This window comes from Staurois parvus, unplaced genomic scaffold (assembly GCF_062004578.1).
Source record: "Staurois parvus isolate SC_StPar_1 unplaced genomic scaffold, SC_StPar_1.0 ptg000293l, whole genome shotgun sequence".
NCBI lineage: Eukaryota > Metazoa > Chordata > Amphibia > Anura > Ranidae > Staurois > Staurois parvus.
This window is the reverse complement of record NW_028318089.1, coordinates 1185010-1288799: the sequence shown is the minus strand read 5'-3', so window position 1 is coordinate 1288799 and position 103790 is coordinate 1185010. Positions and strand designations below refer to the sequence as shown.

The following is a 103790-nucleotide window of genomic DNA, read 5'->3' as shown; positions in this document are numbered from 1 at the left end:
CACATAGTCGACATACGGCTACGTTTACTTCCTCGGGCGGCTTGACGAAAAATTGCCACACCGCCGAGTAGGAAACTTTGCCCCCGATACTCCTCACTGGCTGACTGCTACTTCCTCCGTGCACACCGGCACCACTACTGGCCGTGGTGGTAGGCTGCAGTGGAGCTGGTGCTCTACTCCGTGGCCGTTTGCCTCCACTGACACTGCTGCGACCCTGCTGCCTCCTGGGCAACCCACCGACTGTTTTGCTCGCTGCCAAGCTGCCACCCTCTTCTCCTGATGATGCGGAAGCAATAGCCTGATGACGACGAGGCTGCCAAGTGCGATCAGCCTCATCATCATCAATTAGGGTCTCCGCCTCACTACTAGCCCCCTCGGCTGCGTGTGAGTCAGGAGACAGACCTGTCTCTAGACCGGCTACCGAGCCACTCTCCTCGCCACTACTTCTTCGCCTGGCTGCTGAAGAGGCGGATGTCTCCCCCCGTTCCTGACCGCCCTCTGTTAGCTCTTCCTCACTGTACAGTGGGGCTGAGCCCACAGCATGCGATACTTCGCTTGGTGAGGGAACACCAAAGGACAGGGGCAGGTAGAGGACACGTGATTTCAGTGGGCTTGCTCCCGGGCCATGCCAACTAACGGTTGTGTCTGACGTACCCACCGACCGTTGGCTGTAGGTGTCAGAGGTGACCTGGGAAGAGGAAGACGACCGAGCCAACCAATCGATGACGGCAGGGTTGTCGGTGGAGACACGACCGCTGGATGACACCGGGAGCAATGGCCTCTGGCTGCGACTAGTGCTGCCTCGACCCCTTCCTCTGCTGCCACGTCTGCTCGCTCCTAAAACATTGCCTCCTCTGCCACTCCTCTGCATGTTGTCTGACATACTCTTTAATTAAACGATTCTGTGTCCCTGAGTAACAATTCTGTGTCCCTGAGTAACAATTCTGTGTCTGTCCCTGAGTAACAATTCTGTGTCTGTCCCTGAGTAACAATTCTGTGTCCCTGAGTAACAATTCTGTGTCCCTGAGTAACAATTCTGTGTCCCTCAGTAACAATTCTGTGTCCCTGAGTAACAATTCTGTGTCCCTCAGTAACAATTCTGTGTCCCTCAGTAACAATTCTGTGTCCCTGAGTAACAATTCTGTGTCCCTCAGTAACAATTCTGTGTATGTCCCTGAGTAACAATTCTGTGTCCCTCAGTAACAATTCTGTGTCTGTCCCTCAGTAGCAATTCTGTGTCTGTCCCTGAGTAACAATTCTGTGTCCCCCAGTAACAATTCTGTGTCCCTCAGTAACAATTCTGTGTCCCTCAGTAACAATTCTGTGTCCCTCAGTAACAATTCTGTGTCTGTCCCTGAGTAACAATTCTGTGTCTGTCCCTGAGCAACAATTCTGTGTCCCTCAGTAACAATTCTGTGTCCCTCAGTAACAATTCTGTGTCTGTCCCTGAGTAACAATTCTGTGTCTGTCCCTGAGTAACAATTCTGTGTCCCTCAGTAACAATTCTGTGTCCCTCAGTAACAATTCTGTGTCCCTCAGTAACAATTCTGTGTCCCTGAGTAACAATTCTGTGTCCCTCAGTAACAATTCTGTGTCCCTCAGTAACAATTCTGTGTCCCTGAGTAACAATTCTGTGTCCCTCAGTAACAATTCTGTGTCCCTGAGTAACAATTCTGTGTCCCTCAGTAACAATTCTGTGTCTGTCCCTGAGTAACAATTCTGTGTCTGTCCCTGAGTAACAATTCTGTGTCCCTCAGTAACAATTCTGTGTCCCTCAGTAACAATTCTGTGTCTGTCCCTGAGTAACAATTCTGTGTCCCTCAGTAACAATTCTGTGTCCCTGAGTAACAATTCTGTGTCCCTCAGTAACAATTCTGTGTCCCTCAGTAACAATTCTGTGTCCCTCAGTAACAATTCTGTGTCTGTCCCTGAGTAACAATTCTGTGTCCCTCAGTAACAATTCTGTGTCTGTCCCTGAGTAACAATTCTGTGTCTGTCCCTGAGTAACAATTCTGTGTCCCTCAGTAACAATTCTGTGTCCCTCAGTAACAATTCTGTGTCTGTCCCTGAGTAACAATTCTGTGTCTGTCCCTGAGTAACAATTCTGTGTCTGTCCCTGAGTAACAATTCTGTGTCTGTCCCTCAGTAACAATTCTGTGTCCCTCAGTAACAATTCTGTGTCTGTCCCTGAGTAACAATTCTGTGTCCCTAAGTAACGTTTCTGTGGCCCTAAGTAACGTTTCTGTGGCCCTAAGTAACGTTTCTGTGTCCCTAACTCTCTCCCTCAATACAGCCAGGTCTGCCTCTGTTGAATGACTGGAGGCAAATGGAGAATTCTAAAATGGCCGCCATTTATAGCTCGACCATTACACAGTGCTGGCTGGCTGGCTGCTGATTGGCTAATGCGATCACATGTCATGAATGAATGCATTATGGGTCAGCGCGCCTTCCCAGACATCCCCGCTCCGTCGCCGCACATGTCGCCGCCATTTTAGGAAAAATTTCGATTCGCGCATCTGAAGTATGCTAATTTTCGGATTCGTCGCGAATCGAAATTTTCCTAATATTCGAAACGAATTCCACTTCGCCTAGTTCGATTCGCTCATCTCTAACTATAATGATTGAAATCTTGATCTATACAACATGGTCCGCAGGCCTGTTATACAGAGATTATAACAAACAATAGCGTCTCTTCAAAGAGCAGGAATTCGTGAATTGCAAGTAAGCGCTTAGAAACAGTTTAACACTTTCAGAAAGAAAGATTTATTACTAAAAGAGTCAAACAGGTGCAATAAAATATTTACAGAAAAAGATGTAACTAAGATATATATTTATATATATATAGATAAAGACCCACAACACAGCAAATAGATAATAGGAAGGAAGTTAAAGGGTTAAGTTACTTGCCAATACGCCTTGGTTTGTAAGCAGATCCAAGTTGCAGAGCGGAAAGGGGTCTTTGATCTCCTGCTGTTACGATGTTAAGATCAGGAGATGTGTTTTGCTTATCTTAGGCTTGCCAGCCTGTCTTTTTAAAAATTCCCCTGCAAGAGGGGGTGGCTCTGAATACTGGCCACTACGCTGTTTTGGGAGGGGTCAGTCGGGAGAACTCTGAATTAGAACCAACATCTGTCATAATCCATGACATGAAACATAGGGGAAAAAACCTGACTTGAGGAATGTTCATTTCATTCTGTCATCTTTAACTTTTAGGTTTTGTGAGGTTACAATCTCTTTCAATTCCTGGGGGAAGCTGCCTTATCTGTTTTATGATGGGTGGGCCTACACACGTCCTTGGGTCAGTGCTTCCCAATTCTCTGAGGAATGCTGGCCTTATCATGACTTTAGGTGAGGAAGGCTACACTTTCGCAGACTGCCCGGCACCGGACTAAGGATGCCTTAACCTGCGGTTGACCCACACCATCTGTCACTGTGCCTCTCAGGAAGGGAGCGGGTAGGGAATGAAGGACCAAGGAATACCTCCAATAGAAAAGGGGAACTCCGTGTCCAACTCTGATGAACCAGTTTGTTACAGTTCTAACCTCAAAAGGGGTTTTTTTTTGTTTTGTTTTTTTGACCTTATACTGCTACCCCCCTAGGAGCTGCTGTTAAGGATGAGTTCTCTATTATGTGCCTTGACCTCCCCAAGAACCTCAGTCCCCCTGACACACTAGGTTGAGTGTACAACGCATGCATTATCACAGAACATCACTGAAATTAACATTTGGTACCAAATAGCAGTACAAAATCAAAGAAAACAGGCACTGAACCAGTTAGTAAAGGCACACTTACTTTTTTGTCACCTGATATGGTTGGCAACAAAGTAACCATAGAAATGGGTTAAGAATGGTAATAAAACAATTTGGCATACCAGGTGATTAATAATAAGAACTAGACATAGGATGACACATAGGGGTCTATTTACTAAACTGGAAAGTGCAAAATCAAGCTCATTTCTGCATAGAAACCAATCAGCTTCTACATTTTATTAAAATAAAAAACAAAAACCTATGCTATTAGTACTTTATGACAACTGTAAATAAATATAAGTCAAATCAAAGTTCCAGCCGTTTTTTGTGTTTATTAAAAGTTAGCAGCTACAAAAACTGTAGCTGCTGACTTTTAACCACTTCAAGTCCGGACACTTTTACCCCCTTCCTGTCCAGGCCAATTTTCAGCTTTCAGTGCTATAACACTTTGAATGACAATTGCGCGGTCATGCAACACTGTACCCATATGAACTTTTTAGCATTTTTTTTTTGAGACAGATGAAGCTTTATTTTAGTGGTATTTATTCACCGCTGGGATTTTTATTTTTTTTGCTATGTAAATGAAAAAGTCCAAACATTTTGAAAAAAAGTTTTTCTTATAAAATTTTGCAAATAAATAATATTTCATCATAAATCTTGACCAAAATTTATTCCGTTATCTTTTTAGTAAAAAAAAAAAAAATAACCCAAATTAGTTTATAACCAAAAATTATAATTTTTATACTTTTTTTTTTATATATTTTTATTTAATTTTTTTATATATTTTTTTTCTTTACATACTGTCACCCTAGCAGTACACTGTCACCATGGTGACACTGTACTACTTGTGGGGGGGTGATGATTTTTTTTTTTTTTTTAAACACTGATTGCTTTTACACCCATAAAGGCTGTAAAAGCACTCATTTCTCCTTCTCTCTGGCTACATTCTTGCAGCCATTGAGAACTGCTGTGATTGGTCACAGCTTGTCACATGGTACAAGGCAGTTGTGAATAGCCTTGTACCATGTGACCTCTGTGATCATTCACACATTTCACACGTAGTAAGCAATGATGTCAGAAATGACATCTTGCTTACTACTCTGCATGTGATCACTGATTGGCCAATCAGTGATCACATGATCAGAACCTCGTAAAGAGGTCCCGTACGACGATTGGTGTTCCACTGTGGCCAGAGGACACAGTGTGCACCGGATCATGATGCTGCGCCCTCCCAGGGATTGTGCACAAGCGGGGGGTGGGGAGGCCGTTTATAAATGGCCACCCGACCCTGCACTGCCACCGTCCAACCGTTTACATACAACGGGAGGTGATTAATAAACACACACCTGTCCTGGGGTCCAGCGACGTGCTCACCTGCGCCGTTCCTTCTCTCCTCCATGGCACCAGCATCTCAACTGTGGGCGTGCGGCTTCACAGCCTGGTGCCCCCTGCGCATGAGTGAGTCGCACTGCGCCTTCTGATTGGTCTGGCAGTCTTCTGGGACCTGTGAAAGTTCAAAAAACCCTGTAGTCCAATGTAAGCGTTCCATACACCAACCAATTTACCCCAGCCGCTGGAGCATTGTCTATGGATGCACACAGCCTGGCTCAAAAGTGTGCACTCATGGGTGCCCCCATAGCACATGGCTTGCTAAGGAAGAACCCAGAGGTAATGAGTGGACAGCTCCGGCTGGGGACTATCAAAGAGGAGGCAAGGGACCGCTCTGTGCAATATCATTGCACAGAGCACGTTCAGGCCCCATACATTCCTATTGGAACATCACTATGAAAGGCTGCCTCAGTGGTCAATAAGAATGTTCTAGAGGCAGGAAGGGGTGGCTAAGTTTCAGCCCCAATGGAGAAGTGCTGCTGCCTTGCCTATCTGAATGACTGTGCACTTGACCATGTACGCAGGGTTCTGCAGGTATGTACAGGTACCTTTTGAAGTGCCAACACTAAATACCTGCAGCAGATTTTATTTTTCCCTGACAAGTTCTCTATAAATGCACTTAGCATACTACCTGGATAAGTAGAATTCCGACTGGGAGAGGTAGTGATCACTGTAAGTCAACAGGCACTACTAAATTTACGGTGCTGTCAATCTAATACTAACAACAATCTAACAACCTTCAGCCAGAAAAGAACAGAAGTCCAGACAGGATCTCATAAATGTAGTGATGCTCATTCATTGTCTAGTTAATAGATTCATCCAATGGAAGTGGTGCTAGCTACTATAATACAAAATGACCAGAAAGATTACGTGGACGAGGGCTAAAAACATGCTGCTGTCATTATCAAATTATGAAAAACCTCTAGTATGCATTAATAAAACAGAACAAATTTTGGGATGGAACTATGGTAGATACTAGAGATTGTTTAGGGCATAGTTCAAGCTTGTTGATTGGTTGGAACTGGTCATGTTGTTTGGACTCATGTTCTATTGTTAGGCTGATGTCACATGGCAGACACATGGGAAAGGCTTCCATCTACCTCTAGAATCGCTTTACTGGCCTTGAAAGCTTGCTTGCTATTGACAGGGCAATTCTATAGAGAAAGGTGGGCAGTTCCTTAGCAATCCTGGCGCTGGTGATTTGTTGCTAGTATCAAGAGCATGTAAATTTAGTTGTATCTCCACTGAGGAGATGAGAGATCAACCTGACCTGAGTTGCCTGAAATGTACTACTAAATGGCGAACGGCCCCAGCAGTGCTGCCGCCCAGAACACCAGTCCGCAACGACAGATCCACCGCTGAGCATGGCAACATGACATCACATGTGCGCTCCGCCCCTTTCAGCTCACTTTCTTTCTGGCTCCCGCTCTCTGCCTGTACACAAGTGTCCATCAAGGATCCCTGCACAGCTCCTGTCTGCCGTCAAGGTAGGGTGTAGTCTTACAGGGGCACTCTGATGGGCACAACATAGAATGTGCCCATTAGCGTGCCCCTTTCCATCGTATGTGCCCATCAGAGTCCCTCTTAATATAAATGTGCCCATCAGAGTGCCCCTTAACATAAAATGTGCCCGTCAGAGTGCCCCTTAACATAAAATAAGGAGCACTCGGGCACATTTTATGTTAAGGGGGCACTCTAATGGGCACATACGATGGAAAGGGGCACTCTGATGAGCACATAATAAAATGATGTGTGGCGCTAAGATCAAAAAAATGTCTATAAGTTAGCATATAAACATAAACTTCTGATTACTAGTGACTAGGGTCGTTGGTTCAAATCCCAACCACAGCACCACCTGCCTGGAGTTTACATGTTCTCCCTGTGCCTGCGTGGGTTTCCTCCCACAGTCCAAAGACATGCTGGAGTTTCTGATTCACAGCCATCCTAACATCCAGAGAGGGAGCCTCCACCAGATACAGAGGACTGCACCCACCTATCCCATAAAGGGGAACTCTGGATGACCTTGATACCACTGAATCCACACCTCACAGTCCATCCACCCACAGAGGAAAGGCTTAGGATTCCTGCCATCATCCCATGATGACCATTTGATGACATCTAAATTAATTACTAACGCGCATTTACGTGCGCTTTCTGGTGAGTGCGCATTGCTTATACACCTATATGCACATCCACCGGGTCCAGGAAGACACATGATTAATGAGCACCTTGGTCAACTGATGAACTTTTATATGATTTATCAATAATCAGTATTTTATGTTTATATGCTAACTTATAGACATTTTTTTGATCTTAGCGCCACACATCATTTTATTATATTTGTTTGAGGTTTTCTTTGTTCCTTGTGCCTGGCTGTTTTTAATTTAATTTATTCAGTTTCTTTACTTGTTTGGCTTCAATGGGCATTCACATCTAACTATTCTTTACATGATGAGTACATGTGATGGAAAGGGGCACTCTGATGGGGAATATGATGTAAAGGGGCACTCTGATGGGGAATATGATGTAAAGGGGCACTCTGATGGGGAAATAAGAGAAATATATATATATAAAAATAAAGAAAAGAAAAAACCCAACTGTTGGTGCAAATCCAATGAGGAGACACTTACTGATTGAAGGAGGTTGCAGAGCACAGCCATGCAAAGCAGAGTATTTACAGTGAAGCACACTGACACAGCACATAGTAAAACATCACCCAGCACACAGCCCTTTGATCGCTCCAGATGTTAACCCCTTCCGGTCCAGTGCCATTTTCTTTATAGTGCAAAAAATAAAAAACGCACAGGCGATCAAATACCATGAAAGAAAGCTCTATTCATGGGTAAAAAAGAACGTACATTTCATTTGGGTGCAGCGTTGCATGACCGTGCAAGTGTCAGTTAAAGTAATGCAGCGCTGTAACGCAAAAAATGGCCTGGTCAGGAAGGGGGGGAAATCTTCAGGAGGGCAAGTGGTTAAATCTAGCTGTAGTCTGTTGTATTATCGAATATATAGAGAATCAGTCACCAATTATACCGGAATAAAGTAGGCTTGGTGCAAGAGCAATTCTAGCCTTTGAAAGCACGAGCCCCTGGTGGCACATGTTTAAATGCTTCTTGGGTCACTGTTCATTTGCCACCCACTGGGACGGTGGCACTGAAGAACTGTTTCTTGCTTGCCTCTGCAGCAGATCCCACATATACCCAGATCACTGAGCAGCTTAGGAGTGCACAGAACTGTCCTAGTTTCTGGTCTCTACTTGCTAGGAACGTTTTGACCGCCGACCATGGGAAACAGTAAAATCGTGGTACCGCGGATGCCGCGATTTGCATTTTCCAGGTGGCAGTCAGGGTAGGCTCGTGTACATGGAGCCTAACTCTTAATACTGCATTTACACACATACTGTACACATTATTGTTCCTACAATGCAGAATTCTTTACTTTTTCATTAACTACTTGATCTACAGGAGGTTTGACCCACTTCATGGGCATTTTTTCTGTCATTCAGCACTGTACCCATATGAAATTTATCTCATTTTGTTTCACACAAATAGAGCATTCTTTTGGTAGTATTAAATCGCCACTGGGTTTTACAGAGTACACAAATCTGCTTCCATATTGTCCTGGGAGTAAGGTAAAGCATTACAGAGGCTGAAACACAGTAGCAAATCCATCTAAACATCAGAACAATACACAAGGAGTCGTCATAAATGAGTAGAAGGTTTATAAGTGCACAAAGCTAGCTTTGGCATAGCGCTAAAGGCATCTCAGTAAAAAAAGTAGATTGTTCAAAAAACCTTAATCTGAGTTAGACCAGAAAGGGAGAAGGCAGGAACATTGGGAAAAAAAAACAGGACACCAGATAGGAAGAAAAAGAAGAGTAGCCACCTGTAGTCCACTGTGGCCTGGGGATGAGGGAATTTGTCTGGGGGGAGGGAACGTGTCCCATACTATCCAGTCCACTAGACAACTCACCAAACCACCTGGGCAGTCAGATAGATAGCAAGGAGCGGTCCAGGCCCAACTGATCATTAAAGGTAATTCACAGGTCCCAAATCTTTAGGAATTCAGCATGATCAGGACTTTTTTTTTCTCAGAGAATAGGTGCAGGAACTCCCTCCTCTAACTCACCCTTTGTCTCCGTCCCCTATCCACCTCTAAAGACCATACCTTAGTTTCACCCCTACTCACCTCCCAGTACCACCCCTTTTAGAACCCCCCCGCAACAATGAACTCCCACAAAAAAATACCACCCCAGTGGCAACAACAAATCTCCCAGCAGTCAGCATTAATAGACCCTCCAGAACCCCTGTCTGAATTTTATTGCAAAATTCTTTTACTTACAACGACCCTTACGGTCTATATGGATTCTGGACTTTCTGGGTCTGTAAGTAAAAGAATTTTGCAATAAAATTTATTACAGGTACTTATATAGTGCTGTCAATTTATGCAACGCTTTACATATATATATTGTACATTCACATCAGTCCCTAACCCTCAAGGGGTGTACAATCTAAGGTCCCTAACTCACCTTCATACATACACATACTAGGGCCAATTTAGACAGGAGCCAATTAACCTACCAGCATGTCTTTGGAGTGCAGGAGGAAGCCCACACAGGCACAGGGAGAACATGCAAACTCCAGGCAGGTGGTGCTATGGCTGGGAATTGAACCAACAATACTAGTACTGCCAGGCGGAAGTGCTAACCATTTAGCCACTGTGATATATATATAGTGGGGCAAAAAAGTATTTAGTCAGCCACCAATTGTGCAAGTTCTCCCACTTAAAAAGATGAGAGAGGCCTGTAATTGGCATCATAGGTAGACCTCAACTATGAGAGACAAAATGAGAAAAAAAATCCAGACAATCACATCGGCTGATTTGGAAAGAATTTATTTGCAAATTATGGTGGAAAATAAGTATTTGGTCACCTACAAACAAGCAAGATTTCTGGCTCTCACAGACCTGTACCTTCTTCTTTAAGAGGCTCCTCTGTCCTGCACTCATTACCTGTATCAATGGCACCTGTTTGAACTTGTTATCAGTATAAAAGACACCTGTCCACAACGTCAAACAGTCACACTCCAAACTCCACTATGGTGAAGACCAAAGAGCTGTCGAAGGACACCAGAAACAAAATTGTAGACCTGCACCAGGCTGGGAAGACTGAATCTGCAATAGGCAAGCAGCTTGGTGTGAACATATCAACTGTGGGAGCAATAATTAGAAAATGGAAGACATACACGACCACTGATAATCTCCCTCGATCTGGGGCTCCATGCAAGATCTCACCCCGTGGGGTCAAAATGATCACAAGAACGGTGAGCAAAAATCCCAGGACCACACGGGGGGACCTAGTGAATGACCTGCAGAGCCCCACTGCCCCACTGTGTGTATATATATAAATATTATTAAACAGGACTTATATAGTGGCAACAGTTTGCTCAGCGCTTTACATGATGGAGGGAGACAGTACAGTAACAATACAGTTCAATACAAGAGGAATTAGAGGGCCCTGCTCCTTGGAGTTTACAATCTAGGAGAGATTATATATATATATATATATATATATATATATATATATTTCAGTGCTCACTTAAGTTCAAATTGACACTTGTAACAATTGATTTTATACATTCCGATTCTGTTTATGCTGTGTAACCCAGTTTACTTCAATCCGTGTATGAATTCACTTTCTGGTGGTGATTTATTTCAGTTAAGAGTGTACTGTGCTGTCAGCAGGGGTTGGGCTTTCAGAGTGGGGTCCAGATCCACAGGGAACCCAAAAACAATTCAGCAACTCCTAAGGGGGTAGTGCTACACACCTTTTGATTGTCATCTGCGGAAGTGTAAAACCGGCGTGAGTGCCACCAAGGGGAGAAACAGGTTACCTGGATTGCACAGCCAAAAGTTTACTCCTAAGAAAGAGAAGCATTCTTTTCTCACGCTGTCTTAACCTCTTATGATCTGGAGGTTATAAATTCCGGTAAAAAGGGTGTAATAGTGGTGGAGGAGTCACACTGGGCAAGTGTATTGCAGTACCAGGAGCACAAGTCTTAAAGCATATTATAGCATATGGAGCACCTGTTGAAAGCTGAAGGACTGCACTATTATTTTATTATTGTGTGTTTGAGGAATTCATATGAACTTTTATATAGGCTGGTGGTGTATGGAATTTATATGAATTCTTTTATGTATTGGAACTTGGGTACTTTATATGATTTCTTATGAATTGCTTTTGCACATGATTTTTATAGTTTTTATATAAATGTAGCACCCCTCTAATTAGCCGAGGGGGGCTGATCTGCATATGTAAGGGATCTTGACCAATCCCCAGACAGGAGGCTTGGCATGGGGTCAGGACAGCCTTTAAGTATGACTGAGCCTGCTCAGCAGCAGGAGAGTTTGGGTGGAAGATGGAGTGAGAGGCTGGGATGCAGGAGCCTGGGATGGGGCCCAGGGAAGGGCTACAGGCAGAGTTGCTGGACAGGAGGATCTCTCAACTTCACCATCCCCTGCAAGAGGACAGCCTAGGATGCAGGGAAGAAGTCAACACAGCATAAGTCCTGAAGGCAGCCATCAACCCACAAGCTTCAAGAAGAGGACTGAGTGATTAATCCTACACCTCCTGGGCCAGATAAGGGGAGGGGGCATTCTGGTGGGAAAACGGACTAGCTCCTCACCTGGGACTGCAAATTTCTAAATGGCAGCTTCTGGATCCCCTTGCCCAGGGATTCCCTCAGGCAGCTGGGTGAAGTACACCTGGAGGGCTGAACAGCTCTTCCAATAAAGTGACTTTTTGTCTAATGGACTTGTACATAGTTGCTAAGGGGTTTGTCCTCAGTTACAATTCCCTTTGGCATCCCATACACCCCTCAAAACTATCCATGATCAATACCCCTTAATAAAACATAAAACCAAGCTCAAGGACTGTTTATTGACTCTTGTGTGCAAGGTCTAAAGAAAATGCACGTTGCCTGGCTGTGCAGGACTATAGGGGGACCCAAAACTTCAGCGGCTCCTAAGGTGGTAGTGCTGCATATGTATTCTTTATGTATGCCTCATTATTGAGCACTACAAACACCTTATATGGTGTAGGGTTTACAAACCATGGAAATTATGCCTTCTATACCCAAGAAAAAGTTGTTACCATGGTGGGGCTCACTGATTTAGAGATGCCTCTGTCCTTTAGAACCTGGGCTTCGGTAGATATGCAATTAAATCCAGCACTCTTGAAACAGTATGGAGAATCAGTCCTTGAGACAGAACATCCAGGGTGCTCTGGAAGAGCCCACAGAGTGTATACTAAGGGGTTGATTTACTAAAAATGAGCATGCAAAATCTGGTGCAGCTCTGCCTAGAAACCAATCAACTTACAGGTTTTTTCATCAAAGCTTAATTGAAAAGCTGAAGTTAGAAGCTGATTGGCTACTATGCACAGCTGCACCAGATTTTGCACTCTCTAGTTTTAGTAAATCAACCCCTAAGAGTATTTTCAGATCATAGTAGCATGAAGGCCTGGGCCATCCAGAGCTATGAGGATCACCAGAATGACCTCCATCTTGGCCCTGTGAAAGAGACGATGAAGAAGTTTCAGATGAGAATAAGCATATATCTGGGAGTACCAATCTTACTGAGCCACTAGAGCATCCACTACTTGTGCTAAAGGATCCCTGTACCTAGAGTCAAACCTGTCCAGTTTACTGTTGAACCTGGAGGCCAGGAGGTCCACATCTAGAACAGTCCTCCAACTGTAACACAGATTCTGGAACACCTTTGAATGTAGAAACCACTTCCCCAGGTCCACGAGCTGCCAGTTAAGGAAGTCTACCTGCCAATTAGCCATGCCTGGAACGACAGATAAGGCTGAAATGTTAAGTTTTGGTCAGAACAAGATGAATTATACTTCGCAAGCCACAAGAACACTTCTTGTTCCTCCCTAATGGTTGATGTACACATCTGTTGTGGTGTTGTCTGACTTAATCTAGATTGAATCACCCTCCAGCAGGATGGTCCAAGGCTGCAGACACAGCCAAATCAACTGAAGCTTCTGGATATAGATCAAATGAGATTCCCCCAAGGACTAAGTCTTCGACATCATGGGTGCCCAACAGGCTGGCATCCATTGTGAATATCTTTCAGAAGACAGGAAGGGCTTCTCTCACCTTCATATTCCTAAGCCACTAGGCCAATACAACCTAGTCCTTATGGCAGGGTCATGAACTAAAAGTGCAGGTCACCCACAGCAAAGCATAGGAAATGTTAGTGTGCAGGTACATGTCCTTGAAGTTCACAAAAGACAAATGTCTCCTTTGGTAAAGGAAGGGCAGTGACAGACCTGGTGAATTCATTTGTTCAATTAAGTCATTTAGTGCATCAAAATCCAAGACTGGGCACATGCCCTCTTTAAGTTAGAGAAGAGGTTGGAGTAAAACCCCTGAAACAGGTCTACCACAGAAAATGGGCAATGACACCTACATTCAGGAGCTCCAAAAGGGATAATCAGAGATCTGCCAATCTGTATGGTGAAACAGAAAGTTTGGAGTGAGAAGCCAATGAGGGAGGGGTAGCTGGGAGACAAATTCTTACTTGTAACCTATGGAAACCACCTCCTATATACAAGTTTTTCAGATGCAAGCTGTCCAAGCATACACAAAAGCTAACAGATGCCCCACCACTTTGAACAGTTGGGCTGCACCTTCATGCCAAGGAAGTTTTGTCTGAGAGCTTGGCGAAATCTGAGCCCTCAACCTGGTGGGTTGACCGGGAACAAAATCTAGGGGTTTGGACTTGGAAGTTGTTGGAGTGATGTAAAGAAAATTACTTTTCTCAGCTTCCAGCGTGGATGAGGTTAAGCCATAGAATCCTAGGATTCTTTGGCCAAGAGAGATGGGTGCTCTTTCTTCCAGTAGTGTCTTTGATAATGGTGTCCAGAATAGATCCAAAGAGATGTTGTTCCTTGAGGGTCATGCAGCACAGGAGCTTTATAGATATAGGTACTGCAGTCCAAAGCTTTAACCAAACTGTCCTGTCCTCTGCACATGTGCTGACAGAAGACCCATGCAGGAGATGGGATGAAAAACTTCCAGAAACCCATCACAACTATAGCTTAAAGCAACAATCATTTGCTCCAAACATTCTTCGGCTAAGGTATCAGCCACAGTAGTTACAAGATCTCTTCTGACAGACTTTTCCAAGCTTTGGCTAATTGGTCAAAGCTACAGTTAAGACAGAATGAAGTGAAAGTGGAAAACCCAAATACTCCTGCGATTAGGGATGGACTCTATGTCATAGGGATCACACAACAAATGTCCTGGAATATGCATGACTTGCTGCCCTCAAAGAACCGGGGAGTCCAAAAGTAATAATAGAGAAAAACAAAACAGAGGGCGCACCGCCCTTGTGCATTACCTTTAAAAGTATGTTTATTAAATTTAAAAGAAGGTATTCTACTCACAAAAATACATGAATATAAGCACATCATATGAGACCGCTCTGTTTAATTCGCACTGCGTTTCTGAATGGTGGTGAGAATGATGGAAAACCAAAATGGCTGACGTTTCGAGGGCTAGCCTCTTCCTCAGAGCCTAACTACCTAGATGTCTGTCCCTCTCTTATATATGCTCAACAATGAATAAACACTTGTTAACCAGGGGTCGTCCCACGGACTATTAGGGGCGGAGAGCAATAAAATGGGAGGTGCTGACATACTATATACAGTTGTGTTCAAAATATGAGCAGTCAGACATCACTAACCTGATCAATAACTGTTTTTGGTAGAAATGAAATAATTTACTAGCAGGTGTAGTAGAGTAATAGAAATCCAACAGACCCAACAGTCATGATATGCATGCTGCTGAATCTGTGTAATTGAATCACTAATTGAAAGGGGCATGTTCAAAATAATAGCAGTGTGGAGATCTATTAGTGAGGTCATTCATTGTTTGAAAAACAGGTGGCAATTATTGCCCTTATTTAAGGAAGGAAGGCAGCAAATGTTGTACATGCTGGTTACAGTGCATTTCTCTCTGAAATTCTGAGAAAAATGGGTCGTTCCAGACATTGTTCAGAAGAACAGCGTACCTTGATTAAAAAGGTGATTGGAGAGGGGAAAACATATAAAGAATTGTAGAAAATTATAGGCTGCTCAGCTAAAATGATCGCAAATGCTTTAAAATGGCAACCAAAACCTGAAAGATGTGGAAGAAAGCGAAAAAAACTACCATTCAAATGGATAGAAGAATAGCCAAAATGGCAAGGACTCAGCCAACAATCAGCTCCAGGAAGATGAAAGAAGGTGTAAAGTTACCTGTGAGTACTGTTACAATTAGAAGACGCCTATGTGAAGCCAAGCTATCTGCAAGAAGCCCCCGCAAAGTCCCACTGTTGAAAAAAAGACATGTGCTGAAGAGGTTACAATTTGCCAAAGAGCACATTGACTGGCCTAAAGAGAAATGGCGCAACATTTTGTGGACTGATGAAAGTAAGATTGTTCTTTTTGGGTCTAGAGGCCGGAGACAGTTTGTCAGACGACCCCCAAACACTGAATTCAAGCCACAGTACACTGTGAAGACAGTGAAGTATGGTTGCACAAGCATCATGATATGGGGATGTTTCTCATACTACGGTGTTGGGCCTATTTATCACATACCAGGGATCATGGATCAGTTTGAATACATCAGAATACTTGAAGAGGTCATGCTGCCTTATGCTGAAGAGGAAATGCCCTTGAAATGGGTGTTCCAACAAGACAACGACCCCAAACACACCAGTAAATGTGCAGCATCTTGGTTCCAGACCAACAAGCTTGACGTTATGGAGTGGCCAGCCCAATCCCCGGATCTTAATCCAATAGAAAACTTGTGGGGTGACATCAAAAATGCAGTTTCTGAGGCAAAACCAAGAAATAGAGAATAACTGTGGAATGTAGTCCAATCATCCTGGGCTGGAATACCTGTTCACAGGTGCCAGAAGTTGGTTGACTCCATGCAACACAGATGTACAGCAGTTCTCAGAAACAGTGCTTATACAACGAAATATTCATTAAGTGATTCAAAGGAAAGCAAAATCTTCAAACATTTTTCAGTTTATATAGTGAATGTTTGAGTTTGTAAAGAAGAATACAAACACTGCTATTTTTTTGAACAGTCTAATATTCACTTTTCTTCATTTTTTTTAGAGGAACAACACAAATTTGATATAAAACAATGGATATACAAGCGCTGGGTAACATAGAGCAAATATATAAAATCAGCCGCCAGCAAAAAAGGAGGAAATACCTAAATCCTCTAATAGAATGTACAATAATCAACAAAATGCAGCGCTTGATATTGCAGATGATAATGACATGAATAAATGAATGAATCAAAGTCTTAAAGAGTGCAACGTGACAATCGTGGTTCTTTAGGTAGCTGTTAAATAATCGTGACTTCCGTGGTTCGTAAGAAGTGAGCATACAATGCACTAACCAGATAGCACAAGGTTTTGTGCGTTGGAGTAAATAAGACCTACTCCAAGGTACTCTGGGAACCGGAACTCTGCCAACAGGTGAAGTCGTCAGGTGGGGTTGAGTCAACAGATGTCATCAAACCAGCGCAGATTTCCTCATTCCAGTATAATGTGTGATCATCACATTGGATACATCATGCAGTATGAATTTCAGCCACCGGGGGGATCATGCACTTTAGTGTAAGTCTCCTACCATGGAGCACCTTAAGGGAGGGGGCTCACGATTTCCAAAAAAATGAGCCTGTCTATGTTGATTATAAATCTCCAAAAATGACCATGATCAAAACTCTTAAAGAAGAACTTTTGAAAAGTCGGAAACCACTTGGCAACCAGCACCTCCTGTCTTAATTTGAGGACACAGAAATCTTGGGCGTCCACACCCATTCAGAAGAGAAATTTCCTGTTTGAAAAACCGCACATGCACAGTGCACTCTTTCCTGTTGCTGCAGACTCTCCAGCAACACATCCTCCGAAATTTGATATATTTTTCTTCATATTTTGATTTGGAATAGAATGTGTAGTGTTCCCAATGCATTTGTGTGTATGGAAATAAAAGCTATTAGAAGGATTTTGAGCTTTATTCACTTTTTTCAACACACTGCTATTATTTTGAACACAACTGTACATACAATAAATACAATGAAATAAGCACATCAAATCCACATATAGGAAATGCAAACATCTTCCTCTGAATAGATGGATGTCACTGATTGATAGATCAGTGATTAAAATAAAGATGAGTGCACTATAAAAATCAAAGATAGAGATAATGTAGTAAAAAAAAAAGAGCAGAAGGCCACATGATTCCAGGTTGTAGATGTTGGCCACATCAGTGGGTGTGCTGCAAGCAGCATCAAAGCTGTTAGTAGTGTGAGAGCTGGGGGCAACTATTACAGCAGTACTGTCCCTCCACCCCAGTATCTATAATCTGATGTGTTGTGACTGGCAGTTAAGCATTGTGAGGTTCAGGGTATAGGACAAGGCCCTGGGTACTCATGAAACTCAATCAGCTGGTATTAGGTAAGGGACAGATGGCAGTCAACGTAGATGTGCAGTAGGAATGTACCAAAGACTGGTGTTCCACTTGGCCTTGTGCATTGCAGGAGCAGCAGGGAGATGCTTCATTGATACTGGATCGCATGAAAGAGAGCAGGGAGCTCATCCTAGCAGATTAGGTCAGCGTTCAATACCTTAATATTAACCTCTTCTCTGGAAGGAATTGTGGAAAAGTAGAAATTTTACAGGTTAACCAGTGATCCAAGCAAATGCGGTAGCTCCCAATGATCAGCCTACTCACAGAGTGAGTCTTCAGGCACATGCCGAAGCAATGTCAACAGGTCTGTACCTGGAAAGTACTCCACAGCTAACTTAATATCAGGATTGCCTGGATGAAAGTTTTTCCTGGATATAGTTTGCGGTTCACCGATTTTCCAGTTTATGGGTTTGTTTGTCGCATAGGGCTGCTATTTTCTGATTATTATTATTATACAGGATTTATATAGCACCAACAGTTTGCTCAGCACTTTACAATATAAGGGAGACAGTACAATTACAATACATTTCAGTATAGAAGGAATAGGAGGGCCCTGCTCGTGGAGCTTACAATCTAAAGGAAGGGGGAGGTGGTACAAAAGGTGATAGCTGCAGGTGATGATCTGATGGAGGTGACTCAAGTACAGTTCTTAGGTGGAGGTGGGGTAGGCTTCACTGAAGAAGTGAGTTTTCAAAGATCACCTATTGGCAGACTGGGTGGGGGCTGATCAGATGTACTGGGGTAGGGAGTTCCAGAGGATGGGAGAGGCTCTGGAGAAGTCCTGGAGACGAGCGTGGCAGGAGGTGACAAGGGAGCAAGATGTCTTGGTAGGAGCGGAGTGGGCAATTTGGACGATATCTGCAGATGAGGTTGGTGATGTAGTTAGGGGCAGGGTTGTGGATGGCTTTGTAAGCTGTGGTTAGCATTTTGAATTTTATACGTTGGGCTAGTGCAGTGTTTCTCAACTCCAGTCCTCATGGACCCCCAACAGGTCATGTTTTCAGGATTTCCATTATTTTGCACAGGTGATTTGATCAGTTTCCCTGCCTTAGTAATTACCACAGCTGTTTCATCTGAGGGAAATCCTAAAAACATGACCTGTTGGGGGTCCATGAGGACTGGAGTTGAGAAACACTGGGCTAGTGGAAGCCAGTGAAGGGATTGGCAGAGAGGGGCAGCAGTCGCTGATGATGCGGCATTACCGATACACTTTGCAGAGTCAGAGTTAATCTCCCTTATCACACTCATACACAAGGCAATAAACAAAGTATCTGTATGCTGCAGTTCAATCATTATAAATACATCATGCTTCATTTTTGCAACTCACAGGGAATATTATGACTTCTGGTGCATATCTGTATCTCTATACATTTGACTTCATTTTACATTCTTGTTCCCAGCGCTGTCGCTCTGTCCTCTTATGAGACAAGGCGGGGATTTTCACTTGGGTGATTCCTGTAATTCCGGCATGGGGCAAGTTTTATTCAGTCCAGCTTCTGTCCGTTCCATTGCCTCTTGCTCATGTATACACTCATGCATACATAGGTGAAACTATGCACTGATTTAGGACCTTTCAGTAACTTTACAAATCTGCATACATAAATCTCTGTTTTACAATATACAGTGAAAATATATATATTTTTTTATAGTTGTACTTTGTAAAAAGCCATCCTTGAGGTTTAGTAATATGACTACGTCTAGGCTGAGATGATGTCATTAGTTTGCTGAAGACAGGAGGAGCAAAAACTGCAATTGGGGGCTGATCTGTGTCAGCCGTTTGTGAACACAATCAAGAACTGCAAAGGCACCAGAATTTTCAAGATTATATTATATCTGAGCTGACATCATGGTGACCCTGGATGATGCCTGGACTAAGAGGACGCTGTCCATCTAAGGGCTCAGAAAAAAACGCTGTGTTTCAATGAGCAGAGTACATAATTTTGTGCACATCTAAATACAGCACTGTAGTAATCAATGAGCCCATACACACAGCTGTGAAATGCGAAAATATGTGCCGTGTTTGGCCTTATAGAGAAAAGTAGGAAATCTCTGTGTCTAGGGCTAATTTTATGAGCCTACATGTGTAGGTGCTTACATGTGTATGTCACAAAAATAGAGCAGAGACAAACCACCTAGAATGACACGAATGGCTAATGTCATTATCATATCTCCGACTCACTTGTATAAGTGTGGATCCAAAAACCCAAAAAAATGCATACTAAACAATATGGTAGTGTGACAAGAGCACCCCTACCTGAAAACAGAAGGTTACTAAATGATCCACGCGGAGTAATATGAATTCAAAAAATTCAAATAATACTTTATTTGATCACATAGATCATAAGGAGGTTAAACATGAGCACGGTGAACATGTCAAACAAATAAAAACATGTTTAAAAGCACTAGGCGTCTTCATTATAGGGTCATTTGAGCAAGTAGAGCACCATATATGGCAATATAGGGTAATGGTGAGGTAATTCTCCTAGATTTCCATGGATTTCCAGCTTATGTTAGAGTGAGCCATGTATACAGCAGATATATTCCCAATATACGTCAGGAACCTCCTGGTATGTGAAGGCTGGAACACAAAAAATACACAATGTATGTATGAGAATATAGGAGCTAAATCACATCCAGGCCTCACCACGCCTCCCTCTACAGCAATAAGTGGACACTTAAATTACCTTCTCAGTTGTAAGACTGTCATACCCGCTTCTCAAAAATCGGGACTTCCTGGGTAACCACCCCAAGTGAAACAAAGTCCACAGTACCAAATGATTCTGAGGATATATATAAAGATAAATGTAAATGTATAGATCACAGGCATCAAGTGAACCCTGAAAACAAGGAACACAATATAGGTATATTACCATCAATGAAGATCAAGAAGACTCCCGTCGACTTGAAATAAGATCAGGTCCTTGATGCTTGTTCAGAGGTGCATATGGGGGTGGGAAGCCAGGTAGTCACAATACATAGATTCCAAACACATATGATATGTATGTAGCAGGCCGTGAGAACCTGAGTCTATATACCCAATAAAGGGTTTCCAAAAATTACTCAATCTGAGAAAATTGAAGCGGTCAAAAATTACTCAATCTGAGAAAATTGAAGCGGTTTCATTAGGATATGGCAATGTCACAGCATACAATGCCTAAATAGGATAGCGTGTATATACAGTCATGGCCGAAATTGTTGGCACCCTTGATATTTTTCCTGAAAATCAAGTATTTCACACAAAAAAGGTATTGCATTAACACATGTTTTGCTATACACATGTTTATTCCCTTTGTATGTATTGGAACAAATATAAAACAGAGGCAGAAAAGCAAATATGACATAATGTCACACAAAACCCCAAAAATGGGCTGGACAAAAGTATTGGCACCCTTAACTTAATATTTGGTTGCACACCCTTTGGAAAACATAACTGAAATCAGTCGCTTCCTATAACCATCAATAAGCTTCTGACACCTCTCACCCGGAATTTTGGACCACTCTTCCTTTGCAAACAGCTCCAGGTCTCTCTTATTGGAAGGACACCTTTTCCCAACAGCAATTTTAAGATCTCTCCACAGGTGTTCAATGGGATTTAGATCTGGGCTCATTGCTGGCCACTTCAGAACTCTCCAGCGCTTCTTTGCCATCCATTTCTGAGTGCTTTTTGACGTATGTTTGGGGTCATTGTCCTGCTGGAAGACCCAGGATCTTGGACGCAAACCCAGCTTTCTGACACTGGGCCCTACAGTGCGACCCAAAATCCTTTGGTAATCCTCAGATTTCATGATGCCTTGCACACAGTCAAGGCACCCAGTGCCAGAGGCAGCAAAACAACCCCAAAACATCATTGAACCTCCACCATATTTTACCGTAGGTACTGTGTTTTGTTCTTTGTAGGCCTCATTCCGTTTTCGGTAAACAGTAGAATGATGTGCTTTACCGAAAAGCTCTATCTTGGTCTCATCTGTCCACAAGACGTTTTCCCAGAAGGCTTTTGGCTTACTCAAGTACATTTTGGCAAACTGTAGTCTTGCTTTTTTATGTCTCTGTGTCAGCAGTGGGGTCCTCCTGGGTCTCCTGCCATAGCGTTTCATTTCATTTAAATGTCGACGGATAGTTCGCGCTGACACTGATGCTCCCTGAGCCTGCAGGACAGCTTGAATGTCTTTGGAACATGTTTGGGGCTGCTTATCCACCATCCGGACTATTCTGCGTTGCAATCTTTCATCAATTTTCCTCATCCGTCCACGACCAGGGAGATTAGCTACAGTGCCATGGGTTGCAAACTTCTTGATAATGTTGCGCACTGTGGACAAAGGCAAATCTAGTTCTCTGGAGATGGACTTGTAACCTTGAGATTGTTGATATTTTGCCACAATTTTGGTTCTCAGGTCCTCAGACAGTTCTCGTCTCCTCTTTCTGTTGTCCATGCTTAGTGTGGCACAGACAGACACACAATGCAAAGGTTAAGTGAACGTCTCTCCTTTTTATCTGCTTTCAGGTGTGATTTCTATATTGCCCACACCTGTTACTTGCCCCAGGTGAGTTTACAGGAGCATCACATGCTTGTAACATTCTTATTTATCCGCAGTTGTGAAAGGGTGCCAATACTTTTGTCCAGCCCATTTTTGGAGGTTTGTGTGACATTATGTCGAATTTGCTTTCTTTCCTCCCTTTTTTTGTTTTGTCCCAATACACACAAAGGGAATAAACATGTGTATAGCAAAACATGTGTTAATGCAATACGTTTCGTGAGAAATACATGATTTCCTGGAGAAATATCAAGGGTGCCAACAATTTCGGCCATGACTGTATGTATATATATGTTGTCCTCTAAAGAGGATATCAAAACATTCCCCGTGTATACAGGGTGAATTAGGCCCATATGAGATACCTTCTTAACTCCATATATGCTCTATAAATCTGAACAGCTGTAAGCTTAAATAACTTGCCACCGGTGGAAGATATATTCCCCTAGGGGATTGCCGTTTGCGAACCGCTGTTATAGTAGCCTTATGGTCGTTTTTCAGAGGGCCTCGTGCCTTCCTAGCAAGGAGCTGTGACACCGCCGTTCCTTCCCACCTCATGGGCGCCGCACCCTATGAAGACGCCGAGCGTAGTGACGTCAATACGTTGACGCGTTTCGTCCGCCAATCACCGCAGACTGACGAAGGGTGCGGCGCCCATGAGGTGGGAAGGAATGGCGGTGTCACAGCTCCTTGCTAGGAAGGCACGAGGCCCTCTGAAAAACGACCATAAGGCTACTATAACAGCGGTTCGCAAACGGCAATCCCCTAGGGGAATATATCTTCCACCGGTGGCAAGTTATTTAAGCTTACAGCTGTTCAGATTTATAGAGCATATATGGAGTTAAGAAGGTATCTCATATGGGCCTAATTCACCCTGTATACACGGGGAATGTTTTGATATCCTCTTTAGAGGACAACATATATATACATATATACACGCTATCCTATTTAGGCATTGTATGCTGTGACATTGCCATATCCTAATGAAACCGCTTCAATTTTCTCAGATTGAGTAATTTTTGACCGCTTCAATTTTCTCAGATTGAGTAATTTTTGGAAACCCTTTATTGGGTATATAGACTCAGGTTCTCACGGCCTGCTACATACATATCATATGTGTTTGGAATCTATGTATAGTGACTACCTGGCTTCCCACCCCCATATGCACCTCTGAACAAGCATCAAGGACCTGATCTTATTTCAAGTCGACGGGAGTCTTCTTGATCTTCATTGATGGTAATATACCTATATTGTGTTCCTTGTTTTCAGGGTTCACTTGATGCCTGTGATCTATACATTTACATTTATCTTTATATATATCCCCAGAATCATTTGGTACTGTGGACTTTGTTTCACTTGGGGTGGTTACCCAGGAAGTCCCGATTTTTGAGAAGCGGGTATGACAGTCTTACAACTGAGAAGGTAATTTAAGTGTCCACTTATTGCTGTAGAGGGAGGCGTGGTGAGGCCTGGATGTGATTTAGCTCCTATATTCTCATACATACATTGTGTATTTTTTGTGTTCCAGCCTTCACATACCAGGAGGTTCCTGACGTATATTGGGAATATATCTGCTGTATACATGGCTCACTCTAACATAAGCTGGAAATCCATGGAAATCTAGGAGAATTACCTCACCATTACCCTATATTGCCATATATGGTGCTCTACTTGCTCAAATGACCCTATAATGAAGACGCCTAGTGCTTTTAAACATGTTTTTATTTGTTTGACATGTTCACCGTGCTTATGTTTAACCTCCTTATGATCTATGTGATCAAATAAAGTATTATTTGAATTTTTTGAATTCATATTACTCCGCGTGGATCATTTAGTAACCTTCTGTTTTCAGGTAGGGGTGCTCTTGTCACACTACCATATTGTTTAGCTTACATGTGTAGCCATGCATTTGAATGAAAGAAGAATTGAAGGTATCTAAACACTAGACATGTCTAAATGTAAGTACTTTACAGGGGCGTCCCTAGGGTTGGTGTCACCCGATGCGATAACACTTGGTGATACCCCCTCTGATGATCCCGCAGAATAGATCAGATCTGCGGTTCGGAGTCCGATCCATTATGCTCCCTAATCCGGAGATCCGATCCATTCTGCGGGGATCGTCGGCATGCTACCTATACGGGGTGACACCAGACCCGCTCCACAAAAAGGTAAGTTGTAAAGCAAGCTGACGATCCCCGCAGGATGGATCGGATCTGCGGATTGGGGAGCATAATGGATGGGACTCCGATCCATTATGCTCAGTCCACAGATCCGATCCATCCTGCGGGGATCGTCGGCTTGCTTTACAACTTGCCTTTTTGTGGAGTGCATCCGGTGTCACCTGGTGCGGCACGCAGCCCCCGCACCTGCCTAGGGACGCCCCTGGTACTTTAACCATGTATTTTGCACAGGATCTTCTGTTAGCTCTGCCAACAGAAAATACGCATATGCGCATATACGCAAAGAAAAACAGATGAAGACATTCTCAGGGTACTGTAATATCTGTGAGAAGCAATAAATGTATGTAAATTTTACACTTATGTATTAATGTTGAAAATATTTGAAGCTAGTACCACTTTAAAGCCAATATGCTTGCTACATGTTTCAGGAGCTACAATCCACGTGGATACTTCAAAGGCATGTTTGTACTTTAGCTGTTGTGCAGCCAACAGTGACCAACTTAATGGAAAGTTCTTCTTGAAGACATTGACTATGCTCTTACCATCCATGCCTAAGGATACTGCTGAAAAATGGCCATCATAATGCAAGAACTTCGTCAATTTCACTTTACAATCTGATTGATGTTCTGTTATGCGTTGTGCTCCTTATTCTATACAACCAAAGGGTAATCCACATGGTTGTTAGCAACATTCAGAGATATATGTGCAATAAATGATCTATAGAATGACATATGTTGAATGTTTGCTTGTTTCATCAGCTGTGCAATGAAGTGCCAGGTACTGGGGTACTTTGCTCTTTGAAGTGTGCTAATAGAATTGCAGGATGACAGGTAATGTAAAGCACAAGCAGAATACGCAGCAGAAATATATACTGTATATGTGCAGTGGCATACCTAATGTGGTTTTTAGCACTCGCCTGCTCTATACAACATTTTACAGTAATAATCAGGAAATTAATAATATTAATGACCAGAAAAGAAACACAGTGAATATTGTATTGCCCTTTAACACTGGTGGTCAGTGGAAATGTGCTTCCATACGATTGTAGTCAGGGGAAAAGTTCTCCCTTATGCTGGTGGTCAGGGCAGAAGTGCTGCTTTACATTGGTGATCAGGGGAAAAAAGCTACCTTATGTTGGTGGTTAGGGGAGAAGTGCCTCTTATGCTGATGGGCAGGGCAGAAGTGCTCCCTTACGCTGGTGGTCAGGGCAGAAGTGCTCCCTTACATTTGGGATCAGGGCAGAAGCACTCTCTTACATCGGTGGTCAAGGCACAACTTCTCCCATGAATTGGTGGTCAGTGAAATGCTGACTTACATTGTTGGTCAGTAGAGAAGTGCTCTCTTCTATGGTGGTCAATGGAAACATGCCCCCTGTCATTGGTGGTCAGGGCAGAAGTGCTCCCTTACATTGGGGATCAGGGCAGAAGGACTCTCTTACATTGGTAGTCAGGCAGAACTGCTCCCATGCATTGGTGGTCAGTGAAATGCTCATTTACATTGTTGTTCAGTAGAGAAGCGCTCTCTTCTATGGTGGTCAGTGGAAACATGCCCCCTGTCATTAGTGGTCAGGGCAGAAGTGTTCCCTTACATTGGGGATCAAGGCAGAAGCACTCTCTTACATTTGTGTTAAAGACACAAGTGCCCTCATGCATTGGTGGTCAGTGAAATGCTCACTTACATTGTTGTTCAGTAGAAAAGTGCTCTATTCTATGGTGGTCAATGGAAACATGCCCCCTGTCATTAGTGGTCAGGACAGAAGTGCTCCCTTACATTGGGGATCAAGGCAGAAGCACTCTCTTACATTGGTGGTCAAGGCAGAACTGCTCCCATGCTTTGGTGGTCATTGAAATGCTCACTTACATTGTTGTTGAGTAGAGAAGCGCTCTCTTCTATGGTGGTCAGTGGAAACGTGCCCCCCGTCATTGGTGGTCAGGGCAGAAGTACTCCCTTACATTGGGGATCAGGGCAGAAGCACTCTCTTACATTGGTGGTCAAGGCAGAACTGCTCCCATGCATTGGTGGTCAGTGAAATGCTCACTTACATTGATGTTCAGTAGAGAAGCGCTCTCTTCTATGGTGATCAATGGAAACATGCCCCCTGTCATTGGTGGGCAGGACAGAAGAGCTCCCTTACATTGATGGTCAGTGGAGAATTGCCACTTACATTGGTGGTCAGAGCAAAAGTGCTTTGTTACATTGGTGGTGAGGACAGAAGTGCTCCCTTACATTGGTAGCCAGGAGAGAAGTGCTCCTTATACATTGGTGACCAGTGGAGAAATACTCTCTTACATTGGTGGTGAACAAAGTCCTCTCTTATATTGGTGGTCAGTGAAGAGGTGACTCCTGTCATTGGTGGAGAAACATGAAAAAGAAGCTCACTCTCCTGATTAACCCCGATTGGGTCAAGGGGTGAATTCGACACTCTGTGATCTTGTATAGGGTATAACTTTGTTAGCAAGTTTTAACCGAAATTCAAATTCTGGACAGACTTGGACCTGGATCAGAATACAGCCAGAATGACATAGCAGCGTATTGGACTAAATCGGCAGAGAGTAGAGGACCTTCCTTCCTTACCTGTCTTGCACCAAGTGCAGTAGTGAAGTCTACTCCATACCAGTGGCTTTTAGAACTCTGAAGCATATGAAGAAAAGTGCCCTTAGGTAGTTGGATATTTATCAGATGTTTACTCTCTCCAAGGTGAATACCTCTCACCAAGTGCCCTGTGACGTTTCCATTATCAGATTTGTCATAGCCAGGACAGAACTTCTAGATCATATAGGAACAGTTTGTATATACTGTAAACCCCATGAAAGTCCCTCTCCAGAATAAAACTCATTTTCTATCACCTCTCTCTTGCTTATTCTGACATTCTTTTGTTTCTCTGCCTACTGAGCAGACTAATCTGGCTTGGGACACACAAGGGCTAGACGCCCCATTAGTAAGGGGCCCAACAGAGAAAGCGTTGTTATCCATCTGGCTGTGTTATGTGATAGGAGTGTGTAAATCTCCAAACTGGATCTACAACCCAAACCCCTTGTTGGGTAAAACCGCTCCCTTACATGTAATTTATCTATATATTTAGATGTTTGTCCCACATGGAGATTTAATTCTGACTTCCACAAACACTTTCACCCCATCTAAGAAGACATTTTTGGCACAGCTGATGTAGTCATCTGGACTGAATGTATACATCGATGAGACATAACTGACCACTGGCAGGTTAAGTGAATAACATTGATTATCTCATTACAATGACATGACCCTAAAAAACTGGGATATACTGTATTAGGCAACAAGTAAACATGAAGTGTTGAAAGTAGGAAAAATGGGAATTGCAGTGTGTTGTGTATGGGGCTGCATAGCCACAGATTGGTCAGGGGGTCCATGCTGACCCATGTCCACAGCCAAAAGTGCCTACAAGGGGCATGTGAGAATCAGAACTAGACCACAGAGCAATGAAAAAAGGTGGCCTGGTCTGATGAATTACATTTTCTCTTAAATCATGTGACTGGCCGGGTGCATGTGCGTCACTTACCTGGGGAAGAGATGACAAAAGCATGTAGTATGGGAAGAAGGTAAGCCAGCAGAGGCAATGTGATGCTTTGGGCAATGTTTTGCTGGGAAGCCATGGGTCCTGCCATTCGTGCATGTTGTTGCTGACCAAGTACACCCCTTCATGTAAATGGTATTCTCTGACAGTAGCCTCTTTCAACAGGATAATGGCTTTAGGAATACATAAGTTTGAGGTGTTGACTTGGCCTCCAAATTCTCCCATTTTTCGTCCAACCTGTGGAAGCCACACCTTACAGCTTACAAAACATAAAGTATCTGCAACTGACAGCTTTGTATCAGATACCAGAGCATACCTTCAGAGGTCTAGTGGTGTCCATACCTTGATGGGTAAGGCCTATTTTGGTGGCAAACTCAATATTAGGTGGCTGGCCACAAAATTATGGCTGATCAGTGGATATGTTCAGAACCAAAACCATAGCAATTTGTTGTCTTTCACATGACACAGATGTATTATTTACAGCAAGAGATGCTTATGTTTTCCTCCAGCTGTAGTGAACATTTAATTGATGATACCTGTTTCAAGAGAAATATGTAAGCTGCAATAGCTGGCTTCTGAAAATGTATGTTGCCTGGCTGCTTGAGGCTTTAATGTACTTTAAATTACTAACCCAAAATAAGCATGCAGCAAGTGAAGTGTTAGCCGGAGTTCGGCTGTAATATGTTGGTCAAATCCATCTAAATCTACTGACCCTATCCTAATACTGACACTAAATGTAATCTAACACTGCTCTCTCCCCAGATTGACAATGCTGCTCTCCAAGATAGCATTCGCTTTCTATCTAGAGCTGAAGCCCCTCTTAGCCCTCATGCACACGGGACGTTTTGATAATGCTGGTAACATTAGCTGTGTAAAGTCACGTTAAAAATATGAGTTTTTTTAGCACTTTTGCACTAGCGTTTAGCGGCGGATTGCCATGATTAGCAGAGTTTTTCCGCGTTTATGTTTTTTAGCTTTTTTTTACCAGAAAAATATATTTTATTAGTGAAAAAAAATTCAAAAACGCCGGTTTGTGGCATTTTACCGCGTTTTTCTGCGGTTTTCAGCGTTAGAGCGTTTTTACAGCTAAAAAATTCCTCTAGAAACCCAATCATTTTGGGGTTTTTTCCTACCAAAAAACGTTGATTACAGCCTATGTGTGCATGGACACATAGGATAACATACTAGGGAGTTTATTGACTGTAGAAAAAAGCGTCAAACGCCAAAAACAGCCGCTGTAAAAACGTCAAGTGTGCATGAGGGCTAAGACAGGAGGTGTGTTACTGGCTGGATTACCAGGTTAAATAAAAGGAAGAAAAACACAGGCAACCACTACATTAAGGGCCCATTTACACCTGATGCAGTGGCATGCATTTTTGACAGCATTCCAACTGCATCCAAAATCCAGCTTATCCCATGGGCACAGTTCTCACTATTGCAGTCAGGGGTGTATATACCACAAGGCAAACAAGGCACTTGCCTAAGGCAGCATTTTTCAGGGAGGCAGCATCTCCCCCCAGAAGAAGGGATGAAAGACGGGACACACGTGCCATGGGAACCAGGTGGGATATGAGAGAGGCTGCAGGCTGCTTTATGGAGTATGTAGAGCCTGACTCTCGCTCCTGGGGATATCCAGAGCAGTGAAGATGAGTGTCTTTCTCTTTATCGCTGAAGTGGGGGGGTAGTGGAAGGCTCTCCCAGGTGGGGGGGGGGGGCAGGGGTGTTGTTGGTCAATGTCAGGCTCTCTCCACAGGAGGGAAGGGAGGGGGTGTTGGTCGGTGTCCCTGGGGGCACATGGTTTTTGTGTTGCCTAGGGCAGCACAAAACCTAAATACACCACTAACTGCAGTGCAATGCACTACAGTGAATGAAGTACAGCAAGCTGCATTTTTTTGCACAGCAATGCACACGAATGCATGTAAATGCAAAACAATGCACCCCAATTCATGAAAATCCAAAGAAAAAAGAAGACAGAAGTGACCACAAAGGAAATGCAAGCTTAGGAAAAATGCACCACAAATGGATGTAAAATGCGTGTCAAATGCACATCACTGTGTATGTAAAAACAAGCGGTAAACACATAGTTTCTAATGTGAATGGGCCCTTAAGAATTGATAAGCTACTATGTTGGCACTCAGCAGAATGTGAATCATGCACACATAGTAAAACATTTGGGGAATGGTCAGGGTCTATTCACACTTGTCCATTTTGCTGCATAGAAATGCATATTGAATGCAAATCCTGTTCTTTCCTATGTAGCTTGTTCACATCTCTGTGGTGCAGAGGTTATCAGGAACAGCAGACTCTATCAGTTACACTGGCCAGGTATAGTGCACAGGTGTTATAATTACTGATTTTTGTTCCTGTATATAGGCATTTTGTTAAACACTCCCCCTATCTGTATTTCCTATTTCTCATGCATGTCAGGTATCTTAAAGTATTTCTGAAGCCAAAACTTTTTTTTAGTTTTTTTTTAAAGAGGGTATGAAAGGGACAGAACAGTTGTCAGGTTTTTATTGCTGTCTGTATCCTCGCTGGAGCAGTTCACCCTTTTTGTGGGTCCTGGTCACCACTATCATCGAAAATGGAAAGTGATAGAATATGCAAAATTTTGCAGTTGCCACTAAAATAGAAGATGAGGAGAAATCTTCCAGTATGGACATCCCTTCTTTTTAAATATTAAATTAGATTTATAAAGAATTCCTGGAGCATGCTGGGTTATCTAAAGAGGCAGCACAGCAGAAGCAGTCAGTCTTGACCCCCGGTTCACATGTATGTGGCCGTGCGGGCCGTGTTTTGCATGGGCATGAGAGCCCATTCATTTGAATGGACTCCCGTGCCCGTGACATGCAGAGAAGAAGTTCCTGCACTTCTTTGGAAACCGCAGTCTGCACAGGAACCTCGGTTCCCAGTAAGGTTGCGTCTTCCAGTGCGGGCTGCGTCCACATTGCACTGTGCGGGTGGATTGCTGTGCGGAACTTAAAATATTTAATTGAATTAATTTGCAATAAGTACGTGACTTCAAAAAAACAAAAAAAAAAAGATTAAAATGTTATATGTTTTAGTCATGATCATGATAAATAAAGAAAATATGTATAAAAGTACAATGTATTTCCTTTAAACTGGGTGGAACGTTTTACTATGCTGATGTTCTAGACAGCGTGCTCGGGTTGTCTTCTCAAAGTATAAATTAACACCTACTCACACAGCTATTTTAACTGATGCAGTCTTACTATACTCACCATGAACTTGGCAGTATATCTGAAATAAATACATGTGCTATTTATGTTTTAAATTACATAGTTGCACTAGCATTGCATGCTTTGTTAAATATACTCTAATGAATACAATAGTATTTCCTTTTTAGCACACAAAGGTTCTAAAATTCAAGCTACATTACTGTTTGCATTGGGACTTTGGAGCAATTGATATCACACGTCCTAAGCCCCTGTGAATCTGTCCCTGGATCGGACTGCATTGAATTTCCTCTCCATCCACTGTCATTATACCAGTGCTTTCATGTGGTTCTATTCGAAATGCCAGAACAGGAAGGTGAGTCAAATGGGGAATATCATGGTCCAGATGTGTTCCCTTCTCCATAGCCATAAACAGTTTAACAAGACTTGTCCTTGAGATTCTGGAGGTGGCGTAATACAAGTGGATGTGTCCTTCACCTGGACCTTTGAACATAGGGGCAGCAAAGTGTTCAGCCCCCAGGTGAGACTGATAAAGTGCCAGAACAAGGACAAACTGGTCTTCGACAGTATGCCAGTGACTTGGAACGGGCTGATCCAGCGGTACCAGTAGATGGTCTTCCAGCAGTGTGCCGTCTGTTGGAGAACTACCTCCACTTTCCATTTCTGCAGTTGAGGAGCTGCCTGGCAGGAACGAGAGACGACCTGAGTAAGTACGTAATGCAGTCAGCCGCACAAAGGTTCCTATAGAGAAACGGGCATAGCCCATAAACCTGTATTTCTCACTTTCTATATCAACGTCTGAAATTAGGCCCCAGGCCACGCTAAGGAAGGAGAAGATCCTCTTTCCAGGCAAGGTGGTCAGGGAGACAATGTCCAGGGGTAGCAGCTGACCCTTACATAGGATAAAGGCACAGTTTGTGAGAAGCTTTTTACCTGTCACTTGTTCATGTCTGCAAAAAAAAGAAAAAAAAGTAATGTGTATATATAAGCAAATATGTCTACAACATTCATACACTATATTGCCAAAAGTACTGCGACACCCCTCCAAATCAGTGGATTCAGCTGTTCCAATCACTTCCATGGCTACTGGTGTATAAAATCAAGCATCTAGGCATGCAGATTGCATCTACAAACATTTGTGAAAGAATGGGTCGCTCTCAGGAGCTCAGTGACTTCAAGCGTGGTACTATGATAGGTTTCCATCTGTGCAATAAGTCCATCCATGACATTTCCTTGCTACTAAATATTCCTCGGTCAACTGTTGGTGGTATTATAACAAAGTGGAAGCAAATGGGAACAAGAGCAACTCAGCCACGAAGCGGTAGGCCACGTATAATGACAGAGAGGGGTGCACAGTGCGCAGAAGTCAGCAACTGTCTGCAGAGCCAATAGCTAAAGACATCTAAACTTCGTGTGGCCTTCAGATTAGCATAACAACAGTGCGTAGAGAACTTCATGGAATGGGTTTCCATGGCCGAGCAGCTGCATCCAAGCATTACAAGTAAAGAGTCGGATGCAGTGGTGTTAAGCACACCACCACTGGACTTTATAGCAGTGGAGAAGTATTCTCTGGAGTGATGAGTCACACTTCTCTGGCAATCCAATGGACATGTCTGGGTTTGGCGTTTGCCAGGAAAACAGTACTTGCTTAACTGCGTTGTGCCAAGTGTAAGATTTGGTGGAGGGGGGAATATGGTGTGGGGTTGTTTTTCAGAGGTTGGGCTTGGCCCCTTAGTTCCAGTGAAGGGAACTCTTAAGGCATCAGCATACCAAGACCTTTTGGACAATTTCATGCTCCCAACTTTGTGGGAAGAGTTTGGGGATGGCCCCTTCCTGTTCCAACATGACTGCGCACCAGTGCACAAAGCAAGGTCCATAAAGACAAGGATGAGCGAGTTTGGGATGGAGGAACTTGACTGGCCTGCACCACGATAGAACACCTTTGGGATGAATTAGAGCGGAGACTGCAAGCCAGGCCTTCTTGTCCTACATCAGTGCCTGACCTCACAAATGCACTTCTGGAAGAATGGTCAAACATTACCATAGACACACTCCTAAACCTTGCGGACAGCCTTCCCAGAGGAGTTGAAGCTGTTATAGCTGCAAAGAGTGGGCCAACTTAATACTGAACCCTACGGACTAATGCAGGCCATAGATGGGTCGAAAATCGGCCGATTTTTCGGCCGAAAATAAAATCGGCCGATTTTCGGATCGTTAGTGGGCTATTTGTTTGGCCGTTTTTCGGGATTTTGGCCGTTTTTTTTTTCCGGTAAAGTTGGAAAAAAATCGGCCGATTTTGCCGATCGGCCGATTTTCGCGGCAATTAGTGGGCAAATCGGCCGATTTTTAACCGATAAAAATCTGCGCATGAGCAGTGACCTGCAAGAGGAAGACAAAAAGAAGAAAAAGAAGAAGAGGAAGAGGATGAAGAAGAAGATGAAGAAGAAGAAGAAGAGGAAGAAGAAGAAGAGGATGAGGACGAGGAAGAAGAAGAAGAAGAAGAAGAAGATGAGGATGAGGAAGAAGAAGAAGAAGAGGATGAGGATGAAGAAGAAGAAGAAGAGGATGAAGAAGAAGAAGAGGATGAGGATGAAGAAGAAGAAGAAGAGGATGAGGATGAAGAAGAAGAAGAAGAGGATGAGGATGAAGAAGAAGAAGAAGAGGATGAGGATGAGGATGAAGAAGAAGAAGAAGAAGAAGAAGAAGAAGAAGAAGATGAAGAAGAAGAGGATGAGGATGAAGAAGAAGAAGAAGAGGATGAGGATGAAGAAGAAGAAGAAGAAGAAGAAGAAGAGGATGATGATGAAGAAGAAGAAGAAGAAGAAGAAGAAGAAGAGGATGATGAAGAAGAAGAAGAGGATGAGGATGAAGAAGAAGAAGAGGATGAGGAAGAAGAAGAAGAAGAAGAAGAAGAGGATGAGGAAGAAGAAGAAGAAGAAGAAGAAGAGGATGAGGATGAAGAAGAAGAAGAGGATGAGGGTGAAGAAGAAGAAGAAGAAAAAGAAGAGGAAGAGGATGAAGAAGAAGAAGAAGAAAAAGAAGAGGATGAAGAAGAAGAAGAAGAAGAAGAGGATGATTATGAAGAAGAAGAAGAAGAGGATGAGGATGAAGAAGAAGATGAAGAAGAAGAAGAAGAAGAGGATGAGGATGAAGAAGAAGAAGAAGTAGGATGAAAATAAGAGGAATTCCAGTCCAGCAAAAAGTGTCCCTGCAGAGAGCTCCACTATTTCTGACAGTTCTCTGACAGTTCCATGAGATTTATAGCGGTTGCAACATTGTATCTATTTGTTTCTGTATAAAAACATCTGTATCCTAAATGGAAACAAATAGATACAATGTTGCAACCGCTGTAAATCTCATGGAACTGTCAGAGAACTGTCAGAAATAGCGGAGCTCTCTGCAGGGACACTTTTTGCCGGCTGTAGAGGGGATGAAAATCGGCTGATTTTTTTTACCATTGATGGTAACGTCGGCCACTTGAACGACCGAATTTTCGTTTTTTAAAAGAAAAATCTGCCGTTTTTCTCCCCATCTATGGCCTGCATAAGACTGGGATGCCATTAAAATTCAGGTGCGTGTAAAGGCAGCCAGCCCAATACTTTGGCAATATAGTGTATCTGCTAGCCAAAAGATGTGTATATTTGCTTAACTAGTCTTTTGAGCCAGGTACCAATAACAGATCTTTACTCTCCACTACAGCTTGGTCAAGAACACACCCCAGGCTGCTGATTGGACAAGGTGTGAACAGCAGCACAGCTCACTATGCTTTCTCCTCCTGTCAGTATATTCAGAGCATATCTGGAGCCTGCTTGAATCTTTTGCATTATATAGATTGTAAATATACATGTAGGCCCCCCAGAATACATCTAATCAAAGGCCTGGATCAATGGGCTTTGTTCATTTCAAGCAAGTTTTGCACTCTTATGCATGTCGGATGGAGTGTAATTTCTACTTAATGCAGAGAAAATAAAACTGTCAATGAATTTTGAATGATCTGAGAAACATCACAAACTGATAATTTGACACAAACCTAAAGCCCGTTGACACAGGCCTGTAAAATAATAGTTTCTCTGACATATCTAATGATGTGAAACACCCACAATGATGATGGTAGACAGACACAATGGGGAGAGTTACTAAAACTAGAGCACTCTGAATCTGGTGCAGCAGTGCATGGTAGCCAATAGGCTTCTAACTTCAGATTGTTCAATTATTCCAAGTGTCACTAAACCCACATCATACAAAACTATCAATAAATGCCCAGAATAACTGCTTGTTTTCTGTATTCTGCAAAAAACCTGGTTGGTCCTATTGCTCTCTGTCTCCCCCTTCTGTCCAAGTCCCCAATGCAGCTATAAATTTTGCAGAGCAGCATTGGCAACTCTGCACATGCTCCGTTTTCAGTGAGTTGTACCCTGAGCAGGCTCACCTCATCTGGTGTGAATGGACCCTGAATCTAAGAATCTCCACCTGCAGTACTTTTTACTGCCATGAGATGTCCTCAGCCTATTCTTTTCATGGCATGCAAGAGGTATAGTCTTTTATTAGTCACTGAAGTCAAAGAAACAGTCCATGATAGTTTGCTTTTCAGAGGGCATTTAACTGAGAGCAGGACTGATGCTAGACTATTTTGCGCCCTAGGCAAGACCAGTTACTTGCACCCAATAAATTTTTTTTTTAAAACAGTAGAAAATATTAAATCAACAAAACATGAAACTGATACATTTCTTTTAATTTGCAAAAATAAATGCAATAAGATGCCACTAGTGCCAATATTAAAGACAAAATCAATGTCACGGACAGACTGTATCTGTGGGTGGCAGTGGCAGGGTGACAGTTGCAATGAGTGGAGGATGATGGATCCACGCAGATCCTAGGCTGGAATTCCTCCGGTAATGGGAGGAGATAAAACACTGTTTCAGCAGGCAGGTGAACTGAGCGACCCCACACAGTGACAGATCTGACACAACACACCACCAATACTGACACAGATCAGCAGGCCCAGCAGGCACTAGAAGAGCAGGCTGAGGGATCGTGATGATGTCATCACTCACTGACACATTGCACATGTGATAGATGGCCGGCTGGGTCACACTTACACAGACAGGACACATCAGAGTCAGACATTACCTCCCTCCACAGGTGCAGATCCACTGATGAATGGGAAGAGAAGGGCTGGAACTCCACAGTGATCAGCAGCCACCAGCCGGCTTGCAGTAAGGGACTGAGTCTGAGAGGAACACTGGAAGGAACGGCAGCTTAGCTGCTACACTGGCCCCAGACACCCGGCAACTTCCTCTGTCCTTTCTTCCTGCCCTCTGCCGCCTCTCCCCCCATCTGAAGGATCATTCATGATGTGGCGACGTCCCACACGGACAGAGTGCCAGCCTGTGCTGCACCCAGGCGCCCCTAGGTGGCAGTGCGCCCTAGGCGGCTGCCTAGTTTGCCTAGTGGAAGCACCGGCCCTGACTGTGAGACTATAGGTCACCTCTTCACCACGTGTCTTAGCCCTGGAAAACCTTCACCATTGTCCCCATTTAGTTGAATGTGTCCACTTTGATGGCAATACTGCTTGTGGCATGTGGCCAGACCCTGCGTTTTTTTAGTGCTTTTTGCATTTTACAGAAACTCACTACAGTCCACTTAACATGGTTTCCTACACGTTCAGGCGTGTTCAGCAGCTGCATTCTTGGATAGGGTCAAGGACTTTTTCTCACTGCAGATTGCAACTTGCATAGGTGTGAACCAGGCCTAAAGAAGAACTATCTTTACTACATGTTTTACATTGTCCTTTGCCCTATGTGACAAAGTACATATAGTACTGTGTCCCACGTGGCTAGGTGCTTCCTATGCCTGGCTCTTGTATCAGCTCTGAGCACTTTCCCCAGACAAGATGTGACAAGAGGAATGCAGACAGGAGACATAATCACAATATTCCCAAGGCACACATCCCTGATGATGGCTGTTCAGTGTTGTGGGTGCTGCAATGACCACAGGCTGGGAACCATAGACACTTAGGGCCAGTTCACACTTTAGAAACGCAGTCAAGATGTGTTTTGGATGCGCTCTGCATGTGCGTTTTTGCCACATTTCAGTGTGTTTTGATGTGTTTTTGACACGTTTCGGTGTCTTTTTAATGCTTTCTGGTTAATTTTTTCCTCTCTCTTTTTCTTCAATTTATATAGGGACATGTGGGTTCCAGTGCGTTTTTTAATGCGTTTTACCACGTTCCGGTACAGTTCTGTGCAGAAAACATACAGCCTGTTCTACTTTTTTTTTTGCAACTTGAACGCACTGGAACTGCAAGCACTGATGTGAACTTTGACATTGACAACCATATAACCTACTTTCTGTGCATTTTGGATGCAGAAAAAAAGCAACTGAAACGAATGTAGTGTGAACTGGCCCTCAATGCGAAAAAATATCACCAGCACAGGTTTCTTCACAGTGAAAGCTGTGAGAATGTGTAATAAGACTCCCTCAAGAGTTGGTTTTGGCCAGCTCAGTGGATTGCTTTTAAAAAGGCCTGGATTCTTTCTTAGATACACAGAAAATAACTGGATGCTAACATTTATAGGTAAAGTTGATCCAGGGAATATCCGATTGCCTCTCGGGGGATCAGGAAGGAATTTTTTCCCCTGCAGGAGCAAATTGGTTCATGCTTTGCTGGGTTTTTTTTTTTGCCTTCCTCTGGATCAGCTGTGGGGATAGGATTATAACTTTCTTTTTTTTTTTAATGGTTGAACTGTATGGACTTTTGTCTTTTTTCAGCCAGACTAACTATGTAACACACCAAGGATTCCTCAAAAGGGTCCAAGCTTTTTTTCACACGGTACATACAAAGGCATCGTTTTGAAGCCATGCAAGGCTCTCTTTGTCAGGGGCCCTGCGTCCTGACGAACGGACCTCGCGTCTCTCCAAAACACTGCCTTTGTATGTGCCATGTGACTACTAAAGAAAGCTTTGGACCTGTTTGAGGAATTCTTGGTGTGTTGGTGACATTTCTTCGCATTGAGGGCCAGACAAAGCCCCCTCTCCCTCTGCATTCCTCTTGCCTGGGGAAAGGGCCCTGAGATGACACAAGCCCCAGTTCTGATGGATCTGTCTCTTTCTAAGCTGTTGTCGAATTTGTGACGGGAGGGAAAGGGGGGCAGGTTGGACTTGGGAAGCACCTAGCTACATGGGATATAGTATGAAATGTTCTTTGGGACAGAACAATGTAAAAATTGTAATGGTAGTTCTTATTTAAGGGCTGTAAAACTAGACCTTAAAGAAGTGTTTCCAGTAGCCACTGTCTCTTCCACCAACTCTGGTCATTTAAACAGGAACATCTGGCAAAGCTGAACATTCTTGTTTATGGACCTGCTAGTCAAGCTAGTGGACTGGGAGAACTGAGGGTGCTTTGATATTGCCTGTTCCTCCGCCTCCACTTTGCTATCTATGGGCACCATAACACATGAAGATTGAAGCACAAACCCAATTTTAAAAACTGTTCCTATCATAGCCTTCTCAGTAGCCCAGCATATGATAAGCAGAACAGTGTTCAAACAAAGCAGTTCTGTTGCGTGTTACCATAGGGTGCTGTCATTTCCGAGCCACGCATGTATATTTTCAGCACAATACCCAGATAGGAGGCAAGGTCAGAAGTTCACCAACTGCCTTACTCCTCAATAGGTACCCATCTGCTGTCACTGATTATCATGTCCCTGGAGGAAGGAGCACTGGCGGGAGGGAGGCAACGCTCTATATATCATCCCATGAATCATCAGCTGATAAGTAGGCCCCGGGTGACTGACAGAGCTCTACAGATCCTTCTAGGTAATGATAAAAATGTTAACAATTGGAAACATGCTTGTATGCATCCCATTTAAAAAAAAAAAAAAAAAAAAAAGAATTTACAAAAATGTATGTTCTAAAATGTAAGTAATACAGTTTATCCCCTTTATGGCAGCAATTTGCATATATACAGCTGCAGGACAGGTGGGCCTTAACCAACTACCACATATATGCATAACTGTCTTGTTCCATTGAGACCCCCAGAACTGTGACCAAGCTGACAGCTCACGGTCAGGAACCGAAGATCTGAAATTGGTAGGAGAGGCACTTGTCCCAGCACTGGCATTAAGGAGTTAAGGGGTGCTTCTTGCTCACAGTTGTTTAATTGGAATTCAGTGTTGCTATCCGTGGCTTCACATGAACAGACACGTCATCCTTTCATGGGAATCTGTGAAAGAGAATATAAGTCCCATCTGACACTGCAGAAGCAGGACTCAACAGTCACTGCACTTGTAGTCCATTGTTTGCTTCCTCCAGCCCTATAACAGAAGATCCATACCCCCATAAAGACCTGGGGCTAGAGGCAAACAATGCAGGAGCCTGTGCATTGCACTGATCATGGTTACAGTGCTCTGCATGGCTTGAATGCAGATATTTAATAAAAACACAGTTTTTTTTTCTTAACCTCCCTGGCGGTCTGATTATGTCAATATTTTTGAATGTCAAAGCGGTACATTGTTTTGCATGGAAATTGTTGTGTTGTTTCATATTGTAGGCCTGTAATTCTTAGGAATAACTCACTTAAATCTGTCCAAACAAGAATCTAGTAAACATCACGGGTATGATAAAGTTTGAAACACGAAATCATAAATGATAATACAGTAAATAATTATAAAAAATAATAATATAATAAATTTAATTCAATAATGTAATCAAACCCAAAATACTGAAATTTGAAATGGAGCACCAAGTTCGAACATCACTGAGCTCAGTCGCAGAATCGTTTTCAGTGTCTAATGACGAATTTCCCAACAAATCACTATTGCTCAATTCTGCAAGTGATACTAATTCACTATCGCTGTTTTCTAGCTGGTCTAAAACCGCTTTTGAGCTAAAGGGATGCCATGGACGTTTTCACGTTTCCAAGCAGAAAGAACGGTAAAAGTACAGGCAGGGCACAGGACAAAGCACTAGAGACAAAACTGTTTGCAATATTTTATAATAGAAACAAAGAAAAACTTTTTTTTACTATTTTTTGCTCTTTTTTTATAGCGCAAAAAATAAAACACCCAGTGGTGATTAAATACCACAAACGAAAGCGCTATTTAAGTGAAAAAAAATGATAAACATTTCATATGGGTACAGTGCTGCATGACCGCACAATTGTCATTCAAAGTGTGACAGCGCTGAAAGCTGAAAATTGGCCTGGGCAGGAAGGAGGTATAAGTGCCCGGTATGCAAGTGGTTAAAAATCCCATTTCAGTCTTTGCAGATGACACCAAGCTGTGCGGTGGAATAACGTCCTTACAGGATGTCTCCAATTTACAAGCCGGCCTCAATGCATTGTGTAATTGGGCAACTATGTGGCAAATGAGGTTTAATGTTGATAAATGTAAGGTTCTGCACTTGGGGGCTAAGAATATGCATGCATCATACATACTAGGGGGGGTACAACTGGGGGAATCAATGGTGGAGAAGGATCTGGGAGTTCTGATTATCACAAGCTTAATAATGGCATGCAATGCCAAGCTGCGGTTTCTAAAGCGAGCAAAATCCTCTCTTGTATTAAAAGAGGTATAGACTCCAGAGAGAGAGATATCATATTACCCCGGTACAAATCATTAGTAATACCTCATCTGGAATATGCAGTTCAGTTTTGGGCACCAATTCACAAAAAGAACATTGGGGAACTGGAGAAAGTACAGAGAAGGGTAACCAAACTGATAAGAGGCATGGAGGAGCTCAGCTATGAGGAAAGATTAGAGGAACTGAATTTATTCTCTCTTGAGAAGAGGAAATTAAGGGGGGATATGATCTCCATGTATAAATACATCAGTGGTTCATATAGTGAACTCGGTGTAGAGTTATTCACCCTGAGGTCATCATAGAGGACAAGGGGGCACTCTTTACGTCTGAAAGAAAATAAATTTAATCTCCAAACACGGAAAGGTTTCTTCACAGTGAGAGCTGTGAAAATGTGGAATAGACTCCCTCAAGAGTTGGTTCTGGCCAGCTCAGTGGATTGCTTTAAAAAAGACCTGGATTCTTTCCTAGCTACACAGAATATAACTGGATACTAACATTTATAGGTAAAGATGATCCAGGGAATATCCGATTGCCTCTCAGGGGATCAGGAAGGATTTTTTTTCCCTGTAGGAGCAATTTGGATCATGCTTTGCTGGGGGTTTTTTGCCTTCCTCTGATCAACTGTGGGTGTAGGATTATAACTTTTTTTTTTTTTTTTTAATGGTTGAACTGGATGTACTTTTGTCTTTTTTCAGCCAGACTAACTATGTAACTATGTAACATGGTGTGAATGCATCCTAAATAACTATATTTTAACCTACATGTTTACTTGTTGATCATTAGCACCTGTTCGTTAATATTGTTTCATGCACTGGACCATGTCTGCAAATCATTAACTGTGCGCAACCTGGGAGAAATAATGCTATTTTAGGGCTCGTTTACACTTATGGCAGTCCTTAGCAAGCCCTTAGCCTTGGATTACTTTTCAGAGGGCATTTGACAGGCAGCTGTGAGGTGATATGAGGCCTCCTCCAGTAAGCCCACACCATTGTGCCACAACCATATGCAATGCACACAGTTGGAGCATGGCCCTATAATTTTTGCAGTGGCTGCAACTCCAGCTGCCTTTACAACTTAAGGGAGGGAGGGGTGAGCCACCTATTTTTATCCCCCCACCCTACTGCAAGCGTAAACTAGGACTTAAAAGGCAAAGGGTGGACACACTAAATATTGAATTGATTTAGGTCTTTTCTGTTTATGTACTTTAACAATTGTTAATTGATAAAATAAAACTATTAATTTCATCTTTTTTGAAGACATCCTCACTATACAGCATTTTTTTTACAAGTGCCTTCTAAAGTATATATTGTATACTGTATATATAATATTTGCACTGTTTATCCTTGTCTCCTACAAATTCCTTCAAACTGCTTATCTAGTTATTGTACCCTGAACCAAAAGATCTAATTTTTTAAATAAAAACTCCAGAAAACAATACGGTAATTTTTGTTTAAATATGGTGGAGTGCAACGAGGTGTATGCCACCACATGGAGCTCTCTCTCTCTCACACAGCAGTTGTAGCATTGTTTGCTTCTGCACTGCCTGCTCCACCTCTCCCTTGCAAAGCATTCTGTGAACCCATTCACAAAATCCAAAGCTTTTTCTGAATAGACAAGTTAGAGGTGATGCAGGCAGAGCATTGGTGAGCAGTAACTATCATCTCCTTGTCAACAAAATGGAAAGGTCCTAGGGGTGGCATACACCTCTTTGCACTTGACTCCTTCTATGTCAGCAGATTTTAAATGCCTATATTTATCTATGTGTACTGTATACATACCTTAACTCTCAGTTGTTTCTATACTGCCTACACAACTTCCCAACCTATCCCTAATGCTCAAAATATTACACAGTTTAAAATGCAAACAGTTCAGTCATTCAGTCCTGGCTACCGCCTTCCCAATTCTACTGTTAGTGTAGGCATTCCTGTGAGATGGGGAAACAGCTCTCATTGTTTGAACACTGTGTGGATGTAAATTAATGTTTTGACTGACATTCTGCGGTTTAGCCACAAGATGTCACTGTTTTTCTAACACAGCCTCAGACTGCATAGATATTTGTATATTGATGAAGAGGTGGGGTTTTGCACACAGAGTTGGAGAGAACAGGAAGGAGAGAGAGAAGCCATGTTTTGGAGCATGGTGAATAAGGGGCTGTGTGAGCTGAGAATTTAATGACATCCAGGTGTGAAAGCATCCCTCAGTAACCAGAACTTCAGCTAAGTGAAGCTGATTGTGTCCAAGACCCTGATCCTGTTCAGAGAAAGGAAGATTGCTGCCAGGAATGCTGATGAGAGCAGAGGAACTAAGCAGCATACACTGCGATACCGCATGCTTGTTGGAGAGACATTTGTTCTGTTCAGAGTCACCAGCGAATACAAAGCAGACCCGGGTCGGTAAGATCGTGCACGCACCTCATTTCAGTTTTGGCGCCTAGAGACTGAGGCCAGGCCTATAGTTAGTTAGGGTCTCTGCTTGTGTCAGGCCACAAGTGTTGTTACTGATTATTGGAAGGACTCCACAACTTAAAGTGACATTTCACATTGGAGAGCTGATAAAATCCCACAAACTCAAGCCAGACTGGCGTTTTGCTCAGGAGGAATACTCAGGCACATGCTACAGGACCAGTTATGGGAGGGGGAATACTGTAGATTTGTGTAAGATTGTAAGCTGTTGTGCTGCACCGCAGGCTAGCCCATACCATACACCCATACACTGATTCCTGCTCTTTTAGGGTAATAACAGGTAAGGTGTGGCAGCTTAGTTGTGCCCCCCAGTAGGTAAATTACTACTCTTCCTACCTTCATCATCAGAAGGCGCCGTGCTGTGCAGCACAAGGGTCTCAGCCTTTGGGCTGGGTGTATGTAAATTTATTGTATGTTTCCAGCATTTGTGGTTGTGTTTAGTTGCCACATCTAAGTAAAATTCTGTTGTGGCAAAAGCTGGTGTTGGGGTTGCTTTCCTCGTTCGTGACTTCACTGTATCCTGGGGAGCCCACCCCGGTACGCGGCTTAGATTCTCATTCCTACTTATCTGAATTTTTTATGTCACACAATATTTGCTCAGCTATTTATCAAACACATATTTTCAGGAAAAAATACACTCAAATTAATTTTAGTGCCAACACTCTATTATACCCAATTATTTTGGTAAAATATAAAAAATGGACTTGTGTAAGTAAATACATAGCAAATGTGTCAAGCCTTAAAACTGAAAAATAGATACCAAAAGTGTCAATCCTTGAATGAAAAAAAAAAAAATAAACAACAAATGCACATCTTTTTGTAGGTTAAAAAAAAAAAGTGTATTTATTTATTTATTCTAATTGGGAACCTGCAAAGCATTGCACCAGCGATCATCAGATCACAGGTGCAATGCAGGGATCTTGTAGACTGTCAGTGTAAACTGTCTGCTTGTACCTTGTATGGGTAGGCAGTTACACAATGACAGGAAACAACATTGAACTACCTAGTGCGCTCAACAGCGCCCTGATAGTTCATTGAGAACTACAAATGGACATCCACACAGGATGTTGGTACTTGTAGTTCATTCATTCACAAAACTCTTTTCAAACAGTGACAGCAGGTACGGGGTTAAGATCCCCAACCTGCTGTCAAAGGGAGCATGGGGATCGGGGAGCAGCTTCAGGAGTAGGAACATGTTACATGTTCCCAAAGGTGAATTTATCCTTTAAAATTATTATTCAGGATTTATATTGTGCCAACGGTTTGCACAGCACTTTACAACACTTTACAACACAAGGGCAGACAGTACAGTTACAATACAGTTCAGTACAGGAGTAATAAGAGGGCCCAGCTAGTTAGAGCTTGCAATCTAAAAGGGCGGGTCAAGTGATATGAAAGGTAATAATTGTGGGGAATGAGCTGATAAAGAAAATGAAAAGACAGTTGTGAGGTGGAGACAGGATAAGCTTCTCTAAAGAGAAGGGTTTTCAGAGATTGCCTGAAAGTAGACAGAGTAGGAGATAGGCAGATTGGAGTAGGGAGTTCCATAGGATGGGGGAAGCTCTGAAGAAGTCCTGGAGGTGAGCATGGGCAGAGGTGATAAGGGAGCTAGAGAGAAGGAGGTCTTGTGAGGAATGACGAGAGTGATTTGGTTAGTATTTTGAGACTAGGTTATGGATGTAGCTGGGGGCTGAGTTGTGAATGGTTTTGTATGTTGTTGTTAGTATTTTGAATTGAATTCGCTGAGTGAGCAGACGTCAATGCCTCAGCAGAGAGGGGTGGCAGACACTGAGCAGTAGATAAGGTGGATGAGTCTGGAAGCAGCATTCGTGATGGACTGAAGGGGGGATAGCCTATATAAAGGTAAGCCAATGAGGGAGTTGCACTAGTCAAGGTGAGAAATGACCAAGGAGTGAATTAAAAGCATTGGTTAGGAATGGGTATATTTTGGAGGTGTTGCACAGGTTGAGGTCGCACGCTTTGGATAGTGATTGGATGTAGAGCTGAAAAGATAGTTCAGAGTCCATGAGTACACCTACCACCCTGGCATGCGGGGATGGACTGAAAGTTCTGCCATCAATCTCGAGAATTCAGGAGAAGGGGCACATGAGGGAGGAAATCTTATGAACTCGATTTTGGATAGATTGAGCTTGAGGAAGTAGTGTGACATCCATACTGATATGTCTGTCAGTAAATTATTGATGAGTGAGGAGACTGATGTTGTGAGCTGAGGGGAAGAGAGATAGATTTGGGTGTCGTCAGTGTAGAAATTATATTGAAAGCCATGGGAGACTGCGTCAGCTGACCCAGGGAGGAGGTGTAGGAGAGGTCCAAGAACAAAACTTTGGGGAACCCGGGAAAAAGGAAGAAGAGAAGAGGAAGTAGAATTGTAAGTGACATTGAAGGTGCGGTGAGATAGGTAGGATGAGAACCAACAAAGAGTACAGTCTTGGAGACCAAAGGAGTGACATTTTTTAGGAAGGAGGGGGTGGTCAACTGCGGTAAACCAATTCAACTGTATCGAAGGCAGCTGAAAGGTCCGGAAGAAGAAGTACAGAAAAGTGTCCATTGGTTTTAGCAGTTAGTAAATCATTTGTTAGTTTCTGCGGAGTGCTGAGGGTGAAACGTAGACTGAAGGGGATCACAAAGGTGAGATGATGACTTAGTCAGTTGTATACTAGGCATTGAAGGAGTTTGGAGGGTAAGGGGAGCAAAGAAATAGGGCGTAGGTTGCTAAAATTGGTGAGGTCCAAGGAAGGCTATTTAAGTATGGGGATGACTAGTGCATGCATGTTTTAGAGAGTTGGGGAAGATGCCAGAAGAGAAGGAGAGATTGAAAATGTTAGAGAGTGTAGAAAAGAGCCAGAAGGTGACTGTAGTATTTGAGAGGAAACAGGGTCCAGGGGGCAGATGGTTAGGTGTGCTGTAGAAAAAAGTTTAGCAACCTCGTCTATAGTAGTGGCGATGAATGTGGGAGGTATTCAGTGTACCTGTGAACATGGGGTGTTAATTGGGGGAGGTATCTGTACAATGAAGATCTCATCCTGAATTGTATCAATTGTCAATCTCCTGGGCAGTGAGTGAGTTCATGAGTGGAGGAAGTGGAAATTGCAAAAAACTATGATACCCAAAATTCCCATAGGCGACACTTTAAAAGCTGTTACAGGTTATCATTTTAGAATGAATCAAGAATTATGGCCCTAGAATCATTGTTCTCACTTTGAACATTTGTGATTACACTTTACATTGCAATTTATATTTATATATACTGTATGTGGTTGCCCTATGCTGTGCGGGAGTGTATGGGGTTGCTGTAAAGTTTTTTATTTTATTTATCTTCATTGCTGTCACAAGCCCCTAATGTGATAGCATTGGGCATATGATAGTACTCTTTATGGAGACATTGGGGATCAATTAGAAGTGCCACAGCATCATAGATGCAATGCACAGACTCCTGCACACTGTTCCCCCAGCCTCAGGTCCACACAGTCCATACAGGGGTATGGACCTTCTGTTATGGGGCTGGCAAAAATAAACACTAAACTGCAGGTGTGGTGATGTCACCACACTTGTGCTCTATTGAGATCTCCATTGAGATCCTTTGCTGTGGTAGCAGATGGGACTTGTCTTTCCATTCACAGTTATTTCTGAATTGATCTGTGAATGGATACCGCAGATGTGCGAGCATAGCCATGCTCAGTTAAAATTAAAAGCTTGTGAGTAGGGAGAAGTACCCCACGTTTCAGGTAGGGGGTTGAGGAATGTGACCAGGTTTCATGTTGCACCTTAAATATGGATATGTCATGAAACATGTTCAGAAAGGTTAACTGTTCTTGTAAACGAAATATAAGTTACTACTTTGCAAATGGCAAAAACAGCTGGAAAGTTGGATTTCTTTTGCACCCTGCTGGATAGTGCAGGAGGTGATGGGAGGGACTGGGCATGGCTTCCACTTTTTTCCCAAAGCCCCCACAAAGCAATGTACTGTTAATTATTATTATTATTATTTCAGGTACTTATATAGTGCTGTCAATATACACAGTGCTTTACATACAGTGGGGATCAAAAGTTTGGGCACCCCAGCTAAAAATGTGTATTAATGTGCATAAAGAAGCCAAGGAAAGATGGAAAAATCTCCAAAAGGCATCAAATTACAGATTAGACATTCTTATAATATGTCAACAAAAGTTAGATTTTATTTCCATCATTTACACTTTCAAAATAACAGAAAACAAAAAAATGGCGTCTGCAAAAGTTTGGGCACCCTGCAGAGTTAATATCTTGTACTACCTCCTTTGGCAAGTATCACAGCTTGTAAACGCTTTTTGTAGCCAGCCAAGAGTCTTTCAATTCTTGTTTGAGGTATCTTTGCCCATTCTTCCTTACAAAAGTCTTCCAGTTCTTTGAGATTTCTGGGCTGTCTGTCACGCATTGCTCTTTTAAGGTCTATCCATAGATTTTCAATTATGTTGAGGTCAGGAGATTGTGAAGGCCATGGCAAAACCTTCAGTTTACGCCTCTTGATGTAATCCCCCATGGATTTCGAGGTGTGTTTAGGATCATTATCCATTTGTAGAAGCCATCCTCTCTTTAACTTCAGCTTTTTCACAGATGGCATCAAGTTACCATGCAAAATTTGCTAAAATTTTATTGAATCCATTTTTCCTTCTACTCGTGAGATGTTCCCTGTGCCACTGGCTGCAATACAACCCCAAAGCATGATTGATCCAACCCCATGCTTAACAGTTGGACAGAGGTTCTTGTCATTAAATTCTGTGCCCCTTCTTCTCCAAACGTACCTTTGCTCATTCCGGCCAAAAAGTTCAATTTTAACCTCATCGGTCCACAGAACTTGTTTCCAAAATGCATCAGGCTTGTCTATATGTTCATTTGCAAAGTTCAAACGATGATTTTTGTGGTGAGGACGTAGAAGAGGTTTTCTTCTGATGACTCTTCCATGAAGACCATATTTGTACAAGTATCTCTTTATAGTGGAATAGTGTACCACAACTCCAGTGTCTGCCAGATCTTTCTGGAGGGATCGTGCAGTCAAACGTGGGTTTTGAATAGTTTTTCTCACAATCCTGCGAGCTGTTCTGTCTGATATTTTTCTTGGTCTTCCAGATCTTGCTTTAACTTCCACTGTTCCTGATGACTGCCATTTCTTAATTACATTCCAAACAGAGGATATTGACATCTGAAAACGCTTTGCTATCTTCTTATAGCCTTCTCCAGCTTTGTGAGCGTCAACTATTTTCAGTTTCAGTTTTCTAGACAACTGCTTAGAAGAACCCATGGTGCTGATTGTTGGGGCAAGGTCAGGTGAGTCTGGGCATTTAAAAACTTTGAGATTGACATAACCTGGTCTTCCCAGACAATGATTGAAAACAATCCATGACACTGGCAGGTCTCAGCTTTGCAAAGGGGGCAGTGCATGCTATAAATTCTGCAGGGTGCCCAAACTTTTGCAGACGCCATTTTTTTGTTTTCTGTTATTTTGAAAGTGTAAACGATGGAAATAAAATCTAACTTTTGTTGACATATTATAAGAATGTCTAATCTGTAATTTGATGCCTTTTGGAGATTTTTCCATCTTTCCTTGGCTTCTTTATGCACATTAATACACATTTTTAGCTGGGGTGCCCAAACTTTCGATCCCCACTGTATATATTGTATATTCACATCAGTCCCTAACCCTCAAGGGACATACAATCTAAGGTTCCTAACTCACATTCATACATACACATACTAGGGCCAATTTTAGACAGGAGCCAATTGACCTACCAGCATGTCTTTGGAGTGTGGGAGGAAACCGGAGTACCCAGAGGAAACCCATGCAGACACATGGAGAACATGCAAACTCCAGGCATGTGGTGCCGTGGCTGAGATTTGAACCAACAACCCTAGTACTGCCAGACGAGAGTGCTAACCATCAGGGGTGGACTGACAACTCATGGGGCCCCCGGGCAATAGGGGATCATGGGGCCCCTGTGTCCTTGCCCAAACTCAAAAAAGCTTATGAAAAAGGTACCAGGGGCATCTCATGGGGCCCCCTACTGACCCCGGGCCCTCGGGCAGTGCCCGAGTTTCCAAATGGGCAGTCCGCCCCTGCTAACCATTTAACCACTATGCTGCCCAAGCCAAAGGACTATGGGCCAACCTAGGCATGGATATTCACTGATAGGACTATCACTGGGTGGACATCTAAGAAGACAGCAGCAGCAAGAGTGTCACCTCTGCAGAGATTTCCCTGCAGAAGAAAAAATATTGTCACCCGATCAAAGTGTATCTAGTGGTTCTACTGGCAGGATCAAGGAGTAATCACAAAATGTTACAAGGGGTAGATAGACAGACACAGAACCCAGTATTATTGGTATGGGTAGCCTATATCAAATATGTGAATTTATAGTTTGACCATAGTTCTACTTACCCAGAATAATAATTGATAGATGCAGCTAGAGCATTTCCTGAACCACTTGGAAGAGCAGAAATGGGCTTTTTAATGGCATCTGCCCAATCCTGTCGTGCCATCAACCCATTAATGACCTGGTAATAAAGAGTTGAAATCATAGGTTAGGCTCAAGACACAAAATTATCTGACAAATGAAGTTAAAAAGTAAAGACAATTTGAAAAGGGATACCTCATATATAAGTCCATCCCCTGACATTACAGCAATCACATCCCAGTTAGACAGATCCTGGTCACGCACCACCTCATATGCCTGGTTGGGCCTCTCTGTCAATTTAGGAGAAATAAATCACTTCTTATTGAGTAATAAAAAAAAACAAAGAAAAAAATGCCATTTTGTGATTCAAACACCTTCTTAATATTGCTCTAGAGTTTTGTTTATGTTGCCCAAGGCAATTGTGAACCATGATGCTCTGTCCTAACAAATGTAACCTGGACAGGAAGCGAGGGTGAATTTCCTTATTGGGGACACTGCAATAAAATCCTGACAGAACTTTCAACCTTTCCCCATTCTATCCAAAACTCTATCCACAAAAAAATAGTATGGCTGGAGTGCCACTTAAACATGAACCTGCCAAGAGAGAAATACAGAGGTTGCTCTTGCTCTCCTCTTTCTGAAATTGCCGGTTGCCTGGCTGCTATACTAATATACTGGATTCTATATTCAGATGTGCAAATATTAAAGTCAGCACCAAGAATGGCACTAAACAGCCAAAAAAAAAAATAGATATACAAACCCTTTAGGTAATAGTGCAATGATATTTGCAACGTTTATCAGTAAACACAAATCATACAAAAAATAAAAACACAAATAAATAAAATGAACAAAACACAAATAAGTAAGAAATAAAATAAATATGCAAAATATATTCAGATGTCCTTATCTGCATACCTGTTCCAGGTCAAGTGACTTGACGTATATAAGCCAAGCAACTAGCATTTTTAGAAGAAGAGGTAAGCAGTAATATACTCTACATTTCTCCTGTTTCCTCGACGCCTAGTCAAATTTAGTGGCGTCAACATGGGTAGGTTAACTTGACAATAACTATGACTAATTTGCACACCTAAATGGTTGTTAACATTTTTAAAGGGCATTTAAAATGTTTTATTTGGTACATGGCTTTTGTTCTTAGTACAGGCTGACAATTATGTAAAAATGAAAACAGAAATGTTTTCATGGTTTAATTTTTTTAAATAGTTTAACTGTATCTGACAATTACATGTTTAAATATATTGCATTGCAGATCCCACTGCAGCCTAAAGATGGCAGTGTTCAATTTTAGGCTGAAGCCTTGGGTTGTCAATGAAGCCTCAGCCTTCATGTAGTCAATATGTTATAGCTGCCAAAATGATCAGAAAATCAGGAGCCACTCTAATTTGTTTCTGACCATAGATAATTGAAGCTGTCAGTGACAGGTGGGGTCCAGGGCTAGCAGCTGTGCAATGTCAGCTAGTGGCTCTCAAAGGTATCATGTTTAAGTACAAGCATGGGGCAGAATGTTAATAAACAGCCTGCTATTCAACTGCATTTCTCTGCCTCCTGCTAATTCTCAAGGGATGCTCATATCTAATTGTAGGCAGGGACTAAAGTGTTGTATATGTGGTTCATCCATGGGTTAATTCCCTGTGACTGTGGGGTCACTGTGGACGAAGGTGCATGAGCGGTTGCGTCACTTTCTGAAAAAGGGTATATAGGGCAGAATAAGTTGTTTCCTGGGTCTCTTTCCATGGGGGGCAGGAGGAAGGCAAAGCACACCAGGATTCAAGGAAGAATATACATGACTCTTGTATTTAGGCAATATGTACGTATCCCAGAGTTCAGTTTTAACAGAGTTGATAGATAATATGTGTAACTCACTTACTGATATCACTTGGTGTTTGACAATGCTCTTTAACTTTTGAATTTAGTGTTGCCTTAGCATTTAATTCTCTGTGTAAATATATTTACTGTCGGTCACTGCCAATGACCTCAAGAGCTTCTCTCCCAGGTCTATGTTGAAGTCCATATCTACAAAGGTTTAGCTCTCTGTCAACTTTCATTCTCCTTGACCCATCATACCTGTCACCAGCAAAGTGAAACGGGCATTGGCCTCAGTCAACATAGGCATGACGTGGGTCTCAAACAGAGTGAGAGCCTTTCCTGTTCCACAACAAGGGTTTAACAACACAAGAACATGGACTGCTGATGGCACGAGGCATGGCTGTCCTGTGAATGATAAGACAAAATATAATGAATTACAAAAATATACAAAAAGGAATCCAATGTAGACATTATTCCATGAGTGAATTTCCTTTCCTAGCACTGCACCAAGCTGGATACTTCTATTGAGTAGAATTAATAACTAAAGGAAAACTGAATTGGATGCACTTTGGTTATCTATCCACCATTTTTTCAATTTTTTTTCCATTTATAAAGTCTTTATGTTCAATGTTGACAAAGTATAACATTGTAATACATAGAATCTATGTTTTCACAATGCATGAGTTCAAAAGTAATAAACAATCTTATGTAATACATGAAATAAAGTTGTTGCAACAAGAAGAACATCTGTAGTGCCTTAGTATACATGTGTAGGTAAACACCATGAATATACAGTCTATCGGTGAGTGGTAGTGGAGTACACATGGATGTACATGTATCCTCAGAGGAGGTCACTGAGATGTCTACCACTATATCAACATTATAAAATACTAAACTGATTACCAGGTTGAAGTAATAGTCAAGACTGGAATGGAGGGTGGAATGGGTCACAGAGCGCCAATTCCTCCAGTGATCCAGACCAAAAGGTAAAGATGGCCATAGACGGATAGAATCTTGGCCTGTTCAGCAGGCACTGGCCGAGATTCAACCCATCTATGGGCAGTTGATCAGTATAACCAGCCTGTAGGATTTTTTTAGCTACCAGCAGTAATCATTGTATTCTGCTGTCAAGAAAGAGTCCCCGTCGGGAAAACACAAAAGCACTGCGGGAGGAATTTCTCCATCAACACTGACTGTGTTGATAGGGTCATCAAGTAATTGTCTTTCCTACAACCATAGATATATTCTATGGCTTGCCTAAGTTTAGAATGCTAGCAGCAATGAGAGATACAGGCTATTGAAATAAAAAGTGCATTAGAAGGGTGTCAACATAGATTCCCATGGGGACCAGGTTTTGGCTTAGGTGTGTAAGGAGCTGTTTAGCTGCACAGTAAGATTTTCCATGTTGTGGATATCATAAATATCATAAATGCATTTATATAGATCTTATTATTATTATTATACAGTATTTATATAGCGCCAAAGGGTTTGCTCAGCGCTGTACATTAGCAGGGGGACATAACATGAGACAATACAGTAAAATACAATACACGAGGGGTTCGAGGGCCCTGCTCTTTCGAGCTTACAATCTAGGAGGGAGGGGATAGTGGTACAGGAGGAAGTGGCTGTGGGGGATGGAGTGGTAGGAGGAGTGGAGATCAGTTGTTAGGTGAGGGTGGGGTAGGCTTCCCTGAAGAGATGGGGTTTCAGGGTGCGCCTGAAGGTGAGGAGGGTAGGTGACAGTCTGATGGATTGGGGTAGGGAGTTCCATAGGATGGGGGAAGTCCTGGAGAAGTCCAACAGTCGGGCGTGGGAGGAGGAGACCAGGGAGCTGGAGAGTAGGAGGTCCTGTGAGGAGCGAAGATTACGGGTAGGGTGATATTTGGGTATTAGGTCAGTTAGGTAGTTTGGGGCGGCGTTGTGAATGGCTTTGTAGGTCAGAGTTAGCAGTTTGAATTTGATGCGCTGGGCAATCGGGAGCCAGTGAAGGGATTGGCAGAGGGGGGTGGCAGATGTGGAGCGGTTGGTGAGGTGGATGAGTCTAGCCGCTGAGTTCAGGATCGACTGGAGTGGGGATAGCATTTGTTTGGGTAGGCCAGTGAGAAGGGAGTTGCAGTAGTCCAGGCGTGAGATAATGAGGGAGTGTACGAGTTGTTTAGTAGTGTCTGGGGTGAGGAACGTACGTATCTTGGAGATGTTGCGGAGGTGGAGCCTGCATGACTTTGATAGTGATTGGACATGAGGTTGGAAGGAAAGGTTTGAGTCCAGGGTGACCCCCAGGACTTTGGCGTGTGGGGTGGGATTGATGGTGGTGTTGCTAGTCGTGATGGAGAGGATGGGGGGGGGGTGCAGGCTGGGGGGGAAAACTAGGAGCTCGGTTTTGGACAGGTTTAACTTGAGAGAATGGAGCGACATCCAGTCTGATATGTGGTTCAGGAGGTGAGCAATGCGGGGCGAAGAGTGAGGGGGTGAGGTGAGGGGTGGAGAGGTAAATTTATGTGTCGTCGGCATAGAGGTGATAGTTGAAGCCATGGGAGTGTATCATTTTGCCAAGGGAGGAGGTGTAGATGGAGAAAAGGAGGGGTCCGAGGACAGAGCCTTGGGGGACTCCAACAGAGAGGGGCAGAGAGGGGGAAGTGGCAGCGTTATAGGTGAGGCTGAAGGAGCGTTGGGATAGGTAGGAGGAGAACCAGGAGAGAGTGGCGTCCCTGATGCCAAAGGAGTGCAGTTTAGTAAGGAGGAGGGGGTGTTCGACTGTGTCGAAGGCCGCGGAGAGGTCGAGGAGCAGGAGGACTGAGTAGTGGCCATTAGCTTTGGCGGTTAGCAGGTCATTAGTGATTTTAAGTAGGGCGGTTTCGGTGGAGTGTAGGGGACGGAAGCCAGACTGTAGTGGATCAAGGAGGTTGTTGTCAGTGAGGTGGGCGCTTAGGCGATTGTAGGCTAAGCGCTCAAGGAGCTTGGAAGTGAATGGCAGCAGGGAGATGGGTCTAAGGTTGTTTAGGTCAGTGGAGTCAAGGGAGGGTTTTTTGAGTATGGGGGTGATGTGTGTGTACTTTAGGGGGGAGGGGAATGCGCCAGTAGAGAGGGAGAGATTGAAGATGTGGGTGAGGGAGCGAATGATGGAGGAGGGGGGTGACTGGAAGAGTTGTGAGGGGATAGGGTCCAGGGGGCAGGTGGTGAGGCGGGCTTCAGTGAAGACCTTAGTGACCTCCACTGTGGTAGCAGGGTTGAAGGAGCGGAGCGTTGTGAAGGTGGTAGTGTGCGGGGCGTTAGGTATGGTGGGGGGGCAGTGCGGCTGTGAGGTCAGAGGAGGGGAGAGTAGAGGGAGTGATGGAGGGAGGCTAGGTGGAGAGGTAGATTGTGAATTGACAATGTCCTTACAGATTGCGTCAATCTTGTTTTATAAATATCATAAATGCATTTATATAGATCTTATTTGGATGGTTCGACTAACAAACCATAGAGAAACAAGGTTTGTCCTGAGTCCCTTTCCATCTGCAGTACCATCAGCAGTCTACCTACACATAATTTCTGTACTTTCTGAAAATGTATTTAGCCTGAAAAAGGAAAAGTAATGCAGCCACCACATTGTAGTGCTGGTAAGCTACAATTTATAAAATTTTTGTTTGGGGGGGTTAGTTATGCTTTAAGGAGGACACCAATGTACTATTTGCAGTTAAAGTGTTAAATGGATTGAAATGTGAATGAAGACGAATAGCGTGTCTTTCTCCAAGTAAACTTTTAAATATTAAGAAATATATACACTATATTGCCAAAAGTATTGGGATGCCTGCCTTTACACGCACATGAACTCTAATGGCATCCCAGTCTTAGTCCGTAGGGTTCAGTATTGAGTTGGCCTACCCTTTGCAGTTATAACAGCTTCAACTCTTCTGGGAAGGCTGTCCATAAGGTTTAGTAGTGTCTATGGAAATGTTTGGCCATTCTTTCAGAAACACATTTGTGAGGTCAGGCACTGATGTCAGACGAGAAGGCCTGGCTCACAGTCTCCACCCTAATTCATCTCCAAGGTCATGGTCAGTTCCTCCACCCCAAACTCACTCATTCATGTCTTCATGGACCTTGCTTTGCGCACTGATGCACAGTCATGTTGGGCGTAAGGCCTTGCGAGCGGCCTTACATGTTGATGTCATGCCGCTGGTTGCAGTATTCGGAACGATGGCCATCTCTGTATGTCCGGACAGCTTGTTTGTTTGATGCATCCACATGATTATTTTTAATTTTGTTTTATCTAGTTTTAAATAAAATATACTACACTATATACTGTACCTCTGTCTGGGCTCTGTGGTGTGAGCACTTTCCATCTAGGACTTTGGAATTGATGACTGGGAATTGAGACGCAGGAATGATTATGGCGGCTATAATACATGCACTTGCAATTTGACCCTCTGGTGAGTACATACGGGTGGAGGAGTGCACATTGCTGGTGGTACTGGAAAGAAGAATTTTGGCCATCTCTTTCCCTTTGCACTATTGGGACATAGTTGAAATAAAGTGAATCACACTTGTTGCTACCACCATAAGCATACATATAAATAAATGAAAGAAGGGGGAGATTGCTGCAGCCACTCACTAAGTGTACTCTCACTCAAAAAAGGCTATTTTACAGAAATAAAATGTAGTGCACTAACTCCTCATCGAAAATAAATAAAACTTGTCAATTACGCACAATCCTTTATTTCCGCCAGGCCTAGCACAACCCCCTTCTTTCTCTTGGTGGACCTCCCATGGCTTTGTTATTGTACATGATGTTCTGAGCGCTCGAAAGTTTCTATTGTGGGAGTCTCTTCGAGAATGAAGGGGGGTCCCGCCACGGGAATATTATCGGTATTTGCAATTGTACCACTGAGTCCTGTCCCTCCGTCGTACCTCTACATACCCTTACCGCAAAACGCCCTTTGAACACGCCTGTCAGCATACCCCAGGGTCCCCTAGTCTCATTTCTGTAATTTATGCCTTCCTTAACAATAGGTCCTCCTCACCACCCCTGTCTTATGTCTCTCAATGGGAGAGAGACCTGGGTGTCTTGATTGCGGCGGTGGATTGGTGTAGGGCCTGGGGGATAGTGGGGAAATTTTCATTCAATACAGTCACTCTTGAGTCAGCCTACAAAGTTCTACTGCGGTGGTACTGGGTTCTGGCTCGGACTGCTCACTTTAATCCGACTGGCGGATATAGGTGTTTCCAGAACTGTGGTCTACGTGGGGACGTCTTGCACATTTGGTGGTCGTGCCCGCGATTGATAGTGTTCTGGTCTAGGGTTTTTGGTTTGCTACAAACACTTTTTCATATTACGGTCTGTAGGGATGCAAAGGTGGCCCTCCTGCATTGCCCAATTTTGGGTCTGTCTAGGTCTCAGCAGAAATTGGCATCCTACCTCTTTATTTCAGCCAAACGTGCTATAGCTCAAGCTTGTAGAACCCCTTCAGTTGTCTTCCAAGGGGTGAAGACCCAAATTAATGCTATGTTGTTCAATGAACAGATGTCTAGCATTTTTCATGATTCTCATCCGAGATTCCTTAAGGTTTGGGAACCTTGGATACGTTATTCTTTGCCATCCCTGCCTCCTACTAGTTATGGACTCCTATAGTCGCTGCCTGTGCTAGCCCTGGATCCATGATCCTTCTAGTTTCCCTTCTTTCATGTTTTCTTTCTGATTCCTTTTTTGTTTTATTTTCTTTTTCCTTTCTTCTAACCTTTTTTCTTTGCTCTTTTTTTCCGATATTATGTTGGATTACTGCTGCTATTTGGTTTGACTTTTACCGTCCCTCCTTGATGTCATTGGACATCTCGTTATTTGACTAATACAAGTCAGCAGGATGTCTCTGTTTATGTGTTATTCTGCTCTGCCCCTGCATGGGCGTATTTTGAGCTTGTTGTATTCTTAAAACACAACTTTCTTAATAAAAATATTGCAACAGAAAATACTGTAAATAAAACTGAAATAGACATCAATCCACAATAAGTCAGCTGTGAAAGAATATTATTCCAATCCCAGATTCAAAATTGTCCTAATAATGTGCTGTTGACCACTTTCCAAAACATGCTTGTATAAAAGACACACTCCCTGCTCACTTTAAAATTCGACCTACATATTATAATAAGTCAAATGCATTTTATTGAAGTATATATACTTTCTATTGAAATAAATCCGTTTGCTCCCTCCAAATATGTCTTCACTCAGTTATGGCTTCAAACTGCATAAAAAACAAAAAATATTTCGTAGGGCAACACTGTTTAAATAAACTACAGGCCTAGACAGGCTTGTCTCCACCTGGCGTGCAGAGGTGCCAGAGCTTGATAGGGTGGAAATATGGGAACATCCTATGCAACAATTGGCCTCTACCTGAGACTGATTGATTCAATACAAGATACTTCATAGAGTTTATTTCACCCCTCAGAGGTTGCATAGAATGTTTCCAGCACACCCCTCTAGATGCTGGCGTTGTCCAGAGGACCCAGCGTCCTTTCTGCATGTCTTCTTGAGTTGTCCTATTATTCAGATTTTTGGGGAAGAAGTAGTCGACAGTATTTCCTCCATAACTACTATCTCAGTACCATTGTCCATTGATGTTTGCCTATTTGATTCACTTACTGTCTGGCCATGAGAACTTTGCTTGGCTTGTTACTTTTCTATGCCCGTAAAGTTATACTTTTAAAATTAGGATGTCTCCAACTTACAAGCCGACCTCAATGCACTGTTTAATTGGGCAACTATGTGGCAAATGAGATTTAATGTTGATAAATGTAAGGTTCTGCACTTGGGGGCTAAGAATATGCATGCATCATACATACTAGGGGTGTACAACTGGGGAATCAATGGTGGAGAAGGATCTGGGAGTTCTGGTAGATCACAAGCTTAATAATGGCATGCAATGCCAAGCTGCGGATTCTAAAGCGAGCAAAATCCTCTCTTGTATTAAAAGAGGTATAGACTCCAGAGAGAGATATCATATTACCCCGGTACAAATCATTAGTAAGACCTCATCTGGAATATGCAGTTCAGTTTTGGGCACCAATTCACAAAAAGAAAATTGGGGAACTGGAGAGTACAGAGAAGGGCAACCAAACTGATAAGAGGCATGGAGGAGCTCAGCTATGAGGAGAGATTAGAGGAACTGAATTTATTCTCTCTTGAGAAGAGGAGATTAAGGGGGGATATGATCACCATGTATAAATACATCAGTGGTTCATATAGTGAACTCGGTGTAGAGTTATTCACCCTGAGGTCATCACAGAGGACAAGGGGGCACTCTTTACGTCTGGAGGAAAAGAAATGTAATCTCCAAACATGAAAAGGTTTCTTCACAGTGAGAGCTGTGAAAATGTGGAATAGACTCCCACAAGAGTTGGTTCTGGCCAGCTCCTTGTATTGCTTTAAAAAAGTCCTGGATTCTTTCCTAGATACACAGAATATAACTGGATACTAATATTTATAGGTAAAGTTGATCCAGAGAATATCCAATTGCCTCTCGGGGGATCAGGAAGGAATCTTTTTTCCCTGCAGGAGCAAATTGGATCATGCTTTGCTGGGGGTTTTTTTTACCTTCCTCTGGATCATCTGTGGGTGTAGGATTATAACTTTTTTTTTTCTTTAATGGTTGAACTGGATGGGGTTTTGTCTTTTTTCAGCCTGACTAACTATGTAAAATGGAAGTCTCCCTGAGTCTCTACCTCTGAAGTACTTTGGAAGCACTTGGTTAATACGGTCCTTTCACTTTATAAATACACCTATGATTCTAGGGGGTTCCCTGCAAAATTTAGCAAAGTTTGGCATATTTGGACTGTCAAGGGATTCTGTTGCCTCCACTTCTGAGCAAGACTAACTCAGGTGTGTCTAGTGCACCCATGGAGATAGTTATGCTAGCTCTGTATCCTAACCTCAATGACCTCTCTGCAGGAATAAGATAAAGTCTACTGTGAATACGTTTTGTTGTTTTGCTATTCTTTTTGGTGCAGTTGCCTTTTGTTTTCATCGTGTGTGAGTTGTAGTTCTCTGTTTTCCCCTTTTTTTCTGTTGATGTGATCTAAGCCTGGGTATGACCAATAGGCTTTTTTTTTAATTTAATACCACAAAACAACAAATTCTCAATAAAGAGAATTTGGGAAAAAAAAATAAAAAAATAAACTACACACTAAGTGAACCAAAACATATGCACTCACACTGAACAAAACATAGTTGGATACGCACTTTAATGATTGGAATTTGAATTTTATTGCACCATATCTATTGAATTATCACTTTTCTATTCTGAGGATTGGTCCATATGATACATGGATTGACATTTGGATTAGTTTGCACATATATTATGTATTGATTATTTTTTTTATGTGTTAGTTTAAAATTTAGCGCTGCACTAGTTTTTTTTTTACTTTTTGTTTAAACTTTTAAATATGGACTGAGAAGCTGAAAATGATTGTTAGGACAGACAGGTCAGGAATGCACAGGTGTGAATGTGATCTGCATAGGGGAAGCTATAATCAGTTGACGAATTATGATAAAACACCCAGGCCCATGACAGGATTTGGACAGTACTCTGAAAGGGGTTTGGGAAATGATAAGGCACTACTAAAGCAGCAGAAAAATCAAAGTGTGAAAGTCTGTCCCTGATGAAATCACTGACCCATTAATCTGACCCTCAAGAGCTCACTGACCAATTCTGTTTGTACAGTTTCTGTTGAATGTTCCTGGGGAAAACCAGACTAACAGAGCAAGGTCATAGAATAGTTAAGATAACATACTCAATATTGTAGCTGGCCAGCTAAGACCAGTCCTAGGTTGTTAATATGGTTCACATATATGTGTATACCAAACCTGCCAATAACCTCAGTATAGTATATATGTGCATATGTTAAGGCCAAAAGCAGAATCATTGCTGTAATTTATGTCTTTGATTGTTATATGACATTTATATATTCATTGTGTTAGCAGAAGCAGAAAAGGAAAATATGCCTTTAAGAGTTAGTGTAGAGCTGAGCCAATCACAGACAGCCTCACACTGTACAGAGCCTTAACCAATCCCAGCCAGTTTCACATTTATACCTGTGTAAAACTCCCTGCTATGATTTTCTAGAGACACATGCTCACAGACAGAAGAGGAAACAGACAAAGTTCCAATCAGAAAAGCTTTATGGAAACAGAGAAGGCCAAATAGTTCCATCGAATTTATCGAATCTATCGAATTTAACGAATTAATCTAACAACATAAGCTAACGAATCTAACGAATCTATCGAGATAAGCTATCGATTCAACCCAATGTAATACGAATTAAACCATTGTAATATGAAAGAAATAAGCCATTGTAAGCAGTGTTATATGAAGAAGATTGAAGTTATTAAAGAAGTTAACTAAAGTATTCGGTGTGCTCTTTAAACCTACTGCATCCATAGAGCGGCATTGGAGGAATTACAGAGTAAAGTCAGTCTAATCAAACAAAGAAACAGCAATTGCATAATTTTTCTAATGCCACAGCGCACTAGGCACCAAAGGGTGCTGCGCCTCCCACAAATATATCCTTGAAATACATAAAAACGACTTTTTTAATTACATTTAAAAAATCATATCTGCTCTCAAAATTTTAATTTGAAAATTCTGTAGAAAAATAGTTAAAATTGCTTTAACAGCAGCTCCTTCAACAGCACACATTTTCCTTTCCAACACTCTTCTGCTCCTTTGTTCTGCCATTGTTAGGAAAGGAGAATACATTGTCTGGAGGAAAAGAAATGTAATCTCCAAACACGGAAAGGTTTCTTCACAGTAAGAGCTGTGAAAATGTGGAATAGACTCCCTCATGAGTTGGTTCTGGGCAGCTCAGTGGATTGCATAAAAAAAGGCCTGGATTGTTACTTAGATACACAGAATATAACTGGATTATACTAACATTTATAGGTAAAGTTGATCCAGGGAATATCCAATTCCCTCTCAGGGGATCAGGAAGGAATTTTTTTCCTTGCAGGAGCAAATTGGGTCATGCATTGCTGGGTTTTTTTTGCCTTCCTCCGGATCAACTGTGGGTATAGGATTATAACTTTTTTTTTTTAATGGTTGATCTTGATGACATTTGTCTTTTTTTCAGCCAGACTAACTATGTAATTGTACTTCGGAGTATAGGGGGCACATAACTCATTCTCCTTCATCCCATGTGACAGCACTGACAATTGTTGATTGGCTGCTTACTCATGCACCCAGTGCTATTAGAGGTTGGGGAGAGAGTCTCCAACTGCGTGTAAGATCTAAGCAACCACCATCTAGTTTTTTTTTTTCTGAAGAAAAGGAAATCAATATACAACCTCATTTGGAAATAGCAAAACATTTTTTAATATAGATGTTTTTATTTGATATATTCTATCAGCCGTTTGACCTCTATCAGTAGAGGTATTGGTAATATATTTGGTATTTATTTACATACTGTCAGTAGTGAACTTGTTATCTGTTGTTTTGGGTAATGGGGCTTATCAGGAGCACACAGCCTGAAGGATGACAGGGCCATCAAGCCCCTGAAAGCTTAGATGGGGAAACCCCACCTACAACTATCTCTGCATTTACACAGATAGCATGGTATTTGTAGTAGGAAGTCAACTTTCATGTCCTGCTATTTCGAGGACAAAGTCACAGGAACTGCTACTATGAGTCTGAAATTAATTCTTTTTTGGCAAAACTTACCAGATACCAGCTTCTCGAAATTATCTTATTAGATGAATAATTCCTTCAAAACAGCTGACTTCCTACCCAGAAACCCAGCTGAGGAACACTGCAGACAATGGACAAAAATGACATCCAGCAGAGAACACTTTAACCCCTTGTCATTGGCCCTTTAACCACTCGCTTTCTGCAGAAAATTTTCCAGAGGCCCTGGAGAATAAAATTGTGGCTGTTGGAATTTTTTTTGGTTATGACGCTTTAAAAGCCTTATAAGTGTAAATTTAATCATGAATGATGGCCCTAGAGTTTTTGCTCTCACACAGACATTCACAGCGATACCTTACATGTGTGATGCAATCACTGTTTATATACATGTGCCTGATCTACACGCACATTTGCGTGTATGCTTTTAATTTTCTATACTTTTTAAATTTACACTTTTTAAATTTATTGCTATCAAGGGGCCTATGTGATAGTTTTTGACAGGTGACAGATCCTCTTAATGCAGACATCAGGGGTTTTTGTAGGCCACCAGTATCTACTTTCCACCTTGCCCTCCACAGCAGCTAAACAAGCACAGATTGGAGGATGGCCCTTTTCACTGCAGTGAAAGTGATCAGGTGGCTGTAGAGCTGTCAGGATCACTTTTACAGAGCAGTCAATTGCTGATGCAACCATGGGCATCATGGTCTGTTTAGCAACTTGCTGACAAGATGTTTTTATGTATTCAGTGGTCAGCAAGTGGTTAAATAGAAGATGATGCTGGAGGTTGGTAGGTGGAGCTCATGATTATATACTGTAATTGCCGTACACTGGTGACATATTCAGGAAGCCCACCTACTGGCTCTTGATGATGAACTGTCACTTTGGGGGTAATGATTGAACACAACAGCAGAACAACATGGTGATGCATATATGCAGTAGCTCTTTGTTAAAGCAGAACACCAGACAAAAACATTTTTGTACCATGCAGTGGGGCTGTGCCCGTACTGCATGGGCTAACCAATTGTTTGTGTCTAAGGATGATAAGAGCAAATATATACTTACCTAATCTGCCATTCCTCTGAGCGCAAGACTGATCTCTGCTGCTTCTGCCCCCCTGCACAATAGCAGTCTTGTGAATGGACTGTTTCTGACATTGCGCTCATAGACCGGCTCCGGGTGTGAGAATGGCAGGAACAGTCCACCACTGGACATGGAGGAGCCCTGTTTTTGGGTGGTTCAAAGGACAGGGCAAAGTATAGCTTTTCGAGGGCCCCCCGGGATAAAACGAGCAGTTAACCCATTAAGTGCGGGCACAGTTCCACTGCATGGGACAAAAAAAAAAAAAATTACATGGAGTTCTGCTTTAAGCCCCATCTCTGTGCTGCGGCATATATGTGTGAAGCAGCATGAGGAGCTTACAGGTGCAAGAAAAAGTATGTGAACCCCTTGGGATTACGTGGAGTTTTGCATGAATTGGGCACAAAATGTGCTCTGAACGTCATCTATGTCCCAACAACAGAAGAACACAGTCTGCTGAACATAATACTACACAAACATTAGATGTTGCCATGGTTTAAGTGCACATAACATGTAAACATTCACAGTGCAGGGAGGAAAAAGTATGTGAGGCCCTAGCTTAATGACTTCTCCCAGAGCTAATTGGAGCCAGGAGTGAGCCAACCTTGACTCCAATCAGTGTGATGATATTGAATGTGTTGCTGACAGCTGTCCTGCCCTTAAAAAACACACACCTGTTTTGGGTTTACTGGTTTCAAGAAGCACTGTCTGATGTGAACCATGCCTCGCAGAAAAGAGCTCTCAGAAGACCTACGATCAAGAATTGTTGACTTGCATGAAGCTGGAAAGGGTTACAAAAGTATCTCCAAAAGCCTTGATGTTCATGTGTCCACGGTAAGACAGACTGTCTACAAATGGAGAAAGTTTAGCACTGTTGCTACTCTCCCTAGGCATGGTCGTCCTGTAAAAATGACTGCAAGAGCACAGTGCAGAATGCTGCATGAGGTAAAGAAGAATCCCAGAGTGTCAGCTAAAGACCTACAGAGATCTCTGGCACATGCTAACATTTTTGTTGACACATCTACAATAAGGAAAACATTAAACAAGAATGGAGTACATGGGAGGACACCACGGAGGAAGCCATTGCTGTCCAAAAAGAATATTGCAGCACGTTTGAAGTTTGCAAAAGAGCAACTGGATGTTCCATAGCACTACTGGCAAAATATACTGTGGACAGATGAAACCAAGATTGAGTTGTTTGGGAAGAACACACAACACTATGTGTGGAGAAAAAAAGGCACAGCACACCAACATCAAAACCTCATCCCCACTGTAAAACATGGCGGAGGGAGCATCATGGTTTGGGGCTGCTTTGCTGCCTCAGGGCCTGAACGGATTGTTGTCATTGATGGGAAAATGAATTCCAGAGTTTATCAAGACATTTTGCAGGAAAACGTACGACCATCTGTCCGCCAACTGAAGCTCCGCAGAGGATGGGTGATGCAACAGGACAATGACCCAAAGCATACAAGTAGTTCAACAAAACAATGGCTGCAACAGCACAGAATACGCCTTCTGGAGTGGCCCAGTCAGAGTCCTGACCTCAATCCGATTGAAATGCTGTGGCATGACCTTAAGAGAGCGATTCACACCAGACATCCCAAGAATATTGCTACACTGAAACAGTTTTGTGAAGAGGAGTGGTCCAAAATTACTCCAGATCGTTGTGCAGGTCTGATCTGCAACTACAGGAAACGTTTGGTTGAGGTTATTGCTGCCAAAGGAGGGTCAAACTGTTATTAAGTCCAAAGGTTCACATACTTTTTCCTCCCTGCACTGTGAATGTTTACATGTTATGTGCAATGAAACCATGACAACATCTAATGTTTGTGTAGTATTATGTTCAGCAGACTGTGTTCTTCTATTGTTGTGACTTAGATGACGTTCAGAGCACATTTTATGCCCAATTCATGCAAAACTCCACGTAATCCCAAGGGGTTCACATACTTTTTCTTGCAACTGTATAACGGACCTTTCATGCAAATACAGTACAAATCCTGTTATCTTAGTCCTCATCCCTAAATGTATGTATATACAGTTGTGGCCAAAATTATTCAACCCCCAATGCTGTAAAGGGGTTTAGGGACTATAGTGTACATTTGGAATTGTATTCAGAATCAAATCCTACAAGGACGTTGTAACTACCCAAATGCAACTAAAATGACATCAATTGTTTATGTAATACAGTAGTAAATGGTTCTTATGTGGTTTCTTCATTGCCACAATTATTCAACCCCTTAAAGACTACCACTCTGAAGAACAGAGGTTCATACAGGTGCTTTCCATCAGGTATTGAAAACACCTGTGGATGTCACCGAGCAGCAATCAAGCATAATAAGCACCAATTAGGCAGCTTTAAAATGACTGTGATACTCAGCTCCTTCTAGACATTTACTGGTGTGGTTACAAACATGGTGAAGGCAAGAGAATGGTCCAGGAAGACAAGAGAAGAGGTGATTTCTCTTCACAGGAAGGGCAATGGCTATAAGAAGATTGCAAAGATGTTAAACATACCAAGAGACACCTTAGGAAGCATCATTCGCAAATTCAAGGCAAAGGGCACTGTTGAAACGCTACCTGGTCGTGGCAGAAAGAAGATGCTGACTTCGACTGCTGTGCGCTACCTGAAGCGTAGAGTGGAGAGAAGTCCCCGTGTGACTGCTGAGGAACTGAGAAAAGATTTGTCAGATGTGGGTACAGAAGTTTCAGCCCAGACAATAAGACGCACACTGCGTAATGAAGGCCTCCGTGCCAGAACTCCCAGGCGTACCCCCTTGCTGTCTCCAAAGAATAAGAAGAGTCGACTGCAGTATGCCAAAAGCCATGTGGACAAACCACAAAAGTTGTGGGATAGTGTTCTGTGGACTGATGAAACAAAATTAGAACTGTTTGGGCCCATGGATCAACGCTATGTTTGGAGGAGGAAGAACAAGGCCTATGATGAAAAGAACACCTTGCCTACTGTGAAGCATGGTGGAGGGTCAATCATGCTTTGGGGCTGTTTTGCTTCTGCAGGTACAGGGAAGCTTCAGCGTGTGCAAGGTACCATGAATTCTCTTCAGTACCAGGAGATATTGGATGGAAACGTGATGCAGTCCGTCACACACCTGAGGCTTGGGAGACGTTGGACCTTTCAACAGGACAATGATCCCAAGCATACCTCCAAGTCCACTAGAGCATGGTTGCAGAGGAAAGGCTGGAACATTTTGGAGTGGCCATCGCAGTCACCAGACTTAAATCCGATTGAGAACCTCTGGTGGGACTTAAAGAAAGCAGTTGCAGTGCGCAAGCCTAAGAATGTGACTGAACTGGAGGCCTTTGCCCATGAAGAATGGGCGAAGATACCCGTAGATCGCTGCAAGACACTTGTGTCAAGCTATGCTTCACGTTTAAAAGCTGTTATAACTGTAAAAGGATGCTGTACTAAGTACTAAGATTGAATGTCACTTGGGGGTTGAATAAAACTGATAATGCTGTGAGCACAGAAAAGACATTTGTGGTTATTTCATTATAACTGTTATGTTATATTTGTCTGACCTACAAGTGCCTCTTTAATGTAAATGTAAGCAAGATGACTGAATGATCAAAAGCAATGTCAAACTGGCCAAAACACTCAATTTCAGTGGGGGTTGAATAATTTTGGCCACAACTGTATCCATTCACTTGTTTCCGACTCTCAGCGATTCTATGTCCAAGCACTCCGGGGACCAAGTCTGATATGTTTGAAAGCCTTTTCCATAGAACTTTCTTGGCAAATATTTTACAAGGTAGATCCCTGGATCTTTCCTCAACCCTCCCCAAATGCTTGGCTTGGGACTGGCATGCAGAATGAGGTTAATACATGTGCATAGATATTTATTATACACATACTAGGGACAATTTAGACAATAGCCAATTAACCTACCAACATGTCTTTGAAGCTTGGGGGGAACCAAGAGGAAATCCACACAAACATGGGGGGCAGCAAATTCCATGCAGATAGTGTCTTGGCCAAAACTCAAACCAAAGGCATAAGTCTAACCACTACTGCTTCACTGTGCTGCCCACATGCTCAAATACAAGTGGCTTAAAAGAATACAAAAATAAAGCTTTACCAAAAATAAAAATAACACATACCCCCTGCTTCCAATGCATCCGGGACATGCAGGTGATGTTACTGTGCTTGCCAGGACAGCTGGGTACTTTAAGAATGCACTGATGTAAAATATTTCAGTGTATTTTCTCAAGATTTCAAGCACCCAGCTTTACTGGATGACAGCAGTGAGGCACAATTGAAGGCTGTATACCTAATTTTCCAATATGCGTATCCTTTATGTGTACATATGTGCTTGTGTGTGTACTTTTTAAAATTGTTTTATTATAGTTTATATATTTTTTTAATACATTTTTTGACAGAAATTACATGAGAGGGTAGCACTTTGATGATGGAAGTGATTTGGTGGCTTTATAGCCTTTTGAATCACCTCTATATCCTAGATTGTAAGCTCTAACGAGCAGGGCCCTCTGTTTCCTCTTGTACCAAATTGTATTGCAACTGTAATGTCTACCTTCAAAAAGTAAAGTGCTGCGCAAACTGTTGGCGCTACATAAATCCTGTATAATAATAATATTCATAATATGAAGAGGAAAGCTAGCTGGCAAGGATACAATCAATCTTATGGCTGTAATTGTGGTTATTTTGAGCCCAGAGATGGCCAGAAAGCCAGCATTTTCAAAGGAAGTTACCAATGGCAGCCTTGATATTTTTTCTCATGGCAGGTTTTAGTATACAAAACAAGTTTAGTGTATTTCAAGTTAATTTGTACCTGGAACAGTAAAACCAGATGGATCATTAACCATGCATACCTGTAAACCTGGAAGGCCTCACACTGGTTTTCAAATTTCATGCCCAGATGGAAATTCTTCTCTTGTTTTAATGGATTGTCATGAATGGACTGTCAGAGTTATGGCCTATAAGTGGGTGTGGCTAAGACTTGGACAATGCAATTATGGTTGGGGAGGACTGGGCAACCTATGTGCTGAAGGTTAAACACAACCAACTAGCCCTTTCTTGATAGGAACAAAAATTATACTTACTGTAATGTGCAGGTGCCATAAAAAGTTTCTTGTGGTCACAAACATTTGTTCTTTCAAATGATTATGTGTGGTATAGGAATGTATAAAATAATCTCTGTATAGTGAATGTACAATTGGATATATAAGTACGCTATATCCACTACAACCCCATATAGTTACATAGTGAGTCTGGCTGAAAAAAGACAAAAGTCCATCCAGTTCAACCATTGGAAACAAAAAAAAAAGTTATAATCCTATACCCACAGTTGATCCAAAGGAAGGCAAAAAAACATGTGGGGGTTGATTTACTAAAACTAGAGAGTGCAAATTCTGGTGCAGCTGTGCAAAGTAACCAATCAACTTCCAGTTTTTTTTGTGAAAGCCTAATTGAACAAGCTGAAGTTAGAAGCTGATTGGCTACCACACACAGCTGCACCAGAATTTGCACTCTCCAGTTTTAGTAAATCAGCTCCTTCATATAATGTCTATATAAATATATTTCTAAATATAAAATATAATTATAAATTTAAATAAACTTTGCTTTGGATTATTTTAATATATCTTGGAATCTATGTAAGTAGCAGGTCTGGATGAAATATTAAAGGAGTTTAAAATAAATCAGTTGCCTGCCGATGAGGATTCTCATGGAGTTTGGGTCATTTCTCTCTCAGTCTCTAGGCCTGATCGCCCCCTCTTTCAAATATATCAAATTTTGTTGCAGGAGTCTAATCCGAACCTGCCTCCATTTCTTTTCAAATGGGAATGGCATTTTGAATGTACCGGCCGATGAAATAGCTGGGACAAAATATTAGCATTATCACACAAATTGTCGGTTTCTTCTTACGCTCAAGAACATAATTACTGGATTATCCCTCTATGGTATTGCTGACCTAAAACCCTTCATAAAATTGACCTTTCTATTTCTGAAATGTGTTGGCATTGTTTTCAGGCTCCTGGCACCATGCTACATATATGGGGTAGCTGTCCAGGCATTGTTAAATTTTGGGGCAAAGTATCGGAATAATATGACACTCTAGTGTAGCCTCTCTCAAACTTTTCAAACAGTGAAATCCTTGAAATTACTAGCAGGAAACCCCTGCTAAAAAATACTGTATCTACAGCTCATGATACATTCATGTGATGGTCAGTGGGAAGAATGCTCCTTACACTTGTGGTCATTGAGAAGAATTACCCCCTTATAGATAGCCAAAAATATCAATGGTGTCAGCAGGAACCTATCTGAGAGGCGGATATTGCTTATTGCTCAAGGAACCCCTAGCAACCTCTGGAGGAATCCTAGGGTTCCATGAAACCCTGGTTGAGAAACCCTGCTCTAGTGAGTGATGAATACCCCAACCAACCCCATATTACAGTATTTTCTATGCTGACAGAATCCTTGAGTCCCGGGCAATTCTTCTGTCAGTTATGGCTGCAATCTTTCTTGGTCTACCTGACCTTGGCTTGGTATCAAGAGATCCCCAAACTTTCCACTTCTTAATAGGTGATTTAACAGTACTGATTGGCATATGCAAGACTTTGGACATCTTTTTATGTCCTTTTCCATCTTTATAAAGTTCCATTGACTTGTTACGCAGGACTTTTGACAGTTCTTTTCTGATCCCCATGGCTCAGTATCTAGCCTAGTCAGTGCTTCCACGTAAGAGCTAACAAACTCATTGACTATTTATACAATGACACTAAATGCAATTTAAAAAGCCACAGATGTAGGACATTACCCTCTAATTGGTATTTTAACCCGTGTGTGTCACCTTGTGTGTCTGTACCAAGGCCAAACATTCCAGGGTATGTAAACTTTTGATCATGGCCATTTGGGTGATTTCTGTTATCATTATGATTTATAAAGGAGCCAAACAACTATTTGATAATAAATGGCTTCATATGATCCTTCAATAAAAGAGCATTTTTTGGCATGATCAGTCATATGTTCAATATCAATACCAAAATTTCACAATTTCTGCCAGGGTATGTAAACTTTTGAGCACAATTTATCTGTTTACCTTACACCAACCTGTCTCCGTTTCTATGGTGTGTCATATATGTTGTTCCTTTGTACGTAAATATGTCCCATTCTTAAATAAATAGCGATTAAACATAAAATTAATTAGTTGACTTGTCTAATGCTCTGATGAACAAACAAACATTAGAATGAAATCTAAATGAAAGTTCCTGTAATAATCCATTAAAAGAGTACAACAGAGAGACTCAATAATAATGGAGAGCAGATTTAGCGATCTGCCTTCCTTTATACCTTTTTACTGCATGCCGTGGTCTGCATTTCACAGCCCATTCATAAAATGTAAACTGCATTATACAGCCTATGGTGTCATACCAGTTCTTTCTTAATGCACCAGTAGGAATCCTGTGATTGGAGGAGAGCTGGACACATGACTTTGACAGGTCACTTTACAAGGCTTTCTTCACAGTAGAGTGCAATATAGAGCAGCAATCCATGGCCCCCAAAGTATTTGTTTCCTTATAATATACCATCTAGCTCAGCCATTCTTAAACAGGGTTCCATGGGACCCTAGGGTTCCTTTTAGGGTTCTCACATGTGACCAGCAGTCAGTAAGACAAGTTTGGTGTTATCCGGGAGAAGCCTCGGATACTCATCATCGCTCCCCTCTGTGCCATTTTTATACAAACACACCCAGGTACTGCTAAGGGGCAGCTGGACCTTCTTGTTCCCCTTCTCTCTCAGCTCTTTCTGAATCAGACATGAAAGGGAAAGCCGACATAGTGAAGGAGGCCCATCTCACCACTGTCCACTTGCGTTCCAAGTTGAACAACAGCAACCACATGCTGGCAGCTTCCCGGTGCAGCTCTGAATCCCTTTATACTCTGCAGGATTACTGCATGGTCTGCATTTCACAGCCCATTCATAAAATGTAAACTGTATTATAAAGCCTGTGGTGTCATACGAGTTCTTCTTTCTCAATGCACCAGTAAGAATCCTGTGATTGGAAGAGACCTGGAAACATGACTTTGACTGGTCACTTTACAAGTCTTTCCTCACAGTAGAGTGCAATACAAAGCAGCAATGCATGACCCCCAAAGTATTTGTTTCCTGATAATATACCATCTAGCTCAGCCATTTTTAAACAGGGTTCCATTGGACCCTAGGATTCCTTTTAGGGTTTTCACGTCTGAGCAGCAGTCAGTAAGAGAAGTTCGGTGTTATGCGGGAGAAGCCTCGGATACTCATCATCGCTCCCCTCTGTGCCATTTTTATACAGACACACCCAGGTACTGCTAGGGGACAGCTGGACCTTCTTGTTCCCCTTCTCTCTCAGCTCTTTCTGAGTCAGACATGAAAGGGGAAAGCTAATATAGTGAAGGAGGCCCAGAAGACCTGCATCTCACCGCTGCCCACTTGCGTTCCAAGGTGTACAACAGTAACCACATGCTGGCAGCTTCTTGGTGCAGCTCTGCATCCCTCCAGCCGCATCCTTGCAAATCTTTGCAACATTACACGGCTCCCCAGAGGGCTCCATTAGCATTGGAACACATACTGCTTAACCCTCTTCCCTGAGTGCATTTTAATCTTTTCCTTATCTGCATTCCTATCACCCTTTACACTTAGATACTGGTGCCCTTGTCTGCTTGTTTGTTCTTGTATGTGCCACAGGTTGTTCAAGACCTTGCCTAGGGAGCTGCACACATCTATAGTGCTCCCAAAGAGACTCTTAAATAGACCTCTACCCCAACTTTACATCTTTACCCTAAATTTCCCTGCATTTCAACATAGTGCCATGGCTTTTTCCATATTATACCCCTGTCAGTGGTAAATGGTTTGTCTCAACCCTCTAACTGCTACATCTGCAGGACAGCGTGTTCTTTTGAACAACAACAGACTTACTGATTAGATCGCTAGGTGAAAATAAAGCAAAGAAAACCTAAAAAAAGAAGACAAATGCAGCCATCACATCTAAGAATTGGTAAGCTGTAATTTAAAGGCTCACCTTTCTGAACATGTTATACCTGTATTTAGGGTGTAACATATTCAGCGTTCTCCCCCTCCCTGTGACAGCAGATGGGGGATCTCCTCCTCACATCCAATGTCACAATTTCAACACAGTGTGGCCATGTGGGGTTCCATCATTCATTCACAGTTTTGCTGTGAATGAATACACTACAAGTTCCGTCAGCCATTTCAGCTGACGGCTTATAGTTCTCAATGAACTGCGAGGGTGATGGTGAGCGCTGTCCTAGTTCAGTGATCTGCCTGCTCTCAAGTAATTGCCAGGAGGTACAGGCAGGCAGTACAGACAACTATCCTGAGAGTCTGCAGGAGCCTGTCATTGCCCCTGCAATTTGCTGATCACATGTGCAGGCTCTTTGGAAGAAAAAAAAAAATACATGCACATTTTTTTTCCTGCAAACAAACATGCATTTATTATTTTTTTCAAATAAATGTTTGCTTTTGAGTTTAATATGGCTTTAACCCTTAATACATTGGTTTATGGCAGGGGTTTCCAAACTTTTCAAACACAAGGCCAGCATACGGTCCTTCAGACTTTAGGAGGGCCAGATTAGGGTCAGTGAGGATAGAAAATGTCCGGGCTCCAGCAAAAAGTGAGAATAAACATGGCCTCAGGGTTGATGGTAGGTAAGAGGAGTAGTGCCCCACCATTAGTATTAGTGGGAAGAATTGTACGCCACCATTGTTTCTAGTGGGAAGAATAGTACACCTTCATTGGTTTCAATGGAAGAAGTGCTGCCCCATTGTTGGTCCCAGTGGGAGGAATAGTGCCCCAACGGCTGGATAAAGGGTAGCAAAGGACCATATCCAGTTTGGAGACCCCTGGTTTAAGGGTTCCCCTAACATCATTTTAGGGTTTCCTTTGTGGAAAAAAAGGTTGAAGGGCTAGGCTTGGTGATGCACTCATACAGGCTGTGTACAAATGTGGGCTTTTATGACTTATTAAGTAACTTTTATTATATAACTTACTTATTATATAAATGTTTTGCTCAGAACTGTGACACTGAAAATTAAAAAGCCGGAATATTAAATGTGCTTGGAATGTGTCCTAACCTGTCTCACCTGTTGGTGCATTGTCCACATCATACTGGGTACACCTGGCTGTGCCTGAGCACACAGCAAATGAACATAGAGGACAATGACTCACCTGAGGACTGACGCTAACAAGTAAACACAAGGGAACAGCCTAGCAATGACAAAACAGAAACTGAACATAACCTTTGGAGTCCAATATATAATTACACTGATTCATCTGCTGCTTGGCTATGTTACAACAACTCCTATCCAAATGCAAGCTGAATCTATGTGTGTACTTGTGTGCAAGTGTAAAAAAAAAAAAGACTCTGGGAATTCAATAAAACACTGCTGATTGTTACCTAGTGCTATGGCCCTTTAAAATGGACTGCGCCATATTAACAAATTCCTACTGCCTGTTTCAGTAACTTTACCAACACTTAGGCTAGGTTCACACCTATGCAGTTTGTGTTTGATCCGTTTCTGCTTTTTGCAGTGCGTTATGCAGTTTTGCACATGCGTTTGACCCATTTTGCGGGGTTTCTTTTCTTTTATTCCCAACTTGTTGCTGGGCAGATTAAAATGCAAAAGGCGTCAAAAACACACCACATGCTTTTCTGCAGCATCTCCATTGAAGTCTATAGAACCAAAACCGCAACGTTTTGCGTTTAACCACTTCCAGGGCAATTTTCAGCTTTCAGCGCTATCACACTTTGAATGACAATTGCGCGGTCATGCAATACTGTACCCATATGAATTTTTTACCATTTTTTGAGACAGATAAAGCTTTACTTTGGTGGTATTTATTCATCGCTGGGATTTTAATTTTTTTTACTATGTAAATGAAAAGGTCCAAAAATTTTGAAAAAAAGTGTTTTTTTTAATAAAATTTTGCAAATAAATAATATTTCATCATAAATCTTGGCCAAAATTTATTCCGTTATTTTTTTAGTAAAAAAAAAAAATCCAAATTAGTTTATAACCAAAAATTATAATTTTGAAACATTTTTTTTACATTTTTATTTTATTTTTTTATATTATTTTTTATTTTTATTTTTTTATATTTTTTTACATACTGTCACCCTAGCAGTACAGTGTCACCATGGTGACACTGTACTACTTGTGGGGGGTGATGAAGATTTTTTTTTTTTTTTTTTTACACTGATTGCTTTTACACCCATATAGGATGTAAAAGCAATCATTTCTCTTTCTCTCTGTCTGCATTCTTGCAGTCATTGAGAAGTACTGAGTGAGCTGTGATTGGTCACAGCTTGTCACATGGTACAAGGCTGTTGTGAATAGCCTTGTACCGTGTGACCTCTGTGATCATTCACAGATTTCACACGTAGTAAGCAATGATGTCACAAGTGACATCATTGCTTACTACTTTGCATGTGATCACTGATTCGCCAATCAGTGATCACATGATCGGGACCTCATACAGAGGTCCCGTCCGACGATCTGTGTTTCACTGTGTCCTGAGGACACAGCGGGCACCGGAACGCGGTGCTGCGTGTTCCCAGGGAGCGCGAACAGCTAGAAAAGGCGGGTGCCGTTTATGAACGGCAACCCGCCCCTGGACTGCCACTGCCCTGCCGTTTATCAACAGCAGGCGGACGGCAAGTGGTTAAAAGAGTCCCCGACCCTTTCCAAAAAAATGCACTACATGCTTTTCTGCAGCATCTCCATTGAAGTCTATAGAAAAAAGACCGCAATGTTTTGCGTTTACAAAAGTCCACAACTCTTTCCCAAAAACGCACCCGGTGAAAACGCAGAGATGTGAACCTGTCCCATAGGAAATCATGTTAAATGGACTGCTGTGCGTTTCTGAAAACGCAACGGACATGCTTTTCTGCAGCATCTCCATTGAAGTCTATAGAACCAAAAACGCAACGTTTTGCATTTAAAAAAAGTCCCCGACCATTTCCAAAAAAACGCACTGGGTGAAAACGCAGAGATGTGAACCTGTCCCATAGGAAATCATGTTAAGTGGACTGTTGTACGTTTCTACAGAATGCAACGGACATGCTTTTCTGCAGCATCTCCATTGAAGTCTATAGAACTAAAAACGCAACGTTTTGTGTTAAAAAACTCCCTGACCATTTCCAAAAAATGCACCGGGTGAAAACACGAAGATGTGAACCAGTCCCATAGGAAATCATGCTAAACGGACTGCTGTGCATTTCTGAAAAAACGCAATGGAAAACGCATAAGTGTGAACCTACACTTACAACAGCTCAGGTAGTTCTTAACAGCGACACTTTTATAAAGTGGCGCTATTACTGCACAAAATTCAAAAATAATTACAACTACAGTAGTCTGCAGAGAACAAAACTAGAGGTATTTAAGACTTACTTGAACTTGGTGTACAGCACGGGTGTCAAAATCGAGACCCTCCAGCTGCTGCCAAACTACAAGTCCCATGAGACATTGCAGGATTGACAGTTCAAAGAACAAAAGGTATATCGCTCAGGCAAACAATCCAGATCAATCCACAACAGGTGCAGGCTCTGGCTCGCCACCAAACACGATGCAATAGGAAGAAGGGTCAGCCGCACACTGGAGGATAGATGAATATAGTGTGTATTTATTAATCCATAGGACACACAAAACACCAGGACATAAATACAGGACTTATTAACGCGTTTCACTGATTAAGCACGAGATTGTGTGAAATGCGTTAACAAGTTTCTATTGCATCAGGATTGACAGTTACAAGCATGAATCCCAAAGGCAGAGGCATGATGGGACTTGTAGTTTTTGCAACAGCTGGAGGGCCGCCATTTTGACACCCCTGGTGTACAGAGTCAGACAGAGTGCCTATCCCTGTACACAGTGTAGCAGAACGGCGTGCCACTTGCACCTCTACCCTTTCCATGTTACCAGTTGTTAAGGATGTTGTCGGCTTCACAGGGTGAAGTGTCAGTATGGGTGGTCTGGCTTCAGTGCCCCTCCACAATTGGTGCATGCCCCAGATTCACGTACCTGTCTACGACAGGTAAACAAATCTGTTGCCTGCACCGACACTTGTCGCGTGGAGACATGACGAGTCCTAACAACAGTTTACCGTCCTTCCAATCAGTCTCCATTAAGCTGTTAGGGCAGCAGGCGGGTGTGTACACATGCCACGGCCAGGGCCAAGGATAAGGGGGTACCACCAGACTTCCTATACGGAGCCCAGGCCAGCAGGGGGGCCCAGGCAGCTGGGTGAATCAGATGTGGGCAGGGAAGATGATCGGCATGGTGGAAGGGGCAGTTACTGGAACCGATCCCCTGTATGGCTTTTTCTGCAGCAGCTGAATGCTGCCTTCTTCTCCTCTCGCTCCCTCTGGTTTTCAGCTACACCAGAGAGAGCCATACAGGGGATCGGTTCTAGTAATTGCCACCCCCCCACACACATTACCCTCCCTGTGTACCATACATTTCCACCTGCTGCCCAGGCCCCTTGTGTGTCCCCACCCCTACAGTGCTGCTGGCTTCCCACCCACCAGCAGCTGCAAGCACCGATAATGGTCTGGTAAAAAAGTCACATTTACCAGCCCCTTCCTTTCCTGAATGAACACAGTGAGTACCAATCATTCACTGTGCTTATTCATAACTGAAGCATAGTAAACTGTGTTTTTATTTGGGGGGGGGGGGCAGGGAGGGAGGCCTGTATGGGGCCCTGTGGTTTCTAACAGCAGCCCTGGCTGTGACGCTTTGCATTACGGCGTGGAAAAAAGTGGAACCCATGTTGTGTTTGGTGGGAAATACCCCTGCCAAATGCGACCCATTCAACTAAATAGTTGCATGCATTTGCAGTGAATTGGCATGGGTTTTTAGAACTTAGCGACAAAATGCTTCCTCACCTCCTGTTAAGCACACTCTGATGGGTGATCCACCCTGTACTGCTTTTTAGAGGGCGCCGCTAGTGTAAACTATCCCTTTGTGCCAGTGGGGAGATTTCCCTTTACTTTATGTCCAGTTAACCCAATAGTAAAACAAAGCGGACAGTTTGCTGCATTCAGAGGCACCCAAATTCCACCTTTGGACCAGGGGCGGACTGACAACTCATGGGGCCCCCGGGCAATAGGGGATCATGGGGCCCCTGTGTCCTTGCCCAAACTCAAAAAAGCCTATGAAAAAGGTACCAGGGGCATCTCATGGGGCTCCCTACTGACCCCGGGCCCTCGGGCAGTGCCTGAGTTTCTAAATGGTCAGTCGACCCCTGCTCTGGACACAGCAGCACTCTGTGCTATGACTGCATACAAGTTGGTTGATTAGCTGTGCCGTTTGTGTGCGGCCAAAACTCTACAGAAACACTGACCCTGGATATGCACTGTTGGTATTCGGGGTCAGTATTCGCATGTAACTTCTCAGAGAAGCGGGTACATGCAAACAGAAGCGACACTTTCCTTTAGATTGTAGGCTCCAAGGAGCAGGGCCCTCCTATCCCTCTTGTATTGAACTGTATTGTTGCTGTATTGTCAACCGTTCTATTGTAAAGCTCTGAGCAAACTGTTGGCGCTATATAAATCCTGTATAATAATAATAATAATTTGTAAAGAGTAAAAATCTAAAAACTGCTGCTGGTTGCATGCTGTATGTACGTGCAGAGCTTACAAATGTCGGCATCAATCTGCTGGTCTTTGCCAGCAGCTGCCCTTAGCTGCACACAGACTGCTGTGAAAATGTACTGTTGTACCCATTGGACTAAGCCTAGGTTCTAAGCCTGTTTGCATTTTCTTGCATTTTTGATGCGCTGTTCATGCGTTTCAGTCCAAATCAATGAGTCCCACCAAAAGAAGCGTGGACGTGTGAGCAGAACCCAGAGTTATTAATGGGATACTTCATCATGCAAAGTTGTACAGTGGCCAAAGTGCAACAAATTGCATAGGTGTGAATAAAGTTCTGTTCACGCCTGTGACATTTTACACATGCTGGCTGATGTGTGACAAGGCACAACAAGAGGATTACTATTATTTTCTATGGGGCCTGCTTGCTATTATCTTCCATGTGTCTTGGTAAGAAGTCCAGGTGGTTTCTTTTGTGGGACAATGGGCATTTTTGGTCTCATAGACTTCGAAAGAGAACATGAAAAACACATCAAAAACACAAAAAAAAACCCATAAAAAAGCAGATACACAAGTGTAGGCCTATTAAAACATTCTGACTATTAATTAAGTTGGAAAGAAAATATAGTTCTTCTTTTTGAACATCTAGAGTCTTTGAATTTTTAAAATGGTCAGTCTACTTATAAATTATAAAGAAATAAAGTGTATGGAAAAAGTATAACATTTTTAAACAGAATAATGAGGGGTTAGAACCCTAGTCCAGGTTATATTGCTATACTGCTTTACTGACTTCCTGAACTTTCTAGTTTTTTGACTGCATGAGACAACCTCTGAGTTACAGACTCACAACAAGTATGCAGCAAATGAAAGTTGGACAAAAGCCATGATCTCTGCCGAGGGGTTTACGTTGAAATGTGCTGCCAGAAATGGTGCATTGGGGGCCTTTTCATAATGAATGACGCATGGCTGGTTGGGCCAACAGGACAGGAAGTGAAGGGAAATTTCCCCAATTGTGCACAGATGGCAACAAAATGACTTTAGATATACTTAACCGCTTCTGCGCCGCCCTATAGCAGAAATACTGCTACAGGGTGGCATGAGTGCGTAAAATCATGTATATATATATATACAGCCAGGTCCATAAATATTGGGACATAGACACAATTCTAACATTTTTGGCTCTATACACCACCACAATGGATTTGAAATGAAACAAACAAGATGTGCTTTAACTGCAGACTGTCAGCTTTAATTTGAGGGTATTTACATCCAAATCAGGTGAACGGTGTAGGAATTACAACAGTTTGCATATGTGCCTCCCACTTATTAAGGGACCAAAAGTAATGGGACAAAATAATAATCATAAATCAAACTTTCACTTTTTAATACTTGGTTGCAAATCCTTTGCAGTCAATTACAGCCTGAAGTCTGGAACGCATAGACATCACCAGACGCTGGGTTTCATCCCTGGTGATGCTCTGCCAGGCCTCTACTGCAACTGTCTTCAGTTCCTGCTTGTTCTTGGGGCATTTTCCCTTCAGTTTTGTCTTCAGCAAGTGAAATGCATGCTCAATCGGATTCAGGTCAGGTGATTGACTTGGCCATTGCATAACATTCCACTTCTTTCCCTTAAAAAACTCTTTGGTTGCTTTTGCAGTCTGCTTTGGGTCATTGTCCATCTGCACTGTGAAGCGGCATCCAATGAGTTCTGAAGCATTTGGCTGAATATGAGCAGATAATATTCCCGAAACACTTCAGAATTCATCCTGCTGCTTTTGTCAGCAGTCACATCAACAATAAATACAAGAGAACCAGTTCCATTGGCAGCCATACATGCCCACGCCATGACACTACCACCACCATGCTTCACTGATGAGGTGGTATGCTTAGGATCATGAGCAGTTCCTTTCCTTCTCCATACTCTTCTCTTCCCATCACTCTGGTACAAGTTGATCTTGGTCTCATCTGTCCATAGGATGTTGTTCCAGAACTGTGAAGGCTTTTTTAGATGTCATTTGGCAAACTCTAATCTGGCCTTCCTGTTTTTGAGGCTCACCAATGGTTTACATCTTGTGGTGAACCCTCTGTATTCACTCTGGTGAAGTCTTCTCTTGATTGTTGACTTTGACACACATACACCTACCTCCTGGAGAGTGTTCTTGATCTGGCCAACTGTTGTGAAGGGTGTTTTCTTCACCAGGGAAAGAATTCTTCAGTCATCCACCACAGTTGTTTTCCGTGGTCTTCCAGGTCTTTTGGTGTTGCTGAGCTCACCGGTCCGTTCCTTCTTTTTAAGAATGTTCCAAACAGTTGTTTTGGCCACGCCTAATGTTTTTGCTATCTCTCTGATGGGTTTGTTTTGTTTTTTCAGCCTAATGATGGCTTGCTTCACTGATAGTGACAGCTGTTTGGATCTCATCTTGAGAATTGACAGCAACAGATTCCAAATGCAAATAGCACACTTGAAATGAACTCTGGACCTTTTATCTGCTCAATGTAATTGGGATAATGAGGGAATAACACACCCCTGGCCATGGAACAGCTGAGAAGCCAATTGTCCCATTACTTTTGGTCCCTTAACAAGTGGGAGGCACATATGCAAACTGTGTTAATTCCTACACCGTTCATCTGATTTGGATGTAAATACCCTCAAATTAAAGCTGACAGTCTGCAGTTAAAGCACATCTTGTTCGTTTCATTTCAAATCCATTGTGGTGGTGTATAGAGCCAAAAATGTTAGAATTGTGTCGATGTCCCAATATTTATGGACCTGACTGTATACGTGATTTTGCAGTTCCGGGTAGGGGGCGTGTGCACGGGCAATCTCCTATGGACACAGCTGATCACGTGATTTGTTAAAAGGCCAATCACAGCAGCAGATCACCGGTAAATGCAGTTGCCGGTTACTGGCTGCACTTTCCTCGCGCTGTCACAACGTGAGGAAAGTACTGCCGATAACCGACAATTGTCAGACGACGGATTGGCACCGATCATCAGGGTACTAATGATCAGTGCCCTGATGATCAGTGCCCAGAAGTGCTACCCACCAGTGCCGCCCACCTGTGCCAACCACCTGTGCCCATCAGTGCCCAGCAGTGCCACCCACCTGTGCCCATCAGTGCCTAGTAGTGCCACCCACCAGTGCCCAGCAGTGCCACCCATCAGTGCTGCCCAGCAGTGCCACCCATCAGTGCCCAGCAGTTCCACCAGTCAGTGCCCAGCAGTGCCGCCAGTCAGTGCTGTCAGTCAGTGCCACCCATCAGTGCCCATCATTGCTGCCCATCAGTACCACCTGTCAGTGCCCATCAGTGCTGCCTATTAGTGCCCATCATTGTTGCATATCACTGCAGCAGCATCAGTGCTGCCTATCCGTGCCACCCTCCTCAGTGCCGCCTATCAGTGCCCATCAGTGCTGCCTATTAGTGCAGCCTCATCAACGCACATCAGCAAAGGAGAAAAATTACCTGTTTGCAAAAGGTTATAATAGAAACAAAGAAAAACTTTTTTGTTTTAAAATGTTTTGCTTTTTTTGTTTATAGTACAAAAATTAAAACACCCAGTGGCAATTGAATACCACCAAAAGAAGCTCTATTTGTGTGAAAAAAATTATAAAAATTTCATATGGGCACAGTGCTGCATGACCGTTCAATTGCCATTCAAAGCTGAAAGCTGAAAATTGTCTGGGCAGGAAGGACATAAAAGTGCCCAGTAGGCAACTGGTTAACACTGATCATTGTATTGGTGTCACTGGGGATGTCAGTGACACCAAGTCAGTCCCCCCCCCCGTGTAAGAATGCCCACCGCAGTCCCACTATAAGTCGCTGATCACTGCCATTGCTAGTAATAAAAATACAATTCCAGCATATATACCACCATTTGTAGACATTATAAACCAGTTCATTTGAACGTAGTGGGATTTCTTTTTAGCAAAGACATGGAGCAGAATACATTTTGGCCTAAATTTATAATGAAATTAGATTCTTTTTTATTTTGTATTCGACATGTTTAATAGCAAAAAGTCAAAAATATTGTTTTTTCCTCAAAATTGTTTATAGTGCACAAAAAAATGCAGAGCTGATTAAATACCATCAAAAGAAAGCTCTATTCCTGAGGTGAAAAAAGGACGTAAATTTCATTTGGGTGCAGCGTTGAATGACCGCGCAATTATCAGTTAAAGTTACGCAGCGCGGTATCGCAAAAAATGGCCTGGTCAGGAAGGGGGGTAAACCCTCTGGAGGGCAAGTGGTTAAGGTAAACAGAGAAAACTGTATGCATTGTTGAGAACTGTTTACATTGCCCAGAGCCAATGCAGTGTCAACACAGCTGGCATAATTTTTATTTACATTTGAAAAGCCCTAGAGAATGCTGCCATTCCCCTTCACCCCAGCATCTGTGCATTGTTTTCTATGCCTGGTATCTGCATACACTTGTATACTGTTGGGAGGTTGGCATGTACTATACCCAGGGACGGACTGACCATTTGGGCACTGCGTGAGGGCCCGGGGTCAGTAGGGGGCCCCATGAGATGCCCCTGGTACCTTTTTCATAGGCTTTTTTAGTTTGGGCAAGGACACAGGGGCCCCATGATCCCCTATTGCCCGGGGGCCCCATGAGTTGTCAGTCCGCCCCTGACTATACCTTAAAGTGGTTATAAAGCCTAAACATGTTTCACCTTAATGCATTCTGCAGCAACTCTCTCTCACTTCCTGGTCTCATGAGGTTTGCTGAAGCAGCGAGAACCATAGGCTCCCACTGCTGTCAATCAAAGATTCAAAACCAGTAAGGAGGGATCGGGAGTCAGGGCTGAGCCCTGTTGTCTGTGTCTTAAATGCAGGCAGAGCGGCTCAGGAGCAAGCCTGAATGAGTGCTCCCCCAGGAAGCGCCTTCTTATTGGGGCACTCACTAGGAGGAGCCAGAAGTGCTGGTGGGGGGCCCCAGAAGAGGAGGATTGGGGCCACTCTGTGCAATGGAATACAGGTAAGTATAAAGCTGTTTGTTATTTTTTTTTAAATTACATTATTTTGATGTTTAATACCAGGTTATGGCTGCAGGTAGATTCCATAACCCCAGTATTAAAATGTTCCTCAGGTGCCCGTCTTTCTGTTAAAAGGTCACACCCCCACCCCCACTGCTTTCTGGTAGTTCTTGGGCTTACCTGGATGATCGGTGAACCCGGGAACCGATCTGGCACTAGTGGGCAGCTGACCACAGAGGTGAGCAGAGGAAAGATGGCCTCCACTGATCTCTATGGCCTAGGAGGACCGGTGCAACATCATGACATCACTTCCAGTTCACAACCGATGTAAACAAGGCCATTTTTTTAATGTATTAGATCAATGTTTTGTTTTTTATTTATCTAATATTTACATTGTAGAGGAGAGATGTGGCGTCTTACTGACCCCAGAGCTCTCTATAAAGTGAACCTATCATGCCTTAGTTCTATCACAAGGGATGTTTACGTTCCTTGTGATAGGAATAAAACTTAAAAAAAAAAATTAAGGGACAGTGTAAAAATAAAAAATATATATTAAAATAAATAATTTTTTTAAAAATGTTCAAAGTGTCCCCTCCCACCTCATGCTCGCACGCAGTAGAGAACACATAAATAGGTTATGCCTACATATGTAAATGGTGTTCACACCACACACGTGCGGTATCACCTCAAATGTCACAGCAAGTGCAATAATTCTAGCACTAGATCTCCTCTGTAACTCTAAACTGGTAACCTGTAAAAATATTTAAAGTGTTGCCTATGGAGATTGTTAGGTATCTGTTTACTTGGTGTAGCATCATCATTCATATTGTACAAAAAATTGGTTTATATATTGTATTTTTTTAATTTATTAAAGTGTATTGTTTTCCCAAAAAAAATTGTGTTTAAAAAACCACTGCGCAAATACCGTGTGACATGAAAAAATTGCAACGACCGCCATTTTATTCTCTAGGACCTCTTCTAAAATAAATATATATATATATAGAAGAAAAAACAGTGCAGCGCTAAAAACAAAATTATGACATCATACTGTAGAATACCTCAAAGGAACAATATAAAGTCCTGTAACCACCATATGTTAAGTGGTATGCGTAACAATATCTCTAAGGTATATCAAAATATTTATCCCATAGAAATGCAATTATAAATATATATAACAACGTGAAAAGGTGCCAAGTGACAATATAATTTCAAAATTGGATAATAGCAGATGTAACAGCTACAAGATCACAGTGTGAGCTATTGGTGATCTGGTGATAAGCGACAAGTGGTAAGAGTGCGCACTCACCGGAAGCGCAATCTTAATGCGCATTAATCAGATAAATGGAGGTCTCCTTTAGGGTACAGCCTGGTGCAAGATCCCCTCCTCTGTAGATCTGGGTGTTAAAGATGTCACTCAGAGGGCCCCTTTAACGGGTAGTCTGCGAAGGGGTCTGGTCATAGGCTTCCCTCTTTAGGCCTGGATAGATCACCTGGGGTCCTGGGATGGGGTTTAATTGCTCGGTACAGAGCAAAAAACATAGATTCCCATAGTGTAGTATTTAATGGTGTTTATTAGGTAAATAATGTTAAAATATAGAGCACCAGAGCATAAAAAATAATACATGGGGTAAATAAAGATGATAGCAGCAAGCAGGCTGCTGTGTGCACTGACCAGCTGATTTGGCAAGAGTCACCTAGAAGGAACTGGGCAACACCCTGTAATTCCAAATTTAATTTTAATAGACAACCCCATACACTGTATTACCCCCAACCAAGAAATGATAGTCATCAAGATGACCATTATGACCATGACCCTAGGAATCATCATACAGATTCCTATCAACAGCCTCATTTTTTAGGAGGAGGCAATACTCGGAAAAGAAGCATAAGGTCAGAGGAAATAGAGGAGGAAAAAGGATCAATAGATCCAAAAAAGAGAAGAACCTAACTGACAAAGGTATCTTCAATCTCAGTGGTGTTGCCTTAACACAACAAGACTTGGAGTCCTTGATAAAGGCCTCAAGTACGCATCTAAGGCTAGGTTTAACAAATTTCAGACCTATGTGGATATTCACAGATTTACTAGAAAATTATCTATCAAAATATATTTTCTAAATACACCTATAACCGAAGGGAACACAACTACTCATTCTACTGGCTCTAACCTACGTAATGCCTCCCTGTTCCACCCCCCCACCTCAGACACAATCATATGTGAACATTTTTAAAGAGTTGGTATTGAAAGATATTGAGGCCATCATACCTAAACACCCATATAACCCTAAGGACATAGAGATAGGACTGGATTCCCTGCTAAATAATAAGGACTTGGTAATAAGGCCTGCAGATAAGGGGGGTGGCGTAGTAGTCCTTAGCAAAATGGACTACATGGCAGAATCCCAAAGGATCCTCGGGGACACAGATACTTATACTATATTATCAAGAAACCCTCTTATCCAATTTAAACGTTCTCTAAAATGTCTGATTAATAAAGGTTATGAGAACAATGTGATTACTAAAAAGGAGAAAGTGTACCTCTGCCCTAAGGCCCCTCGACTACCGATTTTTTACTGCTTGCCTAAGGTACACAAAGCTCCGGTGCACCCTCCAGGAAGACCTATCATTAGCAGTATAGGATCTCTATGTTCCAGGATCAGGGAATATATAGATTATATATTAGATTTCGCAATGCGAAAGAACTATTTCTGGTTTAATAAAACCTATTACTTGCAAACCAGAGGCGTCGCAATGGGGGCCAAATTTGCCCCCAGCCTGGCCAACCTCTTCATGGCCAGATGGGAGGAGGATGTCATCTATTCCAGGGAGTGGCCAGAATTGCTATTCTATAAACGATATATAGACGATGTCCTCATTCTATGGCAAGGTGAAGAAACAGCCCTTGTAAATTTCTTTGGCACCTTGAATAACAACAATTTAAACATTCAGCTCACCTTTGAATACAGTACTGATAGGATCAATTTCCTGGATATTACTATACTTAATAAAGGAGGGCACTGTACTACAGAAGCTTTCTTCAAACAAACCGACAGGAATAGCTACATTCCGACTGATAGTTGCCACCACCCGTTATGGCTGTCAAACATTCCTAAAAGTCAGTTTATGAGGGTTAGATGCAACTGTACCGACATTGATACCTACCATACCAAAGCTGCTATCCTAAGACAACAGTTTGTTGAAAAAGGATATTAAGAAAATGCCTTAGACTTTGAAATTGACAATGTAGCTAAAATAAATCGTGATGATATGCTGTCTGGCCTGCCAAGGCAGAGGGACAACAAATTCTGTCCCTTCGTCACTTCTTTTTCCATACAACACAAGGCCATTAGCAAAATCATTACAAAGAACTGGAATGTCCTCAAGGCCGACCTGATTCTCTCTCGGGCCTTACTGGATAAACCTGAGATTGTTTTTAGGAAGGCCCAGACCCTTAGGAATAAAATCCGTCCAAATGTGATCGATCCTCCTCCCAAACCTAGCGTATTTACTAATTTAAAGGGCTTCTACCCATGTAAAAAATGCCAGATATGCCAACATAGTAAGATGTCTAAAAGGAAGATAGAGACATTCACATCATGTACAACTGGGAAAACCTATGACATCTCATCTTTTATTACCTGTAATAGTTGATATGCCGTATATCTTCTGGAATGCCCATGCAGGAAGCAGTATGTTGGCTGGACAACTAGAAGACTGCGAGACAGGTTTCGCGAGCACATTTACAATATTAAAAAAAGCTTCAGAGAACACTCGCTATCAAAGCACTTTAGGTATTTCCACCATAGGGATCCGTCGTCTCTCAAATTTGTAGGCATAGACATTGTACAACATCGTTGGCGGGGTTCCAACAGATGTAGGCAGGTATCCCAAATGGAAACCAAGTGGATATACCAAATGAAGACTTTGACCCAGGCAGGTCATAATGTTGATATTGAAATCAACTGTTTCATAGACAACAGTTGACACACCCTTTAGTTTCCAGACTTATTTTAGCCCTCTTAATATTTTGGGTTTTTCATTTTATGCTCCCTCTCTTGCAGGTTTAGACTGGATTTTCGCATTACACACCTTCTCAGTGCATTTTAGATCTATTTTTATATATTGTTAACATGTTCCGGACATCCGTTACCGGCAGGTCTAGAAATTTGCACTATATTGTATTTATTTAATATTTTTGATGACTTACATCCTATCTGAGTCACTGGTTTTATGAATAATAATTATATTGCATATATATATTGTGGGAACTCGCTTCAAGTGGTAGAGCTCTTCTTCAAAACACAGCAACTCGCATCTGTTAAAGGCCCTTTTTGGCCAATTTTATTTACAAGAAAGTTCAAATAAACAAGAATTCTTCCCACGCAGGGGTATCCATCATCAAGCAAAACAATATTCAGCCTCCTGGCTTGCAAGCAGTTTTAAGTCTGCCTCCTGCAGACTCTTCCCAAAAGGTTCTTTTGGCACCCAGCGAACCTTTAGCACACAGCTATTCTGTAGCAGCCCCTTGCTGCTTTTGGCTGCCACCTCTCCTAGGTGTAGCCCACCTGACTCCACGGCAGAGACTTCCTGTCTGCCGGGGTGGAGTCCGCCTGACTCCTAACTGCTGGGGTGGAGCCACTTTTTGGAGAGATGTATCAAATCGAACATCTGAGATCTGGGTGGTTTGTCAGCCCTAAAATGCCACTGATGCACCCGCTGAGCCCGGACTGCAATGGTGACACCCAGGCGTGCAAGGACCTCAGCCTTCAGTTTCTCATAGTCCTGGGCATCCCCTGGTTCCAGGTCATAATAGGCTTTTTGGGATTCACCTGTCAAAAATGGTGCAAGCAGTCCTGCCCATTGCTCCTTTTTCCATCCTTCCCGAACAGCAACCCTTTCAAAAGTTGTGAGATAGGCCTCCACATCATCTTCTGCAAAACATAGCTGGCCCGCGCCATTTTCTGCTCCACTGGCAGTGGATCTGCAGATTCCTTCTTTAATTCTAATAGGTGTTGGGCCACCTGCTTAAGGAGCTCTCGGTCTGCTTCTTGGGCCTCCGCAAACTGGCGATTTGTCTCCCGTTGTGCTGCATTGGCCTGCAGCAAGGCTCTTATTATTTCCTCCATCTTCCCACTTGCTCAGGAAGTGCCCGCATCCTCCACCATATGTGGGGTTAGCTCAGGTGGGGGATCTCCTTCCCTGGGACAAAGGTAGACCGCACAGCAGGCTTTCGTCAAAATCTGACTGGATGTCAGTTTTATTAAAAAGGTTTGCAAGAAATATCAAAATAAACAAAACATCAAAATAAACCCTTGCCATCCAGGCACTAACTAAACAGCAGATGATTCCTCTCTCAGAGGTGAAGGGCTTCTCCCTGTCACCAAAACAAAGTAACAGCAAACCTTTTCTTGCAGGTATAGTCCATACACACAGCTCTCTCAGAACACCTCTCTGAGTCCCAGGCCACGAGCAACTCCTTGCTCCAGCCCTGCCTTATTTATACCACCTGTTGGTGGTCATCAGTGGAGCCCAAACTCTGGTCCGGACCCACCTGCTTAACTGTGGCCCCGAAAACCCGGAGTGGACTCCACCTAAACGGTCAGGTATGAGCATATGCGAGGTGACACATAGCGTCCCTCTATCACCTCGCCGTTCATCCTGTCACAATATATATATATATATATATACAGTTTTATAGTACATCTTCTAATGAATATGTTTATATGTTATTCTGGACATTCAGTAGTCCTAGGTTCATACAAATTTAATATCATTATTATTAATATTTTTATTATTTTTAATTATTTATTTTATAGGGCATTTAGATTATTTGTGCAATATGTAATATTAAATTACAGTATATGATGTTAGCATTTTATGGCCGCGCATCCTTGTGGCTATAAATAGGATTGTTTCAGACGTCCGGCTACCTTGGCAACACCCCTACTGATGACGTATGTGGATACGAAACGCATCTAGGAGGAGCCTTTGAAAGCCGTGACGTCACACCACCGGATCACGGAGGTCCAGTGGTCATCTTGCCAAACCAGCTGGTCCATGCACACAGCAGCCTGCTTGCTGTTATCATCTTTATTTACCCCATGTATGATTTTTTATGCTCTGGTGCTCTATATTTTAATATTATTTACCTAATAAACACCATTAAATACTACACTATGGGAATCTATGTTTCTTGCTCTGTACCGAGCAATTAAACCCCATCCCAGGACCCCAGGTGATCTATCCGGACCTAGAGAGGGAAGCCTATGACCAGACCCCTTCGCAGACTACCCGTTAAAGGGGCCCTCTGAGTGACATCTTTAACTCCCAGATCTACAGAGGAGGGGATCTTGCACCAGGCTGTACCCTAAAGGAGACCTCCATTTATCTGATTAATGCACATTAAGATTGTGCTTCCGATGAGTGCGCACTCTTACCACTTGTCGCTTATCAATAGATCACCAAGAGCTCACACTGTGATCTTGTAGCTGTTACATCTGCTATTATCCAATTTTGACCTTATATTGTCACTTGGCACCTTGTCACATTGTTATATATATTTAAAATTGCATTTCTATGGGATGAATATTTTGATATACCTTAGAGATATTGTTACGCATACCACTTAACATATGGTGGTTACAGGACTTTATATTGTTCCTTTGAGGTATTCTACAGTATGATGTCATAATTTTGTTTTTAGCGCTGCACTGTTTTTTCCTCTATTACTCTTGAAAAGGTCTGTGGTTCCTTTTTGGTGCTATAGCTGCTACTGTAAGCGCTTGCTAAGTTTTTACCTTTTTCACCCAAATATATATATAATTTGATTTTTACTTGTGAACAAAAAGTGTCAATATTGGCCTGGTCCTAAAGTTGTGAAACCATAACATTTTGTTTAATCTCCTGGGAACCCTAGTGGTCATATCTCTTCTCCCCAGATCCATGCAGCCGTGGCCATTGCAAAGAGGGCCCACTGTTGTTTTTTTTTGTTACCATAACATTGTGTAGTTTCAATTGAATCTGATGTGGATAAATGGTTAGCACTTCTGTCTGGCAATACTAGGGTTGTTGGTTCAAATCCCAAGTATGGCACCACCTACATGGAGTTTGCATATTCTCCTGGTGCCTGTGAGGTTTTCCCCTGGGTGCTCTGGTTTCCTTCCACACTACAAAGACATGCCAGTAGGCTAATTGGCTCCTGTCTAAATTGGTCCTAGTATATGTATGAATGTGAGTTAGGGACCTTAGATTGTAACCTCCTTGAGGATGTACAATAGGTGGAAAGCACTGTGTAAAATTGATGGTGCTATAGAACTACCTGTAATAATGTGTAGGAGCCCTTACACTATATAATCTGTTTGTACAATCTCTTTAGATCTTTCATCAACTATGTAGCACAAGGGCTTACCAGATTTGATAACAATCAAATAAATTGTTTATATTTGCCGTAATTTTACATAGATTTACTAAAATGTCTAAAAGCGATTGTACAAAAATGGTATGATTAGATTGCATGTTGTCTGGCCAGCTTTACTTCCAGTATAAAATGAATTCTGAAGGGTGCTTTATTTTGTGCCTTGTACTGTTTAACCTCCTTCAGTCCATGTAATGCATATTTGTGGGGGCAAAGAGGGTGGGCTTTACCAGCCATAGGCTTGCCACATCATCCCTTTAAAAGCAAACCCATATTAAAGTACAGTGGCTAAATGGTTGGCACTTCCGTCTGGCAGTTGTGGGTTCGAATCCCAAACACAGCACCACCTGCCTGGAGTTTGCATGTTCTCCCTATGCCTATATGGGTTTCCTCTGGGTACTCTGGTTTCCTCCCACACTCCAAAGACATACTGGTAGGTTACTTGGATCCTGTCTAAATTGACCCTAGTATGTGTATGTATGAATGTGAGTTAGGGACCTTAGATTGTGCACCCCTTGAGGGTTAGGGACTGATGTGAATGTACAGTATATACAGTATGTAAAGTGCTGCTTATATAGATGGTGCTATATAAGTACCTGTAATAAATAAATTATTAAGGTGGCAATTAAACTCACTTGGTGCCTTATCTGCATTAAATTAGCCTCAGAACCTGTGTCATTAATATGTGTTCAGGCTTAAAGGGATGAGGAGGCAACCCTAACCAGCCACATACCCACATATGTGTCCATGGGTGGCACACTTACTCCCAGCACAGAGACTGATCTGTCAAAGACAGTTCCTATTCTCTAGTAATGATTGGGAGCTGGTGGGACCTGCTCCCAATCATGTGACCACTGAAACTGCCAATCACAGTGGTCACATGATCAGGCAGCCCATTCCACCCTACCGAGTGTAAAAGGGGTTAACCTAACAAGTCCATATGTATGAAGATGGGGAAATTCTGTCACATACCCCCTCCCCCACTTCCAATTGTCCTTCTGATTGCAGCCTCCTGAGCTTACTCATTGATCTCTAGTGAAGAGTTTGCAAAAACTGTCAGGTGAGTGGAATCAGAAAATTAGACGTTCTGGAGAAAACGCAACTGCTGCTTCCTGAGTGGATCATGAAGAAAGGTCTGATCACTAACAATTCTGCGCTCAGTACACAGTTAGGGCTCATTCATACCAGTCAACACACCAAAATGTGTTGCTGTATAGAGGCAGTACATTATACAAGGGGTGGACTGACAACACATGGGGCCCCTGTGTCCTTGCCCAAACTCAAAAAAGCCTATGAAAAAAGGTACCAGGGGCATCTAATGGGGCCCCCTACTGACCCCAGGCCCTTGGGCAGTGCCTGAGTTTCCAAATGGTCAGTCCGCCCCTGTTCCCACCTTTATTGAAGTGTCACAAAATTTTATTGATTTCATTTTAGTCTTTGTACTGCAGCAAGTTGCAAAGCATTGCAGTACTATGCGTCATGCTGTGTAAAAATGCAAACAAGCTAAATCTCTATACAGTGCACTGCACCTTTATGGTGTGAACAAGGCACCTAGAAAACAATTGATTTATATGTGCCCTTGTGTTGAGTTATGCAGAGAAACGCATCTCAGGGAATATATAAGTGAGCCCTTTAAGGCCACAATCTCATGGCTGCACAGGGATGTGGATCAGTAGTCTTGCTAGCGGTTCTAATTGTTGCCTGCACTGGTCCACCGCAAAAATGCATAGGCAGGATCCTGATGAAGTCACGCGAACGGTGACGTAACGCGTAGATAAGCAAGGACGCAGTATCTGGCTAGCGGTGACGTACTTCCGGTACGGCCGCCATCTTAGTTCACCCAGGAAATAGGCACTTTTTACCCATGCAGTACACCCATGCTTAGGGGGAAAACTGTGCAATATGACAACTGAAATGTAAGTGCCAGTTTGTTACAATTAAAGTACTTTTACTTTGGCATACTGCACTATCAGAGTGTCTCCTTATATTTGCATTATCTGGATGAGTGGTGTACTCAGCGGAGATCAGGAGCCAGGACATCTAGTGTATCATCCCCATGTGATAAGAGGTCTGGAGGAGCCTACTTGACAGTATTGGAGGAAGATCTCTAGTGATCTTGAAGGCGTATTGGCCCATTGGGCCGCAGAGTGGAGGTGAGGAGGCAATTCAGCCATAGGAGGACAGTCATTCACCAGCACTGGAAGTTTTGTGTGATCGCGCACAATGCATGAATTATTACTGTGTTGAACACCATCACTTACTATTTATGAACTGTGCATACCCACCTGGAATAGTTTTACTCACCCTACAGAGTGGGAGTGAGGGGGGCACGTTTATTGTTATATATTATTAGTCACCTTTATATGTATAATAGGGTCTTGGCTGCATTTGACCATTCGTGTGTTTCTGTGTTATACTTATAAGCATTATTTCATTATTTATTCACTTGTTTATATTTGATATAAGTCTGTGATTGAGCGCTGCACTACCTTTTTCGCATTTTTTAGTTTTACTGTATGGTATCAGTCTGAGTGCCAGCTGCTTACAACGATAGGCACTCCTTTAAGCGCAGGAGGATCTTTTTGTATATTAATCAGAATCTGATGCAGCTGTGCATGGTGGCCAATCAGCTTCTAACTTCAGCTTGTTCAATTAAGCTTTGCAATAAAACCTGGAAGCTGATTGGTTACTATGCTGAGTTGCACCAGATTTTGCACTCTCCAGGTTTAGTAAATAACCCCCAATATGTGTGATTAGCAGCAGCTGTCAGATTTGTACTCTGTACCAATCAATGTCAAATGAACATTGTTCTGCCAATGCTGCCAATGTCAAATGAACAGTTACATGTGAATAGAGCCTCTGAATGACCCTGGGTGCGCACTGTCTGAATTTTTATGGAGTTTTGCCCACAGCTAACTAGCTAGTCTGTATGCAGCTATAACACAGAGTGTTGCTATATCCACAAGTAGAGTTTAGCCACTGTAAGATGGGGAAACAGCTCTCATTGTTTGAATACTGCTTGTGTGGAGTAAATTAAATGTTTTGACTGACATTCTGCAGTTTAGCCACAAGATGTCACTGTTTTTCTAACACAGCCTCAGACTGCATAGATATTTCTATATTCATGAAGAGGTGGAGTTTTCACACAGAGTTGAGAGAGAACAGGAAGAAGAGAGGGCAGCCATGTTCTGGAGAATGGTGAATGAGGGGGGCCGTGTGAGCTGAGAATCTGATGACATCCAGGTGTGAGAGCATCCCTCCGTAACCAGAGCTGCAGCTAAGTGAAGCTGATGAGATTGCTGCCAGGAATGCTGATGAGAGCAGAGGAACTAAGCAACATATACGGCAAGACCGCATGCTTGTTGGAGAGACATTTGTTCTGTTCAGAGTCACCAGTGGATACAAAGCAGACCTGGGTCGGTAAGATCGTGCACGCACCTCATTTCAGTGTTGGCGCCTTGAGACTGAGTCCAGGCCTATAGTTAGTTAGTTAGGGTCTCTGCTTGTGTCAGGCCACAAGTGTTGTTACTGATCATTGGAAGGACTCCACAACCTAAAGTGACATTACACATTGGAGAGCTGATAAAATCCTACAAGCTCAAGCCAGACTGGCGTTTTGCTCAGAAGGAATACTCAGGCACGTGCTACAGGACCAGTTATGGGAGAGGGAATACTGTAGATTTGTGTAAGATTGCAAGCTGTTGTGCTGCACTGCAGGCTAGCCCATACCATACACCCATACACTGATTCCTGCTCTTTTAGGGTAATAACAGGTAAGGTGTGGCAGCTTATTTGTGCCCGCCAGTAGGTAAATTACTACTCTTTCTACCTTCATCATCAGAAAGTGCCGTGCTGTGCAGCACAAGGGTCTCAGCCTTTGGGCTGGGTGTATGTAAATTTTTTGTATGTTTCCAGCATTTGTGGTTGTGTTTATTTGCCACATCTAAGTAAAATTCTGTTGTGGCAAAAGCTGGTGTTGGAGTTGCTTTCCTCGTTCGTGACTTCACTGTATCCTGGGGAGCCCACCCCGATACACGGCTTACACCACCACTGAAAGTAGCAAACTATGAGCCCCTGGCCATGTGTGTGAACGTAGCCTAAAGCTGGGTATACATGTACTCAATGTTCTCGTACTGCTGAACTAGCCAACTTTTGGTACATGTGTACTGCTCTATGTTCAATAGAAGCTGGTCTAACAACTGGCTTCTGTCAAAACGGTCATGCTTGAAAACCAGCATTAGGTCAGCCATTGCAACCAATGGCTGTAGCGCTGATCTATGTATTCTGATGGGGAAAGAGGGGGGCTGGCTGGAAAATAATAGCACAGCAGCAAAGATCCTGTATGCACATCATTTGTCTTGATGCAGGGATCTGTCTAGCTGGTTGAACAGGAAAAAAAATCTGTGTGTGTACACCCAGCTTTATAGTACATATAAAAACTGCAACAGCAGACATTTAAAACTTTTTCATAATCCCTGATGAACTTGACATACCTTGTAATTACTGCTAGTAAGTAACAGAAATGTAACAAATATAATGATCAGGTTATACCTTCATAAAGTCACAAAGCAACTGAATTCATAGGTTCACCTACTACACATGTCCACTATATAACTACCACTGTATACAATACTAGTAAAGTTTGTTGAACAAGGGATTTGTTGACATGCAATTACTTCATCATGGAAAGTGTGCCACAACTAAAACTTTTAGACCAGCAACAGGAACTCACACAGAATATTATTTTGCATCTCAGTGTATGGTATTCCAGTTGCTGGTAGAGTTGAGCTGAACCGGCCCCTGAGATGCGATTATGTAGTGTACAGCCTGATCCCCATTCAAGTTGCTGGTACAACTGATTGCTTTCATAGAGTTGAGCTGAACCGGCTCCTGAGATGCAATTGTGTAGTGTACAGCCTGATCCCCATTCCTGTTGCTAGTACAATTAATTGCTTTGGTAGACCTGAGCCGAACCGGCCCCTGAGATGCGACTGTGTAGCGTACAGCCTTATCCCCATTCCAGTTGCTGGTACAACTGATTGCTTTCGTAGAGTTGAGCTGAACCGGCCCCTGAGATGCGACTATGTAGTGTACAGCCTGATCCCCATTCCTGTTGCTGGTACAATTGCTTTGGTAGACCTGAGCCAAACCGGCTCCTGAGATGCAACTGTGTAGTGTACAGCCTGATCCCCATTCCAGTTGCTGGTACAACTGATTGCTTTCTTAGAGTTGATCTGAACCGGCCCCTGAGATGCGATTGTGTAGTGTACAGCCTGATCCCCATTCCTGTTGTTGGTACAATTGATTGCTTTGGTAGAGTTGAGCTGAACCGGCCCCTGAGATGCGATTGTGTAGTGTACAGCCTGATCCCCATTCCTGTTGCTGGTACAACTGATTGCTTTTGTAGAGTTGAGCTGAGCTGGCCCCTGAGATGTGATTGTGTAGTGTACAGCCTGATCCCCATTCCTGTTGTTGGTACAACTGATTGCTTTGGTGGAGACAAGCTTAGCTGGCACCTGAGACATGATTGTTGAGTCTGATCTTACCTGGACTAGCATGTGAAATATTTGACAAAACTTTTAGAAGCTGATAAATTTCCCCCTAGGTAGCCCCCTTTACCTTGCTCCATGGACAGCTGCCGTATCTTCTCCGTCCAGGTCCTGGCAAGTTTCATGTTCTGCTCCTTGTCCCTTGACGCTTCTGTGCGGAACGTCCTAGAAATTCGCTGTCTGTGGTTTGTAGATCCTAACATCCCCCTGAGAGGATAAAACACAACAGTGAAATAGCCGCCGATGTCTTTGGGGTCTTTACCCTTGAAGGAGTGACAGCTGACGCAGTCGGTTAGATGGAATGACGGGTGGGGGGATGACGAGGTGGCATTCAGGCTCTCTATTTTCAGTTCTTTCTGGGTCAGGAGCAGTGAAAGGAGCATCCCATCTCCAGGAACCTGGGTGAAGGTGTCACAAAGAAGCAGGTCAGCTGGGCCAGCGGATGACCCATGAGCATCACCCATGTCTGGTCCTTGGCAAGCGTCAGGTCAGAAGTGTAGGAGACAAAAAGTGTAGAACCGACTACAAAAGCCAAAACAACAGGAGGTGAGCTCCTGACACAGCAAGAAGGAGAGGTATCACAGAGGAGACATACACTACATGAAGCAGATTGGGAGAGAAATAGAGCACAGGCTGCTTCTCCGCTTGTCAGTTCACATTTGACTCTGGTCTGCCTGTGTGACTCTGGATGAGTTTGTAGCACCCAGCACCCTCTGCTTCCTACTGCCCTCTACTGGTCAAATAGCAGGCAGGCTTGTGCATTGCACCCAAATAAAAACTACCTGGGCATGTAATCAGATGTCAAGGCTACACTCTCTAATCTAGCGGTCTCCAAACTATGGCCTACTGCAACATTTTAGCAGGTCCTCTGATGCAAGGGGGCTCTGATTTATAAAACATACAATGTGGCCCCCATACTGAAATGCCTGTTCTATAGAATCAATTTACCAAAACTTTATAGTATAAGGATTTACCTAATCTATCCAATCTGTATACAATTGGGCACTACATACATGTTGGTAGATCTAACAGAGATTGTACAATCAGATTGTATTGTGTGTGGTGAGCTTTTAGCCCTGGTTCATACTGATGCGGTGTGGAATTCGCAGCAGTTTTAGTGTGAATTCCAAACCACATCACAATCGCACTGCGTTCATATGAACCGATGCGGGTGTTACATAGTTACATAGTTAGCCTGGCTGAAAACAAGACAAAAGTCCATGTTCAACCATAGAAAAAAAAAAGTTATAATCCTATACCCACAGTTGATCCAGAGGAAGGCAAAAAAAAACAGTGGGTGTGTATGTTAAGTTAACAACACCCCGACATCGGTCCGCAAAATGAGATGCAATGTGCAGAATCAGATCGCATAGGTGTGAATAGGTGTGAATACCTATGCGATCCGATTCTAGTGCAGACCAAAAAAGGGTCCTGGACTTTTTTGGTGCGAGTGCGGTGCGAATAGAGCCATACTAAATGTATGGCTCTAATCGCACCGCATACAAATCGCATGTGATTTGTACAGAAATGCGTTGCGGTTCCTGTGCGAATCAAATGCGATATACCGCACCGGTGTAGTGTGAACCTAGGCTGAAGCTGAATCGTACTTTTGTTGCCCCCAACCACTACCCCTTTAGCTACATAGGCAGTGTGGGGGGTTTAACCATGCCCTGGACATGATGCAACGGGGCTGCTCTGCAAGCAATGCAATACACACGGTTACGACACGCTAGTGTGGGGGTCAAGGGGTTAAAGAAGGTGGACAGGAGGCAATACAACACCTCTTCATCACCTGTCAAATGCTCTCTGAAGAGCAATGTGGATCACTCTCCAAAGAGCACCATACATGTGAATGAGCCCTAAGGCTTCATTCACGCGAATGCAGGTGTGACGGTACGCATGTGCTTTTGCGTGATTTTACTCATATGTTGAATTTAGGACAGCACATTCATTTCAGTGGGCTGCCCTATGCACGAAAATCACACAAAAGAAGTGCATGACCCTTTGTTTTTAAATCGCACTCCACTAAAATGCATGAGGGTTAATTTACTAAAGGCAAATAGACTGTGCACTTTGCAAGTGTAGTTGCTCCAGAGCTTAGTAAATGAGCAGAAGCTCTGCTAACTTCCATCACTCAATTATGTGCAAGCAAAAATGCTGTTTTTTTTTTTGTTTTTTTTTAAATTTTACTTGCACGTGATTGGGTATTCTGTGCAAAGTGAAGCTATACCTCATATACTAAGTTCTAGAGTGCAACTGCACTTTGCAAAGTGCACAGTCTATTTTCCTTTAGTAAATCAACCCCATGGTACTTTGTTACTATGCATTTGCCCTGCACCAAAGCATGTAAAAAACAGCTCTGCTAGCAAGGTGTGTACTTTTTTTGTGCATTGCGGGAATGTGCACATTTTTGCAATACACCAATGTGAACCTAGCTTAGATGACTAGATGAATGGCTAACGCGTTTCGAGGACTCAGCCTCTTCCTCAGGCTCTGAGGAAGAGGCTGAGTCCTCGAAACGCGTTAACCATTTGAAAGTCCAGGGTTCCATTAATGGACTTATAGGCAGTGTGGATTGGACACCGCTGTTTAGTGTGATGTCCTGTATGTCAATTGTGAGTACAATACTCACTTTTTATCCTTTTTAATAAATATTTTTTACGATAATGCACCAGGCCGGTGCACCCTTTTTTTTTTTTTTCTTTGTATCCATTGACTTTGGACTACCCCGGTCCGTTGTGGGCAGCAAGGAGTGCATATTCCAGGTCATCTGAATTGTTACCATAGCCTTTGCTGAGTCCATCCCAGGGGCGGACTGACAACTCATGGGGCCCCCGTCTAATAGGGGATCATGGGGCCCCTGTGTCCTTGTCCAAACTCAAAAAAGCCTATCAAAAAGGTACCATGGGCATCTCATGGGGTCGCCTACTGACCCCGGGCCCTCGGGCAGTGCCCGAGTTTCTAAATGGTCAGTCCACCCCTGGTCCATCCCCAAGCGCAGAATTATAGAGTTTGTTGTGTTTTAGATTAGATGACTGCCTGCAAAAATATTGCTTTCTGGGATACATTTTAATAAAAGAACCACGTTTTTTAATTATATTTTTTGTATGGAAGGGGGTCCCATTCTGGCAGGAGGCCTGGGACATTTGCCCCTTTTGCCCTCTTACCAATCCATGACCTCATGCCAGGATCAGTAGGGGGGGAATTAAAGGGTAAGTTCACCTTTTGTAACATGGTGTAACATATTCCAAATGCATCGGCCCCTGCACCTCCAAAAAAGATGTGCATTTATTATTATTTTTTTTGTAAAAGTGAACTTATCCTTTAAGTAACCAATGTTAGTAAGCACTTGTACCTGCAGTGAACGGCTGTGCAGGGTTAGCCCATGTGTGTATTTACACTCTACATATACATCGTGGTTGGTATGGTGTTAGGTTTACAACAAAGCATAGCTACAATGGTCACAGTACAGGATGCATTCCATATCATTTATTTAAAAGAGGATTCATTGATTTTACATTTAAAAAAAATAAAACATAAAGAAAGTACTGTAAAAAGATCCTGATAGTGTAGCATATTGAAACATTTACTGGCTACAAAAACATTCAAAAGCAATCTGTAAGAATCACACTCACAAAGCAATTGCTTTTTTAGGCGACATTCACACCTTCCAGTTTTGGAAATGTGGGCAAAAATGTGCATTTCTGCGCAGTTCCTGGAAACAAGTGAAAAATGTGACAAAACATGGATTGCACTTGTGGTGCCATTATTTCTTAACGGCATCAGAATTCCCCCTTAACTCAGAATCCCCAGCATTCCCCTATACATGAGGGTTCTCAGAGTCCCCAAAGCACTCCTTACATCAGAATTCCTCCTTACTTTAGAGGCCCACCTTTCATCAAAGTCCCCAAATCAATCTATACATGAAGTATCCCCAGAGTTCCTCCTTACATCAGAGTTCCCAGTGTTCCTCTTTACATCTGAACATGCAGAGTTCCTTTACACTGTAAGGAGGGACTCTGCCGACTCTGATGTAAGGGATGCTCTGGGAACCCATTGTTATAGGGGAACACTGAGAACTCTGATGTAAGGAGTTGACTTGCTCTCGGGGGATCAAGAAGGATTTTTTTCCCCTGCAGGAGCAAATTGGATCATGCTTTGCTGGTTTTTTTTGCCTTCCTCTGGATCAACTGTGGGTGTAGGATTATAACCTCTTTTTTTTTTTTAATGGTTGAACTGGATGGACTTTTGTCTTTTTTCAGCCAGACTAACTATTTAACTAATGTAACTATGACTTTGATGTAAGGGGGAATGCTCTGGTGTTAAGGGGAACTCTGATGTAAGTCACAAACAAAAAGTTTCCCCGCACACTTACCAGAATGCAAAACAACCAAATTGACTGTCTAACAATAGTTAAAACAGAGGATTTTGTTTGCATACATTTGCAAATATATGCGTAAGCTACAGTGCCCATGTCAAGGCTTCTCTGCAAACTGCAGTCCTAACTCTATAACTTTCAGTGTTTCCTTAGTAGGAGCACATATGGCAATGGATAGATTAAGAGCAGGTGTGCCTAGAGGGAGCCCACTCTTTCTTAAAGTGTTACTAAACCTACAACAATAAAATCAGTCTGTATATGCAGTAAAGCATGCTTGTTATACTTCACTGTGGAACCTAAGGGGTAAATCTTCTGCATTATGCAAAAAGGCCCTTTGATCCTTTCTTCTCTGTTCCTCCCCTTTTTCAAGCAACCACCTCTTATCTCCTGATAAGACAGACTGAACCGTAGGCATTTGCTCAAGCTCAGTTTGATGTGTATTGCAAGATAGTTTTTTTTTTCTTGGAAGAGTGCATGTGATCAGCACAGGGCCAATCAGCACTGGTCAGACAGAGGTCAGGGGTTCTGCATCCTCCCAGAGCAGAAAGAAAACTGGACACTGATAGAAGTCACAAGAATGCTCTAACTTCTGATGAGAAAAGGTATTTAACAGTTTATTTATTAAAATAATTGAATTTCCATGTTCTGTGTGCTGTGGGAGAGCAGATATAGTGAATGCAGCACCCTGGGTTTAGTAACACTTTAAAAGCACAATGGACACATGTGCTGCCCAGCAAGAGCACAAGGGCAGCTGAAGGCGTCCAATGCTTCCCCACACCCAATTCAACCAACTGTAAAAGTGGCAACCACCGCAATCTACAGTACAACAAACCTAGGTCGCTGGCAAAAGGCTCAACTAACATAGGTGCCCTGGGCAGGACCATGGATAGGGGGGTACTACCAGTCCTCCTGTACAGGACCCAGGACAGCAGGGGGCCCCAGGCAGGTGAATCAAATGTGGGCAGGGAGGGTGATTGGCACAGCGGGGGGCTATTACTGGAACTGATCACCTGTATGGTTCTCTCTGCAGCAGCTGAAAGCTGGCTTCTTTTCCTCTCCCTCCCGCTGGCTTTCAGATGCTATGTAAAGAGCCATAATGGGGATCCATACATTTCCTCCTACTGCCCAGACCCCCTTGTGTACTGCCACCCCCACAGTGCTTCCAGTTTCCCTCCTCTCCTTTCCATTCCACTGGCACCTGCAAGCACACAATAGGATCCTTCAGAATGGAGATTGTGAGTCGGGTCTGGTAAATAAGTCACATTTACCAGCTCCTTCCTTTCTTGAATGAACAGAATGAGTGATTGGTACTTATTCACTATGTTCACTCATAACTGAAGCATAGTAAACTGTGTAACTTTTTTTTTTTTTGAAGGTTGGCTGTATGGGGCCCTGTGGTTTCTAACAGCAGCCTTGACCCTGGGTAAGTCATAGTTGTCCCTCACTACATTGGGCTTCCTCCCTGGACAATGGGAATGTGTAGAAGGTAGGTTGGTGCAGGATAACTTCGATTTTACCAATCAGTGCCTGTTAGAACAGCTTGGCTTTAAGTGTGTAGTCAGGGCCAAGAGAACATAAGGGCAATGCACTGTATCTCAGGTACCATTAGCAGGCTTCAGGCCCAGATTGTGCTAATGTGAACAAACGCTCCCAGAAGGAGTCATTGTATCCGAAGCCCTTGTATTACTCAAGCAGTAAACTAAAGTCACACACATCTTCTCTACATGATCCAGAGGCCTTCTTCCTTTCCCAGGTGTAGGCCACCGGAGATAAGAATCAGGGGAGTCAAATCCAAAAGTGCTTTTCTAGTTTTCCTTTTTACTTAGGTGCAAAAGGCAGTAAGAATATCCTCAACCATAGTGGTGTGGTGACGGCTTATCTTGCCCTTAACCATAGGTGTCCAAAACTTCCTGTTCTTCCCCAAGCATGGCCAACTAGGGAGAAAGGCTTTGCAGTGTTCCCTAGGCAGGGAATGCCATTTTCCTAAATAGCTATATTCTTTAGTAATAGAACCCAAACTCTCGAGTGGAGGCCCAACAAAGAAGATACTTTCTTCCTTCCTCAGACCCCTGCATTTTCTCTCGGCCCAAAACCCTAGCAACTCTGTCTATACCACATGTCAAACACAAGGACCGGGGCTGAACCCAGCCCGCCAGGCCATTTCATATGGCCCTCGCACCTTTTCTGCAGCTGCAGCACCAACCTTTGTCTCCATCTCCACTTTGTCTCAGCAGCTGGAAGCAGAGAGGAGGACAGAACTCCTCCTATAGATCCTGGGCCTCTCTGTGCAGACACAGCACCCCCTGGTCTCAGCCTTCAACAGACTCCAGCAACAGACTCCAGCCCTCCTCTGGTCCTCCTCCAGACCCTGTACTTTCTGCTTCCTAGCTTCTTCCCAAGAGCAGTACAAGGTAAGGGGGGGAACAGTGATATAAAGGAGGATGGCAGACTCTTGACATCTGATGGAAGGGTGGGGCTCTGGATAACTGGCCCTTTGAGGGCAACCATATTGCTGATGCAGCCTGTGATCAACATGAGTTTTACACCCCTATTCTATACCCTCTAACTATGGAGAAAGAGAGACCTCTAATGGGAAACAGGGAACTACACTCCAACCACCTCACCTAGTACCGTCTTAAAGGCATAACAGTGGGGACCTCAGGTATGTGCATTTTGTACACTTTATACCCACGGTTCTTTTTTTTTTTGTTATCATGACAGAGTTACTCTAAAGTTTAACTCTAAGCATCACTGAAATTAAATTGAAAAAAGGATTTTAATACTTACCTTGCGTGCGCAGACAGATGTTCTCACCATGTAATCCACCTAACCTGCCCACAGTCAGATCATGCCAAAATATATATATATATATATATATACACATACTGTGTGTGTATATATATATATATATATATATATATATATATATATATATATATATACTGTGTGTGTATATGTATGTGTGTGTGTGTATATATATATATATATATACACATTACTGAAAGCGACATATAAAGTGCAGGCACATCAGACTGCACAGATCATAAGATTTATTGCAACAATTTAAATCCAAAGCATTTATTAGTGTGAGTACATAATGGCATAGTGAAGACACTTCTCTTATTAGAGCTTTCCTATCAGATGACTATGAAGACACTCCTCTGCGGATTCACAGACTGCAATAGCAGCGACCCAAGTGGAAAGGATGAAATACCAGCCCCCTTTAGGTAACCGGTGTGCCCCCTTAGTATACCCCATGGCAGCAGTGCGGTCCAAGTACCCTGTTAAAGCAGAACTATAGGAAAATCTTTTTTTTTTTCATTTTGGATAAAGTAAGGGAGGGATATATTTTTTTTTTTTTCCGCCATGTTGAAAGTATGGATAAAGTACGTGTTACACCTATACATGTCACCATTTGATCCACTCACAGGATGGACTAGGATGCACTTCTGGTTCTGATTTCTTAGACTGTAAGCTCCAAGGAGCAGGGCCCTCCTAACCAGGGGCAGACTGACCATTTGGAAACTCGGGCACTGCCCAAAGGACCCGGGGTCAGTAGTGGACCCCATGAGATGCCCCTGGTACCTTTTTCATAGGCTTTTTTGAGTTTGGGCAAGGACACAGGGGCCCCATGATCCCCTATTGCCCGGGGGCCCCATGAGTTGTCAGTCTGCCCC

At 42.8% G+C, this 103790-nt stretch overlaps 1 protein-coding gene across 1 annotated transcript; it reads right to left on the bottom strand.

The window, feature by feature from the left end:
* Positions 1-30985: 30985 nt before the first annotated feature.
* SPHK1 (sphingosine kinase 1) lies at positions 30986-96380 on the bottom strand. Its single transcript, XM_089682656.1, has 5 exons — positions 95806-96380; positions 51711-51857; positions 49824-49918; positions 49613-49728; positions 30986-32088 (listed from the first exon to the last, which is right to left on the bottom strand). Exons 1-5 carry the CDS (start codon positions 96197-96199, stop codon positions 31338-31340), a joined length of 1503 nt encoding a protein of 500 aa, XP_089538782.1. The 5' UTR covers positions 96200-96380; the 3' UTR covers positions 30986-31337.
* Between the last annotated feature and the right edge of the window lie 7410 nt (positions 96381-103790).

Coding starts and splice junctions, on each gene's coding strand:
- SPHK1 (XM_089682656.1), bottom strand. CDS start 96,199: ATGGGTGATGCTCATGGGTCATCCGCTGGCCCAGCTGACCTGCTTCTT. Junction 51,858..95,805: donor GCAGCTGTCCATGGAGCAAG/GTAAAGGGGGCT, acceptor TATCATTCACAG/GACAGCCATGCCTCGTGCCA. Junction 49,919..51,710: donor TTTCACTTTGCTGGTGACAG/GTATGATGGGTC, acceptor CTAAATTGACAG/AGAGGCCCAACCAGGCATAT.